The 137,049-nt window shown below is 43.3% G+C and overlaps 2 protein-coding genes across 8 annotated transcripts; one reads left to right on the top strand and one right to left on the bottom strand.

Moving 5' to 3' along the window:
* The first annotated feature begins 19,497 nt into the window (after nt 1-19,497).
* LOC139548927 (alpha-2-macroglobulin) lies at nt 19,498-39,870 on the top strand. Its single transcript, XM_071358898.1, has 36 exons — nt 19,498-19,657; nt 20,216-20,399; nt 20,929-21,085; nt 21,236-21,288; nt 21,566-21,586; nt 21,767-21,935; nt 22,070-22,154; nt 22,355-22,469; nt 22,581-22,689; nt 22,770-22,879; nt 23,065-23,232; nt 23,392-23,628; nt 23,923-23,986; nt 24,280-24,425; nt 25,628-25,777; nt 26,290-26,511; nt 26,649-26,742; nt 27,098-27,221; nt 27,449-27,674; nt 30,160-30,286; nt 30,850-30,971; nt 31,454-31,505; nt 31,655-31,738; nt 32,017-32,193; nt 32,551-32,632; nt 32,922-33,078; nt 33,667-33,741; nt 35,168-35,333; nt 35,428-35,624; nt 35,936-36,151; nt 36,356-36,474; nt 36,913-37,003; nt 37,228-37,296; nt 37,492-37,597; nt 39,504-39,543; nt 39,640-39,870. The coding sequence occupies exons 1-36, from the start codon at nt 19,575-19,577 to the stop codon at nt 39,641-39,643; spliced, it is 4,401 nt and encodes a 1,466-aa protein (XP_071214999.1). The 5' UTR covers nt 19,498-19,574; the 3' UTR covers nt 39,644-39,870.
* A 5-nt stretch (nt 39,871-39,875) lies between these two features.
* Nucleotides 39,876-134,872, bottom strand: LOC139548926 (pleckstrin homology-like domain family B member 1). 7 transcript variants are annotated; one of them, XM_071358891.1, is made up of 27 exons: nt 134,633-134,872; nt 121,651-121,752; nt 117,024-117,147; nt 113,329-113,499; nt 98,759-98,884; nt 80,218-81,773; nt 67,700-68,011; nt 65,795-65,941; nt 65,402-65,539; nt 64,787-64,846; nt 62,709-62,837; nt 60,127-60,282; nt 58,104-58,214; nt 57,460-57,549; nt 55,315-55,434; nt 53,828-53,986; nt 53,255-53,395; nt 52,081-52,197; nt 48,337-48,439; nt 47,830-47,922; nt 46,888-47,173; nt 45,172-45,262; nt 44,748-44,894; nt 44,399-44,618; nt 43,891-43,976; nt 43,652-43,681; nt 39,876-41,028 (listed from the first exon to the last, which is right to left on the bottom strand). In XM_071358891.1, the coding sequence occupies exons 1-27, from the start codon at nt 134,717-134,719 to the stop codon at nt 40,888-40,890; spliced, it is 5,043 nt and encodes a 1,680-aa protein (XP_071214992.1). In that variant the 5' UTR covers nt 134,720-134,872; the 3' UTR covers nt 39,876-40,887. The 7 variants fall into 7 exon arrangements, with proteins under 7 accessions (XP_071214992.1, XP_071214994.1, XP_071214993.1 ...); XM_071358893.1 differs by lacking the exon at nt 55,315-55,434 and having other exon boundaries at nt 134,633-134,869; XM_071358892.1 differs by lacking the exon at nt 47,830-47,922 and having other exon boundaries at nt 134,633-134,868.
* Between the last annotated feature and the right edge of the window lie 2,177 nt (nt 134,873-137,049).

Below are 137,049 nucleotides of genomic sequence, written 5' to 3'. Positions count from 1 at the left end.
AAACTTAAGTAAAAGTAAAAGTTATACATTAAATTCCTTATATTAAGCAGTGGTTGATGTCCTTAAGTATTTGGCTCCAAAAGTAAAAGTATGAAACATAGGAGCTGTAAATCCAAAAAGCTAAACAGCCAGCCCTTTTATTTGGTTTGAGCTTTTCTGAAAGGTAGTCTTACAGATGCAAGAATAGCTCAGATACAAAAACAAAGTTGATTCTCAAATAAGCAGCACTTCAAAATACATCTCTTACAGACAAAATAGAATTATGCCTTTAATAATGAAGGAATATAGCCAGTAAACGTAAGCACATACAATCACAGACACTTTGCTTAGAATCCTATACTTAAAAAAATAAACAATTCTGTACATGTATAGAACTGCACACAACCTCACTGTAGAAATATGACCTCACCACTGATACTGTATTAGAAATCAGTGTGTCAGGTCATGCCTTTGTAACAAGGACACCTATAAATCAAATCAAAGTTTATTTGTTACGTGCGCCAAATACAACAACCTTACAGTGAAATGCTTACTTACAGGCTATAACCAACAGTGCAAAAAGGTATTAGGTGAACAATAGGTAAGTAAAGAAATAAAAACAACAGTAAAAAGACAGTGAAAGAATAACAGTAGCGAGGCTACATACAGACACAGTTTAGTCGGGCTGATTGAGGTAGTATGTACATGTAGATATGGTTAAAGTGACTGCATATATGATGAACAGAGAGTAGCAGTAGCGTAAAAGAGGGGGTGGTGGGACACAATGCAGATAGTCCGGTTAGCCAATGTGTGGGGGCACTGGTTGGTCGGGCCAATTGAGGTAGTATGTACATGAATGTATAGTTAAAGTGACTATGCATATATGATAAACAGAGAGTAGCAGCAGTGTAAACGAGGGGTTGGGGGGGGCACACAATGCAAATAGTCCTGGTAGCCATTTGATTACCTGTTCAGGAGTCTTATGGCTTGGGTGTAAAGATTTAGAATTTTAAACATAAATTAACAAAACGCATAAGGCAGCCGTGTCCTTGGGCTTGCTAGCGTTAAGCTGTCATTACTTGAAGTTGAAGAATTTACGGTTCATCTTCAGGAAAAGCTGGTTTTCAACGTTTCTGGAATCTAGCCATTGGGGCTGAAAACAAGTACTGCAATGCTGAACAGCCTTGATGTAGGTAAGGGTGTGTTTAACCTCAGAGACAGCTTACAGACTGCCGGGAAGGACTTGAGCAACTCCATATGATCAGCTGAACAGGCCAGGTGTCCGTCCATCTGTTTGGAGCTTTCTTGTGCTTGAGACGTTTTCATGGCAGAGAAGAAGTCCTCATCTGATGAACTGATGCCATCACCTAGCTGCATCAAGGGTTCTTCCAGGTGGTCCTTGATGTAGTCCATTCCTGAAATACAAGGGAGATGACAATATCAATCATGCAGTTGAGAGCCTACATTAATCCATCCCCATCCCCCATATATATAAACCAAGCAACAGGGCTAAGTAGGCTACCCATTGGACTGAACCACAAAGTCAGAATTGTAGTTTAAATGGGTGGTTCTCAACTCTATGAAGTGTCAAAATGTACACTATACACAGTTGTTTATGAATAATAAAATACTATTAATCTACCACATGTTGTGTTACCCATTCTGATGGTGGTATCATCCTTTGTCCACATTGTTTTGAATTTGGGGAGAAGGATTGCAGCTGCTATCAGCTCAGGGTTGTGAAACATGTGGCTGAAGCGCTTCTTCAGTCCCAGTTGTAGCGTATCCACCAGAGGCTTACAGTACTTCAGGGACAACTTGAGTCGGTCAAGTTTTGTGATCAGCAGGTTGGTAGTTGGAAGTAGCCACCCCATCTGGACATTGGTTTCAGCCTGCAGGATGTTGACGGCCTTTGCGACTGGGCTCATGGTGGCAGCATACTCTGTGAGGAAGGCGAGTGCAGCTGGATTGAACCTATGAAAGAAAATTATATATAATAATACTGCGTTTCCTAACCCTATACAAAGGGGACTACTAACCATTTCACCTGATTTAACTACAGTAATCAATGTTAGTGTATGGCTACAACATGAAACAATTATTAGTCTCCAAGCAAAGGGTCAGGAAACTGCAACAGATTTAGACAACATTCAAGAACTTAAATTATGACAAAATAATACATAATCCTTACCTACATTGGAACCTCGAAGTCTGTGCAGAGAACTCTGACGACCGCCACTCCTTTGTCTTTGACGATCCTCAGGAGTCTTTCTACAGCCATGAACCAGGAGTTCCACCTTGTACTGTAGCATTCGGGCGTAGCAGCTGCAAGCATCTTCATTTGTTCCAAAGTGCTTGGGACTTGGCAAATATTGAACGGGACACTTTTAATTTATTTTTTCTTACTGGATGTTGCTTTCAGGGCATTGACTGTAGATACTTAGTTGAGTCGGTGGCAAGAACAGTGCTGGTGCTTCGGCAACTGGTACTCAAAACCATCATCTTCATTCAGGATCATTGCCACCTCAACAAACTCCACTTCTTCACTCTCCTCTTGTTCCTCTTCACCATCTTCCTGTCCTGGCTGAGCTGCTTCATCACCCACTGCTTCCACTATCTCGTTGTTTTTCATCTTTTCATCAAAAACTCGGAAAGCATTCAATAAGTTAGAGCCGTTGTCTGTTGTTGTTCTCACAATCTTAACCCATGATTTCAAACTCAGAATGGATGTTATTTAGGGTGCCTGCCAACACATCGAAGGTGTGCGATCCTCTCAACCGTTTACAGGCCAGGGCTGCAGAGCATCTGTTGAAACTGTCAGGGTCTATCCAGTGGGCAGTAACACCAATGAAGCTCTGTCTTCTTGCAGACCAGCAGTCGGTGGTGGTGGCGATGTGGTCAACTCCTCTCATGGCCTCAGTCACCTTCTTCTTCATTTCCTTGGAGCCTTCATCAATCCTGGAGCGCAGTGTGGGCCTTGATAAGATCTTTGAGTTAGGCTGCAGATCCTGGACAAACTCTCTGAACGGTTTGTGTTCTACAACAGCGAATGGTTGGAACCCTTGGACCACATACTTCACCACAGCTTTGTTGATGGATTTTTGAGACACTGTCTTCAGTAATATGCTCTGCTTGCTGGTGGAGGGAATCTTAGGGGCATGTTTTGTCTTCAGTGTGTTTGCCGTCAGTTCTCCATAATTCTTAAGATGGCGTACATGCTTTCTCTGAAATAAGAAGAAAAGGAAAAGCGAAAAACTGTTACTAGATAACTACCATCACCAAATACTTAAGGTATAGGATCCTAATTTTAAAGCTATAAACAACATTAGTTAAGTGACAGTTAGTGACTATTTAATATTACAATGAGAAAAAAATATGTTAATTGATCTAGCTAGTTAGTAGGTTATGTCAATAACTTAAGTCTACAGTAATTAGCAAGGTAAGAACAACTTTATCAACTAACACAAAGAATAAAATGTCTAGCTAACTGGGTGTTAGCTAAAATTAGAAAGCTAACATTAGCTAGCTAGCTAGCTTGACTGGGTGTTTGGAAAAAAGGTATTTGGCTAGACTAACGTTAGCTGACTAAAATGTGCCCAGATTCAGAAACTTCGGAAGCTAGTTAGTTAGCTCGTGTCAAATCAAATTGTATTGGTCACATACACATGGTTAGCAGATGTTATTGCAAGTGTAGCGAAATGCTTATCCTTCTAGATCCGACAGTGCAGCAGTATCTAACAGGTAATATCTAACAATTCCACAACAAAACCTAATATCTAACAAATTCCACAACAAAACCTAATACACACAGTCGAGTAAAGGAATGGGGTGAGAATATATAAATATAAAATATATGGATGAGCAGTGACAAAGGGGCTAAGATGCAATAGATAGTAAAGAAGAGATAGTGAAGGATACAGTATACAGTATGAGATGAGTAATGCGAGATATGTAAACATTCTTAAAGTGACTAGTGTTCCATTTATTAAAGTGGCCAATGATATCAAGTCTGTAGGTAGGCAGCCACCTCTCTGTGCTAGTGGTGGCTGTTTAACAATCTGATGGCCTTGAGATAGAAGCTGCTTTTCAATCTCTCTGTCCCGGCTTTGATGCACCTGTATTGACCTTGGCTTCTGGATGGAAGTGGGGTGAACAGGTAGTGGCTCGGGTGGTTATTGTCCTTGATCTTTTTTGCCTTCCTGTGACATTGGGTGTTGAAGGTGTCCTGGAGGGCAGGTAGTTTGCCCCCGGTGATGTGTTGTGCAGTCCCTCTGGAGAGCCCTGCGGTTGTGGGCGGTGCAGCTGCCGTACCAGGCGGTGATACAGCCCTACAAGATGCTTTAAATTGTGCACCTGTAAAAGTTAGTGAGAGTTTCAGCCTCCTGAGGTTGAAGAGGCGATGTTGTGCCTTCTTCTGTGTGCGTGGACCATTTCAGTTTGTTGGTGATATGTACACCGAGGAACTTAAAACTTTCCACCTTCTCCACTGCTGTCCCGTCGATGTGGATAGGGGGTGCTCCCTTTGATGGTTCCTGAAGTCCATGATCATCTCTTTTGTTTTGCTGACATTGAGTGAGAGGTTATTTTCCTGACACCACACTCCGAGGGCCCTCACCTCCTCCCTGTAGGCCGTCTCGTCGTTGTTGGTAATCACGCCTACCACTGTAGTGTCGTCTGTAAACTTGATGATTGAGTTGGAGGCGTGCATGGCCACGCAGTCATGGGTGAAGAGGGAGTACAGGAGAGGGCTGAGAACGCACCCTTGTGGGGCCCCAGTGTTGAGGATCAGCGGAGTGGAGATGTTGTTTCCTACCTTCACCACCTGGGGGCGGCCGTCAGGAAGTCCAGGAGCCAGTTGCACAGGGTGTGGTCGAGACCCAGGGTCTCAAGCTATGGTGTTGAATGCTGAGCTGTAGTCAATGAACAGCATTCTTACATAGCTATTCCTCTTGTCCAGATGGGAAAGGGTAGTGTGGAAAGGGTAGTGTGAAGTGCAATAGAGACTGCATCATCTGTGGATCTGTTGGGGCGGTATGCAAATTGGAATGGGTCTAGGGTTTCTGGGATGATGGTGTTGATGTGAGCCATGACCAGCCTTTAAATGCACTTCATGTCTACAGACAGGAGTGCTACGGGTCGGTAGTCATTTAGGCAGGTTACCGTAGTGTTCTTGGGCACAGGGACTATGGTGGTCTTTTTAAAACGTGTTGGTATTACAGACTCGGACAGGGAGAGGTTGAAAATGTCAGTGAAGACACTTGCTAGTTGGTCAGCGCATGCTTGCAGTACACGTCCTGGTGATCCGTCTGGCCCTGCGGCCTTGTGAATGTTGACCTGTCTAAAAATTTACCCACATCGGCTGCAGTGATGCATGATCGGCTGCGTGATCACACAGTCTTCCGGTACAGCTGGTGCTCTCGTGCATGTTTCAGTGTTATTTGCCTCGAAGCGAGCATAGAAGTAATTTAGCTCGTCCCGTAGAGTCGTGTTACTGGGCAGCTTTCGTCTGTGCTTCTCTTTGTAGTCTGTAATGGTTTGCAGGCCCTGCCAGATACGACAAGCGTCAGAGCCGGTGTAATATGACTAGATTTTGTCCTATATTGACGCTTTACTTGTTTGATGGTTCGTCGGAGGGCATTGCGGGATTTCTTATAAGCTTCCGGGTTAGAGTCCCGCTCCTTGAAAGCGGCAGCTCTAGCCTTTAGCTCAGTGCGGATGCTGCCTGTAATCCATGGCTTCTGTTTGGGGTATGTACGTATGGTTACTGTGGGGATGACATCATCGATGCATTTATTGATGAAGCCAATGACAGATGTGGTGTACTCCTCAATGCCGTTGGAGGAATCCAGGAACATATTCCAGTCTGTGCTTACAAAACAGTCCTGTAGCTTAGCATCTGCTTCATCTGACCACTTTTTTTATTGATCTTGTCACTGGTGCTTCCTGCTTTAATTTTTGCTTGTAAGCAGGAATCAGGAGGATGGAATTATGGTCAGATTTGCCAAATGGAGGGCGAGGGAGAGCTTTGTATGCATATCTGTGTGTGGAGTATAGGTGGTCTAGAGTTCTTTTCCCTTTGGTTGCACATTTAACATACTGATAGAAATTTGATAAAACTGATTTAAGTTACCCTGCATTTAAGTCCCCGGCTACTAGGAGCGCCGCCTCTAGGTGAGCGTTTTCTTGTTTGCTTATGTCAGAATACAGCTCATTCAATGCTATCTTAGTGCCAGCCTCTGACTGTGGTGGTATGTAAACAGCTACAAAGAATATAGATGAAAACTCTCTCGGTAGGTAGTGTGGTCTGCAGCTTATCATGAGAAACTCTACCTCAGGCGAGCAATAGATCGAGACTTCCTTAGATATCATGCACCAGCTGTTGTTTACAAGAATACATAGACCGCCGCCCCTTGTCTTACCAGACGCCGATGTTCTATCCTGTCGGAACATCACATAACCAGCCAGCTGTATGTTGATATTGTCGTCGTTCAGCCTCGACTCCGTGAAGCATAAGATGTTACAGTTTTTAATGTCCTGTTGGTCATTTAATCTTCCCAGTAACTCATCCATTTTATTGTCCTAAGATTATATGTTTGCTAGGAGAATTGGGGGTTTATTCGATCGCCTCCGACTTCTCCGAAAAAATAAGCTGCAAACAAAAAACGTCTGCCTTCTGTGTTAGTGTTTGAAGCTTTTGGAGGTTAGACAAAACTCATGCTATGATGCTAGGTGGTCAAGTGAAGACTGGTTGAGCCTTGGACAAAAACAAATGTTGCTATTTGCATTACCAGTTTTACCTCTCCATTCAAGAACACACTACAGGCCAGGTATGGAGGTCGCATTATCAGTTTCACACCGTTTACTTCAGATATATCTAACTGGATTTTATCAAGTAACACTTTGAGATAATTCAGTAAAAACAATACTATAAGTGGCCACATTTTGTTCATATAACTGCGCAGCAAGCACATTAATAACTAGTAGTAGGAACCAATATAATTCGATGTGCAAGGGTATATTGCAATATCGTTTTATCATTCCTCTTAGCAAACACTATATTTATTAAGGTACATGTGTGTGCTTGCTAGTGTTGAAGTATTAATGGTTGTGAAATAGTAGTATTATTGGTAATGACAGCAGTATGCCTAGCTAATGGTAGTTGTAGTAATGGTGGTTGTCATAGGCTATGGGTTAGTTAAAGTTAGTTATTTTGGGTTGGTTTGTAGGTGTGGAGTTATTATAGTGGGCAAGTATAATAGGTTAGAGTAAGTATAGCATCATTAGCAATAGAATGGGGTTTTAAGCTTAATTATATATATTTTTGAACATTCTGAAAGTTTTGTGGCAGTGACTTCAGTTTAGAATATGGAGCAAAAAAAATTTCGCCACTGCTCTTGATCCATTTCAACTACAAAAACCACCCAATGTTGACTGACTTAATTTAGATTTCCTCAACACAGCTTTTTGCCACGATTCATACTTTAGAAACGATAAAGCTTGTTGTATCTCCATTCATTTCGATGGTGGAATGCAAGCTTCAACATTCTAAACTGAAATCACTGCCACAGAACAATCCGACTACTATAACAAACAAAATGGAAATCTTTAAAACCCATTCTATTGCTAATAATGCACTAGCACTCACGCGTGCCTATTATAATTTCCCACTATAACCCACTATAATAAGTCCACACCTACAAACCACCCCGAAATAACTACCTTTAACTACTACCATTACTAGGCCTACTGCCGTCATTACCACTGTCACTAATACTACTATTTCACAACCATTAATACTTCAAGGCTAGCAAGCACACACATTTACCTTAATAAACATAGTGTTTGCTAAGAGGAAGGATTAAAGGATATTGCGACATACCTTGCTCATCAAGTTCTATTGGTTCCTACTACTAGTTATTCATGTGCTTGCTGTTCTTACTGAATTATCCCAAAGTTTGACTTGATTAAATCCAGTAAGTTGTATCTGAAGTAAACAGTGTGAAACTGGTAATGCAACCACCATTCCTGGCCTATAGTGTGTTCTTGAATGTTGTTAAACTGGTAATGTGATGTCCATACCTGGTCAAGAATGTGTTTTTTTGCATGGGGCTGTGAAACTAGTAATGCGATGTCAATGCCCAGTCAAGAATGTGTTCTTGTCTGGAACTGTGAAACTACTAATGCAGACGCTTGCTAGCAGTGTGGGTGCAATGATTGAATAAAATGTATGTGTCAATTTATTTTGCAATGCTAACATGCTGGCCATTGCACGCATGTTGATTTTGTCCACCCACAACAGACGCGATCAGGACACTCAGATTGAAATTTAAAAAAATAACTCTGAACCAACTTTTCGATTTTCCGTGATGTGTTCTGTCTGTTCCCTTGCTAACGTTTGCTAAACCAAAGCTAGTTTGACACAATTAGTGTCAAACAGCTAGTAATAGCCAATGTTTGTAAGAAAGTATTTCACATAGCAGGACATCTAGCTAACGTCATTCATTGTATGCACAGGTTGCGTTGGACAAAATTGATGATGGCAGTCCGACTAGCAGGGTTAGAGGGAGAGCTAGGGGGCAGAGGCAGGTGCATAGAGAAAGAAATGAGAAGAGGCTTTTTGCTCTCCGTGATAGAATGGCTGCCACACAGGTTTGTATTATGTTGAAAATACCTATATATTTAACAAAAATAAAGTTTTTATTTTTTAATAGTTGATGTATGAACAGAATAATTGGTGGCTGAATACATAGTGACCGACTGGCTCAAATTGGTCTTATGTAGCAAATTTTGAAATTGTGTTTTTTACATTGAATAAAAGTAGAGACTCGGTGCTACAAAATGGCATATCATACACTACAATTGAGCAACAATGGGAAAGTAATTGAGAAAATGGCCTTTGAATGTTTTGGTACTACTACTGGAGAGCCCTTCTTTGTCTACACCCATTCAGCATCGTTCACACCCTCTTAAGCTTTAGCCCCACCCATCTCTTTAAGGGTTGATCTGTGCATTCTGTACTAACAACAGCAGTCAAGCACCCAAGCTAACTTGCTAGCTACTTCCAGACACGAATGAGAGAACAGCTCACTGAACATTACTCGCCTTAGCAGAGCTGGTTAGGATGTTATGTTATCCAGAGCGTCGGTGACTGCAACTGTGCTGTCAGATTGTCCGTTCCTAAATTCAGAGCGACTGGCCGATGAGTATGGTTGATCCGAACGTTCTGACCTCACCACTGCAGTCAAGCACCCAAGCAAATATTGGCTAGCTTGCTAGCTACTTCCAGACACAAATGAGAAAACACCCCACTCTGACCATTTTACTCACCCTAGCAGAGGTGCTTAGACTGTTTTCATGTTATCCAGAGCGTTGGGGACTGTAACTGTGCTGCTGTCAACAATTGAATTACGCATTTTTGCAGACTGTTACTGACACCGGCCATATTCAACGGGTGTTGAGCGTTCGTAAATTCATCAGTTATTCTGCGCTCTGGCATACTCAGACGAGAGTGCTTTGAAATCGGAGTAGATGGCCAGACAGAATTTACAAACGCACCCGAAATGGTTACTTGCATAGTGGAATCTTTTGTTAAGACATGTAGCTAGCTATCTAGGTAAACAATTAACCATAATCCCAACTCGTTACTACCCTGCATGAATCTGCAGGTAGCTAGCTAACATTAGGTTATAGCTAGCCAAGCAAATGGCTCTGAGATACGAATAATAAGATCATACACCTAAATTTAGCTAGCGAGCCAGCCAGCTAACGTTAGCTAGCTAGGTAAACAATTAACCATAATCCCAACTCATGACGTTACTACCCTGCATGAATCTGCAGGTAGCTAACCAACCAGGTTCAATGTTAGCGAGCTAACATTAGGCTATAGCTATCCAAGCAAATGGCACTGAGATACAAATAATAAGCTCATACACGCAAACGGAATGAGCAGCAGCTACATTTGGCTACATACGGACCGTTAGTGGAATTCTCGTGAGAGAGTAACGGTTAATGTGATTGGATGTTAATTATTTGACTAGGCTACCTGACATTTTGTTCTTATTTCGCTGAACACTAGATGATTTTATTTTATTTTTGGCAGTGAAACGAGGCTACTCAGGTGAGAAAAAAACCTCACCCAAATGTATGGACCCATTGAAAAATAAATGGACTGTTTGAAAATGTGAAGAATAAATATATATATATATATATATATATATAAAAAAGTGAATCACATTTTGATTTGGCGTACCCCCGACGGCATTGCGCGTACCCCTGGACATATTTAAAGTGGTAATCCGCGAGTCGTCCATGACCCCAGGCTTCCCCCTGCTTCTTGTGTTGTTTATATATACACAATCTATGGTTGTGAGAGAGTGGGAGAGGGCATAGATGCGAGAGAGAGCGCTTGGGCCTGAGGGAGCGTGCATGAGAGAGCTAGAATGTAAACAGCAGGGTAGTCAGCTGCTAGCTAGTTTTAGGTGAACAGCTGTGGTTGCAGGGACAATGTTTTTTAGACATGATCTACTGAACAAGCATCATCATCATTGGTATTGGATCTGGATCAACTCCACCTGAAAAGAGAAGTGATGGCTGTTGGGTTTCAAAAGAAATAACAAAAGAGGTGCGTCCTGGGGATCGCAGACGACTCGCTGATTCCAGCTTTAAGGAGTTAAAACCTCTACGGGATGTGTGTCCCTAAACTGGGACGGTTGTTGCTAACGTGTGCTAATGTGACTAGTTGTATACAACAGCCAACTTTCTGGGACATAGACATGTCTTATATGGGCAGAACGCTTAAATTCTGGTTAATCTAACTGCAGTGTCCAATTAACAGTAGCTATTACAGTGAGAAAATGCCTTGCTATTGGTTGAGGAGAGTGGACCATTTTTTTTTTTTTATCATGGCAACTGGTTTGATACATTCAACTCTGAAGATAAATAATGTACTTGCATTCAGTAATCTTGCTCTGATTTGTTATCCTGACGGTCCCAGAGATAAAACGTAGCATAGTTTTGTTTGATAAAAATCAATTTTTATGTTCAAATGTAGGAACTGGGGTTTACAGTTTGACCCCATTGCTGTCTCTGGCTCCACACCCACCCCGCCCGGCCACCTAGATGTGTGAAAGTTAGTGTATCAGCTAATGATCCATCATGTATGACATTCCTGGGAGTGTGTAATTTTTTTTGTATGTTCTATATAGTTATGTACTTGAAAAGGTATCAATTGACCAATTCACCACATTTGGGCAAACTCCTGGCAGACTTGATACAAAATATTGTGCAGTAATGTAATTCTTCACTGGATCAGTCTGAAACTTTGCACTCACACTGCTGCCATCTGGTGGTCAACATCTAAATTACACATAGACTCCTTTCTGAAAGTATGGCCTTTCTCTTGCATTTCAAAGAATACATTCCTTCACTTTGTGTGCGGTATGTTTATCATTCTATGCCTTTAGCCATGTATACATTTTTTTATGTGCATCTGTACTGTTTTTCTAAAATTGTTTATCCACATTATTGTCTGTGTTAAAACAAAACGAGTGGATCTCTCCATCCACAGCTGCGCATTGATAGACTACCGGTCATCAGTGTGGAAGAGACAGTGCAGGACTTCATACTTTTAGAAGACTCTTCTGCCACAGACACACCTCCATCCACAGACAAGCCTGACCCACATCAAGTGATTTGCGAGGATGACGTCATTGGCAAGCATGCATCCATCACTTATGAAGACAGATTAATACATCTGACAAACTTTCTTGTGCTACCTGTTGATCAGTGCCCATTCCACAACCGGCGAAGAGGTGAAGATTAACACGCCCTTCCACACTTTGAGGTCCACATCCGTTCGAGAGGCACAGGAAGCATCATTGAATGAGTGAGTTAATCCAATCCTAACATGGGTTTGTGGTACTTCTCTACATGCATGCAATGAAGGATGTCACAGAATTGTATCTTTGAACTTCCTATGCTATTTAGACATAAGTAAGTATGCTTGACCTCTACGAACCAAAGACTGTGTGGTAGCCCTAGGTAAGACTTATTTCTATGTTATGTTTGAGTGATGATGTACTTGTGCGCTAGCACTCGTCCCTGAGTTGCTGAAATCATATCTGCAACAGGCAAAGTGTAAAATGACACTAATCTTTGAAAGAATGCATGCATTGCGATTGTATATCTCAGGACCTGTGGAGAGGTGTTATTCACCACGTGATGAATAAACACACATGGACACTGGGACATTGTGAACACGACTGCCTGGGAGACAACCACACCAAGGAATGGATCAAAAAGGGCTCTCCAGCACATCAGGCTCTCACAGACATCATCCTCAACACAAGGTGGCTGAAGGATCTTCATAAATAACTGAACTTCAGGCGGGTTACATATTTTCACAAGAATCCTTCCCCCTATTTATCAATTGGTTACAAGGGGAACAACTACGTCAAGGTCTCAGAGCGAGTGACGTCACCGATTGAAACGCTAAACCCTGCTAACTAGCTAACCATTTCACATCGGTTACACCTGCACACAGCCAAAGGAGGATGACAAATTAGTTGATTTCATGACACATTCTTTATGTCTTCTGTGTTCTTTGTTTTGTGTTTGTTTCTTTACAGATCAACAGCTGATCTTGAGTCCTACCAGAACCATATTCTGATCTACGACAGCAGGCCAGAACACTGCTGACAGCACTAGATTACAACTTCCACAAGGACAGACCAGCCAGGCTGTAGCAAAGTGTCATTTCAGTTCTTCAGTCACATGAAAAGATATACTCAAATATTTACAAAATTGTGAGGGGTGTACTCACTTTTGTGATATACTGTACATGAAAATGACAGAATTTAGAAGCGGTTTCATGTAGTTATTGCACTTCAGAATTCTTTGCCCCTCATAGTAACAATTATATTTTTTCTGATTTATCTGTTGGAATACATCTCTAGATTAACAGTAAAGGCCCTGATGAACCAAGACCCCTGCTGCTGGACCTCTCTAATGACCCATCTGAAACCTCCACAATCAAGCAACTAGGGGGAGACCTCCCTGCCTACCTCCCAGTCCCAACCGCAAAACTGATGCAGCACTTTCTCCATGTACCAGGCCACACACACAAACTGATGACAGGAACATACACATGGACAGCTTAAGCTCTATGGCTGGCTGGCATAGTGAAGGAATGGGATGAAATGAGCATTGCTCTAATGCTGTGCAGAGGGCCTACAGTGCCAGACCATTTCCATAAGCTTACTTTACTCTGTAAACATGGCCTTACTTTTGAGAGTAGATTACTTAATTAAAGGCCCAAAGTCATCACATGATCACCCCATTCAATTTGCCAAGCAGCACCTCCTAAAAGGCTATTCACAAAAAGTGATATCACACATCCCAATTTGCAAATTAATCATTGGTTTAGAAGACAAAATAAGAGTCAACTTGACTCTAGCCTATTGAAACAACACAGAGCAGACCATCCCCCTCCCCAAACCTCTTGATGCACACCTGAACCTTATTTTGATTTAGATTGTGGTCGGTGGTGTACATGTGAGGTCATTTGAATGGGGTGATCATGTGATGACAGTGGGCCATTAAACAGTTCAGATTAAATCTCTCTAAGTCTTTACACAGCTAGATCCATTGATCCACCTATGCTGCCATGTCTTACCCGGACCACCTGTCAGCCATAGCTCTAAATATATTGTTTGCCTCTTTACCCTCTAATCCTCCCATCCCTGTGTTCATGGGGCTGTACCCGCCTCTAGGGCTGTATATTATGTCTGGTTATATTAAGAGTTTCTGTTTTAGCCATTTGTCAGTTGACCATTCTTGGTAGCTAAGGGTTAACTTGCGTTTGATCATGTTCAAATTGCATCTTAGAGTGACATTGTTAGGGTAGACTAAAATGCAAAACAATGCCTTCCAATGAGGAGAAAGTTGTCATGTTTGTTTTGTTTGTTTTTGTTTGAGAGTGATCTGTGTGTATTAGCAGTAGGGATTGAGAGGATTTTTCCTACTGGAAAGAGTGAAGGGTCATAGTTGAAACCGATATGGAGACTTGATAGCAAAGACGGTGATAAAGACAGTAAAATGTAAAGAGTCATGGTATTCATGATTTATCAGTTGATGTCAAATTTAATGAGTGTTGACAGTATGTGAATGGTAATGTTATTAGTGCCTTTCAGATAGCACTCTAATAATGCAATATTTTAGTAATTTGAAGAAGCTACGGTTTCATTACAAGGTCACATGATGAACAGAGGGATTGAGCCTTGGGACTGATATGAAATTAGAGGCTGCCATCTGGTGTTTGGGTTAAAGATAAGCTTCCTGTGGACCAATAGATAAACCGCCAGTGAAAGTGAGTGGTACTCACTGAACTCAGGCTGTAAGGGACCAAGGTATGAATAATTGAATAAGATACGTTTTTTACTATTTCCAATTATACTTTTTCAATTCGATAGTGTGAATAACACCAGTGATTTAAATAAGAAGGTACTGTCATCTAAAACAATCATCTGTTTCCATTATGTGGAACACTGTCCAGAACTGGAGGAGATCCAAGTAAAAGTTTAAGTACCGAATATTGAGCTGATAAGCCAGCACCAACTTTTTGAAGGCCCTAGCAGATTTGTTAAACAACAGTTTTTATATTTTGACTAGTCCCATTGACAGTTAATGCAGAACATACAGTACCAGTCAAAAGTTTGGACTCATTCAATGGGTTTTCTTTATTTTTACTATGTTCTACATTGCAGAATAATAGTGAAGACATCAAAACTATGAAATAACACATATGAAATCATGTAGTATCCAAAAAAAGTGTTAAATAAATATATTTTATATTTGAGACTCTTCAAAGTTGCCACCCTGTGCCTTGATGACAGCTTTGCACACTCTTAGCATTCTCTCAACCAGTTTCATGAGGTAGTCATCTGGAATACATTTCAATTAACAGGTGTGCTTTGTTAAAAGTAAATTTGTGGAATTTATTTTCTTCATAATGTGTCTGAGCCAATCAGTTGTGTTGTAACAAGGTAGGGGTGGCATACAGAAGATAGCCCTATTTGGTAAAAGACTAAATCCCTATTTTGGCAAAAACAGCTCAAATAAGCAAAGAGAAATGACAGTCCATTATTACTTTAAGACATGAAGGTCAGTCAATCCGAAACATTTCAAGAACTTTGAAAGTTTCTTCAAGTGCAGTCTCAAAAAACCATCAAGCACTATGATGAAACTGGCTCTCATGAGGACCGCCACAGGAAAGGAAGAACCAGAGTTACCTCTGCTGCGGAGGATAAGTTTATTAGAGTTACCAGCCTCAGAAATTGCAGCCCAAATAAGTTCTTCGCAGAGTTCAAGAAACAGACACATCTCAACATCAACTGTTCAGAGTAGACTATGTGAATCAGGCCTTCATGGTTGAATTGCTGCAAAGGAACCACTACTAAAGGACACCAATAATAAGATACTTGCTTGGGCCAAGAAACATGAGAAATGGACATTAGACCGGTGGAAATTTGTCCTTTTGTCTGAGTCCAAATTTGCGATTTTTGGATCCAACCGCCATGTCTTTGTGAGATGCAAAGTAGGTGAACGGATGATCTCCGCATGTGTGGTTCCCACTGTGCAGCATGGAGGAGGAGGTTTGATGGAGTGGGGGCTCTTTGCTGGTGACACTGTCTGTGATTTATTTAGAACTAAAGGTACACTTAACCAGCATGGCTACCACAGCATTCTGCAGCAATACGCCGTCCCTTCTAGTTTGCACTTAGTGGGACTATCATTTGTTTTTCAACAGGACAATGACCCAACACACCTTCAGACTGTGTAAGGGCTATTTGACCAAGAAGGAGAGTAATGGAGTGCTGCATCAGATGACCTGGCCTCCACAATCACCAGACCTCAACCCAATTGAGATGGTTTGGGATGAGTTGGACCGCAGAGTGAAGGAAAATGCAGCCAACAAGTGCTCAGCATATGTGGGAACTCTTTCAAGACAGTTGGGAAAGCATTCCAGGTGAAGCTGGTTGAGAGAATGCCAAGTGTGTGCAAAGCTGTCATCAAGGCAAAGGGTGGCTACTTTGAAGATCTCAAATATATTTTGATTTATTTAACACTTTTTTGTTACTGCAGAATTCCATATGTGTTATTTCATAGTTTTGATGTGTTCCCTATTATTCTACAATTGTAAAAAATAAAGAAAAACCCTTGAATGAGTAGGCGTGTCCAAACTTTTGACTGGTACTGTATGTCAGTGCAACCCCATTGTGGTAAGAGCTATGGAAACAGTGGTTAAACATTGAGAGATTTATTTACCTCTGAGTCTACAGATCCTTTGTGTACGTGTCACATTGACAGAAGTATAACCTTGCCTGTAGACTTAAGCTTTATGATGATAGTATTTCCATGAATAAAATGGTGTAATGAAGCATGTGTGTAACGGTATGACTTACTAGTTAGATTGTACAATATAGAATGAAGGGTTTGGTTATGTGTTGATTTCACTTCCTTTAATATAATTATTTTGAGAGAACCTCCTTTGAGAGTGTCACGCTCGTCATATTGAGGAGACCAAGGCGCAGCGTGATATGAATACATTCTTCCTTTTAATAACGGAAGAACACTAAACAAAAAAGACGCTAAATAAAACAAGTGCTGACATGCAACTCCACATAGACAACTACCCACAAAACCTAAATGGAAAATGGCAACCTAAATAGGATCCCCAATCAGAGACAACGATAAACAGCTGCCTCTGATTGGGAACCAATTCAGGCCACCATAAATCTACATTACCTAGACATACGAAATCCCCATAGATAAACAAAAACCCTAGACAAGCCAAAAAACACACATACCCACCCTCGTCACACCCTGACCTGACCAAAATAATACAGAAAATATAGAAAACTAAGGTCAGGGCGTGACAGATAGTTTAAGCCATTACCAGGAAATTGTATTGGTATAACATAATATAATTTAATATATAAATATATATATATATAAATGTGGTCATACAATACAGCTTAGTATTTGTATAATTTATTTTATAGTATTTTTTGCTTTATCAAGGGTGCTAATAATTTTGGATGTGACTGTATGTTAAGTTTTATGTTGGACCCCAGGAAGAGTTACAGCAGCTAATGGGGATCTTAATAAACTAAACGAAACTAAACCATAATACTTCAAGACTAGAAAGCATACAGCGTTTCTAGTTTCACAATGTCTTCATATAATTTATATCAGCCATGGTTTGCCTATGCAAAACTCTCTACATGACATCCACATTATTTACTTCATCTTCTTAGTTCCTGAAGGAACATGGCCTGATATCCACATAATTCATAACAACACATTTTGGTTTGCTGAGGCTAATCTCGGCACCCAGAACCAAATGTTTAGAATAACAAGAGGCCCAATCCTCCTGCATTGGAGCATACAATTGCAATTGTATGAAATTACACTTGTTGTTCTATATTGATCCACTAGGTTTACTGTTAAATTTGATGACAATATTTGGCTGTTGATAGTCAGTAATGTGGATATCATGGAGAGAGTTTTGCATAGGCCAACCATGGCTGATATAAATAATATGAGGATAGTGAAACTAGAAAAGGACATTTCCTGCTCACACAATGGGAAATAAATATGCTATTGGTGAGCTAATATGTTGCATTTTATCCCTCCAAGCACATAGCAGTAGGCTATGGTGGCTTTTTCATGGCTAATGTCTAAATCGACAGGTGGGCTAAATCAACAGGTTAGCCAGGCTAAACATGTATTTCTTCTCTCAAGTGTTCCCGCCAACATGTGTCCCAAAAAAATTGCCTGGGGTATTTTGGTCGTCATTCTGACTGTCCCATTGGTCAGAAGGCTGCGACTAGTTGAGAACTTCTCTGCATCCATACACAGAGCTATGGATGCAAGGACTGGCCACACCTATCTTTTTAAGATTTCAAAAGCAATACCTGTTAAAGTAAATATTTTTCTCTGAAAAAAATTTAGCATATTTTTATAGCTCAGTGTTTATTATTTATTTTATACAGTCTTTTTTGCTCATCTTTATCAAGGGTGCTAATACATTTCAGATGTGACTGTATTTTATGTGGATCCCAGTAAGAGTGGCTACTGCATGTGCAGCAGCTAATGGAGATCCTAGTAAACTAAACTAAATCATAATACTTCAAGACTAGCAAGCATACATATTTTCTTTAGGAAATGTCATTGTTTTAGTTTCACCATCTTCATATTATTTTTATCAGCCATGGTTGGCCTATGGAAAACTCTCTCCATGATATCCACATTATTAACTTACTCCTCTTCATTCCTGGGGAACACGGGGCCTGATATCCACATTATAATGGCATAACGGCTGTTCACATTGACATGTGGCTAATTTCAGCACCCAGAAAGAAATGTTTAGAATAACCAGTGGTGGAAAAAGTACCCAGTTGTCATGCTTGAGTAAAAGTAAAGATACCTTAATAGAAAATGAATAGTAAAGTGAAAGTCACTCAGTAAAATACTACTTGAGTAAAAGGTTAAAAGTATTTGGTTTTAAATATACTTAACTATCAAAAGTAAATGTAATTGCTAAAATATACTTAAGTATCAAAAGTAAAAGTACAAGTATAAATGATTTCAAATTCCTTATATAAAGCAAACCAGACAACATCATTTTCTTGTTTTTTAATTTACGGACATCATTTACAAATGAAGCATGTGTTTAGTGAGTCCGCCATATCAGAGGCAGTATGGGGATGAGCAGGTATCTTCTCTTGATAAGTGTGTGAATTAGGCAATTTTCCTGTCCTCCTAAGCATTCAAACTGTAACCTGTACTTTTTGGTGTCAGGGAAAATGTATGGAGTAAAAACACATACTTTTCTTTAGGAATGTAGTGGAGTAAAAGTACAAGTTGTCAAAAATATCAATAGTAAAGTACAGTTACCCCCAAAAACTACGTAAGTAAAAATACTTGAGAGTATTACTTAAGTTCTTTACACCACTGAGAATAGCAAGAGGCACAATCCCCCTGCATTGGAGCATACAATTGCCATTGTTTCAAATTACTCTTGTTGTTGTATATTAATCCACTAGGTTTACTGTTAGATTAGATGACAATATTTGGCTGTTGATATTAACATAGTGCTGACACAATGGGAAATAAATATGCTATTGGTTAGCTAATATGTTGCATTTTATCAGTCAAAGCAGAAAGCTGTAGGCTATGGTGGCTTTTCACATGCATAATGGCTAAGTTGACAGGTGGACTAAATCGACAGGTTAGCCAGGCTACATAGGTATTTCTTCTCTCAGGTGTTCCAGCCAAAATAGCCTGAGGTGATTTCATCATCATTCTGACCATCCCATTGGTCAGGGGTTGTGACTAGTTGAGAACTTCAGCGGGAATTGGGAGGAAACGGGAGGTGGCTGCAGTGTTCCAGACTATTTGGAAGGGAGTGACACAGGAGGGTGCATTTGGGTATATATAGCACCGTTTGTGCAGCTTTCCTGACAATCTCCCTGGACGAGGAAGAGAAGGGAGCATTTCGAAGTGCGGAGGAAGACCGACTGTGTACCGAAGCTATGGCCATGGCTCTCAACTTACTTTTCTTTGTATTGATCACATCGGTGATTATACAAACCGCGACATCGAGCACCTTCAAATCGTAAGTACGCTACAAAACATTTGATGTAGAAAGCAGTAGATTAAACACACAATCAGCTATTTTTATTTACATGTCTGGCTGGATACAACTTCAAATGTAGGAATTAATTATACTCTGAATTCTGCACGCTATGCACGTGCAGGTGTAGAATAGGCAACCTGAACAATATCATTATTTTAGTTCTAAACATATTAAATATAATACAATATTTTATATGCTCATTGCACTGATAACTGAATAGATGCTTGCAATTGTCTCTTTGTGAATAATAATAATACAAAAAATTATAGTGGTAAGGCCACAGGACATCACTGTTATACAAACAGTACCTCTATCTCTCTGCATGTGAGGCTTTTCATTTGTTATGAGACAAAACAGAATCAATTGTGCCCTCCATTGGACTCTGAGTGGGGCACATAGCCAGAGACAATTAAGGTCACTTTATCCCCAACTTTAAAAAATCAGTAGGCTACAAAGGAACTAAAGAGCTGTTTAAATACACAGCCACTTAAGTATTATTACCACAGCTGCATTCATGCTGACTCTTTCCCCTTTTAGGATTTACCTGGTGACGGTCAGCTCGGAGGTGGTAGGAGGGACCAAAGAGAAACTTTGTGCTCAGGTCCACCAAGCCACAGAGCCTCTGTCGTTGAAGGTGTCGCTGGAGATGGAGGGGGGCAGCAGCATCATTCTACTGGAGGAAGCCGTAACACAGGACTTCTATCGCTGCATCTCCTTCCAGGTCAGCTGCAACTGTGCTGCGTTCAGCAGGCTACAACGTTGTGGAACGCTCTGATATAAATATTTCATGTAGAACCAACATGCCTCTCTGACATGTAAAGTATCAAGCCAGCTCTATGTATGACATTTCTAACTGCAAAGTTCCACAACGATGTGATGCGCTATAGATCAGGATCTTCTATAATACTATGGAAACTAGTACTGGTCATCCTCTACCATCATCTAAAGAACACTATTCTTACTAGACTCAAGCTAGCTACATTCATTCAACACTTTTATTCTGAGTAGTCAATCATGTTTTGTGGAATTCAACTTGGATTACAGGCTGGGTGTTGTATGGAAAATGATCCAACCTATGAAAGGCAATAGCAGTTAACCTCAGCAGAGCGAAGTATGATTACTACATCTACCACTTAGCAAAAAGCCCTCTGTTCTCAAGCTACTCAGTCAGAGAGCCATACTTTGGTTAAGGGGCTAGACAATTGTAGAAATTCTAACAAGCTTCCATTCTTCTGTTCTTCATATTGTAGGTACCCCCAGTGAAGGCTGACAGTGTGGCCACTGTCCATGTCAGCATCAAGGGGAGGAAGGATGAGATGAGTAATAAGACCAAGATCCTTATCAAGCCTAAAAGATTCCTGACCATTTTCCAGACAGACAAACCAGTCTACAAACCTGGACAGACAGGTAGTTAGACATCATCTTTGATGAACACTGAAATGTTTGTGTACTTTACAGTATATTTGTGAGGCCATAAGCTTGATGAAAGGTCATTACTGAAATGGTGGATGGATATACTGTACACTATATAGACAAATGTTTCTACCGTTTTCCCAGTCAAGTTCCGAATCGTCTCGCTGGATGCCAGTTTCTTGACATTCAATCAGATGGTAAGTTACTCTTTCAGTGTTGTCTGGGTGAGACAGACGGACTGTGTAGCTGGCTCGGCAAACGTGGTCAGAGTTTATTTGCTCTACTGTAACTCTGTAGATAAAGATGCTTGTACTGTAGAAACTGTTTTGGGAAGTCGTGAAACTGCTTCAAACCCATTTTTTTGACACGATAGTAGTTCCCTTTAGGCCTACTGTGAAAACAATTTTGGGAAATAATAAAGTTTGAGAATGTTTTGGGGGGCTAAATGCTGAATGTTTTGTTTCTCTTTTCTAGTTTCTAACAGTGGAGCTTCAGGTGAGACTTATTCAAATCCATTGCAACTAAAAACCAAAGCTCTATATAACATGAGCAATAATAATGACATGATCTCTCTTCAAAAATATTACCTTCCAATATGTACTGTGGCATGAATTTATACAATTCCTCTCTATAACAAAAATACCTTCCTTCAACCTATTATGAATCTGTATACAGGACCCAAACTCCAACCGCATTGCTCAGTGGTTGAACCAGTCAACAGTGAGTGGAATTCTGGACCTGTCCCACCCCATGTCCGCAGAGGCAACGCAAGGAAGTTACATCATCACTGCATGGAATGAGAAGGGAGAGCAAACCTCCCAAAACTTTGACATCAAAGAATATGGTGAGGAAATTGGCATGGGATAAAACAAATCTGATTATTGTTTTTACATGGTGATTCCATTGTGGTCTGTGATTATGTTTTTGGTGTAGTTCAACAGACAATGAGGAAATAATATTGATATGTATTTTTTATAGTTTTACCCAAATATGAGGTCAAAGTCTATCTACCCCAAACCATCACTATTCTGGACAAACAAGCAACACTGAGAGTTTGTGGAAAGTAAGTGCATAAGATGACAGACAATAAGATGATATGTAAACTGGGACACTTAATGGACAGAATATTACGCCTTAATTTGGTTAATGCATAGACTGTACTTTATAGATCCTGTCCCATGTTTGATACTTGCTCATGTTCAAAGCTGTTTCTACTTTTTTGCAACAGTTAATTTGTCTGTCTTCTGCTGACTTTATTTCTAGATACACTTATGGAAAACCAGTGGTGGGGTCTGTCACGGCGAAAGTTTGCAGAAATGTAGTTCAAAATCACTGGTTATTTGATTCTAGTAATATCTGCGAGTTGTATCTTATGAAAGTAAGTGTTTTTATTGTTATGCCAAATTCTTTGACGAAGAACACTCACTGTGGACGAAATGTTAAGGTTTTTGTAGCTAAGCTGACCTACAACTGTACTCATTCTCCCTAGACTGACAAAACTGGTTGTGCAACCCAAATTATCGACTTGACCCGGTTCCGTCTACGTGAATCTTTTGGGGACTTCGAAGTGGAGACTGAGATGGAGGAATATGGAACGGGTAGGAGAACCTTATCTTGAACGTAGATGTGTTTACATGCTGAACTGTTAACCTCTGACCATTGCCTGTGTTCTCTCCAGGGGTCATCCTTAAAGGTAGTGCCAAGGCAAGCTTCACCAATGTCATCATAACTGTCAGTTTTGAGGACGTGCCCCAAGCATATAAACCAGGAATTGCATACGAGGGGAAGGTGAGGACAAACTATATTAACAAATGCCTTTTTAATAACGCTGCAGGGAAATATCTTAAAGAAGTTGTGCTGAATGTTAACATATCATTTGGCTCATCTAAACTAGGCATTTGATGTCTTGTATTTAATGGGAGTGTATATTTAGTATATTGAATGTCTGCAGTCATCCTGTCCTGTGTTTTCAGATCAAAGTGACCGGTCCTGACTCTAGTCCCATTCCCAATGAGCCTGTGTATCTCTTCCTACAAAACGGTGGCAAATCTGAGAACTGGACTCTCACCACAGACAGCAAGGGCATTGCTTCTTTCTCTCTAGACACTTCTCTATGGAGTTCTGATTCTGTCTCTCTGTCGGTCAGTGGTCCCTCAGTCATGTTTACCTCTGAATATTTAATCATATATTATTTACTGTAAATATTCAGTTTGTTCTGACTGATCATTAATTTCCTGGTGTATTCTCCGAGGTTACTACAATTTCTAATTTTGATACATTTTCTGTTTTTCTTGAACCAGGCTCGTTATCAAAAGGTTGAGGAGGATTATCCTTACGAGCAGGGTGTGCGTAGACCTCTATATACATCTGCTTACCATTTCGCACAGAAATTTTATTCCAAGAGCAAGAGCTTTGTGAAGATAATGCAGGGTGAAGGGAAGTTCTCCTGTGAGAAGGACGGTATTGTTCTTGCTCACTACATCATCCAAGGGGTGGAGCTGAAAAAGGGACAGACGACCCTGGACTTCTTCTATCTGGTAAGATTAAAGGGATGTTTCACTCAAAATATAACCTTTTTTTTTTTTTAATCGATTCCACCACAAGATTTGGGATATTTTACTTCAGTATTTGATTGTTTTGTCTGGAAATATTTTAAGAATGGCTTGGGGAAACCATATAGTACTTGACTTCTAGTTTAATATTTCACCTTAGCTGATACACAGTAATATATCGCTTTAGTAATATATTTGCTAGCAGATCTCCAGGTTTTGGCAACTCTTTCTCTGGTTATTAATGTTGATGCTGCCACCTGGCTGTCTCTTATGTCCCAGGTTATATCTAGAGGCAGCATTCAGCAGCACGGCCGTCTTCCTGTGGCCATTAAAGAAAGAAAAGGTAAATGAAGTGTCTTGGATTCTTCCGAATGCTTCCTGACATTTTTTCTTTAGGACTTCTCAGAACCCCACTTGATTAGAGAACATACCTCCTGGAAAAGACCTAATGGCATTAAACTGGCGTGGGATATAAACCTGTCACGACAGAATTCAATCATCCAGATTACATCTTCAGTACAAGTTCTTACTGCACAGTATATTTCATAGACTAGTCACTGAACACTATGTCCGTATTGGATGATTGGTGGTTTATGGTGAGCTAATGTCCATCCCATTGTCCATCTCTTATTTCAGTTAACCAAGGGCAGCTGATGCTCTCGCTGCAGCGGATGCCTGAGCTGACCCCGTTTGCCCAGGTGGTGGTGTACACCGTGTTGCCTGATGGGGAGGCAGTAGCAGACAGCCGAGACTTCCCCATTCACCTCTGCCTAAAAAACAAGGTAGGCAACTAGGCGTCTTTCACCAGCTACATGAAATGTGATCTATCGGGGCAACATGCACTACGATCAATTTCCAAAATGACTTCGCATCAGACGATGATATGAAATCCTTCAACTGCACCTTTTGGATCATCACAAATCCTTTGGGTCTGTTTCTGTTTCTGGTTGTGGTCAGTTGCGTGCTCAGTAGTGTAGATGAAAGTCAGTGGTTTTGGTCACTAGTTGTTGTAGTCAGGTGTTGTGTGGTTGTCAGAAGATGAATGGTCGGAAGATATGTAGTTGTGGTCAGCAGTTGAGTGATCACTAGATGTGTGGTTGTGATCAGTAATTGTGGTCACCCTCATTTTTTTGCCCTCTGTCTGGTGAGTACCCATAGCAATGGCTCCGTTTGGGCTGCTCCATAATGACACAGTATAGTAGACCTCAGCATGTCACTCTGACAAACGGTTAACTTTTTTTTATTGGTAGAAGCTATTCCTAATCTGCTCTTTCCAGTCAGAACAAAAAGTTGTATACAAGTAACTTGAGTGAGACCATTCCGCACGTTTTAGTTTGAACTGCGTGTCTAGCGTAAACGATGTAGGAGGAGTAGCATGCTGAATAAGAAAAAGTATGTTGAATATCTAAGCTGGGGCTTTTGCTGCGCAATCGCCACAGATACACTTACTCATGATATAATTCTGCCAGGTCAGCCTACTTCGCAGTTAACATTTTAATTTCGTTTTTTGGGGGGGAAATATTTCTGCCAACCCACAAGATGATCACATCAACTGGCTACACACTGAGTGGTAGGCAAACATGCACACCGCACAGACCGACTGGGGTAATATTAATGGAGATGAGTTGGCAGACATTGTGTTAGGTTTCGCTTTTTAAGCCAATAGTGGCTAACCAGGGCTGGGATGTCAATGTTGCGTTGATTAGATAGTAGCTGAGAGCTTACGGTGTTTGACAGTTTGCTGTGGAACACGTGAGATTTGCATGTACTTTCAGAATCTTTGGGCGAGCTACTCTAGGTGGGCTGCGACCTACTGGTAGCTTGTGATCGACCTGTTGGAGACCCCTGCTCTACACAGTACAAGCATTATTATGTTATGGGCTCTGTACCAGGATGCTACTATATTTGGAATGAACCAATGCGTTGGACATGTATAGATATATTTCAACATAGCTGTGATGTCTCCTGCTTTTCTCCTCTCCAGGTGTCCCTGAAGTTCTCGTCCCTCCAGGAGTTGCCAGGGGAGAAGACCTCTCTGAGCCTCCAGGCCCACCCAGGGTCTCTGTGTTCTCTCAGGGCCATCGACCAGAGTGTGCTGCTGCTGCAGCCTGAACAGGAGCTCAGCCTAGACTCTGTATGTTCTCCATGGTCCTGCATCCCAAATGGCTCTATGTAGTGCACTACTCTTAACCAGGGCCTCATTGTGGTCAGTGCACTATAGAGGGAATAGGGTGGCATTTGGGACAAGACACAGCCCATCACATTAACTAACTAACCATTGACTCACCATACTAAGCTGAAGCCTAACCATGATCACACCACCTTTGGCATTGTTTTTGTGCACCCATGTTTTTCAAGATAGGATTTGGCTCATTGTCAGCTTCCTCTAACCATGTATTAACCACTGTCTGATACTTAAAGTTTAGAAGTTTCAACTTGTGGGACTATTTCGTTGGTTCTGTTGTACCACTAAATCGAGTGCAGATCAAGTATTGGCTATTTGTATTTAACCCAGGTGTTATCCTATGCACTGACATTGTCCTGACTATGTACTGACCCTATAACCTCTGACCACTCTCTGACTGTCAAGATGCTGCGGATTAAAAAGTCAGTATTACTAGAGGTATATTACTTCTCTCTCCGCAGGTCTTCAGTCAGCTGCCTGTTCAGAAGTTGTCTGGATATTCATACAGGGTAGAAGACCCCTACCCATGCCTTCGATATCCTCCAAGATTTGAAGAGGAGATGATTATGCGCCGTCCACCCGTACCAAAACCGGTTGATGAGTTGGTTGTACCTGATTGGGGGAAACGCTCATTCTGGTTTGGCCCCAGCGATGACAAAAACGATGTCTACAGCATCTTTAAAGTATGAGACTCAAATAAGTTTGCCTGTTTTGAATATGGAAAATGTATAAATTAATAGTAAGTATATACAAGACTCAGGCTAAAATGGAGTCTTTGTAAAGTAGACACTCAATTAATTAAATGTACTTTTCATTTTAGGAAGTTGGAATCAAGATCCTGACCAACTCTGATGTGAAAAAACCTTACGACTGCAAGACTATCTATGCAATGAAACAAAATGTTATGATGGAAGGTATTGTATAGAGTCATTGAATGCTGGTCACCTCATTCTGTTTATATACTGTTTAGTGACTGTATGATAATACTGTTCTCGACATGGCTCATCCTAATATAGCTACTACTGTACATTTTTTATTTCCCAAATGATATTCTGTCTATCCACACCATTTATATTCCCACTCTAATATCTACTTGGATTGTTAGTTCTTAACCTTTTATTTGTATTGTTGGAGCTAGTAATGCCAGCATTTCGCTGCACCTGCCAAAACGCCTGCAAATCTGTATGTGACCAATAAACTTTGATTTGATATGCTAATGTATAAACCTTTCTAGTCTCAACCTAATGAAAGATTTGTTTCTATTTACAGCTCGTCCCATGAACATGATGCCAAATGAGGAGAGTGCCCCAACCCCTGGAGCCTCTGTCGTGCCTAAGGAGACCGTCCGCACGTACTTCCCTGAGACCTGGATCTGGGACCTGGTTCCTGTGGGGTAAGCTTTGTGACAGACGCCATATTTGTAGTCCAACACATCCCTTTCCATGGGGTGCTGGGCTGACAATGCCTACTAATATGGCAATACTGAAACCACAGGCATGTCTTTGTCCTAGGGGTCGATATAAAAAAAATAACCTAGTCCGCTATTGAATTAACCATGTCATGTGTTCTAATGTTAATATACATTTTGTGTTTTTTTTGCGCCCTTTTCACCACTACCAGACATACAGGAAAAGTGAATGTTGAGAAGACTGTCCCTGACACCATCACTAAGTGGGCTGCAGGGGCGTTCTGTACTTCCCCAGTGGGTTTTGGCCTGGCTCCCAACACTGGCCTCACTGCCTTCCAACCCTTCTTTGTGAGCCTGACGCTGCCCTACTCTGTCATCCGGGGGGAGGTGTTCACACTCAAGGCCAGTGTGTTCAACTACCTTTCCAAGTGTATCATGGTAAGCCCTCCCAGTGTTGTCTCTTTCTTTACCTCTCCAGTCCCACTTCATTTGGGTAGACCAGGGATAGGCAACTAGATTCAGCTGCAGGCCAATTTGTGTTGGAGCAAATGATTGGGGGGGGGCCAGATGATGATAATTTAACAGCATTGACTCTGGGATGCTGGCCTTCTAGGCAGAGTTCCTCTGTCCAGTGTCTGTTCTTTTTCCCATCTTAATCTGTTATTTTATTGGCTGAGTCTGAGATATGGCTTTTTCTTTGCAACTCTGCCTAGAAGGCCAGCATCCCGGAGTCGCCTCTTCACTGTTGACGTTGAGGCTGGTGTTTTGCGGGTACTATTTAATGAAGCTGCCAGTTGAGGACTTGTGAGGTGTCTTTCTCAAACTTGACACACTAATGTACTTGTACTCTTGCTCAGTTGTGCACTGGGGCCTCCCACTCCTTTCTATTCTGGTTTGAGACAGTCTGCGCTGTTCTGTGAAGGGAGTAGTACACAGTGTTGTATGAGATCTTCAGTTTCTTGGCAATTTCTCCTATTGAATAGCCTTCAGTTCTCAGAACAAGAATAGACTGACGAGTTTCAGAACGAAGTTCTTTGTTTCTGCCTGTAATCAAACCCACCAATTCTGATTCTCCAGATACTCAAGTCTAAAGGGCAGTTTTATTAGCACAGTTGTCAGCTGTGCTAACATAATTGCAAAAGGGTTTACTAATGATCAATTAGCCTTTTAAAATGATAAACTTGGATTAGCTAACACAACGTGCCATTGGAACACAGGAGTGATGGTTGCCGATAATGGGCCGATGTAAATATTCCATAAAAAAATCAGCCGTTTCCAGCTACAATAGTCATTTACAACATTAACAATGTCTACACTGTATTGCTGATCAATTTGATATTTTAATGGACAAAATGTGCTTTCAAAAACAATGACATTTCTAAGTGACCCCAAACCTTTGAACGGCAGTGTACGGTACCAATCAAAAGTTTGGACACCTACTAATTCCAGGTTTTTTTATTTTACAATTTTGTACATTGTATAATAGTGATGACATCTCAACTATGGAATCATGTAGTAACCAAAAATGTGTTAAACAAATCAAAATAGATTTTGTATTTGAGATTCTTCAAAGTAGCTACCTGTTGCCTGGACAGCTTTGCACACTCTTGGCTTTCTCTCAACCAGCTTCACGAGGAATGCTTTTCAATTACCAGGTGTGACTTGTTAGTTTGTGGAATTTCTTTCCTCTATAATGCGTTTGAGCCAATCAGTTGTGTTGTGAGAAGTTAGGGGTGGTATACAGAAGATAGCCCTATTTGGTGAGAGACCAAGTCCATATTATGGCAAGAACAGCTCAAATAAGCAATGAGAATCAACAGTCTTAAAGGAATGACAAAGTTCTGACTGACCTTCAAGTGCAGTTGCAAAAACCATTAAGCGCTATGATAACTGGCTCTCATGAGGACCGCCACAGGAAAGGAAGACACAGACTTACCTCTGCTGCAGAAGATACGTTTTAGTTACCAGCCTCAGGAATTGCAGCCCAAATAAAGCTTCAGAGTTCAAGTAACAGACACATCTCAACATCACCTGTTCAGAGGAGACTGTGAATCAGGCCTTCATGGTTGAATTGCTGCAAAGAAACCACTACTAAAGGACACCAATAAGAAGAGACTTGGCCAAGAAAAACAAGCAATGGACATTAGACCAGTAGTCTGTCCCTTGGTCTGACTCCAAATTTGAGATGTTTGGTTCCAACCGCCATGTCTTTGTGAGACGCAGAGTAGGTGAACGGATCTCCGCATGTGTGGTTCCCACCGTGAAGCATGGAGGTGTGAGGGTGCTTTGCTGGTGACACAGTCTGATTTATTTACAATTCAAGGCACACTTAACCAGCATGGCTACCACAGCATTCTGCAGCGATACGCTGTCCCATCTGGTTTGCACTTAAAGGGATGATAATTAGTTTTTCAACCGGACAATGACTCAAAACACACCTCCAGGCTGTGTAAGGGCTGTTTGAGCAAGGAGAGCAATGGTGTGCTGCATCAGGTGACCTGACCTCAACCCAATTGAGATGTTTTGGGATGAGTTGGACCGCAGAGTGAAGGAAAAGCAGCCAACATGTGCTCAGCATATGTGGGAACTCCTTCAAGACTGTTGTAAACACATTACTCATGAAGCTGGTTGAGAGAATGCCAAGACTGTGCAAAGCTGTCATCAAGGCAAAGGGTGGTTACGTTGAAGAATCTCAAATATATTTTAACACTTATTTTTGGGTTGTCATAGTTATGATGTCGTCACTATTCTACAATGTAGAACATATAAAGATACCCTTGAATTAGTTATTTTTGCTCAACTTTGGGGGAACAAATCACTCACGGGACGGTTTTGGCCCACGAGCTGCCTGTTGCCGACAATCTATAGACGTTTTTGAGAAATCTAGTAAAGAGTTGCAATTGACCCCATGTGTTTCTCTTAGGTGAAGGTAACTCTAGCTGAGTCGAACCAGTTCACAGCCAGGCCATGTGAAGGCTGCCAGTACACACTGTGTCTGTGTGCTGAAGAGAGCAGGACCTTCAAGTGGACCCTCACCCCAACTGCTTTAGGTGAGCCATACAGTACTCTCTGTCAATCTATCACAAGGCTCTTGCAATAGACTCCACAGTTACTCCCTACACCTAGGCTCTTGCCCCCTAACCCTTTGTTTGCAGATCGGTAAGGTGTTAGAAATATGGTAGAAGCTCCACTGCACTGCTTATACCATCCACACCTTTCAAATATGCAAATAGTGAAGGGTTAGGGCCAGAGGGGTAGGGAGTGATTTGGAAGCAGTGATGCTCCTGTAAGACAGGGTTGTTGACTTCACACAGCTCTCGTTAGACTGAAATTTATGTAAATGAAATTATTTATATGATACACAAATTCCTTGAATATATGACATGCTCAAAGATAACCCTCGGGTTATCTGTGGCTATCAGAGAAATGGCTGGAGGGAACAAGGGGGAGAGGAAACGAGGGATGGAACAAAGGAGGGAACAGTTGAGCCAGGGTACATAAGTGACAGAGGCTGGAGGTGGAGTGGGTAAGGGTGCGCAAGCTGATGGAAGGGCAGGTTGATGGGTGACTGGTCTGGACTAGAATGTTAATGTCTCCCTGGACTGAACTATAGGGGAGGTGAGCGTGAAAGTGAGCGCCGAGGCGTTGACAACTAAGAAGTTCTGCGGCAACGAGGTGGCCACGGTGCCAGAGAAAGGACGCATTGACACCGTTGTGCAAACACTGCTGGTGGAGGTGAGTGTCTGTCCTGCATGGCAAGTCAACTGTTTTTCTCCCACATTAATTATAAAGAGATCCGGGTGTTCAGTAACACTAGGGCAAGGGTGAATACGGTAGAATTTATATCCCCTGCTATTGTATGTTGCATATTTTTATGCGAGGAGACCAACAAGGTTTGGTGTTTCAAGCCCAATGCAGTTAGACTCCGGCCCATGCATAATAAATTGAAAATGTGTGTATATATATTTTTAATAAAGAATTACTTGGTGCATGTCTTTTACATTTTTAGATTAAGCTGTATAGCTGGACCTACACAACAGATGGTCTGGGACGTAGACTTATCTTAAAATTGGTCTACGTTTCAGGTCTAAAACATTTGATTAACTTTGATTTGAGTGAAATGTACCTTTAAGTGGTTACCATATAAATTCTATGGTAGAATTTACTTATTAGACTTTTTAAAATTTAAATTTTGGTGCTGTTTCACTTTCTGTCAGGCCGAGGGAACCCAGGAGACGGTCAGCCACAACGCTCTGCTCTGCCCTGCAGGTAATTTCCTGACCTCTATCAGTCATACTTTCTCATAACTACCCCGACGATTAAGTTGACGTGCATTTGTTGTGGTTTAGATGACAGATACTTTTTAATTGGTTCTCAAGTCACTCAGTCTGTCTCGTTTATCTGTCTCGCGTCACCAGAGGGCCCAGTGGAGAAGGACATCTCTCTGAAGCTGCCTGAGGTGTTTGTGGAGGGCTCTGCCAAGGCCTCCCTCTCAGTACTGGGTGAGAATTCTTCATCTCTTTTGCTGAGTTTTCACACCTAATTTTAAGTTTCATAACATTTTCAGTATGTTTTCCATTTTGGTGCAGATGAAGTGTAGGCAAGGACCTTTCATCCCTCTATTCGTGGATGTGGATATTCCACCTGCAGATCTATGATTGCCTTAAGGTTATTGCTGATCAGGATAAGCATTGGTTATTTTTAGGGATAAGGTAAGAAATGGGTCTCTGCTGGTCAACTATCCACTGCGATTGTCTCAATGGTTGGTCTCTTTCACCAGGCGACCTGATGGGTCGGGCCATAAAGAACCTGGACAGCCTGTTGCAGATGCCCTATGGCTGTGGAGAGCAGAACATGGTGCTGTTTGCTCCCAACATCTACATCCTCAACTACCTGCAGAGCACCAGGCAGCTCACCATGGAGATCCAGACCAGGGCCACGGGCTTCCTAGACAGTGGTGAGTGAGCTGGGTCCAGTTCAGTAAGGCACAACATGTTGCAATGAAAATCAAGCAATTAATATCAGACATGTTCAGTTACAGCCTAAAAATAACAATCTTCCTACTGGACACAACCCTGGTGAAATGGACTGCAACGTTTAATGGCATACATAGCATGCCCTGGTATATGACAATATTTGTAGTAAGCCTTGTACTTTTTAAATGAGTTGTCTGATCCTGTGTGCATCTCTTCTCTGACTAGCAACAACCTGTTGTATATACGTATTTGGCTCTGAACCAGTTAACTTCACCTTCCACATGCAGTACAAGTCCCTAGAAGGAGTGTCTTTGTTCATTTGGCCATTTGTGTTGCAGGCTACCAGAGGGAGCTCAACTACAAGCATGACGATGGCTCCTACAGTGCCTTTGGGAAGAGCGATGAGTCTGGAAACACGTGGTCAGTTCAATTGTCCACACAGTCATAATACCTTAGATGATTCCTCAATTTACATTTGTTTGTCATGAAAATGACATTAGTTTAAAGGGGGTTGCAGTATGTAATCAAGGTAGGAATGTGATGGTCTCAAACCATAATAGCATGTGCTATGGCAAATATAGAGTTGGCTTCAGCACATACAGTATGGCTACTAGCTACTGTTATCTAGAGTCTATGATCCAAAGTTTAGGCAAGGCTCACGACATCTAGTCCGTGTAACTCCAGTGACATCTGACCTGTGTTCTCTCAGGCTCACCTCCTTTGTGCTGAAGTCCTTTGGAGGGGCCAAGCCCTACATCTTTGTGGACCCCGCCCACATTGCCCAGGCCAAGGCCTGGTTGGCCAGTCACCAGCAGACGGATGGCTGCATCGCGTCAGTGGGGAAACTCTTCCATAACGGCATGAAGGTAAAGGGGAGTCAGAGCTCAGTGGGAGTCAGAGCTCAGTGGGTAATAAGAGGAGTATTATACTGCTGCCACCAAATGTGACAAGGTAATGTTAAGGGCAGAGATTCAGCAGGAGGTTCTGGTGCAAGTGTTTATTTAGAGTGCAATGGTGGAGTCTGCATAAAATCCTAGATAACTAGCAAACAAAAGACTTGATAATAATACATAGTCTAACATCAAATATGAGTACTTTACATACTTCATATTGCACTGACATGTAGGATAATGAACTGTTCAGCAGGACCTTAGAACCCCACGTGTGCCCTAAAGGAGCACATACTGAGCACAACCAGAATCCCAAGCATGTTTTAGCCAGTTCTGAGAACACACCACCTCCCTAAAGGGACCTCAGTCTGACTGACTAGTCCCGACAGCTTTTGCATCTCCAAAACAGTACTCTTAAAATTATTACCCTGTTCTTTATCTTTGCACCATTATCATTTGAATGTTTTAAACACTGCAATGATTTTACCTGACATCAGTGACTTTGAAACTCTGTAACACCTTGGAGTACTGTATGACGTTTACTGGCATCCTTTGTTGTCATAGGGAGGGGTCGGGGATCAAGTGTCGCTCACTGCCTACATCACCGCTGCACTGCTGGAGCTGGATGGCAACACTTCTGTGAGTTATCACCTCTTTCCATATCCAAGTATTTCATTATTTTTTTTTATTGATAAACAAGGTGGTCACATTTGGTGCTTTTATCAAAACATGAACGGCCTTAGTGGATATTTCTGCTTAGCAGTCCAACTACTTCACACAATTTTAAATAAGACTATCACCCACAGAACGCCTCACTTGCCATGTATTCGAATTTGTTAAACAACATCCCAATATACAGTTCCTTCTGGAAAAGTATTCAGACCCCTTGATTATTTCCACATTTAGTTACGTTAGCCTTATACCATTTTTAAAATCCTCAGCGATCTATACACATGACAAAGCGAGAACCGGTTTGTAGAAATGTTTGCACATGTATTGAAAATAAAACAGATTCCTCCGATCTTCTGCAATGAGATTGAGCTCAGGTGCATCCTGTTTCCATTGATCATCCTTGAGGTGTTTATACAAGTTGATTGGAGTCCACTTGTGGTAAATTCAATTGATTGGACTTGATTTGGAAAGGCACACACCTGTCTACATAAGGTCCCACAGTTGACAGTGAATGTCAGAGCAAAAACCAAGCCATGAGGTTGAAGGAATTGTCCGTTGAGCTCAGAGACAGATTGTGTCGAGGCGCAGATCTGGGGAAGGGTACCAACACATTTCTGCAGCATTGAAGGTCCCCAAGAACACAGTGGCTGCCATCATTCTTAAATGGAAAAAGTTTGGAACCACCAAGTCTCTTCCGAGAGCTGGCCGGCCAGCCAAACTGAGAAATCGGGGGAGATGGGCCTTGGTCAGAGGTGACCAAGATCCTGACGGTCAGTCTGACAGAGCTCTGGAGTTCCTCTGTGGAGATGGGAGAACCTTCCAGAAGGAAAACCATCTCTGCAGCACTCCACCAATCAGGCCTTTATGGTAGAGTGCCAGGCGGAAGCCACTCCTCCAGTAAAAGGCACATGACAGCCCACTTGGGGTTTGCCAAAAGGCACCTAAAGACTCTCAGACCATGAGAAACAAGATTCTCTGGTCTGATGAAACCAAGATTGAACTCTTTGGCCTGAATGCCAAGGGCCACGTCTGGAGGAAACCTGGCAACATCCCTATGGTGAAGCATGGTGGTGGCGGCATCATCCTGTGGGGGTGTTTTTCAGTAGCAGGGACTGGGAGACTAGTCAGGATCAAGGCAAAGATGAATGGAGCAAAGTACAGAGGTCCACTAGTTAATTTATTTATATTGCTAACATTATTCGGTATTCATACCCATATTAAAAACCTGATAAAAGGTCAATTGTGTTCATTAGGGAGCGCAATGGAAAAGCCATGAACATTTTGCAACAATGTGCATGTTTCTTATTGAAACTGGGAGGGAATATCTGGATCAATCAGTGTTCCTCTGTTTGGTGCCTAATAAACACAATCCTGTTGTATGTGGGTGTGTCAGGACCCCATGGTGGAGAAGAGTCTGACGTGTCTGAAGGCAGCAGTGTCTGACCAGCTGGAGAACACCTACACCATGGCCCTGCTGTCCTACACCTTCACCCTGGCCCAAAACCAGGACATGAGGGCCAAGCTCATCACCCACCTGGACAAGATAGCTGCTACCTCAGGTATGTCTTGTCTCTTGGTGAAAATGTCTCTTTCTACCTTTCTGTCTGCCGTAAAACGGTCACTGCCGACCACTGACAATGAAAATTACCACAGGTGGCAATCGTCACTGGGAGAGAGCAGAGGCTTCTGGGACGAAGACGGACTCTCTGGAGGTGGAGATGACATCCTACGTGCTGCTGGCGCTGCTCTCCGGTCCCACCATGCCAGGCTTTGGGCTGGACTACTCCACTGGCATCGTCCGCTGGCTGGCCCAGCAGCAGAACCCCTACGGAGGCTTTGCCTCCACACAGGTACTTTGTTGGTCTGTTAGACATTCATTCACTCAACCAACTCATCTGCCTGTCGATCCTACTGTTAGTACATGGCCAAACATGGATCACACAAAATCCTTATTTGTATATGAAATGTAGCAAATTGGACATTGTATTAAAGCTTTACAATCATTTCATAACACAACACATGGAGTTCCTTGAATTGTTGTTTCATTTTACAATCTTCATATGTATTGCTTTATTATATTGATTCTCTCCATTCATACCCAAGCTATAGTCGACCCGGATTTGATTTTGCAACAGTACTTCCCCCTCCCCCCTGTCACCAGGACACAGTGGTAGCATTGCAGGCCCTGGCCAAGTACGGTGCTGCCACCTTCAGTCCAGAGGGCGCCAGTACAGTCAGTGTGAGCTCGGCCGGAGGCCTGAAGATGGAGTTCACTGTGAATCAGAACAACAGGCTGCTCTATCAGGAGAAGCAGCTGAGGGAGGTCCCTGGAGACTACAACATCAAGGCAAAGGGCAAGAGCTGCGTGTTTGTGCAGGTCAGGCTCCAGTCATTTACCCTTTGCTGCCTCTCAGTACTGCATGTACTGAGTATCTGGTTTGTGTTCAGTAGAGCACACTGTTGCACAAAAACTAACGTTTCATCCTTAGAATTTCAGCATTAATGGAAATGCATGTGTGCTACTGTACATTGAAATGTCTATTGATTTCATGCATCTCAATAGTATCGTCTGTCTTTTCAGATCGCCATGCACTACAATATTCCCCCTCCTCCTGACTTCTCTGCTTTCAACATCTCAACACAGACGCTTGGGAAATGTGACGGCACCAAGAAATCTCTGATAGTGTCTGTGGCTGTCAGGTAGTGGTATTCCTTTTACCTTTGAAATAGCAGCTGAAAAAAATGACTGAACCACCAGTGTAGATGCATTTTAAAAGTATCTTTAATGCTGCACTGAACTTTTTGGGCGACCTGACAATTCATGTGGAAATATGAGTTATAGATCTGTCATCCTCATTGACTGCAAGTCTAAGAAATGTTAGATCTCTTTTTATGCTTCCCATTCTTAACTATCGTTTTTGCGTCTTTTACTTTCGGTTTTGAACAGCATAAAATAAAAAATGTTTGGTTACTGAATATATTTCAAAGCGGTTTAGATGGTACAATGATTTTCTTGCTTGTTTTGTCACAAACTTAACTTAAGCTAACTAGTAGAATTTTAGCAATCAGGAAATGGTGGAGCGATTTCTGCATATTTGCACCTTTAAGATAATATCCATCTGACTGTGTGACTGACAGGTACAATGGTCGGCGAGAAGAGACCAACATGGTGATCATCAATGTCAAGCTTCTCTCCGGCTTTGTCCTGGACAAATCCTCCCTCGGGCCTGTGAGTCAATAAGAGAACCTCAGTTAATCAGGGCCAGGAGTTTTACCAGTTTGGGGAACACTCCTGGCCCTAAGTATAATCCCCTTGAGGATTAGTTAATGTATAAAATGATAATGGCATCTGTTCTAATTGTAAGTATTATCGTTTTGTCAATGCCAGTAGTTGTCCTTTGAATGTATCAGTTGTACTATGACACTATCTTATCCTGTGTTCTGTTCTTCCAGTTGAAAAATGACCCCACTGTCAAACGTGTTGACCTGGAGGAAGGACATGTCATCATCTACCTAGATGGGGTAGGAACATGCCTGTTGCATCTAAACGGGGCTGTCTTTATCGGTTACAGAACTTAGTTGGATTTGGTCTCATTTGCATCTACACACTGAACAGTAACATCAAAGTAAGACTGTAGTGGATGTTTTATACAGTAACACTATGTGAATCTATAACATTGAACTGCAATGTCAAATGTATTATTCCTTTTCTTCCAGCTCAAGCAGAAGGAAACGAAGACGTACAGCCTGGCCATAGAGGAGGATGTGCCTGTGAGGAATCTGAAACCAGCTGTGGTGAAAGTGTATGACTACTACCAGACAAGTAAGAATTCCATCTTACAGTGAAATGTGTAGGGTTGCCAAGAACTTTAAATAAATTCTGTGGTTTTCCCAAAATCCCGACTGGCGGATTCACAGGAAAGGGAGAATAAGCAGGATATCCATTATCCTCCAACCAAGATTTATGGAATACCAGGGTATTTAAGTTTCCTGAAATTCTGCAACCTTAAAAGTGATTTCATTTACAGAAAACATTGTGCTCCCCAAGGGTTATCATGAAAAACTGATACTCTTTCTCAAATGGAAAAAGATAAACGCTCAACTAGATATTAGACCGTGTCAAACTCATTCGAGGGCCAAGTGGGAGTTTTTGCTCCTTCCTTGTAAATGTTTGATTGAATTAAGGTCACTGATTAGTAAGGAACTCCCCTCACCTGGTTGTCTAGGACTTAATTGAGAAAAAGAAAATCCAGCAGAGGCCCTCCATTAAATGAGTGACACCCCTTGGATTAGACCTTAAGTGTCAACTTGTTAGCTTTTACCAAAAGTGCACCGTGTGATGTAATATAAACTCAACAAAAAAAGTCCTCACTGTCAACTGCATTTGTTTTCAGCAAACTTAACATGTTTAAATATTTGTATGAACAACTAAGACGTGAGATGTTACCCCACTTTTCCACCAAGGCACCTGCAAGTTCCCGGACACTTCTGGGGGAATGGCCCTAGCCTTCACCCTTCGATCCAACAGGTCCTTAATGGGATTGAGATCTGGGCTCTTCGCTGGCCATGGTAGAACACTGACATTCCTGTGTTGCAGGAAATCACGCACAGAACGAGCAGTATGGCATTGTCATGCTGGAGGGTCATGTCAGGATGAGCCTGCAGGAAGGGTACCACATGAGGGAGGAGGCTGTCTTCCCTGTAACGCACAGCGTTGTTGAGAGAGCTTGTCATTGCAGGCAATGTCCGATAATGCTGTGACCCACCGCCCCAGACACGACGGACCCTCCAAATCGATCCTGCTCCAGAGTACAGGCCTTGGCGTAACGCTCATTCTTTCGACGATAAATGCGAATCCGACCATCACCCCTGGTGAGACAGAACCGCTACTTGTCAGTGAAGAGCACTTTTTGCCAGTCCTGGCTGGTCCAGCGATGGTTTGCGCCCATAGGCGAAGTTGCCAGTGATGTCTGACGACCTGCCTTACAACAGGGCTACAAGACCTCAGTTCAGCCTATTGCGGACAGTCTGAGCACTGATGGAGGGATTGTGCGTTCCTGGTGTAACTTGGGCAGTTGTTGCCATCCTGTGCAGGTGTTACACGTGGTGTGCCACTGTGGATGATCAGCTGTCCGTCCTGTCTCCCTGTAGTGCTGTCTTAGGCGTCTTACAGTACGGACATTGCAATTTATTGCCTTGGCCACATCTGCAGTCCTCATGCCTCCTTGCAGCATGCCTAAGGCACGTTCACGCAGAGGAGCAGGGACCCTGGGCATCTTTCTTTGGTCTTTTTCAGAGTTGGTAGAAAGGCCTCTAGTGTCAAGTTTTTCATAACTGTGACCTTAATTGCCTACTGTCTGAAAGCTGTTAGTGTCTTAATGACCATTCCACAGGTGCATGTTCATTTAACAAGCATAGGAAACAGTGTTTAAAACCTTTACAATGATCTGTGGATTTGTACTTATCTTTGAAAGACAAAGGGACGTTTTCTTTTTTTCCTTCCCTCTCTAATGGAAGACCAGTTTCCAAACCACCCCATTCTCTGAAATATTGGCCACTGGCATACCCGTCAAGGTTACGTAAATAACTCCGGTTCATTGAAAGGAAACCAGACGTCACCAGTATGGGCCCATTGGTTCACCCCTGAAGTGGGAGTTTAATGACTGACAGGGAAGTAGTTATCATTCTAAAGGAACTGACCTCTGCATTCTCCTCTTTTCTGTTTTCAGGTGATGAAGCTGTGAGTGAATACAGCTCCCCGTGTGCAGAGTAAGTACAACCTTTCTAATACTTCATTTTCATTTTTTATAGGGAGTAAAATCCTAGGCAAAGCATGCAATATATTATTGTTTGTCATTTTCACAGGTGACAGCCAATCAAGCTGACTGGACTTGGGCTCAACCAATTGCTTTCCTATTTAGGAAGAGCTCCTAGAATGGAGGGGTTCTATTTGGTGCTTACACATTGTCCAACTTGTAATCCGTTTAACATTAAGTGAACACAATTTAATAGATGGGCCTTAAGGTTACCTCTGTAATCCTGCTATAAAGTGATTGTCGTGTTTCTACGTTAATAAAACCATGCTATGGATTCAAACCAGACTGTAACATTTCTGTTTTAATAGATCTGTATTGAGAATCCATACATGAAAGTGTACAGTCAACATATGGTGTGTCAGATGGGAGCAATGTTCTACAGTGTTGAGGGAGAAGAGTGTGGTATACTGTTAACTGAAGTGTATTCTGACCAGTAGACTTCTTGTACAATACTGGTTGAATGAGTGACATTTTACAGTAAACCTTTTTCTAACACATACCTCTGGCTACACCCCGGTGTGGGGAAAATATATTAAGATATTTTCTGATGTTTATAGTACCTCAATTTCACAAGGCTGAACAAACCTAAAGATATTCAGATGGTGTTTATGTAGCATGTCAAGCTACCAGATCGTGACATTCTTGATCTGAAAGAATTGGAAAGTGTAAGCAATAATTCAACCTACCAAATCAGATCTACAGAAGTGCATAGGTTACTGTTCAGTGACATTAGACTATGACAAGGCACAGAATGATTAGCATTATAATGACATGTGCAAGGGGTCAAGTCAACATTAGTGGAATCTAGTTCAGCAGTAAGCTAAAGTCCGATGGAACAAATTGAGTTGTCTTCACTTAAGTTTGAGCTAAATAGGTAGTCGGGAAATGCCTTTTGTATAAAACAACCATCTGAAACCATTGGTATAATGTCATTTAGCAATATTACATAGTGTAAAAAAAAAAAAGTTAAGACACTGATACACACAGGTCTCACAAACAAGAACCTGTAACAAACAATATCTCAATTTGGCAAAATAGAAAGGCTTTTGAGCACAAAGTCTGACAGTATTGTCATTTTGGTTATATACAGTGTCTTTTCCAGGACTCCCTTTTTCAATCCGTGGGCAGAAGCAGGTAGAAAAACCAGTGGAGAAAAATGTCTATTGTAAAGTGATTTAAAAATAGATACAATGAACGTAACAAAATAAAAAGGCAATTTCCCAATACTGGGGAGAGGATAAGGCCTGAGTCTATTGAAGTGTGTCACTGCTAGGCCTCCGTACACAAGTCTCCCCTATTAGTTCATGAACTGCGTGTAGCCCTCGGCTCCGGTTACTATAACATCCATCCATATCCTCATGGCCTCCGGGGCAGAGGCCACCATGTAGTAGAGTCTGTCGTGAGTCTTCACACAGAAGGTCAACGAGGGATTGGGGCTCTGGGATTGCAGGGGAGAGAAAGGTCAGTAATATGGAGATGACAGATTTATCCCAAACAGCACTCGGTGTTAAGGGGTGATTGAATGCAGAATCTGTGGGTGGAGTTTTTCCTACGCACCTCATATTGTCTCTGATTCAACCACAGTACTAGAGCTTGGTTATAAAATAAATGAACCAATATCATATTCTGTCTGTACAGATTTTTACTAAAAGTACAATGGGTGCACTACAGTCAAATATTAAACAACCCAAAACCTGTGTTAGAGTTGCTACACATTTGCCCATATACACTGCTCAAAAAAATAAAGGGAACACTAAAATAACACATCCTAGATCTGAATGAAATATTCTTATTAAATACTTTATTCTTTACGTAGTTAAATGTGCTGACAACAAAATCAATGGAAATCAAATGTATCAACCCATGGAGGTCTGGATTTGGAGTCACACTCAAAATTAAAGTGGAAAACCACACTACAGGCTGATCCAACTTTGATGTAATGTCCTTAAAACAAGTCAAAATGAGGCTCAGTAGTGTGCGTGGCCTCCACGTGCCTGTATGACCTCCCTACAATGCCTGGGCATGCTCCTGATGAGGTGGCGGATGGTCTGCTGAGGGATCTCCTCCCAGACATGGACTAAAGCATCCACCAACTCCTGGACAGTCTGGTGCAACGTGGCGTTGGTGGATGGAGCGAGACATGATGTCCCAGATGTACTCAATTGGATTCAGGTCTGGGGAACGGGCGGGCCAGTCCATAGCATCAATGCCTTCCTCTTGCAGGAACTTCTGACACACTCCAGCCACATGAGGTCTTGCATTAGGAGGAACCCAGGGCCAACCGCACCAGCATATGGTCTCACAAGGGGTCTGAGGATCTCATCTCGGTACCTAATGGCAGTCAGGCTACCTCTGGCGAGCACATGGAGGGCTGTGCGGCCCCCCAAAGAAATGCCACCCCACACCATGACTGACCCACCGCCAAACCGGTCATGCTGGAGGATGTTGCAGGCAGCAGAACGTTCTCCACGGCGTCTGTCACATGTGCTCAGTGTGAACCTGCTTTCATCTGTGAAGAGCACAGGGCGCCAGTGGCGAATCTTGGTGTTCTCTGGCAAATGCCAAACGTCCTGCACGGTGTTGGGCTGTAAGCACAACCCCCACCTGTGGACGTCGGGCCCTCATACCACCCTCATGGAGTCTGTTTCTGACCGTTTGAGCAGACACATGCACATTTGTGGCCTGCTGGAGGTCATTTTGCAGGGCTCTGGCAGTGCTCCTCCTGCTCCTCCTTGCACAAAGGCGGAGGTAGCGGTCCTGTTGCTGGGTTGTTGCCCTCCTACGGCCTCCTCCACATCTCCTGATGTACTGGCCTGTCTCCTGGTAGCGCCTCCATGCTCTGGACACTACGCTGACAGACACAGCAAACCTTCTTGCCACAGCTCGCATTGATGTGCCATCCTGGATGAGCTGCACTACCTGAGCCATTGTGTGGGTTGTAGACTCCGTCTCATGCTACCACTAGAGTGAAAGCACCGCCAGCATTCAAAAGTGACCAAAACATCAGCCACGAAGCATAGGAACTGAGAAGTGGTCTGTGGTCACCACCTGCAGAACCACTCCTTTATTGGGGGTGTCTTGCTAATTGCCTATAATTTCCACCTGTTGTCTATTCCATTTGCACAACAGCATGTGAAAGTTATTGTCAATCAGTGTTGCTTCCTAAGTGGACAGTTTGATTTCACAGAAGTGTGATTGACTTGGAGTTACATTGTGTTTAAGTGTTCCCTTTATTTTTTTGAGCAGTGTATATATTTCAACAACTGATTGTCTCGTTGATGGACAATGGGGCGTCTATGCTGACAGTCACACTTCTGTCTACTGAACCTGTTAAAAAGAATTCAGCCTTCTGCTGCTCTACCACGTGTTTATCCACAACACACAGTTAAATCACACACACCTCTCTTCGATACCGAGGAGACAGGAGCTCAGAAAAGTGCTGAAGGAGACAGAGTCAAAACAGGATACACTGCAGCAGCTAGACTGCCAGCAGGACAGTACACACACACACACACACACCATAAGATGCCCAATGCACATATTTTACAGTTGCACACATGCACTTCTTAGAGTTCATAAGCTATATACAGTATATGAAATACAACACTGATATGCATACACACACCTGGATAATCCACCCGTATTTAGTCTGTTTCAATTGAAGGGACAGATTCAAACAACCAATTCCACAGAGGAACAGACAAGGGAATTATCACTCTAATAAGGCTTGCTTTGGCAAACAACTCCAATGCAGGAACTAAAGACATATGAAACCAAGAGGTCGGGGAGAAATTGAGGATCCAGAGATGCACTGTTCTGTAATGGCTGTGGGTTTTCATTCTGTCTTGTATTAATCATGCATGATCACACCCCTGTTGGGTATTCAACTGAAAGTTGCAGATAGCAATGGAATATGTAGAGCTGACACAAATCCTTATTCCACATGACACACTTCTGTCTGAACATTCTGTGTAAACAACCAAACACACACTTGGGTAAGGAGGGCAGAGAACAAGCAATGGGTGGGTCTGTGAGTTCACTGAGACAAAAGTGGTACATACATTGGTCAAATTGAGGTTGAAAAATCCTTTCTGTGAAACCAGCCAGTAAAAGCAAAAGAGTGAGAAGAGAAATGAAAGCGTGGAAGAAGCAGAATGTGTATAAAACCAAAGATCTTAAAGAGAAATATTGCATCAGTACAGTGAAAGTATAAAAAGAAAAGTGATTAAAGAAGATTTCATTTTGTTCTGTATACAGATTGTTCTCCGAGTGTTGGGTAGATAACATAGGTAGAACGTACCTTCGTGGCGCTACGCAGGTGATCGTAATAGACCTCTTCAATGGCCTGGAAGTAGATGACTCCTTTCAGTTTGGTCTCGTGCTTGTCTGTTGAGTAAATTAACATGACAAAATGCTTGGATAAAAATATCACACATTTGCGATTCCTACAGTAGTTTCTTTGATGAGAGAGAGAGTAAACTGCACTAGATCCTTGCTACATAATAAAACCGTCACTTTCTAGGAAAAGAAGTTGCAATTTTAAATGGAATAATTATTTTATAATTTGCCGTTTTATCATTCAAGCATATGCATATTACTGTATTTAAAGCCTGCTTACAAAACGCTACCCACAAATGTGTATTTCCCTTGTGTATCCTAATGTTCATCTCTATCAAACTCATTTACACCACCTTTCACAAACAGTCTACATTAAGGTCAAAGGGTATGAATATGCCGTCTACTGTATCTCCCATTGGCTCGATCCGAGCACTAATGTGTTTGTATATAAATGGCAGCCTTTTCCTTACCAACGTAATAGGAGAAGGTCCTTTTGAGGCGGTCGAAGACAAACCAGCGTTTCTTCCACGACTTGATCTTGCCGCCCATCTTGACCAGGTAACCCTTACACATCTTCTCTGTGAGGATCACGTGGTAAGAGGTCTCCACGTTGTGGCCGGATGACTCGATGTGGGAGCGCAGGTCAAACTCCTCCTTGCGGATGGGCAGGTAACGAGTCATAGGACGGGCCTGAGGAAAGGAGGAAACAAACTTGTAACAAGTTTTTCAAAAGCCTGTATGACTAACAGGATGAGAGAGAGAGATCTCAAACTGTATATTCTTTTTGTTTGGATTTTTGTTATTGGGCCTCAGGCTCACCTGGGAGAAGTTCTTGCTCCTCATCTTCACCTCCTTGTCCACCAGCTGCTGCCTGTGCACCGTCTCGTCCTGCAGCCTCTTCTCAGCCTCCTCGCGCCGCCTCCTCTCCTCCTCCAGCATCTGCCTACGGGCATGGCTCTCTCGCTCCTGGAGAGAAGGTGGAAAAAGATCATGAACATAGGCCCTCTTTACATCAGCAGTTGTCACAAAGTACTTTACAGAAACCCAGCCCAAAACCTCAAAGACCAGGCAATGCAGAGGCAGAAGCACAGGAAAAAACTCCTTAGAATGCAGGAAACTGGAAAGAAACAGAGGAACCAGGCTCCGAGGGGTGGCCAGTCCTAATCTGGCTGTAACACTGAAGTAATACGTCAGTATGGGATCTGATAGGAAGTTAGCCATGGCATGTGAGGTAGTGTCTTACTCTGGATTCTATGAGCCTGGCCTTCTCTAGGTGGGCTTCCTTCAGCATCTTCTCCATCTCCTCGATCTTCAGCGCATCCATCCCACTGGCACTGCAAACCAGACACAGTCAGAGATACATCTCAAATAGCAATGACATCCATCATTCAATATATTTATGGGTTACAGTGTATTAATACTTTTAAATCCTAAAACTGTGTCCTGAAAAACCACCCCCAAAATGGCTAAAGATCGTCAAGCTTCTTACATAGGAACAAAGAGGATTAAGTAAGTAAGTCCTAAAACACCATTCATCACTGGTCATAAAAACAGTAACTTACTATGTGGACACTAACTACCACAAACAGTTATTAACTATCACCGACTGTTATAAAATGGGTGATGAAATGTGTAACTGTTTAGAGATTCAATGCTGCATACAATGGAAATGTCCCGTCTTAGACAGCGTATGGCCAGGTGGTGCAAGGTTGTGTTCATTAAGGTCAACATTCTAAAACGTTTTGCAACAGAAGACGAATGACTGTTTCTCATTGGACATGTCCAGATAGTAACCTCCCCTCTTCACTCCGCTTTGGACAGTTTATTTTCCATTTCCTGCCTACTGAACACAACGCTAATGAGTGCTTAGGCCTGATGATTACAAGCAATCTTTGATGTCCTGTTTAAAGTGGAGAAACAGCTGTGCTTTCACCAGGTGCAAAGGGAATGGACGCATCTGCCTTGTCTGTGTGCGACCACACACACCATACCTTTCATATCAACTGGCTCAGAGCAACCACTATCTGTGCAGTGTCTTTCACTAGTTTTAAGACTATTTAACTAGTCATTTGACTATATTTCAGCAGTCACTCATCCAAATGTTTAACTGGCCAAAATAGAAATGTTGACTTTTAACCAATCATAGACAGTAAAGGGGACATCCCTTCTGCTGTAGCCTACACATGTATCCAGGGCTGCATCCCAAATAGCACCCTATTCCCTATATAGTGCACTACTTTTGACCAAAGCTCATAGGCTCTGGTCAAAAGTAGTGCACTGTATAAGGAATAGGGAGCCATTTGGGCACAACCCAGTGTGTTCACCCAGGCCAGGATCATAAAATATGGTGAATAAATGATTGGGAGGAAGGCAGTGTTCAGCAACACAGTCTCTGGCATGTGTTTACGGAAGAGCGTTTCACTGTTTATTTTTGTAGGCCTCATTATGGTCGGCGATAATTCATGCACGACAACAAACTTGACGAGTTCTGTATGAACTGGGAATCCCTTTTGACTGTGATAAAGACGGCATGTTTGAACTAGATTTAGAGAAATATTTTCAATTTTTCACACTACCGTGCCGACTGAAGCCAGACTGTGCTGCCTCGGATACTTTACACATCGACCTTTTCCGCATGGTTCCAGCACACCAGCTCAGGACAGACAACCTGGGTTAGTTCTGCTCAGTAGTGTAAGAAGCCCTATATTGTACGTTAAATATCCACTAGAATAGTGATAACAGTGGATGGACAACAGCTGAGCAGACACACAGGCTTCTTTTGTCACTAGTAGACAGACTAATGATACACGACACAGCTTAACAGATGGTGCACAATTCACAGTCAGACAGGACGTGGGGAGGAGTCATTTGACCCATGTGGTTACTTGTCGGAGATCCCTTGGCAGAAATGAGCCAGCGTGAGTGTGTTCCAGGATATGCATGTGTGTGTTTCTCTGACCTGGACATGTTGTCGGGGGAGCAGGCCGAGTTGTTGCCTGTGGAGACACTGGTGTCCATGCTGTCAGAGCTCTCCAGGCTCAGTGTGTCGTACGGCTGCTCGCCCGCCGATGGCGGCTGGTGGTGCAGGATGGAGTGGTGCACCATGGGAGGGCCGTGGGCGTGTGAGGGGGCATAGAGGTGGGTCTGAGAGCCGTGGAGCGCATCCCACTGGCACTGGGCCTCCACTGCAGCCCGCTGCTTCAGCTCAGCCAATCGACGCCGCTGCTCCTCGATCACCTGGTGGCCTGAGGGTGGAGGGAGAGAGCTGGTCTGTGGGTTGCTTGATCACATCCAGGGATACCCTATCATGTCAGTTCTAGGATGTATGGCAGCGCTCTCAGCATGCAGACACACATACTCACCCCCTAACCAACTCTCTCACACACACACGATTCATATCCACTTGCCAAGCAAAAAGTCATGATCATCAGCATCACCCAGCTATGAAGGGACAGTAAACCTAAAGATTGCCTGTGAGTCCATGTAAAGTAGGATACCACAGGTCAGCGACAGATGAAACCAGGCCCCACACATACATCAAACATACAACATATATGTGCTTGGCATTATCAAAAGCCCAAGCTGAATTCAACCAGCAACATGTTTCTTCATCACCAAAGCTTCCGTAAGTACAGTAAGCAGCAAAAATACAAATAGTACATGATCAAGTAACCCAAGGAAGTCATCTTCAATTCAAACCCATGCTCGCTATCCATCATATAACTGACAGATACATCTAAAAACAGCTGCAAAGTTAAAAGGGGAACAAAAGTTGGCCCGACAGATGAAAAGCACTGCTTCTACCAAACGCATGCATTGTTGATTCTCAGCAGGAGGATGAGACAGACAAAAACATGGAGAAGGGAGAGTTTATATGAGTTGAACACGAGACCAAACCCACTCCCAGGTTGAGTGGTCTGTCTGTCTATCTGTCTGTCTGTGGGATTGTCCATGGTGGAGCAGGGAGACTCAGACGTGGAAGGCAAGGAGGACTCTGTGACAGAGAGTGGAGGACAGTAATGGAGAGAGGGATGGTTGGGATGGAGGGACGGAAGGACAGGGTGACAGAGAGACAGACAGGAGGACAACATGGTGGTTAAATAGGAGCTGGAGGAGGCAAGCGAGGGAGGTGTCACAACCATGGAGGAAGAGACTGGGTGAGGGGGAAGTGGGGTGATGGAGACAGGGACAGGGACGTGGTGTGGTTTCTCTGAAGCATGACAGGAAATCTTGAAATGACAGACAACAAATGTCGTTAATAGAAACCTGGAGAGGACCATCTTAAACACATTATAACTATACTAGTTCCATGTTGATGTTTACTGCTGGAACCCTAGAAGGAAACTCTTGCCTCAGACCAGAACATGTGACAGAGTTGCCTTGTGTAAACCTCCCAAAAGGCGGTTACCTTTCTGCTGTAAGGCTAGCGCTCTCTTGGTCTCTATGTCCTGCATGGTGGCAGCCAAGTTCCGTGGCAAACTGCCTGTACTGTTGGGAACCATCAGTGGGCTCTGGAAGGACACAAAAGAAGGAGAGTGATTGATTAAATTCAAACAACAATGAAAAACACATACAGTGGGGAGAACAAGTATTTGATACACTGCCGATTTTGCAGGTTTTCCTACTTACAAAGCATGTAGAGGTCTGTAATTATTATCATAGGTACACTTCAACTATGAGAGACGGAATCTAAAACAAAAATCCAGAAAATCACATTGTATGATTTTTAAGTAATTAATTTGCATTTTATTGCATGACATAAGTATTTGATACATCAGAAAAGCAGAACTTAATATTTGGTACAGAAACCTTTGTTTGCAATTACAGAGATCATACGTTTCCTGTAGTTCTTGACTAGGTTTGCACACACTGCAGCAGGGATTTTGGCCCACTCCTCCCTACAGATCTTCTCCAGATCCTTCAGGTTTCGGGGCTGTCGCTGGGCAATACGGACTTTCAGCTCCCTCCAAAGATTTTCTATTGGGTTCAGGTCTGGAGACTGGCTAGGCCACTCCAGGACCTTGAGATGCTTCTTACGGAGCCACTCCTTAGTTGCCATGGCTGTGTGCTTCGTGTCGTTGTCATGCTGGAAGACCCAGCCACGACCCATCTTCAATGCTCTTACTGAGGGAAGGAGGTTGTTGGCCAAGATCTCGCGATACATGGCCCCATCCATCCTCCCCTCAATACGGTGCAGTCGTCCTGTCCCCTTTGCAGAAAAGCATCCCCAAAGAATTATGTTTCCACCTCCATGCTTCACGGTTGGGATGGTGTTCTTGGGGTTGTACTCATACTTCTTCTTCCTCCAAACACGGCGAGTGGAGTTAGACCAAAAAGCTCTATTTTTGTCTCATCAGACCACATGACCTTCTCCCATTCCTCCTCTGGATCATCCAGATGGTCATTGGCAAACTTCAGACAGGCCTGGACATGCACTGGCTTAAGCAGGGGGACCTTGCGTGCGCTGCAGGATTTTAATCCATGACGGCGTAGTGTGTTACTAATGGTTTTCTTTGAGACTGTGGTCCCAGCTCTCTTCAGGTCATTGACCAGGTCCTGCCGTGTAGTTCTGGGCTGATCCCTCACCTTCCTCATGATCATTGATGCCCCACGAGGTGAAATCTTGCATGGAGCCCCAGACCGAGGGTGATTGACCGTCATCTTGAACTTCTTCCATTTTCTAATAATTGCGCCAACAGTTGTTTCCTTCTCACCAAGCTGCTTGCCTATTGTCCTGTAGCCCATCCCAGCCTTGTGCAGGTCTACAATTTTATCCCTGATGTCCTTACACAGCTCTCTGGTCTTGGCCATTGTGGAGAGGTTGGAATCTGTTTGATTGTGTGTGGACAGGTGTCTTTTATACAGGTAACGAGTTCAAACAGGTGCAGTTAATACAGGTAATGAGTGGAGAACAGGAGGGCTTCTTAAAGAAAAACTAACAGGTCTGTGAGAGCCGGAATTCTTACTGGTTGGTAGGTGATCAAATACTTATGTCATGCAATAAAATGCAAATTAATTATTTAAAAATCATACAATGTGATTTTCTGGATTTTTGTTTTAGATTCCGTCTCTCACAGTTGAAGTGTACCTATGATAAAAATTACAGACCTCTACATGCTTTGTAAGTAGGAAAACCTGCAAAATCGGCAGTGTATCAAATACTTGTTCTCCCCACTGTACAACAACATATCAATGCAATGGCAGTACACATATTAAAAATCATCAAGGTTTACACAAAAATACTTACTTCCAACGTGGTCGTCACTGACTGACCAAGAAGACATCCACTGACACATCCAGTGAATGGAACTTACATAAAACATCATTTCATTTTTTTTATTTCACCTTTATTTAACCAGGTAGGCTAGTTGAGAACAAGTTCTCATTTACAACTGCGACCTGGCCAAGATAAAGCAAAGCAGTGCGACACAAACAACACAGAGTTACACATGGAATATGCTATGCATTAACCTTTGACGCATGACAACAGCTACAGATAAAAATCAAGCTCTCGTTCTTGTGAGCAATATAATCTAATACTATCAAATGTAATCTGATACTATCATGTAACACATAACCGCCTGCCGTTGTTTACCAGTATGTAACCATATGCTAGGTCTAATAAATCACCAGGTGACCGGAGCAGGATACATACACGATATACACAAAAGTATCTGGACACCCCTTCAAATTAGTGGATTCGGGCTATTTCGAGCACACAGCCATGCAATCTCCATAGACAAACATTGGCAGTAGAATGGCCTTAATGAAGAGCTCAGTGACTTTCAACGTGGCACCGTCATAAGATGCCATCTTTCCAACAAGTCAGTTCGTCAAATTTCTGCCCTGCTAGAGGTGCTCTGGTCAACTGTAAGAGCCATTATTGTGAAGTGGAAACGGCGACCCTAACGGCTCAGCCGCGAAGTGGTTGGCCACACAAGCTCACAGAACGGGACCGCCGAGTGCTGAAGCGCGTAAAAATCGTCTGTCCTCGGTTGCAACACTCACTACTGAGTTCCAAATTGCCTCTGGAAGCAACGTCAGCACAATAACTGTTTGTCGGGAGCTTCATGAAATGGGTTTCCATGGCCGAGCATAGCCACGCACAAGCCTAACATCACCATGCGCAATGCCAAGCGTCGGCTGGAGTGGTGTAATGTGTGCCGCCATTGGACTCCATTGGAAATGCATTCTCTGGAGTGATGAATCACGCTTTAGCATCTGGCAGTCCGACAGACACAATATAGGTTTGGCGGATGCCAGGAGAACGCTACATGCCTGAATGCATAGTGCCAACTGTAAAGTTTGGTGGAGGAGGAATAATGGTCTGGGGCTGTTTTCATGGTTCGGGCTATACCCCCCTTTAAAAAAAAGTCATAGCGCTACAGCAATGACATTCTAGACGATTCTGTGCTTCCAACTTTGTTGGGGAAGGCCCTTTCCTGTTTCAGCATGACAATGCCCCCGTGCACAAAGCGAGGTCCATACAGAAATGGTTTGTCGAGATCGGTGTGGAAGAACTTGACTGGCATGCACAGAACACTGACCTCAACCCCATCAAACATCTTTGGGATGAATTGGAACTCTGAATGCGAGCCAGGCCTAATCGCCCAACATCAGTGCCCGACCTCACTAATGCTCTTGTGGATGACTGGAAGCAAGTCCCCGCAGCAAAGTTCCAACATCTAGTGAAAAGCCTTCCCAGAAGTATGGAGGCTGTTATAGCAGCAAAGGGGGGACCAACTCCATAATAATGCCCATGATTTTGGAATGAGATGTTCAACGAGCAGGTGTCCACATACATTTGGTCATGTAGTGATTGATTGTGTACAAGGGCCCTATGTGCTTGTAGCCTTTCTCATGGAAACTTAACTATTATGATGAAGCTAGCTAAATCGCAGGATTACAGCAAATGCCTGCCTCAGAAGAGTACTACACAATCCAGCCACGAACTTGACCACCCTCCAACACCAGTACCTTCTATTTTCATTTGGTTGTATGTATTTAGGCCTGAGTAATCTGCTATTCAAATTTTAGCAGCAAATGTGTACTATTCAAATTAACATTAAATAATAATAGTTGATTACTACATAATCCCCTGAAGACCCTACTAGCCAACCAGTAGTGATGGAGCGGAGGTGATGAGGTTTACCTTGGAGGTTGTGTTGCGTCCCAGTGTAGTGGCTACGTACTGCAGATGGGATCCGGAGCCTGCTTTGGGTTGATGTACCGCCTGTCCAGCATCACTGTCCAGCTTGGAGCGGAACACCTGGGAGGAGTGAAGACGGACCAGGATCAGCTATCAAACACCGTAGACTTTTTTGCGGTTGCCCCGCACATAGTAAAACATGTATTACATTAAACGGAATGAGGAATATAAACTGTGGTGCTTATTCCAAACTTGTCTGGTGGGAGATGCTGTGAGAAGTAGAGAGTAGAGTACAAATACAAAACAATAGGTTTCTTTAGCGTTTCAAAAGGCACATTTATTGACATTTCAATTCAACCAACATATTGATTGACATCTTTGAAATGCTAAAGCAGCCTACTTTTGGTGAGTGAACTTTAATTGCTGCTACTACTGCTACTGCTGCTACTACTGCTACTACTGCTACTACTACTACTGCTACTACTGTCATCAGACACAGCCAGAGACAGTGATTATTATGGCAGCACCAGCAGCATCCCTTTTATTGGTGGTCCTTTGATTCCTCCCACAGGTGTAATGACAGAGTCTGTGTCAAAGTTTTTTACTGGCAAATGCCAGGGTGAAGACACACCCTGTTGTAGCCACAACCTTCAGGTGGTTTGTCCCACAACCTCAGTTGGCCATACAGTATGAGGTCTTATGGCTTTTCATTGTGCCAGTAAATCATCAGAGATTGATTGCTGTCTAGGCTATACCCAGGTTAGGGTCAATTTAGTACTTGGAATTGACCTCAACCCTTTGGCTGTGCTTGTGTGTACTGTAGTATAACCTGGTAGTAAATGTAATACAATGCACATAATACAGAATCATTTTTGAAGATTCAACCAGGTTGAACATTTTATATTCCATTTGCAATGTAATGACATCAATGAGTGGTACTACTGCTTGATTGAATACTGACAAAACATACTAACAGATTACCGTAAAGCATGTGGAGATGCTTAAAGAATTCAAAAACGCATGAGTGACAGCAAGCCCAGACAGACCATCATTGATATATTAATCAATCAACAAAGCACAATGCACTTGAAAAGCCATTTTCATGGGAAGACAGAACAGAAACAATGGAAGAGGGGAGGAAGAGAAAAGAGGAGAAGGCTGCGCCTCTGAGAATTACCTGCATAGGCCTGCGAGCGGAGAGAGGTTTAGCTGGGAGAGGGAGGCAGAGCTGGCTGCTCTCCCCAGCAGCCATCACCTCCTGGTACCACTGCTCTAAATCGAGAGTGGGGATTTGAGGCCTACTGCACTCAGGCTGATACTGGAGGGCCACAGTTAAGAGTCCACAGTAAGAGGCAGCAGAGAGGCAAAGGACAGAGTGGACAGAACAAGGGAGTGGAGGAGGAAGAGAATTAAGAAAATAAAGCATTAATGAGCAAATAAGAGGATCTGTTAAAGTGACGGAAATATAAATATTTTTCTAAATGTTATGTTTTTTGTGTGTGTCAATGTTCATCTTCTTGAAATATCAGCAAATGCTAACATAAAAGTGTCTCAATGGGGAAACACTGGTTGAAATGACGTCAATAGAAACAGTTTACAACCAATTACAAACATGAATGAAAATAGGTTGTAATGACGTCATTCCAACCAGCTTTGGCCACTGGGGTAGAGGGGGCATTCAGGGCATCTTCAAACGAGAGGTGGAGTAGAGGTGGGTGAGAAGGAACAGAGCGAGAGACCAGACACACACCTCAACAGAGAGAGAGAGGGAGGAGCCGTGACGAAAGGAGAGGCAGGAAAAGGCGGGGTCTCCAGCTCCTGACTGGAGGGGCCGGAGAGGAGAGGTAGGGGAGGACTCGACCTTCGGCATCCCAAAGAACTGAGTTAACTGGTCCACAGTCACGTACTCCTTTCATTCAGGGAGCCACAGATAGTAAGGCAGACAGGAGGTCAAAGGGCAAAGAAGGAAAGAGGGAAACAACGGCAGAGGACACACGTCAACAGAGAGGAAAACAGCAGCAACAAGGACAGCATGTGAAATAGATGCCAGGAAACCTGACTCACACATGGATAGTCTTTCTATAATATCAACCCATCGTACCATCCAGACCTGGGTCAAATACATATGTCAAATACTTGAGCTGTGCTTGATTCATTTTGCCTGGTACAATGGAACCAATGACAAAGTTCCAAAAGTGCAAGCCCCAAGCTAAATCAAGTTCACCTAAAATACTGGCAAGTATTTGAATGCATATGACATCCAGTGCATTCGGAAAGTGTTCAGACCACTTCCCTTTTTCCACATTTTATTACGTTACAGCCTTATTCTAAAATGGATGACAAAGCGAAAACAGTTTTTTTTAAACATTTTTGGGAGACTAGTCAGGATCGAGGGAAATATGAACGGATCAAAGTACAGAGAGATCCTTGATGAAAACCTGCTCCAGAGCACTCAGGAACTCAGACTGGGGCAAAGGTTCACCTTCCAACAGGACAACGACCCTAAGCACACAGCCAAGAAAACGCAGGACTGGCTTCGGGACAAGTCTCTAAATGTCCTTGATTGGCCCAGCTAGAGCCGGACGAACCCGATCTAACATCAAAAAGCTGTGCAGCGATGCTCCCCATCCAACCTGACAGAGCTTGAGAGGATCTTCAGAGAAGAATGGGAGAAACTCCCCAAATACAGGTGTGCCAAGCTTGTAGAGTCATACCCAAGAAGACTCAAGGCTGTAATCGCTGCCAAAGATACTTCAACAAAGTACTGAGTAAAGGGTCTGAATACTTATGTAAATGTTACATCTTTTTTTATTTTTAATACAAAAAAAATGATTCTAAAAACCTATTTTTGCTATGTCATTATGGGGTATTGATAAGGGAAAACTACTTCATCCATTTTAGAATAAGGTTGTAACGTAACAAAATGTGGGAAAAGTCAAGGGGTCTGAATACTTTCCGAATGCACTGTATGCATTTGATCCAGGTCTGGTACCATTATCCTCAAAATTCTCATTCAGTAATGCAGAAGTTAGTTGAGCTGATTATATCAAGGACAGGGCCATTTAGCAGAAAGCCAATACACTACAGTAAGCTACCTAGAAGCGGACAGCTAGAGAGAGAGAGGAGCAACAGGTGAAAGAATGAAAAGATGGAGTGAGAGAGAAACAGAAACCGAGGGCAAGTGATAAGGAGAGAAAGAGAGTGAAACATAGTGAGAGCGAGAGAGGGCAATGGTACCTCGCAGGGGACAGCTGCGTCTAAGGTGAGCGAGAGGCCGTGCTGAGCAGAGGTGATGAGTTGGGTGTCATGGCAATCACTCCCAAACATCTTATAGACATCCAAGAGCTTCATGTACTCCTGAGAGCCAACGCAACGCAACGCAAACCAAACAGGACATGAGGCCATGAGCTCACTCCATGACACGTCCTTTTCATAATATGAATACTCACACACACACGGATGTGCACCCATATCAAAAATGTGCACATACACACTTTACAACCTTCCAAGACAAGCTGCTGCTTTATCTTGTTTTGAAAACATAAACACATACGCTTGTGTGAAAAGCATCAACAACTATATGAACGGAAAAAATAAAGAGCACAGCATTTCTCTACCCTATAATTTCCCAAGGCTCACATTGAGCTGGAGAAGTGAAAACACGTGGCAAAAGAACACAATAACAGATGTCAACAAGCTATAACCATCTTCAAAGGAGAGCAAAATGCTAATAGAGAGAAGTGCACTACACAAACCAAACAGAGTAGTACACTTCAATGAGAGACAAAGCACTGTGCCTGTGAGCCTCTGGCTAAACCTTCACACAAACAGCATCTTAACATCCCAGTTGTAGCAAGAGCTGTTTATGCTTTTCCCCATTCTAAAAGTTGAAGAGACAACATCAATTAAAATGGCCATAGTTCATCCAACAGACCAAGTATTTCCTAAAGACAAACAATGACGACATTCAAATCAGTATTGTACTTCCAGGGCCTCACAGGATGACCAAATGTGTTTTTCAGCTACATATGGGGGGCGGGGTGCAATTTGCTGGGAGTGATTGGGGGTAACAAGACATAACTCACACAGACTTCTTAAAGGCCCACTCCTTAATGAAAAACCAACAATAAAAACGCCAGCCTCGGAACTTGGTTTCCTATAAAGCTGTAAATATCACAGAGTGGGCCTTTAAGTTTTAGACAAACAGACTCTGCATATGGGGGTTACAGTGAGTATGCTCAGGTGTCATGCAGTGACAGTTACACTGACAGTCTGGTTACCTCTGTCGGGCTGCCCCCTGGGTATAATTGAGAGGAGGCGCTTAAATAGGAAGCAGCGGGACGGCAGAGAGGATGCTGGGAGTGGGAGTCCTCTAACAGGTCAATCTGGCTGATATGGCGCAATTCCTGTTTCAATAGGAAGTCAGGGACACTGGTTTCAGCTCCTGTTGCTGTAGTGTACAGTTACGGTGTATGTCCCTCTAACATACACTAGGTGTCAATACAGTACTGTGATAATAAGTGTCAATCACAAAAACATAGGTTTTATGCACATTGAGTGCCCCTGTATGGGTTATACTCAGTTTAATAGGGCTAGTTTACAGTGGTCTAAAAGAGTCCATTATATCCAATTCAACAATGAAACTGATAGTCATCTCATGTAATGAATTTGCTCTAAATGCATGAGAACGCAGGTTGATAGGTTATGTCCGAATTGGAGTTAAGCACGAGACTAATTGGTTCATGTTTTCAGAATAAACAACGCAGCCCAGGGATTCAGGCCAGATTTGTACCTCGCTGACCTGAGTTGAGATATTATGTGCAATCCACCATCAAATTGCAGATGTTTCCAATCCCAAAAATATGTCCGTCGGATCTGAATTATCCGATCAAACCAGTTTGACTGATGTTATCAGCTGTATCCGACCACAATGTAAAACAAGGTCATACTTCACAAGCCGACACTACATCGTGTTTAACACAGTAAATAAATGGTTACTCTGGCACACAAGCAGTAGAACAAGCACACAACAGACCTACACCTGAGGTAAAAAGTCCTATTGACCAGTTAAACAACCTCAACTATGAAAACCATAACATTTCTCTTAAAGCCACAGTCTGTAATTTTGTACTTGAAGTAACGTTGCACTCATGGGAAATAATTCATTGAGGACAACAGATGTATCATAGAAATCTAGTATGAAAATGTCTAGGAGTGCATTTTCTCCATTGTTAAAATTTTTGGTTGGTAGTCTTTGTTGGTCTTTCACAAATTAGGGAGTGTGGCTTTTAGACAAGTGATCAGAGTGGAGGTCCGTTCATCCGTCTGGGTCATGATAGATAACTGTAGGAGTGACCTCTTAGTAAGATAAACCCCCCTCACCTCTTTCATGGTGCTGGAACACTTAGGGAAAGATCTTCCTCCAGTAAGGCTGAGGTACCTCTTCTCTAGGGCCGATAGCCTCTCTTTCTCCTGGAACACACAGACACCAGAAACACATGAGACTGTGACAAGACCAAATGACAGCTTACCTCACCCATCATGATGCCCTGGTTACAGTATGCTCGTATTAAGACATAGCTTCTTGTACCTTACATTACTGAAAGTATCTAAGTATCTAAGTATCTGACTCTGTCCTGATTATGGATTGCCATAGTTTCTTTACCAAATTAGAAAATGTGCCACTGCAGAAAAGCCGGGGACAAGGCAGCACATGTGCCGAGTCATGAAGTGAAATGTCAACATATGGGAAATCCGCCAACAAGCTCTTAATTAATTGACTTAATATGAGGTGGCTGGCATGGCACATTGCCCTTCATGTGGAAATGCCTTTGTGTGTGATTCTCACATTGTCAAACAAGACCAGAGAGAGATAATGATTCAAATGAGTTATTTTCAAAAGTGGTTTCATGGGAATCACCAGTCCAATGACAAAAAACGTAGTAATAGCCAACAATGTCATTTCTGTATATGTGTAGATTGTAGAGTGGCTGCTGGGACAGATATGAACTGTATTGTAATGTTACCTTATGGAGAATCTGCAGGGTAAGGTTCCTGTCCTTAGCCAGCCTGTCACACTCCTGAGACGCCTGCTGTCCCAGCTGACTGGCCTGGCCTTCCAGAGCTGCCACCTTGTCCTGGAAGACAACATGTTTAGAGTGTTATTGCTGAATTAAAGGGGTACTCAACAAGATGACAAACTGAGAAAATATACACTACACCAAAAACAAAGCAGTAATCATCTATCATGTCTTTGTCAGGTATCCCCCACCAACACCATTCTATCATGTCTTTGTCAGGTATCCCCCACCAACACCATTCTATCATGTCTTTGTCAGGTATCCCCCACCAACACCATTCTATCATGTCTTTGTCAGGTATCCCCCACCAACACCATTCTATCATGTCTTTGTCAGGTATCCCCCACCAACACCATTCTATCATGTCTTTGTCAGGTATCCCCCACCAACACCATTCTATCATGTCTTTGTCAGGTATCCCCCACCAACACCATTCTATCATGTCTTTGTCAGGTATCCCCCACCAACACCATTCTATCATGTCTTTGTCAGGTATCCCCCACCAACACCATTCTATCATGTCTTTGTCAGGTATCCCCCACCAACACCATTCTATCATGTCTTTGTCAGGTATCCCCCACCAACACCATTCTATCATGTCTTTGTCAGGTATCCCCCACCAACACCATTCTATCATGTCTTTGTCAGGTATCCCCCACCAACACCATTCTATCATGTCTTTGTCAGGTATCCCCCACCAACACCATTCTATCATGTCTTTGTCAGGTATCCCCCACCAACACCATTCTATCATGTCTTTGTCAGGTATCCCCCACCAACACCATTCTATCATGTCTTTGTCAGGTATCCCCCACCAACACCATTCTATCATGTCTTTGTCAGGTATCCCCCACCAACACCATTCTATCATGTCTTTGTCAGGTATCCCCCACCAACACCATTCTATCATGTCTTTGTCAGGTATCCCCCACCAACACCATTCTATCATGTCTTTGTCAGGTATCCCCCACCAACACCATTCTATCATGTCTTTGTCAGGTATCCCCCACCAACACCATTCTATCATGTCTTTGTCAGGTATCCCCCACCAACACCATTCTATCATGTCTTTGTCAGGTATCCCCCACCAACACCATTCTATCATGTCTTTGTCAGGTATCCCCCACCAACACCATTCTATCATGTCTTTGTCAGGTATCCCCCACCAACACCATTCTATCATGTCTTTGTCAGGTATCCCCCACCAACACCATTCTATCATGTCTTTGTCAGGTATCCCCCACCAACACCATTCTATCATGTCTTTGTCAGGTATCCCCCACCAACACCATTCTATCATGTCTTTGTCAGGTATCCCCCACCAACACCATTCTATCATGTCTTTGTCAGGTATCCCCCACCAACACCATTCTATCATGTCTTTGTCAGGTATCCCCCACCAACACCATTCTATCATGTATTTGTCAGGTATCCCCCACCAACACCATTCTATCATGTCTTTGTCAGGTATCCCCCACCAACACCATTCTATCATGTCTTTGTCAGGTATCCCCCACCAACACCATTCTATCATGTCTTTGTCAGGTATCCCCCACCAACACCATTCTATCATGTCTTTGTCAGGTATCCCCCACCAACACCATTCTATCATGTCTTTGTCAGGTATCCCCCACCAACACCATTCTATCATGTCTTTGTCAGGTATCCCCCACCAACACCATTCTATCATGTCTTTGTCAGGTATCCCCCACCAACACCATTCTATCATGTCTTTGTCAGGTATCCCCCACCAACACCATTCTATCATGTCTTTGTCAGGTATCCCCCACCAACACCATTCTATCATGTCTTTGTCAGGTATCCCCCACCAACACCATTCTTGACGTGAATCATCAGGCCATCATCAGAAATTAGGAAGTTTCTCTGACAGACATTTATATTCACAGCTCCAGATATGTTGAAGGGTTGCCAGAATAATAGGAGCAGCCATTGTGGTCCAGTCCATTACCTTCCTCTTGGCCACGCTGGTGTGGTACTCGGCCCTCTCCTGCAGCAGCTGCTGGCTGATGGTCTCCCTCTCCTCCTCCAGGCTGCTCTCCCTCTCCAGTTGCTGGAACTCCAGGTCCTCAAACTGTTTTGTCTCTGACTCCAGGGTCTCGCCCTCCTGTCGAACCCCACACAGAGCCCATCACAATGGGTTACAACCACACCAGGCCTCAGCCTCCTATAATATACCGTTTTCACACTGCTGAGCCAAGCAAAGCCGAGCCAAGCTGTATTTGGCTGGCCTGGTAACGTATTCATCCATTCACCATAGTTGCTAGAATTGTGCTAGAAAGCACAATGTGTGGAGAAAGTACCCGAGCCAGCACAGTCTGGTGTGGTTGGCACGATAGTGTGAAAAGGGTTCTAAAGTACCAACAACTACCAACCCCAAGAGACAGACAGACCCACAAGGTCACCACAGGGCCACCCCCTCCACCCCCCTGGCTCTCTCCAATGACCATGCTCCTGAGCCGCGGCGGTCTAGGCCCAAGCCAAGCCCAGCACAACCAGGGGTGGTAGGCCACAGAAAGAACGAGCTTCAAAAGAGTACTGCGTTGTCATTTTAGACAGAGACTAAGCTGCATGGAGGTTCTATCTAACGATTGGTGGAGTTCTGTTTAGCACTATGACTACTTTGATCATGCTTTGACAGACTTGAATATTATGTTGTTTGGGTTAACTTTACTATTAGACTCTTTATTGTGTCCTAGGTTTGTACTTCACTATGGCACCAATACAGAAGCACCATACCCTTGTGAAAATGTGGTATACACAGCTATCAATATTACAGGCATTTCTGCTCATGTGAGTCTAATAAGTAGGAACATTTTATAGCCCAGTAGTTTGATTGATTTGTGACAAGCAGTCTTCTCTGCTGCACCAATACTAATCCCAAAAATGAGAAACCAAAAGGGCCACTATCTATATGTTACGAAAGATAACTGTGCTTTTACTGTAGTAATACTTAAGTACTATCTTCTATACTGCATTTTATAGCTGATTTGAATGTGAGAACCCAACTGAATGTCTTGACCCTTTAGAGCCATAAACCCAAGAAACACACACACATATTTGTGAGAGAGGGCCACTTATGCTTTGGAGGGGGAAAGACGAGGGCCTGCCCTTGCTGTCAGTTCATCGGAGCGTTACTGACAATAACGAGTGAAGGCTCGGGGCGTCAGAACACTCATGTCATCACTGACATCTCCAGACCCTCGTGTTTGGAGAGCAGGCCACTCATGGGCCTCTGTCGCACTTCTGAAGGATGTCTTCAGCAAACTTGGGACGTGTCCATCAGTGCACGCAACGGAGAACATTTTTACATGTATTTTTGTCCATGTGCTCCCCCCATTTTTTCTCATGTCAAGTCAGTCAGCCAATGTGTCATGCTACTCTACGTGGATAGGACAGCAAAGTGAATAGAGCTAACGTGCTAAATGTAATTGGCTGATAAATAGTTGCACTGCCTGACAGAATGCAAGATTCACTTTCTATGGACTGACTTTTCAGAGAGCTGACGATATAAAACATTATTCAGACACAAAAACACACACATTTCCATTCAGAGGAAAGATATGAAAAGAGAATAGGACAGGAAGTGGAGGTGGTAAGTGTCTACATTAATAGATTAGTAAGCAGTTAAGGGGTTATAAGCCATCACAAATCAAGAAGAGAGGGATGCTTCCAGACTAAGAGACTGTATCAACCAGACGGACAACACACACTCCTGTGTGAAATGCATGCAACACACATATGACCCAGAAATCACCACAATGCAGCACCTTGCCCCGACATCACCAGACGCCATTTTGACACTCCTCCCGTTTGCTCAGAGGCATAGCACATAGGTGTGGCGGAGAGAGGAGGGGAAATTCCAGCAGCTTGTGGCATTAGCACGTAGGCGAGGGGCTAAAGGGGTAAAGGTCCCAGTAACTGTATCTGAGGAGATATGCACCAGGTCTTATCATACTAAGATAGTGTAGCCTACTATGCAGCAATCACCAACTGGCATCTGGCATAAACATTAAGGGCAGGTTTCCCGGACACAGATTAAGCCTTGTCCAGAGCTATAAAGCACTTTCAATGTAGAATCTCCATTGAGCATACTTTTTAGTCCAGGTCTAGGTTTAATCTGTGTCCAGGAACCCTACCCTAAATTGGTATGCCATCTTCTTGGATGTTAAGACTGTTTTACATCAGTTATCATCATAGAATTAGAATTCCAGTTCAGTATCTTTGACAGTTAAGTACAGCATTCTATGCACTATATCCAGCTCAGTAGACATTATACTTGTAAATCCGTAAGTACACAACTTCAGCTTCTCCTGAACATGTAATTCTCTTACTGGGTACTTTAATAATCTGGAGGTAAGTATACTCTAATTGCGATGTGGTGCTGCTGGAATTTCCCTTCATAATGGTGGATAGGTGTAGCTCCGAGACAAGGGTGGAGGGAGTGGGTGGGGCGTGGTACGCTTGCTGTCTCTGGAGGTGGGTCTCAGGAGTGGTTGGGCTGATGGTCTTGGTGGTGGATTGACGACTGACCCTTTTGAGCTGTTCCTTTAACTGCTCCCTCAGTGACTCGGGACAGTTATGAAGCTGGTTCTTCAGCTCACTGTAGCCCTCCTGGAGGCTCTCCAGGTCTCGGCGCTCTGCGTCAACATTTGCCCTCTCCTAGAAAGAGAACACACCGTCCGGGGTGGGAGGGAGGAGAGGAAGTGGGGGACAACAGAGAGAAAGCAACAACAAAAAACACACTTGCTCAAATCCACGCCATGCAAAAAGCTTCCGATGTTAGAGGTCACAACAGTGGATAAGCCAGAGGGACATGGGGCATCTATGGAGTTTATAATACTGTGAAATCAATCCCCCAGTGACTAGCTTTAAAAGTGCTGGACTGCAGGGCCGTGTTCATTAGGGCACAACGCTGAAAACCTTTAAAAATGTTTTGCAACAGAAAGCAAAAATGTCCTCGTTTAAGTCAGTTTCCACCCCCCATTCGGTGCCTAATAAACATGTCCCATGCCTCAAACAGGTCTGAACAGACTTCTTGTTCACAGACATTTCTAAGTTGCAGGGTTCGATGCTCATGAAAACACTGGTCTGCGATTGAAAAGGAGATTTTCATGTGGCTTTAAAAATTATTATTATTAGCCCATCCAGATTTTCATGTTTCTTTGGTATGAATACTTTAGGTCAGTCCAGTTAGTTTTGAACAGCTTTATAACTGGATGTGTTGGCATGCCTGAACGATCTTTGTTGTTATTGCATTTGAGTGCAGGCGGTGTAAGCATGGGTAACTCTAGTGCTCTGCACCACTGCCCTACTGGCACCCAGGCTGTGATATCAAAACCCCTGGAGGGAATAGAAGCGCGCAATAGGCTCCCCGCACCGGCTCTCCTCGCCTCCTTCGAAACGCAATGGATGGTCAAAATGGAAAAACCTTGGATCTTTTCCTCCAATATGTTTTGAGAAAAAGAGAGGATGTGTGGAATAAGGAGAGATAGAGTTTGGGTCTGATTGTAGTGAAAGCGGCTTGTAAACTACCTCTAGAGGGCCACCACTGTATAACCAGTAGACTAGACCATTCAGGAGAGAGAGGGAAACGTTCTGCAGACCGAGAATCTTTTTTATCATTACTGCATTCTCTAAAGTCACTGGGTGGGAGAGGGGTGTGGGCGGTGCTTTGGGGTTGGAGTGGCACTCCTTTTCTCCAATCTGCCTAACTGTCACCCTGCTCTGGCTCCACCTCTGTCTGTGACCAATGGCAATAAAAGTAGAGAAGGCGACAATACAATACAGTTCGTTTTCCTAGTTGAAGCTTTGGTTTTAATTTGTAGTTTTAGACAGAACCGAGACAGAACCGTGAGACCCTGACGGTCTAACCTGAACACAGGAAGCGAGACACTCTCCGAAATGGTCTGTAATATACAAATCACAAGATTTAAAAGAGCCTTAAGGAAAGCCAAGAAAATTCCCCATTTCAGGTTGTCAGTTTAAGTGTCTACATAAAGCCTATAAGAGTGGAGTGACATGACTAGCTGAAACAACAGAGTTGTGTAAAGCCTTCAAATAGAGACCCTCTGTAATGTTGTGAACTATGTGGTGGACAGATATACTTTTAGTAGCCAGCCACTCATACCCACTAGCATCCAGTCCCAGCTTCAGCCAAGTAGAAACCCAAAGGACCGATTCATACCTATGTCCCAAATGGCACCCTATTACCTACAGAGCCCTGGTCAAAAGTAGTGCACTATATAGGGAATAGAGTGCCATTTGAGACACATTTAAGACAAGTGCTAATAACCTACATTGATTTCAGGCTGACAGTGGGGGAGGAGAGGAGGTTGCTGAGTGAAGCAGTGAGAGGATTAGAAGTTAATGGAGGCTGGTTAGTGGAGCCGAGCTGCAGAAGAAGAAAAAGCCCTGGAGAGAGAAACCACCAAGGAAAATAAAGAAAAGAAAATACAGAAAAAAACACCCATACTTAAGTCTAAGCACCATCGTCCACAGCTCTTCTAAGGTAAAACATCAATGCATATAACAGGTGAAAGGTTGGAGCATTCCTCGCTGGGGGGGGGGGGGGGGGTTGAAGAGCGAGTGCTATGGCTGGGTGAATTTACCTTGGGATGGCAAAACCAACTAGATACGGTCTTGGGAGGCCATCCAGGATTTGGCAATGCCTTTAAGGAATGTCAAGAGACCAGAAAGGCTGTTCAGTCCCTTTGAGGCTTAAAAGATGTATATTCAGTGATGTGAAACGTTCGGAACGCTGCAGATAGAAATACCACGAACAGAACTGCCATGAATCCCTTTTCTATCCGGCAGAAAATCGTATATCTGTTCTACAGGATACATTTCTATGTGAACGTTCTGTAACGTTCCATCCACCTGAACAGGCCCTATAACAGACAGTCCAGCGCAGGGAAAGGCGGGTTGGGTTGTGTCTGTTGTGTTTAAACAACACAATGTTGAGATCAATCAAAATCTCACCTCCCTGTCTGCATACCCACCGTCTTTCCAATAAGGACTCTCTCAGAGTGCTAGGACAACAAAAACAGCTCACTAACAAAAGCACTTTTTCTATTGGTTTTCTCCATTAAAATACAACACCGTAACATTGGAATGAGAAGTTTATAAGTGGAGCAAGAACTCATCTGCAGGTGGTAAGACTGCTTAATGTGTACAGGACAGTATGCTTGGTGTGTGTGTGTGTGTGTTTTCCCACAGGGTCCTACCTTGTCTTTCTCCCTCTGGATGGCGTTCTCCAGCTCGTTGAGCTTGTGTTGCAGCTGTCCGATGATCTCCGTCTCTGCCTCTACCTGGTCCAGTTCCGCCTGCCTCTCCCCCTGCAGCAGGGCCCGCTCCATCTCTGCCTGGGAACGGGACACACCCGTCACACGAGCCCCCCTGCTCCAATCACAGAGCTTCCCCACAGACAGCAGACCAATCACAGCCTAGCGGTGCGTGTGACACCACCCAGTGCTCATTCTATCACTTTCTGCTTGTTTGTGTCACTAAACGTGCATGAAGCACACACACACAATAGTTTGAATTTATCTTCCCCACATATCATTCCTTATATTAGAAGCAGCCTACTATCTGGAAATTGAAGTGATTGAATTTCTTACCTCCTGCTTGGACTCCTGTAGCTGCTGCTCCAGCTCTGTGATTCGTGATTTGAGCTCGTCGACTCGTGCCAGCACTCTGACCCTCTCGTCCTCCAGGTAACCCAGCTCTGCCCGCCCCGGGCCGCCAGAAACAGGCTGCTCCTCGTGCTGAAGGGGGAGCGAGACAGAAGAGGCAGGCACATTGTTACATATAAGTGCAAAGAGCATGGCCCATGTGCAGTAGTTAACCGTTTCAGACTATGTTGCAAACACACACTGATCCACACATTAGGGAGGTCCTATACACATCACATGTCTCCATGTTAAACACTGTTGCTTGGCAAACAAATGTCATTATCTTCATGCTGTGTCATTTCGACCATCAATCTAGGTCAGGCCGTGTCTAGGTCAGGCCGTGTCTAGGTCAAGCCGTGTCTAGGTCAGGCCGTGTCTAGGTCAGGCCGTGTCTAGGTCAGGCCGTGTCTAGGTCAGGCCGTGTCTAGGCCGTGTCTAGGTCAGGCCGTGTCTAGGTCAGGCCGTGTCTAGCAATTTCCACTTTAAATGCATGCAGTAAGTGCTTTCATGCTGTTATATCAACGGCATGCCTGTAGTTCTCATAGTAAGTACTAGTATGTCATGCCTGTAGTTCTCATAGTAAGTACTAGTATGTCATGCCTGTAGTTCTCATAGTAAATACTAGTATGTCATGCCTGTAGTTCTCATAGTAAGTACTAGTATGTCATGCCTGTAGTTCTCATAGTAAGTACTAGTATGTCATGCCTGTAGTTCTCATAGTAAGTACTAGTATGTCATGCCTGTAGTTCTCATAGTAAGTACTAGTATGTCATGCCTGTAGTTCTCATAGTAAGTACTAGTATGTCATGCCTGTAGTTCTCATAGTAAGTACTAGTATGTCATGCCTGTAGTTCTCATAGTAAGTACTAGCATGTCATGCCTGTAGTTCTCATAGTAAGTACTAGTATGTCATGCCTGTAGTTCTCATAGTAAGTACTAGTATGTCATGCCTGTAGTTCTCATAGTAAGTACTAGTATGTCATGCCTGTAGTTCTCATAGTAAGTACTAGTATGTCATGCCTGTAGTTCTCATAGTAAGTACTAGTATGTCATGCCTGTAGTTCTCATAGTAAGTACTAGTATGTCATGCCTGTAGTTCTCATAGTAAGTACTAGTATGTCATACCTGTCGTTCTCATAGTAAGTACTAGTATGTCATGCCTGTAGTTCTCATAGTAAGTACTAGTATGTCATGCCTGTAGTTCTCATAGTAAGTACTAGTATGTCATGCCTGTAGTTCTCATAGTAAGTACTAGTATGTCATGCCTGTAGTTCTCATAGTAAGTACTAGTATGTCATGCCTGTAGTTCACATAGTAAGTACTAGTATGTCATGCCTGTAGTTCTCATAGTAAGTACTAGTATGTCATGCCTGTAGTTCTCATAGTAAGTACTAGTATGTCATGCCTGTAGTTCACATAGTAAGTACTAGTATGTCATGCCTGTAGTTCTCATAGTTAGTACTAGTATGTCATACCTGTAGTTCTCATAGTAAGTACTAGTATGTCATGCCTGTAGTTCTCATAGTAAGTACTAGTATGTCATGCCTGTAGTTCTCATAGTAAGTACTAGCATGTCATGCCTGTAGTTCTCATAGTAAGTACTAGTATGTCATGCCTGTAGTTCTCATAGTAAGTACTAGTATGTCATGCCTGTAGTTCACATAGTAAGTACTAGTATGTCATGCCTGTAGTTCTCATAGTTAGTACTAGTATGTCATACCTGTAGTTCTCATAGTAAGTACTAGTATGTCATGCCTGTAGTTCTCATAGTAAGTACTAGTATGTCATGCCTGTAGTTCTCATAGTAAGTAGTAGAAATTATGAAAGTGATAAGACGGCCCTGCGTCTGACCTGGTATCGGTCTCCATTGTGGAGAGCCTGTGGTGGAAGTGGCGTCCTCACCTCCTGATGGGTGCTCTCTGTACTGCTGCACTCCTCCTTGAGGTTCTCCTCGTCGCTCTCCCTCTGCTGTCTATGGGCCATGCTACGATGCAGTGAGCTGGACCCTGCCAAGCTGTCCATAGAGGGTCTCCTGGCCGCCCCCTCCCCCGGTCCCAGGCCCCCAGGGAAGCCCATCCTCCCCTCTGCCTCGCCCCCAAAGGGCCCGTCGCCCTTGTTGTACTCGGCGCACAGATTCAGGATGGTCTCTAGCCTCTGCCTCTCCTGTGGACAGACAGAAACAGAGGAACTGATTACATCAAGCCTCTGCTGCAAAGGCAAATATGTCCTCCTCCTCGCCCCAAATCTCATTTCCTGTGTGTGTGGCTGCCACTGATGCCAATCTGGAAATGAGCAATTCAGAGGTGGGTGGAGATTAAAAGGACCCTTCCCCAGAACCCACCTTCCCCCTCAGTGATGGCATCTTTCCTGTGTGGAGGAACCAGGTCTTATCAGGGACAGATCTAGCTCCAGCCATGGCTAGGCCAGGCCAAGCCTGTCTAATATGCAGTACAGAGCACACTCCTACCAAACATAACAAAACTCCATTAACCGACATGTTTGTGGATGTTAGTGTGTTCATAGTTAATGTGTCATTGTCTATAACTGACGCCAAGAACCAGGTCACGTGGTCAGGGAAAAACCCAAATCAAAGTCAATGGAAGTTAGCAGTTTAACAGTAGGTACTATCCTACGACCATGTCTTGATCCCAATGAGCAGACATATAGGCTGCCCATGTACCCCTGAAACAACAGTTTGCCAATCTCCAGAGCTCCTTCTCGGGGGTCTCACAAACACAGTGATTGTAGAAACAGGTGTCATTCTAAGATCTGTGCTGGCCCACCTCTGAGCAGTGATGGACTGCTGAATCACCAGGTGACCTCTAACCCCTAAAGGTCAACTGGCCCCTGCTGTAAACCCCGGGCTGCAGACGCAGCGACTCTGGTCTGACAGAGACACTAGTAGCCTTTATACTCTATGGTGTCGAAACCAACTGTACTGACTTGGATTTTCTTGTTACATTATTCATTCCAGCACAGTTAAGGTAACCGGGCCAGCTCAGTACAGCTCGGCTCGACTAAGCAGTGTGAAAGGGGTATTAGGCAATCAGTAGAATACAATGATCGGACAGAAACACAGACAAATAATATTATAAAACGTAATCACAAATGTATATATTTTTTTCAGATGAGGTATGTTTTGTACTTTCAGACGAAGGAGACGTTTTGATCAACTTTGTTGATCTCGTGGAAATAAACACAGCACCACATTACTCAACCAAAACAAACGAGTTAACACCTAACTAACTAGAGATACATGCAGTACATGACTAATGTTGTCAGGGGGAGGCAGGCTCTAGACCTGTTTGATGTGCCCTCAGACAGTGATTCCCTGTGATTTAGGTAAGTGGGGTACTCTGATGGGGGTTCTACACACCAAACCCTACATTAGCTTAACCTGTAATCGGAGTCAGCCAGCTTTACTAACAGAGGGTTAGAAGAACAAGCCCTGGGCTACAATATGTTCACTAGAGATATGAGGGGGAAGCACAACAACAGTGGAGCCTCCATTTGCAATGCACAACACCCACATCTTACTGGCTTTCATCTGAAAATGCCACCGTGCCTTCCCTCTCTGGATTCACATTATGGAATTAAGTCTAGAAAATGCAGGCCTGACAACACCAACAGCTGACGCAAACATAGGAAATGTGGCGTCTCCTGTTCCTTGCATTTTTTGTTTGCTAAGAATGTAGTCTACTAAGGGACAAAGTATACAGACAGCAGGCATTCCTGAGGCTTTAAAGTTTGAATGGCACAACAAATCCAGCAGCTTTTCTCCTTTTCTCTCATACCATGTAACAGGACCTGGCTGGCAGTGCAAGGCCCTGGGCTATAGAGAATCACAACTGGGTTCAAATACCATTTGTTTTGGTTTTCAAATACTTTGAGCATTTGATCGACCCAGCCTGGAGTGCCATACCGGCAAGTTTGCACTTTTGGGACTATACCATTGCCAGACAGTGCTGCTGAAATATTTGGATGAAAATACTATTTGAACCCATGTCTGCAGAGAAAGCATACTGTATGTTCTCTCTATTCCCACCATCTCACTTCGGGCATGTTTACTTTTTTGCAGACTGTCTCTTTGATACTGTTAGAAGTTAAACGATAGTCAACATAATCGCTGTGTCATTCCACCAGACTGAACATAGTAGGCCTACTGTCTGGCTAGGTTCAAAGAGCCTAGACAGATTTATGTTGCTGTAATAGCTCGGGGGCGGCAGGTAGCCTAGTGGTTAGAGCGTTGGACTAGTAACCGAAAGGTTGCTAGATCGAATCCCAGAGGTGCCAAGGTAAAAATTTGTCGTTCTGCCCCTGAACAAGGCAGAGTTAACCCACAGTTCCTAGGCCTTCATTGTAAATAAGAATTTGTTCTTAACTGACTTGCCTAGTTAAATAAATAAAAAATACCCATGTGTTTCTCTGTACATAAATCAGCATGACAGTGTTTTGAAACCTGCACATTATGGGATATTCTGATCTTATGTTCAGTGACTGGTTGCCAGAACTTTGCTTACTCCAGCAAATTGCTAGTACGTTTTTTGGAAGCAGAGCTAGTGCCTAAAAATACCTTTAATAGTGGAGCACCCCAACTTCTAATGCACCGTTTCAGCACCCCACCTTCTAATGCAGTTTCAGCACCTCTACTCCTCTTTGAGCATGAAGTACCCTCTTTTGTTTTGCGCTATTTCTATGCTTCAAGTTATTAAGTTTTGTTTTTGCGTCTTTTACTTTCGGTTTTGTACCACAGCCGAAACAATATTTTTGGTTATGGAAAATACATCTAACAGCGGTTTAGATGGTACAATGATTCTCTACACTATACTAGCTCATTTTATCACAAATTGAAATTAGGCAAACTATTAGAAAACGGCGGAGCGATTTCTGCATGGTGCAACCTTAAAAAAATATAAATTCCCTCAGTTTATGAGCCTCAAACGGTCTCGGTAGATGTCATTAACTGGCTCCCCCGGGGTAGAGGCACGACTGAGGCAAGGTGTTACTAGAGATTTCCTAGAACCTTTAATGCACATGATACAAAAACCTGGTGGCATAGACGGAACCCGTGGAGAGGAGGCGAGGGGAGGGCGACTCATTGGATCTCCAAGTTGGCCCACACGGAGTCTCACTCTGATCCTGCAGCTTCCGCTCCCTGTAGGTCTAAGTTACTGACTGGTTCCAATCACAGCATACTGTAGCATATGGCTTCCAATCCACTGTCTATTAAACACATGGCTGTTTATGGTCTAGCTCCCACTAGTCTAGTGCTTTGACACTCATTATGTGACACATAGAATTCCAAGAGTTTCCTTGAGTTCCACAACCAGCATGGCAGCATGCATACAACACTATGTAGGTAAAATACTACACTGAACGTAAAGTGCTGGTCCCCTGTTTCATGAGCTGAAATAAAAGATCCCAGAAATGTTCAATACGCACTAAAAGCTAATTTCTCTCATTTTGTGCACAAATGTATATATTTTTTCAGTATATGTAGGACACAGACCTAATACTAAACAACGTCTGCAACGTGTTATATAGTATAAGCAGTGAGAATAATCAGAAACTGGTTAAAAGCTACATAAATCTGAATAGAGACAACTGGTCAACCGATTTCAAAGATTGTGTTATAGATTTTGATTATTCAATTATGAAATCAACCAATGAAAATTCAATTTGATTATCTACAGTACAGCAAATAAAAGTCAGCAAATCCAAGTGGGATACTTACTCTCATTGTGGACATGTGAAAAGGCACAGCTCTAGGAGGACAGTGAGGCTCATTGAAGTCACACTCAAACTCCCTCCCTGAGACAGATGAACAAACACAACCCTTCTACAGAGTCCCACCCCCAAACCCTTCCACTGTCTCCAGACCTGTGTACACAGGGAGGTGTTGGGCTTACAATGAAAGACCTTTAGTGCCCTCAATAAACAACAAGCCTCTGACTCACATTCCTACCTAGTGTACATAATGCATGTTCTCATTTCCAACCTAGAGTTGAATTTGATGTTGCTTCAGCGTTGAGGTAGCATTGTGCAGTAGTAGCAGATCCAGCTTGCTAATAGGAGGAACACTGACTGGATTTCCCAGCCAAGCTAGAGACTTATTCCATATGGGCCTCTTTCCTTATCTGCTAAAGCGTGACTCAAGGGATAAGCTCAGCCACAGGTCTAAGCCACATCCAGAGTCTGTCTGCTCCATAGGAAAATACTTTATGAGAAGTAAAATACTGACCCATAGCATGGTCCATCCCTACTATGGCCGACCTGGGATTTGAACCCACAGACCCAGAAAAGCCAAGGTCCGGGTTGACAGTACTGCTCTATAGTCAAACTGGTTGCAATTCATGTGATGGCAGTTCTTTCCACCAACTAACCCACCCACGTTCCAATTAGCCATGACTCATTCCTGGATATTTCATGTTGTTCTGCGATGTTTACTGAGTCATTCTTCCTCCCACCGCCATTTACAAGCCATCAGACAAAATGTGACCGCACAACACAAACTCGTAGCGAGCTCTCTAAGCATCATTAGCTTTCCTTATCATATTAGCAGAATGTACTTAGCCTGTTAAGCTAACCGAGTGGAAGTGATTAAACGAGTAAATGACAGTTAAGAAAGTCAAAGGAGATACAGTTAAGAAAGTCAAAGGAGATACAGTTAAGAAAGTCAAAGGAGATACCGCTACAGTAAAATGTCAGGGTAATTGCTTGGCATGTGAGAGATCTGGAAGAGTCTGGAGTGAGGATAAATGGCATGGATTCGGCATCTTACAGAAAGTGACTGATGCTCCTCGTTGGGACATTCAGACACACTCATTTCTAGCCAGCTATTTCCAGGCATTCCCCGAGCACCGGGACTCTGTCTTTCTCTCACTCTCGCAACATCCTCTTTCTTTGAGTAAGTCAGTATCTTACTCAAGATACTGACTTACGTACCACGTACCGTACTTACGTACCACTCTCCCTAACAATTAACGACTAGGCCTATTCTTTGAATCCAAGCATCTCTTCCTCATTTTTGCCTTCTTTCCAATGTGAATCAGTGATGTGTCAGTCTCTCGCTCTTCTTTCTCCTTTTTTTTCTGTTCCTCTTTCTCGCCGTCTTCTGTCCTTCTTGCTATGCACTTCTGCATCCTTTTCCCAGTGAGCAAAACTAGTTACAATGACGTCATTATGACGTCTTTTCTGATGGCATGGTCAAATTACACCGAGTGTACAAAACAACACCTTCCTAATATTGAGTTAAACTCCACCCTTTTGCCCTCAGAACAGCCCAATGTGTCAGTGCATAGACTCTACAAGGCATTGAAAGCGTTCCACAGGGATGCTGGCCCATGTTGACTCCAACGCTTCCCACAGTTGTGTCGGATGTCCTTTGGATGGTGGACCATTGTTGATACACACGGGAAACTTAAGCATACCCCGTTCAAAGACACTTCATTCTTTTGTCTTGCCCGTTCACCCTCTGAATGGCACACACACACAATCCATGATCTTTAACCTGTCTCCTCCCCTTCATCTACACTTATTGAAGTGGATTGAACAAATGACATCAATAAGGGATCATAGCTTTCACCTGGTCAGTCTATGTCATGGAATGTTTTGTACACTCAGTGTATATACTGAGCAGAAAACAACCTAAATCTGATGTATTTTTCGGACGTCTGCTCAACAACCAGAAGAAAATACCAAACACCCCTGTGGGGAATGCCCTAATTGTAGGCCTCTCATCAGGGGTTGGATTGGAACATGTTTTGGTATTGCTTAAATGTTGCACTGTAGACACGCAACAAGGACAGCCGGCGAGTTACCAAGAACAAATTCAGAGAGTACCACTGATACAATGGCATTCTTCACAACTCATAAACCAAGAGATAAAAGAACCCCACACTCTCCTTAGTGCAGTGAACGCTGGGAAAACAACCACATTCACCTCTTCTTTATCAGGCACAGTTCCGGGGAGGCTGAGGAAAAACACGGCGGTTTCAGTGACGCTAGTGGGCACTAACTGGAGCGGCAGCTTCAAACAGCCACATGGAAGACTAGCCCTCCAGCAGCATGTTGTGCTGGTGACTGTGTCCCAAAAGGTACCCCATTCCCTATATTCTGTAGTACACTACTTTTGACCAGGTCCCATAGGGTAAAATAGGGTGCCATTTTAGAAGCTAACTAGCTTGACAAACCTTTCCAAACCCTGGGTACTGCATAAGCTTTACAAATAGATATGTGCTAGCCTATAAGCTAGTTCTATAGGGCAGCAAATGTGTGTTGTGGCCAACATCCACTCCACAACATCTAAAAGGCAAAAACAATGAGAGTCCATGGAAGCACCAAGTTTACACCACCATACAACTAGAACAGCCTGTCTGATACTGCAGCATGCTTTATATGATCTTCATTAGACCAGGTTTGGCCAGGTGAGGTTGAACAACGGTCTCTCTCTCGCTCTCTCTTCCTCCCCCTCTCAGCTGGGCCCGTCTGAGAAGACAGAACCCACTGCCACGGCAGGATGTCGACTAGCTAAGCTCAGACCTCACAGCCAAAGAATGACCCTTGACCTCCAAGCATTTACACCCTCAGGTTGGAGTTCACCGTGGCCTAGGTTGTGTTCATTAAAAGGGTAATTTCACTCAAATAACAAAATCACATATTGGAAATTATTCCCCCGTTTCAGTCTGTTTGGTTCCTAATGAACACGACTCTAGAGGCAAGACAATCTCTCAGTGACAGACGCAGGTGTCTTGAAGCTGAGGGTGTTTGACAGTGAGTGAATAAGATGCATCTTATATGTTATTAAGTAAGAAAGGAAGCGTAAGAGTTTCATGGTATGTTTCTCTGGGAGAATTGAATCAACTCAAGTAAGATCATTTTAGCACAACCATTGGTAATTCAACAGTACAGACTTGGAGATCAGGCCTAATGTAAAACGTTTCTTCTACTAATACAAATACACATGTAATCTAGCTGTGCATGTTGCACAAATGTCCAAAGTCTAAAAACTGTTTGAAACCGTAAAAAGCCCTGAACAAAACACACCCACCAACTTCAGCACACGCAGGAACACACACACACACACACCCCCTAACTCAAGCAGACATGCACGTACGCACCCCTAGTTCTACCAATTCCATATCCATTCTGGAACGACAAACAGTAATTGCATTAAACAGTACGTGCAGTCATATTGGTGAGGAAAGCTGGGTCCTCCTGAGCCAGAGAGAGTAAGTACAGCATGGCTTGGTCCCTGCTCTGTTCCGCTCTGTGTGCTTCCAATCCGCTTCCATTGAAGACTTTACGTCAATCTATTACTGGTCCTAGATCAGTGTAGTATGTACAGTAAACTGTGGCTGTACTGTGGTTCTATTGCTAGGTTCTGTTCTCAGTGCTGGCTTGTTCAGTCATTCACCTCCTCACGTTTGAGCAGAGCTCGGATGGAGATTCTTCCTCTGTCCTCAGGCCAAGGGGGAGGGGTCAGAGGTATTTGTTTACAATGCTCTGGTCTTGAGACTTGTTTCTGCACTCCCTTGGGAGACTGTAGAGATGGAGCTCTACTAAAATAGAGTAAGGTGAGGATACCAACTCTAGTGGAAAGACTAGCCTTTCTTAGACAACGTTTTTTGTTGTTGTTAAGAAACAAATTGCTGTTCTTTCCTTTTTTTCAGACAGAGGTGTCCTCTCCTAGGGCTGTGACAATTATGGAATTTTTGGTAACAATTAATTGTCATGAAAATGGCTGCGGTTACTGCGGTTACTTGTAATGCATCATAGTGCATCTTTGAAAACTCGCTACGAGTGAATACAACAGCTTTGGTGACACCCGTCTCAAAAACAAATGTTTTGATCGCTTACAACTTTTGGAAATGAAGGTTCTCCTCTCGACCGTGCCGATCTGCATGTAAAATTATTTACCCAATTAAACGAAAAAATGAAAAACTGCTATTGGGTAAACTTGATCTACTTGAATATAAAGTTGAATCCCCCTTCAACTAAAATGAATGTATTAAGACGGTTATGACGAAAACAAATTTCAGTTCACGGCTATGCCCATAATTGTCAGTCACACGATAATTGTGACAGCCCTATGACCTCCCCCCTCTCTGAATGTTCTCTGAATGCAGATAGCCTAACATATCTCCGTGCCCTATCACATGCCGTCTTAAACAACCAACGACTGCTTTCAAACAACATGGTAGCGTGTCGTATTTGGAAAATCGTTACAATGGGACGGTAGAACTGACACAGAGAACCTAAAAAGACATGGAGCAAACTTACACAGACTAGATGAAAACAGCATCCCTTCAAAAGGAGTCTGAGTGAGAGATTTGCCACTGACCCAGATTATCTGTGAAGTGAGTAGACAGTATCTCCCCCCCACCCTTTCTCTCACTCACTCTCTTTTCTCAATCCAGCTGTGGGGATCACTATAATCTGCCCTGGCTAGTAAACTCGATACCCACCGTGCTTTAAACCCCCCCACACACGCACACACGCACGTATAAGCCTTCATGGATGGTTCATATTCTAGGCCTAATGGTAGTTAGAATTATAAAGTCGTATACTGGTAGAACTACAAAATATAAAAACACCATTAAAAATCAACCCTAGCTGCTTGACCACAGAATTAGACCAGTGACAGAGAGGGCATTGTTCTAGGTCTAAACCTAGGCCATGCTGCCCGATGACAGGACGATACAGGCGAGAATATGTTTGGTGCGCTGGGTATATTTGGTGTGCTAATCCATGTGAACACTGACAAACATGCCAGTCACGCAGAGAAGACCTCGCTCTCTCCCGTAAAGAGCCGACCGTTCTCGCTGACATTCTCACCGACTCTGAAACGTCTTTCCCTTCGATGGAAATACTTCCCGGACAGAATTGCATGCACAAGAGACCGGGAAAGAGAGGGGCCGAAAGACACCAACGTAGAGAGAAAATAATGCTCTCCAGGTAAAGCAGTATAGAAACTTCAATGAAGGTCTTAAACTCTTCAGGACAACAAATATGTCCCTCGAGCTAGAGAGAACTAGCGATAATAGTCTAAATTGTATCCATGCACATTTTGAGATAGTCAGCTGAAAAATGTGGTTATTTTTGTTTAGCTACGTTTAGAAATGTCCCTGTGAGCATGACGAAACGTCAGGATTATAAGGTAATGGAATATGTGATGTCATCATCCTTGGACCACTCGTTACAACATTGAGGTCATCTTCAGTAGACTGCCGTTTTCACAACCCTATCTGTCTGACAGTCAGAGCAGCCAGCCAGTGACTAACGCCATATGCCTAGTGTGTTTGCCAAGGCAGCGCTTCACTAAGCAGCCATGTATAGCACTACAACTCAAAGGCAGCTCAGACGCGAGAAATTATCTCCTTAACTGCCTGGACTCCTACATGACATAGAGCTCACCTCTGATTGGCTGGCAAAAATAACATCTTAAGATACTGTTTCACTGGTTTATGTGACACATGATACTTGGATGAAAGAGAATAAAGGCGCTGTATAAACATTGTAAACAGATGGTATGAATGACGTCGTCCCTGGTGAACACTTATGTTTTCTCGGGCCACAGAACACATAAATGTCTTTCCAGATCACAGAAATAATTGAGTATCGTTGGTACAGTAAACAAGTCCTATGTATAAACAGTGCTGTTAGTTTATCAGGATGCCAGAGAGCCTGTAGGGATAGATAGCTGTACCCAGCATACCCCTTTGCTTCAGGCATGACACTGATCCCCAGGGTCTGACTGACTGCATCCGGAAATAACTTGGCGACAAAGAGCAGTTAGTTACCCCTGGCCTGGCCGGACCTGCAGCATGTTGCTGGGAGACTGACAGACTGACTTCTGATGGACAGACGGCGAGCAGGCAGACGGTCCTTGGGTACAGAAAGTGTAGCAAATATAGCCTTGATGAATGGACTGTACACTGCCCCCCACCTCCCCTCCCCCCATGCCCCTCCAAAAGAAATGACTGTGCCAGTCACATGGCGACGTCCCCATCCACCCCACTGGCAGCTCCAGTGAGAGACACTGAGGACCTGTGTCACGCTTGGCTCGCTGCACTGCCTCTCGCCGTCTCTCACCACGGCAGGAGTCTAACGCCTTCCACTTACAAGGACCTTATGTCATGCTTAGCTCTGCACAGTTCGGTCTGGGTCTTGTTGCTGGATCTTAAAGACCCGGACAGAACAGAATCTTTGGGTGGATTTAAACGGATGCAGAAATACCTCATGGTAATAATGGTTACGGGATCCGAATCCTTTCAGTGCTGCATGAGCTGAGCACACCTGGGTTCACAATGAATGCATATAATACTCGTACACCCCTCTTGATCCCTCCTCACAATGAAAATACTAGCATACCAGTTGCAAAGCTCATATGCCAGGGGCTTAATCTTGTTATAACTGGGATAGCTAGCTCACTAAGCTAAAGCCTAGGCACTAAGCTAAAGCCTAGGCATTTGCTCAGGGAGCTAATGCAAACCTTCTGGCTTCAGACTAGGTTACTAATCACGCAGGCATTACGTAATTCACCAAACCACCCCTCTTACATTTTGAAAGTCCGACCGGCAGGTGACAAAGAAAACGTAAGTCTCTACAATCTGTCCGCATTCGTAGTACCTCCCTTTATAAGGGAGGTTTATAAATTTGGTTTTAAATAAGTATTAAAAGTAAATGTAATTACTAAAATATACTTAAGTATCAAAAGTAAAAGTATAAATTGTTTCAAATTCCTTATATTAAGCAAGCCAGACGGCACCATTTTCTTGTTTTTACAGATAGCCAGGGGCACACTCCAACACTCAGCCATCATTTGCAAAAGAAGCATGCATGTTCAGTCAGTCGGCCAGATCAGAGGCAATAGGGATGACCAGGGATGTTCTCTTGATAAGGGTGTGAATTTGACCATTTTCCTGTCCTGCTAAGCATTGAAAATGTAGCAAATAGTTTTGAGTGTCAGGTCAAATGTATGGAGTAAAAAGTACATGATATTCTTTAGGAATGTTGTGAAGTAAAAGTTGTCAAAAATATAAATAGTAAAGTAAAGATACCATAAAAAAACTCCTTAAGTAGTACATTCAAGTATTTTTACACCACTGCTTACAGTATGTACATTCCCTGTTATTTCTTCTGCTATTTACATTCTGTCCTTTGTCAATATTTCCCAGTCTAATGGCACAAGGTTAAGATCATAGGTCATTATGGTTTGCTGTAATAACCATCCTTTCAATTGAAACCCCATCCATACAGAGGGAATTGCAAATACAATTGAACTGATAGGCCTAAAGGTTGGGGGATCTTGTTGTCCTTAATCAAAAAGGAACTATTATTAACTTGATCTAGATTCGAAAATTGCCTTCTTCCTGACAATCCTGGCAATTGCTTTTCTCCTTGAATTGAGAAAGACATTTCTCTAACATTTAGGGCTACAGCCTATTCCAACACATGGGGGTGACAGAGGAGACAAAGACAGACTGTGTCCATTCTGGGATTGCCAGAGATGGTTTAACTGCTGTGTAATGGAAGTAATGCTCCTGTTGGGAACCAGAGCGTAGCCCAGTATACACAGAGAGGCTAGGGCACGTCAGCGGCACCCTACTCATAGAAATAGAATGTACCCATGACTGTACCTTCATATTGCCATGTTTTGAGGGGGGTTTCCCATTCTATTACTATGGTGTACCTACAAGGAGGCAGACAAGAGTTTATCACACAGAGGCCTAAGCATATAAAAGTATTTTAAAGGTCATTGTCTCAGGCGCTTCATTAGGGACATAAGTCCAAGTCTACTGCTCCCTCCCTCTCTTTAGTGCAAAAAGGGACAACAAACAATGGGGTTGCATTGGAAAAACATGGCCGCTCCGTTACCACACGTCAGCAGTTAAGATAGTTTCACTGCTCGCTTTTCCTCACAAATGTGGACTTCACTCCCATCATTTTAGGTTAAACAAACACTTGAGTGGAGACAGACTAAACATGTTGGTTAAAAAAGGCTATAAGCCGAACTACAGCTCCGCAGATCCAGTTGCTAAGAAACTTCAGGATGTGTTGTTGTTTTTTAGGGTGGGAATTCACACCCTTACATATTTTATTTTTATTTGATAGATAGTGGCGTGAGAGACGGAGACAGAAAGACAGAGAGAGATTTTTGTGTCAACGTCAGGAGCTGGATAAAGGGCATATTTCCCAGGCAGCTGAGTTATCTCCTTGAGGACCAGTATCAAAATGAATGGTAATTTAATTGATAGTATTACTTCGAATAACTTCTAGTTTGCTATTACCCTGTACCACATAGGTCAATGATGAATTGTGTTAATAGCTAGCCTAACTCAAAGCTAACAGTAGGCTACTCCACTTACCAGTCTCTCCATCTCCTGCTCCCTGAGCCTCTCCTCTCTCTGGTGCCGGTGGTACTCCAACAGCTCGTCCTCGTTGTCGCTGATCTCAGAGATGCTGTTTTTCCGTTCCCGCATGCCCGGGTGGGGGCCCCTCTGATCCCGGGGGCCCCCAGACATCTTCCTATGGCCCCTGGGGCTGGCAAGAGGCGAAGAGCCAGGTAGGGAGCCCAGGCTGTAAGCAGGGGAGAGGGCGTTCCCAAAGCTGGCCTTCCTTCCCCCTCCCCCGCTCTCCATCATCATCAGCCCCAAGGTAGGGGAGGGGCTGCGGGCTCGGACCACACTGCCGCCAAACTGGTCCTCCGGGGGGGAGCAGGCCTTGCGTAGGAGCCTGGGGCTCTCCGGGACTCCCAGCTTCCCCAATGATGATGGGCTCTCGGGCGTTCTCAACATGGGGATACTTCCAGGGAGAGCACCCGGGAGAACAGGCACCCCTCTGCGAGCCATGGAGGGGCTGAGAGGGGGGAGCTCCCTCATGCTGCTGCCCCCACCGCCGCTGAGGTCGAGGTTCCTGCGGGACAGCCGAGGGCTCTCTGGGGGCTGCAGCGTGAGAGGGTGGGGGAAGGGGTGGTGCTGCTGGAGTGGAGAGCCCCCCTGGATTATGTGGACGATGGGGTCCAGGGGAGGCTGGAAGGCCCTGCTGGGCTGGGATAGCAGCTGTCTGGAAGAGCTGGAGGTGAGGGAGCGGTCCGCCTGCTCTCTGAAGGGGCTAGCCGGACGCTCCTGGAGGATGGTGCCCGCTTTCGTCCTGGGGCTGGATGGGGAGGAGGACGTGGCGGCGTAGGAGAAATTGGAGGTGAGTCTGGGGCTACTTGGCACTGCGTTCCTGCCCATGCCCATGTACCCGGCATCGGCTGATGCAACAGATAGGTGGGTCAGTCTGGGGCTCTCGGAACCCATCACCCCTGGGCTGTCCAGGCTCTGGCCTCTGCGGGCCAGCTTGGGGCTCTGGGGGGCCTCCAGGAGACATTTCCTCTGGAGCCTGGGGCTCTCAGGGACCCTCTGCACCCCACCGCCGGGGCTGTAGTTTGTCATGATGGTCCTTGGCTGGGGGATGGGTGGTGTAGTTGTGTAGTTGTAGCTGGATGAGCGGACTGGCACGGGGGGCAGGGATAGGTCCTGGGGGTCCAGGCAGCCGCTGGGAGAAGGGCTGTTGTAGCTGCCTGCGCTGCTGGCCGCCGAGGGAGAGGACAGGGGGGAGAAGGGCGGGGAGGTGTTCTCATAGCTGGAGCCCACTGACATGGCCCCCGGGCTGGTGGGAGGGGAGAGGAGGTAGCGGCCTCCTCCGTTGACCATGGGGGACAGCGGGGAGTGGGGGATGGGGTAGTCTGGCTTTTTTGAGTCTGAAGAGGAAGGCTGGGGATCATCCATGACTAGGGAGTCCATGATGTCCTGGAGGTCCTTTTCGATGGAGCTGACGATGGCACTATGCTCGGAGCGTGGGACTCTCTCACCGGGGGCTGGGTGGTGCGACTGGGATGCTCCTGATTGATGGTTCCCATTGACCAGGCTCTTTGAGTCTGTAGGGAAAACAGAACTAATATCACTCACTAGGCTATACTATGAGTGAAGACTATGACCACTGCAATATATACAGTTATATATTGTGCATATATTATACATTATAGATACCAAAATGTGCAAAATTTACAGTATGGTATATCCCTGAAAACATGACAAATAGAAACAGACATAGGCTCTAAGAGCTGAATAGATAATGAGATGATGTTGAGAGAATTGAATGGACCGTAAAGTTCATAAATGGACTGTATCTTACGGTTGCACCACCACTCATTTATATAAAGTGCCTTGTTACTTTTATTATAGAACCTAAGCCTTTAGCACAAGTACCTTCAATTGGCTTCTATGTTTTATAGGTTGGCCACACTTCAAGCCATCAATTATCTTAGAGCGCTTCTAAATTTAAACCTGCCCACTGTCCAACTTAATTCACCCAAATCACAATTTGCATGAAGAAATTCTAATGAGAAAAAGGAAAAAGAGAGAGAAAGATACAGAGCAGCGACAAAGACCAAGAAAGAGTGAGAGAAACAGGGGGAGAGAGATTGAGAGAGCGAGAGACAAAGGCAGCAAAAGACAGTCTTTGGAAAGATTGAGGGGAAAATGTGCCAGTATAACCCAATTACTGTGTGGCTGGAGAGCAGCGCAGGCCAGGGCACAGTGGTAATTCAATTGAAATCGCAGGCAACCCGCAGCCTCCCCATAATGTCAACGTTGTAGATTAGGGAGCACAAGGGGACATCCAGGTGTAATCTATGGTATTAATATGATATGCTAATAGGCTGCAACCAGGAATAAGCAATGTGATCATTTGTATGATGCCAGGTAAGCCTAGCGGTTAGAGCGTTGGGCCAGTAACCGAAAGGTCGCTGGTTCGAATACCTGAGCCGAAAGGCACTTACCCCTAATTTGCGCCAGGGGCACCGTACTACTATGGCTGACCCTGTAAAACAACATTTCACTGCACCTATCCGATGTATGTGAAAATAACACTGCTGGGTTTTCATGTTCAACAGTTCCTGTGTGTATCAAGAATGGTCCACCACCCAAAGGACATCCAGCCAACTTGACACAACTATGGGAAGCATTGGAGTCAACATGGGCCAGCATCCCTGTGGAATACTTTCGACACCATGTCGACCTGACAAATTGAGGCTGTTCTGAGGGCAAAGGGGTGGGGGGGTGCGACTCAATATTAAGTTTAAAAAAAAATGTTTGGTATACTCAGTATATATAAACAAATTAGTGAGATCACGCATCTTTGGCAACTCTTGTATGTGGAAATATGTACTGTATGCATGTGAATATGTATATGAACATATTTCTGTAACATCGATATCATGCACATGTCAAATATGAAAGCCATTCCAAATACAGCTCTGTTTCAAATAGGGTACTTTCAGTCTAGAATAAACAAGTTACTGTGTATCACTGCAGTAAATAACCACCTTCATTTTGCTTTCTATTCATAAATATGACCTCATAGCCCTGGATGATGAAGAGGCTTTACAAATAATGCATAAGCACTATTTGTTCAGCAAAGAGCTGGGAGTAGGCTATCTGCCTGGTCTTTCTACAATGACTCAACCAGAGTTCTTCATCTGCCAAGCAGAAAAACTATTCAAGCATCATGTCATTTTGAGTGACAGCACGACCAACATATGGCCCCAATACATGTTGGTGTAAATTACAATTATATGGATATTTGTCGGTTACTTGGTTATTCATTTTCCCCGTTATTTTGTCAGCCCAGAACAGGCCACATGGTCGTAGGATGTCGCCAGCATTTCGATTGTCAAACGTCTCTGAAGATGAATAGACCCACAATGTCAAAAACGTAGAGAATGACCGTGAAAATACATTAGTCTCTGTCCCTCTGTCACTACACCAAAGCGGTAAATAATAATAATTATAAGTACTTACATGAATGGGTAAGCCTGCGACTAAGACATAATGACTTATGACCCAGCTAAAACCCAAACGCTGGAGCCGGCATTTCTACCTCAATAAAGCTGCATTTACCGAAGCCTGTCGTAGCCTACCCGGCTCTCCGCACCCGGGAAGGTTGACAGAGTGATATTCCAGCCGGGTTTCGTGTGCCAGGCGCCGCTACCCTGCTAGCTCGCTCCCCCTCCCTTCCCTGTCCACGGTGCTGATGTGACGGCCTGGTAGTTTACGGGGGCGGGAACTACGGCGTCTGTTTTTCTTCTTAAAGGGGCAGTGCAGTCAAAAACGTATTTTATATATATTTCTACACTATGAGCTTGGATTATTACTGTGAAATTGTCAACATTCTTATAATACATTTACATTTACATTTTAGTCATTTAGCAGACGCTCTTATCCAGAGCGACTTACAGTATAGTGCATACATTTTATTACATTTTTACATACTGAGACAAGGATATCCCTACCGGCCAAGAGCAGACGCTCTTATCCAGAGCGACTTACAGTAGAGTGCATACATTTTATTACATTTTTACATACTGAGACAAGGATATCCCTACCGGCCAAGAGCAGACGCTCTTATCCAGAGCGACTTACAGTAGAGTGCATACATTTTATTACATTTTTTACATACTGAGACAAGGATATCCCTACCGGCCAAAACCTCCCTACCGGCCAAACCCTCCCTAACCCGGACGACGCTATGCCAATTGTGCGTCGCCCCACGGATCTCCCGGTTGCGGCTGGCTGCGACAGAGCCTGGGCGCGAACCCAGCCCAGCCTGGGCGCGAACCCAGAGACTCTGGTGGCGCAGCTAGCACTGCGATGCAGTGCCCTAGACCACTGCGCCACCCGGGAGACCGGGTTAATACCTTTTGAGTGTAAGAGCAGTTTGAAAAGACAGTTTGAAAAGTATAAATTCATTCAATTCAATTCAAGGGGCTTTATTGGCATGGAAAACATAAGTTAACGTTGCCAAAGCAAGTAAATTAGTAAATTAATAGACCAATAACAAAGGGTTCCTGTAAAGAAAAGGGTTCCTGTAAAGAAAATATGCAAATTTTCCCACCAGTGCTGTTTCCACCAAACAGATTTGTTGCGGATAAAAATCAGTGTGTGATGACAGTGCACACATCATTTATTTTTTCGCTTACATTTTCATGTACCAAATAAATGTGTTGTGATGCGTTTCCATCACATTTTCAACTCTACAGATAGTTGTCACAAAAACTGTTCCTTTAGCAAACATGCCTACTCTGGTCTGGGAACCTGCGCTCTAGCCCACAACTTGCAGATACAGTGCGGGTAGGCCAGTCTACATGAGATTATGGATAAGAGCGATTACAGATTACAAAGGAAGACCCAGCCGTGATGTCCCCAACGATGTCTCTCTACCAGACAAACTCTATGCAATCTATGCACGCCTTGACAATACCAACATCGTACCGGGTGTGAGGGCCGCCACCGACCCAGAAGATTGGGTTTGATCTCGCTCTCCAAGGCCAATGTGAGTAAAGTCTTTAATCAGGTCCGCGGGGTACGATGGCATTCCAGGGTGCTTTCTCAGAGCATGTGAAGAACAGCTGGCAGGTATATTCCCGGTAATTTTCAACATCTCCTTGTCCCAGTCTGTAATCCCAACATGTTTTAAGATGACCACCATCATCCCTGTTCCAAGATGACCACCATCATCCCTGTTCCCAAGAACTCTAAGGCTTCATGCCACAATGACTACCACCCTGTAGCATTCACATCTGTAATCATGAAGTGCTTTGAGAGACTGGTTATGGAACACATCAACTCCATCATCCCAGACACCCTAGAACCACTCCAATTTGCAATAACGCCCCAACAGATCAATAGATGACGCAATCTCAGTTGCACTCAACACTGCCCTCACCCACCTAGATAAGAGGAATACCTACTGTATGTGAGAATGCTGTTCATTAAATACAGCTCAGCTATCAACACCATTGTCCCCTCCAAGCTCGTCACCAAGCTTAGGACCCTGGGACTAAACACCTCCCTCTGCAACTGGATCCTAGACTTCCTGACGGGCCAACCCCAGGTGGTGAGGGTAGGCAACATCAACTCTGCCACGCTGACCCTCGACACAGGGGCCACAAAGAGGTGTGTGCCTAGTCCCCTCCTGTACTCCCTGTTCACCTATGACTGCGTGGCCACTTATAACTCCAACTCCATCATCAAGTTTGATGACGACACGACGGTGGTAGACCTGATCACTGCCGACGATGAGACAGACTACAGGGAGGTGGTCAGTGACCTGGCAGTGTGGAGCCCCAACAATAACCTCTCCCTCAACATCAGCAAGACCAAGGAGCTGAGCTCCCTGCCATCCAGGACCTCTATATCGGGAGGTGTAAAAGGAAGGCCCGGAAAATCATTAAAGACTCCAGCCACCCATGCCATAGACTTTTCACTCTGACCTTTGTATTTTATTCTTATTTTTATGCACATTCACAGGACTCTACATACTACGCACACTGATACTCCAACACACGGCGTGTGTGACTCACAAGTGGCGCAGCGGTCTAAGGCACTGCATCTCAGTGCAAGAGGCGTCACTACAGTCCCTGGTTCGATTGCAGGCTGTATCACATCCGGCCGTGATTGGGAGTCCCATCGGGCGGCGCACAATTGGCCCAGCGTCGTCCAGGTTTGGCCGGAGTAGGCCGTCATTGTAAATAAGATTTTTTTCTTAATTGACTTGCCGAGTTAAATAAAGGTTAAATTAAAAAAATACAATCATCATACAGTACCCTCGGAAAGTATTCAGACCCCTTGACCCTTTCCAAATTCTGTTACGTTATACCCGTTTTTTAAATTGATTAATCTACACACAATACCCCATAATGATGAAGCAAAAAAACAGGTTTTACAAATTTTTGGAAATGTATTAAAAATAAAAACAGATTTTTTAAAAACCTTATTTACTTAAGAATTCATACCACATGCTATGAGACTCGAAATTGACCTCAGGTGCATCCTGTTTCCATTGATCATCCTTGAGATGTTTCTACAACTTGATTGGAGTCCACTTGTGGTAAATCCAATTGATTGGACATGATTTGGAAAGGCACACACCTGTTTATAAAAGGTCCCACTGTTGACAGTGCATGTCAGAGCAAAAAACAAGCCATGAGGTTAAAGGTATTGTCCACAGATCTCCGAGACAGGATTGCGTTGAGGAACAGATCTGGGGAAGGGTACCAAAACATTTCGACAGCATTAAAGGTCCCCAAGAACACAGTGGCCTCCATCATTCTTAAATGGAAGTTTGGAACCACCGAAATTCTTCTAAGAGCTGGCAGCCCGGCCAAACTGAGCAATCGGGGAAGAAGGGCCTTGGTCAGGGAGGTGACCAAGAACCCAATGGTCACTCTGACAGAGCTCTAGAGTTCCTCTGTGGAGATGGGAGAATCTTCCAGAAGGACAACCATCTCTGCAGCACCACCAATCAGGCCTTTATGGTAGAGTGGCCAGACAGAAGCCACTCCTCAGTAAAAGGCACATGTTAGCCCGCTTGGAGTTGCCAAAAGGCACCTAAAGACTCTCAAATCATGAGAAACAAGATTCTCTGGTCTGATGAAACCAAGATTTAACTCTTCGGCCTGAATGCCAAGTGCCACGTCTGGAGGAAACCTGGCACCATCCCTACGGTGAAGCATGGTGGTGGCAGCATTATGCTGTGGGAATGTTTTTCAGCAGCAGGGACTGGGAGACTAGTCAGGATCGAGCAGGATCGAGGCAAAGATGAACGGAGCAAAGTACAGAGATCCTTGATGAAAACCTGCTCCAGAGCGCTCAGAACCTCAGACTGGGGTGAAGGTTCCTCGTCCAACAGGACAACAACCCTAAGCACACAGCCAAGACAGGGAGGCGGCCTATGTCACGGGGCGGTGGACTATGTCGCGGTGCGGTGGCCTATGTCACGGGGTGGCGGCCTATGTATATTTGTAAACAACATCTGGTGCACGATATCTAAGGAAGTCTCAAGGTTTTGCTCGCCTGAGGTAGAGTGTCTCATGATAAGCTGTAGACCACACTATCTACCGAGAGAGTTTTCATCTGTATTTTTCGTAGATGTCTACATATCACCACAGACCGATGCTGGCACTGAAACCGCACTCAATGAGCCATAAGCAAACAAGAAAACACTCATCCAGAGGCAGCGCTCCCAGTGGCCGGGGACCATAATGCAGGGAAACTTAAATCAGTTTTACCTACTTTCTATCAACATGTTAAATGTGCAACCAGAGGAAAAAAACTCTAGACCACCTTTACTCCACACACAGAGACGCGAACAAAGCACTCCCTCGCCCTCCATTTGGAAAATCTGACCATAATTCTGTCCTCCTTATTCCTGCTTACAAGCTAAAATTAAAGCAGGAAGCACCAGTGACTCGGTAAATAAAAAAGTGGTCAGATGAAGCAGATGCAAAACTACAGGACTGTTTTGCTCGCACAGACTGGAATATGTTCCAGGATTCTATCGATGGCATTGAGGAGTACACCATATCAGTCACTGGCTTTATCAATAAGTGTATCGATGACGTCGTCCCTACAGTGACTGTATGTAAATACCCCAACCAGAAGTCATGGATTACAGGCAACATTCGAACTGAGCTAAAGGGTAGAGCTGCCACTTTCAAGGAGCGGGACTCTAACCTGGAAGCTTATAAGAAATCCCACTATGCCCTCCGACGAACCATCAAACAGGAAAAGCATCACAACAGGATTAAGATCAAATGTTGGCTGGCTCCGATGCTCGTCGGATGTGGCCTGGCTTGCAAACTATTACAGACTACAAAGGGAAGCACAGTCAAGAGCTGCCCAGTGACACAAGCCTACCAGACGAGCGAAATAACTTCTATGCTCGCTTCGAGGCAAGTAACACTGAAACATGCATGAGAGCATCAGCTGTTCCGAACGACTGTGTGATCACGCTCTCCGCAGCCGATGTAAGACCTTTAAACAGGTCAACATTCACAAGGCCGCAGGGCCAGACAGATTACCAGGACATGTACTCTGATCATGCACGGACCAACTGGCAAGTGTCTTCACTGACATTTTCAACATCTCCCTGTCTGAGTCTGTAATACCAACATGTTTCAAGCAGACCACCATAGTCCCTGTGCCCAAGAACACTAAGGTAACCTGCCTAAATGACTACCGACCCGTAGCACTCACGTCGGTAGCCATGAAATACTTTGAAAGGCTGGTCATGGCTCACATCAAGACCATTATCCCAGGAACCATAGACCCACTCTAATTTGCATGCCACCCCAACAGACCCACAGATAATGCAATCTCTATTGCTCTCCACACTGCCCTTTCACACCTGGACAAAAGGAACACCTATCTGAGAATGCTATTCATTGACTACAGAACAAGGTTCAACACCATAGTGCCCTCAAAGCTCATCACTAAGCTAAGGACCCTGGGACTAAACACCTCCCTCTGCAACTGGATCCTGGACTTCTTGAAGGGCTGCCCCCGGGTGGTAAGGGTGGGTAACAACACATCCTCCACACTGATCGTCAATAGGGGGGCCCCTCAGGGGTGCGTGCTCAGTCCCCTCCTGTACTCTCTGTTCAATCATGACTGCACGGTCAAGCACGACTCCAACACCATCATTAAGTTTGCCGATGACACAACAGAAAAAGATGAGACAGCCTATAAGGAGGAGGTCAGAGACCTGACCATGTGGTGCAAGGACAACAACCTCTCCCTCAACATGATCAAGACAAAGGAGATGATTGTGGACTACAGGAGACGGAGGACCGAGCATGCCCCCATTCTCATCGACGGGGCTGCAGTGGAGCAGGTTGAGAGCCTAAAGTTCCTTGGCGTCCACATCACCAACAAACGAACATGGTCCAAGCACACCAAGACAGTAGTGAAGAGGGCACGAAGCACGACAAAACCTATTCCCCCTCAGGAGACTGAAAATATTTGGCATGGGTCCTCAGATCCTCAAAAGGTTCTACAGCTGCACCATCGAGAGCATCCTGACGGGTTGCATCACTGCCTGGTATGGCAACTGCTTGGCCTCTGACCGCAAGGCACTACAGAGGGTAGTGCGTACGGCCCAGTACATCACTGCGGCCAAGCTTCCTGCCATCCAGGACCTCTCAGCTTAGAGACAGTGACCTTCCAAGGTAAGGATGGAAAGTGTGATTTAACAATTCGCTGCCTACAATAATGCAGGCCTATTATTATCATGTTTGGTAACATTGCCCATGTATTTATTTTCAGAGTTTCAATTAGTTGTAAAAATGTCTCAGAACTCTGCTGAATTTCCTCAATTGAAGGTCAGCTAAGTTAACCTCGGCTACTTAACGTTACTAGCTCGGTATTTGAAGTTGTTATATTATCATTGGTAGTCTATTATCAGGTAAAAGCATATGTTTATTATTCATAATTTCTCAAATATGTATTAGCTAATCATTCAGTCGAATACGCTATACTACAGCCATTGAATCTGTCTTTGAGCGTTAAGGGACGTTAATGGCTAGCTCGGTCCACGACATTGTTATTATACTTTTCAATCTTGAAATACAAGGGCAAATGTTATTAATCAGTGACTGAAATTTTGCACTACGTGATATTTTGCACTACGTGATATTCACTTCCGGACTTGGAGAGCGCGCAAAGCGTTGTAGAACGCCCCTCTGAATAACGGGCATAGTTTTGGCTTAACTGCGTTGGGAAAAAGCAAGACGCAACTCTACCTACATGTACATATTACTTCAATTACCTCGACACCGGTGACTCTGTACCAGTACCCCCTGTAAATAGCCCCGCTATTGTTATTTAACTCCTGCTTTTTAATAATTTGTTATTTTTATCTCTTATTTTTTGGGGGGTATTTTCTTAACTGCATTGTTGGTTAAGGGCTTGTAAGTAAGCATTTCACTGTAAGGTCTACTACACCTGTTGTATTTGGCGCATGTGACAAATTTTTGAAGACAATGCAGGAGTGGCTTCGGGACAAGTCTCTGAATGTCCTTGAGTGGCCCAGCTAGAGCCCGGACTTGAACCCGATCAAACATCTCTGGATAGACCTGAAAATAACTGTGCAGCAACGCTCCCCCTCCAACCTGACAGAGCTTGAGAGGATATTCAGAGAAGCATGGGAGAAACACCACAAATACAGGTGTGCCAAGCTTGTAGTGTCATACCCAAAAAGACTCGAGGCTGTTGTCGCTACCAAAGGTGCTTCAACAAAGTACTGAGTAAAGAGTCTGAATATTTATGTAAATGTAGTATTTCAGTTTTTTCTAAATAATAAATTAGCAAAAAATTCTAAACCTGTTTTTGCTTTGTCATTATGGGGTATTGTGTGTAAACTGATTTAATACATTTTAGAATAAGGTTGTAACGTAACAAAATGTGGAAAAAGTCAAGGGGTCTGAATACTTTACGAAGGCACAGTATATGCTGCTGCTACTCTGTTTATCATATATTCTGATGCCTAGTCACCTTACCCCTGTACATACAGTATCTCCCTCTATCGATCCAGTATCCTTTCACATTGTAAATATGGTTGTGGAACTGACCTTGTATATAGTATGCTTACTTACTTTATCGTGTTCTTCTTATTTTTATATCTTGTGTGTTTTTGTTCTACCTTGTTATTTTTTGTATTACATTGTTAATGATTACTGCTAGTGATGCACCGATATTACATTTTTGGGCCGATACCGATATCCAAATTTTCCTTGCCAAAAAACCTGATACCGATAACCGATATTTACAATTTTAGCTGCCTTTTAAGCATTCTAGTACAGTTAAATAGTTAACACACACACATGGACGCAGCAGTCTAAGGCATGGCATCTCAGTGCAAGAGGCATCACTACAGTCCCTGGTTCGAATCTAGGCTGTATCACACCCAGCCGTGATTGGGAGTCCCATAGGGCGGCGCACAATTGGCCCAGCGGCGTCCGGGTTTGGCCGGGGTAGGCCGTCATTGTAAATAAGAATAACTGACTTGCCTAGTTAAATAAAGGTTACACACACACACACATACACACTAGAGGTCGACCGATAATGATTTTTCAACACCGATACCGATTATTGGAGGACCAAAAAAAGCCGATACCGGTTAATCGGCCGATTTTTAAAAATTGTATTTGTAATAATGACAATTACAACAACACTGAATGAACACTTATTTTAACTTAATATAATACATCAATAAAATCTATTTAGCCTCAAATAAATAATGAAACATGTTCAATTTGGTTTAAATAATGCAAAAACAAAGTGGAGAAGAAAGTAAAAGTGCAATATGTGCCATGTAAGAAAGATAACGTTAAAGTTCCTTGCTCAGAACATGAGAACATATGAAAGCTGGTGGTTCCTTTTAACATGAGTCTTCAATATTCCCAGGTAAGAAGTTTTAGGTTGTAGTTATTATAGGAATTATAGGACTATTTCTCTCTATACGATTTGTATTTCATATACCTTTGACTATTGGATGTTCTTATAGGCACTTTAGTATTGCCAGCGTAACAGTATAGCTTCCATCCCTCTCCTCGCCGCTACCTGGGCTCGAACCAGGAACACATCGACAACAACCACACTCGAAGCAGCGTTACCCATGCAGAGCAAGGGGAACAACTACTCCAAGTCTCAGAGCGAGTGACGTTTGAAACACTATTAGCGCGCACCCCGCTAACTAGCTAGCCATTTCACATCAGTTACACCAGCCTAATCTCGGGAGTTGATAGGCTTGAAGTCATAAACAGCGCAATGCTTGAAGCATTGCAAAGAGCTGCTGGCAAACGCATGAAAGTGCTGTTTGAATGAATGCTTACGAGCCTGCTGCTGCCTACCATCGCTCAGTCAGACTGCTCTATCAAATCATAGACTTAATTCTAACATAATAACACACAGAAATACGAGCCTTAGGTCATTAATATGGTCGAATCCGGAAACTATCATCTCGAAAACAAAACGTTTATTCTTTCAGTGAAATACGGAACCGTTCCGTATTTGATCTAACGGGTGGCATCCATAAGTCTAAATATTCCTGTTACATTGCACAACCTTCAATGTTATGTCATAATTACGTTAAATTCTGGCAAATTAGTTCGCAATGAGCCAGGCGGCCCAAACTGTTGCATATACTCTGACTCTGCGTGCAATGAACGCAAGAGAAGTGACACAATTTCACCTGGTTAATATTGCCTGCTAACCTGGATTTCTTTTAGCTAAATATGCATTTTTAAAGAAATATATGATTTTAAGAAAGGCATTGATGTTTATGGTTAGGTACACGTTGGAGCAACGACAGTCCTTTTTCACGAATGCGCACTGCATCGATTATATGCAACGCAGGACACGCTAGATAAACTAGTAATATCATCAACCATGTGTAGTTAACTAGTGATTATGATTGATTGATTGTTTTTTATAAGATAAGTTAATGCTAGCTAGCAACTTACCTTGGCTTCTTACTGCATTCGCGTAACAGGCGGGCTCCTCGTGAGGCAGGTGGTTAGAGCGTTGGACTAGTTAACCGTAAGGTTGCAAGACTGAATCCCTGAGCTTACAAGGTAAAAATCTGTCGTTCTGCCCCTGTACAAGGCAGTTAACCCACCGTTCCTAGGCCGTCATTGAAAATAAGAATGTGTTCTTAACTGACTTGCCTAGTTAAATAAAGGTGTAAAAAAAATGTTTTTTTAAATCGGCAAAATCGGTGTCCAAAATGACCGATTGTTATGAAAAATTGAAATCGGCCCTAATTAATCAGCCATTCCGATTAATCGGTCGACCTCTAATACACACACACCACACTGGCCAAAATGTTATTTTGTTGGCATTTAAGTATGTCCCCATTACCAGTAAAACATAATCAAAACCTATTTCTTTCACTTACTTGCTGTGCTATTTCATTGTTCATTTGTTCAGTCGTTTCATTCTCAACCAGGATTCTATGGAACGCCGTTTGGGTCTTTGCGTGTCAAAAAAGAAAACAATGACCAGTAGATAACACTATTTGATGTGTCAAATAAGCGTGTTGACTAATTTAACGCGTCCATTCATTTTTTACGTATTTATTACACTATCACTTGTATTTCATGTCACAAAGATTCATCTATACGTATGCTATGATGCTGGTAAAGTTGTTTCACGCACCTACAGTGCTGGTCATAAAAAAAAAGCCAGTTAGCTCATGGATGCAAACAATGTTCTTCCCCAAAAACATAGCAAAACGACATCATCTGTATCAGTAGCAATAGTTAGCTAGCTAACTACAGTGGGGAGAACAAGTATTTGATACACTGCTGATTTTGCAGGTTTTCCTACTTACAAAGCATGTAGAGGTCTGTAATTTTTATCATAGGTACACTTCAACTGTGAGAGACGGAATCTAAAACAAAAATCCAGAAAATCACATTGTATGATTTTTAAGTCATTAATTTGCATTTTATTGCATGACATAAGTATTTGATCACCTACCAACCAGTAAGAATTCCGGCTCTCACAGACCTGTTAGTTTTTCTTTAAGAAGCCCTCCTGTTCTCCACTCATTACCTGTATTAACTGCACCTGTTTGAACTCGTTACCTGTATAAAAGACACCTGTCCACACACTCAATCAAACAGACTCCAACCTCTCCACAATGGCCAAGACCAGAGAGCTGTGTAAGGACATCAGGGGTAAAATTGTAGACCTGCACAAGGCTGGGATGGGCTACAGGACAATAGGCAAGCAGCTTGGTGAGAAGGCAACAACTGTTGGCGCAATTATTAGAAAATGGAAGAAGTTGAAGATGACAGTCAATCACCCTCGGTCTGGGGCTCCATGCAAGATCTCACCTCGTGGGGCATCAATGATCATGAGGAATGTGAGGGATCAGCCCAGAACTACACGGCAGGACCTGGTCAATGACCTGAAGAGAGCTGGGACCACAGTCTCAAAGAAAACCATTAGTAACACACTACGCCGTCATGGATTAAAATCCTGCAGCGCACGCAAGGTCCCCCTGCTCAAGCCAGCGCATGTCCAGGCCCGTCTGAAGTTTGCCAATGACCATCTGGATGATCCAGAGGAGGAATGGGAGAAGGTCATGTGGTCTGATGAGACAAAAATAGAGCTTTTTGCTCTAAACTCCACTCACCGTGTTTGGAGGAATAGAAGGATGAGTACAACCCCAAGAACACCATCCCAACCGTGAAGCATGGAGGTGGAAACATCATTCTTTGGGGATGCTTTTCTGCAAAGGGGACAGGACGACTGCACCGTATTGAGGGGAGGATGGATGGGGCCATGTATCGCGAGATCTTGACCAACAACCTCCTTCCCTCAGTAAGAGCATTGAAGATGGGTCGTGGCTGGGTCTTCCAGCATGACAACGACCCGAAACACACAGCCAGGGCAACTAAGGAGTGGCTCCGTAAGAAGCATCTCAAGGTCCTGGAGTGGCCTAGCCAGTCTCCAGACCTGAACCCAATAGAAAATCTTTGGAGGGAGCCGAAAGTCCGTATTGCCCAGCGACAGCCCCGAAACCTGAAGGATCTGGAGAAGGTCTGTATGGAGGAGTGGGCCAAAATCCCTGCTGCAGTGTGTGCAAACCTGGTCAAGAACTACAGGAAACGTATGATCTCTGTAATTGCAAACTAAGGTTTCTGTACCAAATATTCAGTTCTGCTTTTCTGATGTATCAAATACTTATGTCATGCAATAAAATGCAAATGAATTACTTAAAAATCATACAATGTGATTTTCTGGATTTTTGTTTTAGATTCCTTCTCTCACAGTTGAAGTGTACCTATGATAAAAATTACAGACCTCTACATGCTTTGTAAGTAGGAAAACCTGCAAAATTGTCAGTGTATCAAATACTTGTTCTCCCCACTGTATATAGCTAGGTGTCATCCTCTAAAATAACCCTAATTTATAAGACCGTTTTTATTTGATTAATGGTGGTCGGACCCATCTATGTGACGCTAGCCACAATAAGGATTAGCCACAATAGTGGACTTTGCGGTTAGCCTTCAAAATAAACGTATTGCATAATTCTATTTGTATTTATTTGCATCACTGTCAATGACATACTTTCATTTTGAAGGCAAACCACAAATTCCAATATTGTTCCTAATCCTTGTGGCTAGCTTCACAACACATAGCCAAGTCCGGTCGAGCCACACTAGCCAGATGAAGCTAGCTGACTGCTTATAACGTTATCTTGGGCAACCGGGTTAAGTATCTGGCTAGCTATTTATTTTCATAAACTGAAGTTAATTTTCAATAGGCGAACAACAAGTGGCAACCTAGCTAATACTAATCATTGCTAAGAATAATGAAAATGACTGCAGTTTCTACTGGTCATTGTTTTCAGGCTGGTTGTATTGGTGCTAGCTAGGTACCAAGCTAAAGCTAGCTACCCCAGAAGTTGCGGTCGAACAGATGGTTTATTACCAACGCAGTATTGTAAACACATCGTTAGTGGCCGGTGTTTGCTTGTTTGCAGACTTTTTTGTACAGCTTTGACAATGCTACTGTACCTTTTTTGACATGCGAAGACACAAACGGCGTTCCATAGTATGTATGTCTTGAAGCTAATAGCAGTGACGCTATTACTGTGTAACTCCAGTAGGGCAACATCTGAAAAATAGCGCACTTGGTAGTGTGTACCGGTGCTCGACCAGTCATCAACATCACCCACGACAGAGAACGGTTGATTGTCAAGGGCAATGAATTAATTGCATTATCTTGGCTTTAATGGATTTCACCTTTTGAGTTGTCTCGCTGAAATGTTCTTGCTCTTTCAAATGACTGCTCGACTTGTTGACTGCTCGATCCACACAGCAAACATTGTGGGCTAGGTTATGAATGCTGTGTTGCACGTGTAGCGCAAAATTTTACGTGGCGTCATTACGGCATGTACCTACATTATATAGGTATGCACGTCAGCTTTGACATCGCTTTTGCACATCGGCGTTAAACTAGACATCGGCCGATACCGATGTTGGCATTTTTAGCTATGTTCACCGATATATTGTGCATCCCTAATTACTGCATTATTGGGGTTAGAGCTAGCAAGAAAGGCATTTCACTGTACTTGTGCATGTGATATTAAAACTTGAAACTACTGTGAAATCATACTGTCATTCATACTTAATTTAATAATATGCCTAGGCTATATAGTAGTGAGTCTTCTAGGTTATCTAAAAGGTGATATTTCCTTGTCTAATGTCATTTTTACTGCATAGACAATGAACCAATGGATTTTGACTACATCAAATAACAGTTGTGGAATGTGTAAGCTATATCAGACTTTTTAGGCAGAGCCCAACCATTTGAAACGATGGGATATTAAGATGGACGCGATGTGGCCAGGAGATAATTAAGATAGAGAAGGCATTTAAATCCCCTGTTAACCTAAACTACACAGGGAAATGATGTGGTGCAGGAAAGTTTGAGGAAACACACAGGAAGTGGAGATGGAAGATAGTAGAATAGGGTAGAGGTTTAAAAATAGAAACAGTAAAAGATACCCCTCAACTTAAAATAAGCAGTGCGTAGCCAACAAAGCTGTCTGCCTGGCTAGCATATGAATGAGCCTGGTAGGAAATGTGTCAGAGCTGCTCACTGAGGGTGGCTAAAGAGACTAGTGCCTGTCAGAACTCTAACTACTCTATAGGCCTACTGCAATGTACGATATGTGAGATGGGTTACCAAGTAAGCACTAGAAATTATACTCATAAATCAGATCTAGCAACCTTAATGTGACACACAATAATACACAGTTTAAGTACGTCAAAGGTAAGAACAGACCCTCTCCAGTGACCACACCAAAGAATGCACATCTAAGGAGAAATCAAGCCTTTTTAACAACAGCGGAAAGCATTCATTAACAAACCAGGAAGTTCAACACCCAATATGTATATGCTCCATACTTATCACCGGTGGCACATCGTCAACGCTCAATAAAAATAAGGAAATAACAAGATGCTGGGACAGATCCGCAAGAATCAAATCAAAGTTTTTGTCACGTGCGCCGAATACAACAGGTGTAGGTAGACCTTACAGTGAAATGCTTACTTACAGGCTCTAACCAATAATGCAAAAAGGGTATTAGGTGAACAATAAGTAGGTAAAGAAATAAAACAGTAAAAAGACAGGCTATAAAAGTAGCGAGGCTACATATAGACACCGGTTAGTCAAGATCCCCCAAAGGCGGCCAAGAAGGGGAAACACACTCCACTGTGCCTGCGAGGAGAGGACAGGGCAGGGCAGGGCTAGGCAGCTGAACACTTCTGCCTAGAGACCCAGAGAGGAATGAGATGCTCATAAATCATGCATGGTGTGAAACCAGGGCCAGCAGGCTAGGCAACCAGGGTTCTGTTGCACCCTGTCTTCACCAAGGCCGGAAATGGAAAGGCAATAAGGGGCCTTCTGTGGCGTGTGAAACTCAGCACCTGTAAGGGAGCTGCCTCCTTAGCCACGGTAACAATCTGAGCCATTAAGCTGTGTGGAGACACAGGAACAAGGACCTTGGTGGAGGAAGTGTAGTTTATTCAGTGTATTTTCATTTGACGGGGTATTAAAAATGTCTTTAAAATACCTTGCTTTTAACCCTTTGCTTACCTTTAGATTTACCCCAGTAGTTTATATTCAACGTGTGTCATTGCACTCTAACGTTGGTCGCTATAAGCTGACATCGGCCATGTATTCTGAGTATTACGCAAGCTTTGTATTTGAGATGGTTCAAGTGAAGTGCTCACAAAATGTATCTTGTAACATCCAGATAGACATCTACATGAGATTTTCTGCTTATTTTTTCAGCAAATATTTTCGGCTAGTTCATACACCGGTAGGGCCTATACCTTGAGTGTGTCATGACAGTACTATATTACCTGTGACAGTACTATATTACCTGTGACAGTACTATATTACCTGTGACAGTGCTATATTACCCGTGACAGTGCTATATTACCTGTGACAGTGCTATATTACCTGTGACAGTACTATATTACCTGTGACAGTACTATATTACCTGAGTGGATTCTGTAGTTCCCACCGGAGCCCTTGCTTCCCCCTGGCATCATGCTCTTCATCCTGAACGCCTCCTCTGGGTGGTTGAAGCGGAAAAATACTGACTGGCCAAAACACAGCATACAGCCTGTAAAAGAAAACATGGGAGGTTGAGAAAGCAGCATCTGTAAGGGAGGTGGTTCAGTGAACCATGCTTGCATGATGAGTAACTTTGCCTGAGACCTAAAGACTTGCATTAACTCCCCAAGGCCTGGCTTGTCACATTGATATCTGTCATCTGTATCTTCAGTTCATCAGCTTTAGCTTCAACTGATGTTGCCTCTGTAATATATGAGTGAAACACATCCAATATAAGTCTGGACAACGTTACTGGAAATATACTTGATCTTTTCAGCATCAGTTATTGCAAGTCACTGGGGTCTGGCAGATTGATAAGGTGGTGAAGGGTTTGATAGACATTGCATAACAACAGGATATGAAAAGGCAGGCATGGCCTGTAACTCACTTCTATGTAAGCATTGCGCATTGCCTTGTGAGTGAAGACCATATATTTAGTTTGATCTCTATGGAAAAGACCCTGTGCTTGTAGTGCCTATTCTGATCCACTTAAAGCCTTGTTTGAAAAATCTGAAACATTCTAATTCAGTCCTGTATGCTACTAACTAAACGTAATCAGGAGAAAGCAAAGATTGCTACTGTACTGTCCAAATATAGTCCCATTGTACAGTGAATAGCTGAAAATATATTTTAGATTGAGATAGAGGGTGGTCTGTTAACTGATACCTGTCATCAGCAACCAGAGAACCTGGGGTAAAAAGGCTTTCATGGAAACTTTTCAATCAGAGCACCATCATTGGGTGAGATCCAGATGCACCCTATTCCCTTTAGAGTGTGTTACTTTTAACCAGGGCCCATAGGGCCCTGTTCAGAAGTAGTGCACTATATAGGGAATAGGATTTCACTTGGGATGCATAGAGTGTGTACAATGTAGCCAGGTGCCTTTTTATTCCATGGCAGTGGGGAAAAACAGTTGATTACTTCACAGGCTCTGACTGGACAGGACGTGATTAGGACACAAACACAGGCACAGCTGAATTACCGTGGTAACTATCACATCAGTGTAGGGAGACGAGATGATGCCAATGCAGCGGAGAAGCAGATTTTTTTAAATTATGTCGACAGAGTTGAGCTTAGCTTTAATTGTTTGACTAATGGGAAAATTTGAAAAGTTGCATGTCCTTTCTATTATATATGATGTTTATGTCCACATTTGGTAATAAAATATATGAAATTAATGTCTCTGGAGAGGCAAACATAAAAACAAGTGATGTGATGGGTAGTACTGAGACGTATTACATTTTATAACAGTATTACTTAAGATTGTAGAGGAGAGCGCCACATCAGCTGAATATCTGTCTGTACATGCTCTCTGTTCTTCTTCAGGAGACAGAGGTTGTGCGTTTTGGCAGGCCTGAGTCACAGCCAAGGAGAACAGAGGCATGGCTTTGACCTGTATCAACACGATTAGAGGGAGGGAAAACTCAATCACGCCCAGTGTCAGACCCACCCTTCAAATGACATATCCCCGGGCTACAGCCCGCACACACTGTAAGCCAACTCAACCTCACAACTCATTGGCTATTCAGACAGCACACACGCGCTGTACAAACTTGATCCAAAGTATTAATAGCATAGATGTTGCATATCATACCATCAGGGTCATATAATAGCAGGAAAACATGTAAAAACTGCAACGCGAGGAAGAAAAACGCACTGTTATGTGTGATTGCAATTACTTGTATGTGGTTGTATCTGACACCACAAATTAAGTTCCATACGGGAAAATAAAATAAACTCTTTAAAAGTATGTAGTCTGTGCAGAATGCAGATACGAACTGTGAATGCAGAACTGTATCGGTCAGCCACAGCAGAAAAATCCTGTCAGGCTAACATGGCCTTGTTAACTTTCCCCAATACAGCTGTACAGCTCTATTGGAATACAGGCAGTGGACGAAGAAGCATTATACTTGGTTGCTGATGTTAGAAGAAGGAGACTGGTTCTCCTATTGTTTTCATCACACGCTGAACTTGCCATTCACTGACTGTTTGCCTCTGTTCTGCCCTTTTTCTTTTCCCCTTAGGGACTGGTCCAAAGATCTCGGCAACCGAAGGACCTTGTGTGCCTCTGTCTGTGGCTTCTGGTGAGGGTTAACTAAAAGTGTCTGCTGCACCAGAAAAAAGCACACACGCACCCACAAACGGACATACATTAAAATCAGATCAAATTTGATTTGTCACATGCTTCACTAAACAGGTGAAATGCTTACATACGGGCCCTTCCCGGCAATGCAGAGATAAAAAAAAAGAGAAATACTAAAAAAATAATAACACAAGGAATAAATACACAATGAGTAACGATACACACACACATTACATACACATGCCTGCGCACACACCACAGGCCCAGGGCAAAGGGGTAACGGTGCCCCATCCTGCTGCCTCTACAGCTGAGCAGTGACACGACAGGCCATCAGGGACCAGACAGGCAGGATGAGACAGCAAACCACACAAAGAGCTGCTCGTTTACACCATTTCCAAGCTACAGCAGTGTGTGTGTGTGTGTGTGTGTGTGTGTGTGTGTGTGTGTGTGTGTGTGTGTGTGTGTGTGTGTGTGTGTGTGTGTGTGTGTGTGTGTGTGTGTGTGTGTGTGTGTGTGTGTGTGTGTGTGTGTGTGCTCATAAGCCTATAACCAGGAGTGGACAACAGAGTGAGACAACACACTGGACAAGCACAGGCATCAAACTGGGTCTGAGTCAAGGACATGACAAGTTCAAGAATTTCCAATCTCTCTCAACTAACAACCATTGAATAGCTAGCTAGGGCGAACCTTGAAATATGACTCATAAGATTAATTCATTTCTGATCGTTTTTCTTTCCTCAGAGGGAGGAGAGCAAAACCATTACATCTAGCCATGGACTGGTGGTTGATCATATCAATGCAAGGAAAATATTGCAAAATAACCGTATGATTTGTTGAGTGTGAGTTAGTGTACAGACAAAAACATTCTGAAGATCTTCCTACAATACAACAGCTGCATAAATGGCTAGTCAGCAGCCACCTGCAGTGACAGGACAGGGTCATTATCTGTGAACCACATCAATGTCAATTAAGACTCATCAACTCAGCCATTACAGACCTAATTATAGTGATGGATCCCTTGGCATAGGGGGACACTAATCAACAGTATGTGACTATGGATTTAACACAATTTGCCATGGGGCAAAGAGAAAAATATATAGTTTTATAGGTAATCTCATGCTATTCCACAGATTTTGAGGCTAAGAGAAAATGTTGCTATTTTAAAGCTAATTTCCTGCAATTCTGCACATTTTGCCATGGGGCAGAGAGGAAAATGTGCATTTTATAGCTTATCATGCTATTCTATACATTTTGCCATGAGGCTGAGAGATTTAGCATTTTTAAAGATTAGAGGTAAAATATCCAGTACCAGTCAAAAATTTGGACATACCTACTCATTCAAGGCTTTTTCTTTATTTTTACTATTTTATACATTGTAGAATAATAGTAAGACATCAAAACGATGAAAGTGTTAAACAAATGTATATTTGAGATTCTTCAAAGTAGCCACCCTTTGCCTTGATGACAGCTTTGCACACTCTTGGCATTCTCTCAACCAGCTTCAACAGTCTTGAAGGAGTTCCCACATATGCTGTGCAATTGTTGGCTGTTTTTCCTTCACTCTGCGGTACAACTCATCCCAAACCATCTCAATTGGGTTGAGGTTGGGTGATTGTAGAGGCTAGGTCATCTGATGCAGCACTCCATCACTCTCCTTCTTGGTCAAATAGCCCTTACACAGCCTGGAGGTGTGTTTTGGGTCATTTTCCTGTTGAAAAACAAATGATAGTTCCACTAAGCGCAAACCAGATGGGATGGCGTATTGCTGTAGAATGCTGTGGTAGCCATGCTGGTTAAGTGTGCCTCGAATTCTAAATAAATCACAGACATTGTCACCAGCAAAGCACCTCCACACCATCACACCTCCTCCTCCATGCTTCACGGTGGGAACCACACATGCGGAGATCATCCATTCACCTACTCTGCGTCTTACAACGACACGGCGGTTGAAAAATCTCAAATTTGGACTCATCAGACCAAAGGACAGATTTCCACCGGGCTAATATCCATTGCATGTGTTGCTTGGCCCAAGCAAGTCTCTTCTTCTTTTTGGTGTCCTTTAGTAGTGGTTTCTTTGCATCAATTTGACCATGAAGGCCTGATTCTCGCAGTCTCCTCTGAACAGTTGATGTTGAGGTGTGTCGGATACTTGAACTCTGTGAAGCATTTATTTGGGCTGCAATCTGAGGTGCAGTTAACTCTAATGAACTTATCCTCCGCAGCATGAGAGCCAGTTTCATCATAGTGCTTGACGTTTTTTCCGACTGCACTTGAAGTTCTTGAAATGTTCCAGATTGACTGACCTTCATGTCTTAAAGTAATGATGGACTGTCATTTCTCTTTGCTTATTTGAGCTGTTCTTGCCATAATATGGACTTGGTCTTTTACCAAATTGGGCTATCTTCTGTATACCACCCCTACCTTGTCACAAACGCATTAAGAAGGAAAGAAATTCCACAAATTAACTTTTAACAAGGCACACCTGTTATTTGAAATGCATTCCAGGTGACTACCTCAGGAAGCTGGTTGAGAGAATGCCAAGAGTGTGCAAAGCTGTCATCAAGGCAAAGGGTGGCTACTTTGAAGAATCTGAAATATAAAGTACATTTTGATTTGTTTAACACTTTTTTGGCTACTACATGACTCCATATTTGTTATTTCATAGTTTTGATGTCTTCACTATTATTCTATAATGTAGAAAATAGTAAAAATAAAGAAAATCCCTGGAATGAGTAGGTGTGTCCAAACTTTTGACTGTGTTACCTTTTTTTTTGCTCAATCTGATTGGGTGGACCTGGCTGCCCAGTGGGTGGGCCTTGTTCTCAGTCCTACCACTGCCTAAGCCCGGGGGAAATTCCCTGACTGGAATCATAAATTAGATTAAGCACGCAGGTCTAATCAGAATACGGGACACATAGAATAGCATGCTGTGATTCTCGTGCCTTGTTTTCATAATTAACTATCTTTCACAACAAATAGTAATTGAGTGAGTCAATACCATTAGCAAGATCCCCAGGCAATCACTATGCTGGAATTCAATAAATCTAGCAGTCATCTGTTGCAGATATAGCTACTGTACAGAGGAATAGATAAATGGAGAACGTCTTTAGAGACATAAAGATTGATCGATGGTGGTAACACATTGAGCATGAATCATTTGCATCTTGTCATCAGACTTACCTGGATGTGAACATGTGCCTGGAGACTGGAGGCTTCCATACTTAACTTAATCTCTTAATTCACAATTTCTCTGTATTAAGAGTAGGGCCCAGAGTATTTCCAAACCATTTGACCTGACCGGGGAATACTCAGGGCACTAAGTAATGAGCAACCTACTAAGACCTGAGTATAAATTATTGATATGATAAGTGATTGTGTGGATGCTGCTAATATTTTGGCATCACAACACTGAAGTGTGAGAGGCCTCCCCTATGTAAAAACCCTCAGGTTGTGAGCTCCTCACTGCAGCACCCCCCTTCACCTCCATGCCCTTTTCATGCTGTCCCACCATGCGTATGTCTAGGGGCTCCCCTCAGCTTATTTCTACTGAGACCAGACCACGATTATACCAAATCAGAACACAGAGATACCTAACCCAACTCCCTAGGTGGTCCGTGGAGATCTCCACTAGAGCACTTCCATAACATTGTAGGGGTCACATTCCCATTGGACATTCCCTAGTCAATCACCTTTGGTTAATCATAGGAGAGGACAGAGTATAGGCAGTGTGGGCACTAAACCAGTGACAGGGTTGTAGAATAGATCCTTGGGTGATCATGTTCCCCTATAGGGATCTCCACTCCAGGGGCAGACTGGCCATCTGGTACTTCTGGCAAATGCCAGTTGGGCTGGTCCATTTTTAGACCAGTTGGTCTGCCTAACATTTTTTTTGGGGGGGGTATCATTAGCTGGCTAAAAATGGCGCGGTGTGGGGGCCTCAAGGAAAATAATGGGCAGGTGTGTTACATGCTGACCACACCACTCGCGTTGCGTGCGTGAGCGTTGCAAAATAAATTTACACATACATGTCATTCAATCATTGCACCCACACCGCTCACGCGCGCCAATGAGCGTCTGTATTGCCATGCGCTAAAATAGAAGTCAGGGAGTCCCATAGGGCAGCGCACAATTGGCCCAGTGTCGTCCGGGTTAGGGTTTGGCGGTGTAGGCTGTCATTGGAAATAAGAGTTTGTTCTTAACTGACATGCCTAGTTAAATAAAGGTTAAATTAATAAAATAAATAAAACATGTAATCCCTCCATATTTCTTCAGCTCTCCTCAGACTTGAAGTGAAGAACCCTTTCACCAGAGACAAGCATCTCATGGATTCCAATAAGAGCTGGGATTAAGAGCAATATTTCATTACTCTGTTCTGTAGAAGGCTGAGCTTAAACAAAACTCACCTCTGATCTCCAAGCAGCAAGAGAGTGCAACGTTTATTCAAGTTCTTTGCTAAAGCGACCTGACAGTAAAATATGACACGTTGCCATTTTTATAATTAAAATTCATGACGTCATTTGGGAGAGGACACGGTTCAATGGTAAATGAAAAAAAAACTTCACAGAAAATAATGAATTGGGGCTGTTGGAAGAGAACGGGACTGGCGGCTGAGCAGCCAAGATCCTCACAGTTAATCAGCGAGATTGATTCTCTCAAAATCGCGAGGCAGAGTTCTCCTTTACCACTCCATTAATGGCAGAAGTCATTGGGTTCTCATCACAGTGAGTGCACTTTGGGAATGGCTCCAACGTACATCTTTCTTATCTCGTATGGGGCTGTCTCTGCAAGTTACCATATTCATGTTATTCAATTACAACCAAAAAGTGAACCATGTAGCCTACTCAAGAATAAGACTTAAGAGAAGTCAACGGGTGATTTGACATTACTATATTTTCAATAATCTAAACCGAAAAGCACAGATGAGGTTGTCTGAGATGGGTGTGGATATGTCTTTACTTCAAGGGCACTTTGACACAACTAGAAGTGACACCAAAGAGCACAGAGCATCATTCCCTGAAAACACCTTGGCACTGGCAGGGATTCAAATCTCCAGGAAATTACAGACCCTGTTCTGCAAGGACAACAGCATCACCTCAAGAGATATTCTTTCATGAAAAACTGGTAGATGAAAGTAACCATAGGAGAAGGTTGGGTTGGCATACCTGAGGGGTACTACATTGTCTTATATCACGGTAGTGTCACATTTAGACCACATTCCCTGGAGTTAAACCCTTGCTTGAACCTTGTCAAGCAACAATATGAAAGCATTTTCATATCATCATTTTAATGTAGTATAGCTAGCCAAAAATATCTTCATTATTAAGCCCTGGAAAGTGAGCCATTGGGACCACTGAAATAAGATCTAGGAAACTTGGCTGATAGCAAATACTTGGAATTGTGATAACGTGAGGGCATGTATGAAGAATAGAGATCAACTGAGTTCCAGTTGGCTTCAACAAAGAAAGACTCCCTTTGACCCTCCATCTGTGACTAACCTGAACTTCTATGAGATCAAATGTATACTATTAGTTAACTATTTAAGCTTTGACAATTTCACGTTTTACTGTTTCATCATAAAACACAGAAGACCCGACACTAAACCTAGAGTGTCAGACATCTCTAAAGCAGAGGACATACTGGACAAAGGGATGCCTAAAAAGTAAGCAAGACAGTTGCCATGGCATTGTTGTGTTTTACTGCTTAAGGAAAGGCCAGACACTTTCAAGCTCACCAGTTAATCACTCAATGCTTTAGCCAATGCAGAGGACATAAAGTGCAGCCACACATACCAAAAGATAGAGAGGAGATTCACAGGAAAGCAATGGAAGTTCATCTGAGAAGAACAAGTTCTCATATGTCCATTCTATTTTCACCAACATAACTGAGTTGGATGTCAGAAGTAGGATGTCAGCCTACTTCTTAAAGAGGGTAAAGGTAGCCTATACAGCAATACCCGATGACAAAGTACATTTTAAGCTTGTGAATAATAAAATGAATGATGGCGTCAGTATTTTGGTAAGATACACTGCTGTTAATTTGGTGCTAAAATAAGTATAACACAGTCAACCATCTACAGTATATCATGTGGCATTTGACACCACCGATACGGATTTCAGGCTTCCTCTTCATATACTTTCATCATTGAGAAATGTATTCATTAACATTTATCCCAGATACAGAAGGTGGCAGATAGTTTCAAGATATTGTGAGTGGCATAATGAGGTGTGAGGGAGTCTAGTAACAGATGTGCACTGAACGCACTCTCCCCCTCACCTCCTTTTGCCAGAACATCATAAGACAATAAATACTCCTGCTGGTCATGTCAGTGAAACAGATGGCTATGGGTTATTTCTCTATCCATGCTATGTGTACGTGGCCTCACAAACAGAGGAGTCCAGGTCCCACCAAACATGAGCAGGAGGATATGGGGCTCACCGAGCTGAAAAAAAGGAGGGAATTGTATGACAGCCTGATGCTTGTTTGCAGAGGGGGTGCACCTCATGTCTCTTTACTTCCTATGCATACAATGGGGGTCAATGCAATGTGTCAGAAATGACAGAATGTTGGACGGGGGAGTTTTGAGTGGGCTTGCTAATATGAGAATAGACTGCATCTAGATTCTACACAGGGTTAACAGCATGCTTAGGTCACATCGACCAGGAATAGAAATGTATCCCGTAAACAGGCATCCGGTGACCATGACAAAATGAAAAGGGATCACTGCAGTGTCATAGTGGGGGATCTGGCTAGAGATTTCACCCTTGTATGTTTTTCTGTCTGTAAATTGAACTCAAGTGGATGAGGAAGTTCAGTGGAATAAACAATAATATTGCAGAAATATGAGATAAAAGTCATCTTAAAAGTTGACAAATATATATATAAATTACAAACAAAACAATCACATATTTTGTGCGGAACCAGCGTGATGTATTGCCATTACTCAATATTAATACAAAAGATCAATGTTATTTTACTGGTGCAATGGTGCAGGTACATCATATTTTTTTACAATATACGTTATTGAGAAAACTTTGTATCATATTTGCATGATTCAAGATTAGGGTAAAATGTATACTTTGAATGTTACAATGTTATACCTACTGTATAACGTCATCCATCTACTATAGCGAATCAAGGGACTCGCTTTCGGTTTGTGGGCCACAATTGATGATTAAGCAATTGCAAAAAAATTGGTAGATACAACACACAGTTGAAATACTTTACAGCATACACATTACCTTTAATTCTGAAGAAAAAAACCTTACTTTAAATCCAAATGAAAGTCCTCTTGCCCTCCGCTGTTAACATCGCAGCTGCTCCTTTAAAATGAGCCACGTGTTTTTCCTGAACGGCAAATAATTGTTGAAGAACGAGAAAGCTTTAATGCGTGCTTGTCTTGACGACTCTTTTGTTATGATAATATTTATCAGTATTCTTCCACAGGCTACTCACATAGGTTACGTTATGTTTTCACAAAGAGCGCTCTCCACCTGCCTTCTAGTGGAGCCAGCAGAAAAGTTAGTTAATCCAACGCGTAGAGATGCAATCCATTTCAGTGAAATATTTTGCGTTACAATTCGTTGTTGTCCATTGTTCCTTCCAACGCAGCCTCGTGTATTGCCCTATTTCACAGTCAGTCACTAACTATCGCAGTAAACTACACGCGCATGATTGTTTCACGGTGACTCCTGGCAGCGGGAGAGATGGTTGGTGTTGAAACCGCAGCTGTCTCCGAAACAGGCTCAAACTAATATCCACACCAGAGAGAAAGAGAAAAGGGGTTGGTGTAGTGTAGGGGGGGGGCAGTAACCCTGAGTCAGAGCTCCTTTGTGCAATCCCAAATCTGTGTCTCTGAATCAACCTCACCCATTTCCTCCAATAGTAGTTGTGTATCCTCTGAGTCTGTCTGACTACCAGGTTAGTCATGGCATGAGTATGGCCAAAAGTATGTGGACACCTACTTGACAATCTTCTCATTCCAAAATCATGGCCATTAAGATGGAGATATTGGAACATAGCTGTTGGGACCTACTTCCATTCAGCCACAAGAGCACTAGGGAGGTCGGGCACTAATGTTGGGCGATTAGGCCAGGCTCGCAGTCGGCGTTCCAATTCATCCCAAAGGTGTTCGGTTGGGTTGATGTCAGGTCTCTGTGCAGGCCAGACAAGTTCTTCCACACCGATCTCAACAAACCATTTCTGTATGGACCTCGCTTTGTGCATGGGGGCATTGTCATGCTGAAACAGGAAAGCGCCTTCCAACAAAATTGGAAGCACAGAATCGTCTAGAATGTCATTGTATGCTGTAGCGTTAAGATTTCCCTTCCCAGGAATTAAGGGGCCTACCCCGAACCATGAAAAACAGCCCCAGACCATTATTCCTCCTCCACCAAACTTTACAGTTGGCACTATGCATTAGGGCAGGTAGCATTCTCCTGGCATCCGCCAAACCCAGATTCGTCCGTCGGACTGCCAGATGGTGAAGCGGGATTCATCACTTCAGAGAACGCATTTCCACTGCTCCATAGTCCCCTGGTGGCTGCTCGGACATGGAAACCCATTTCATGAACTCCCGACAAACAGTTCTTGTGCTGACGTTGCTTCCAGAGGCAGTTTGAAACTCGGTAGTGAGTGTTGCAACCGAAGACAGATGATTTTTACTCGCTACGTGCTAAGTCCTGTTCTGTGAGCTTGTGTGGCCTACCACTTTGCGGCTGTGCCGTTGTTGCTCCTAGATGTTTCCACTTCACAATAACAGCACTTACAATTGACCGGGGCACCTCTAGCAGGGCAGAAATTTGATGAACTGACTTGTTGGAAAGGTGGCGTCCTATGACGGTGCCACGGTGAAAGTCACTGAGCTCTTCAGTACGGGCCATTCTACTGCCAATGTTTGTCTATGGCGATTGCATGGCTGTGTGTCGATCTTATACACATGTCAGCAATGGGTGTGGTTGAAATAACCAAATCCACTAATTTGAAGGGGTGTCCACATACCATGTAGTGTATTTAAATCTGGGTAAGGACTCAATGAATTTGTAGTTCACATTTGAATATCATACACTCAACTTAAAGCAAAGTCTCTATTCTCTTCACAGGACAACTGCTTTGTCAGAGAAAAATGTATACACTGTACCTTCTGAGATGAAAATGACTGGATTCAGTCAATTTTTTTATAGCCTACCACTCACCCAGAAAAAACAAGGAGTTTCTGCATCCGGAATGACAACAGCAATGCGGACATAGCTTCCCCTACACTTTTCAACGATGCTTGTTACATATGACCGACACACTGTGTCAAAGATATCGACTATCAACTCATCTCTACATAGTATTACACAGATTTGGAGTCAGCTTAATCAATGACACCACCCTGATCTTAAAGTTATTCTTGACCAGTACAATAAATTATATATGTATATATAATATAGAAATAAAATTATTCCCTCAAATCATTATTTCACCTTTCACCACCAGGGGTAAAAGGGCATCTGTTGGAGTAAGAGGTGTGGAATAAAAATAGCTATATCCCCGCTCAGATTTACAAGACAATCCAGGTTGGGGGACACCAGAAGATAGCCAGTGTCATCATTAGCCTCCAACTGTTAGCTCTCTCGCTACTGTCAGAAAATTGAATGTACTATTGTGTACCTTAGTAGCGCTTCCCTTCCTCCTCTTTTTACAAAATCTTATTTACATTGACGGCCTACCCCGGCCAAACCCTAACGATGCTGGGCCAATTGTGAGCCCAGCACCATCCGTCCATGTATATACGTATATATATATATAAGGTACCAGTCAAAAGTTTGGACACACCTACTCATTAAAGGGTTTTTCTTTATTTTTACTATTTTCTACATTGTGGAATAATAGTGAAGACATCAAAACTATGAAATAACACATGGAATTTTATTTTATTTAACTAGGCAAGTCAGTTCTTATTTACAATGCCAAAAGGCCTCCTGCGGGGACGGGGCTAGGAATAAAAATAAATTCAATAAAATATAGTACAAAACACACATCACGACAAGAGAGATCACACAACACTACATAAAGAGAGACCTAAGACATCATGTACTAACCAAAAAAGTGTTAAACAAATCAGAATATATTTTATATTTGAGATTATTCAAAGTAGTCACCCTTTGCCTTCATGACAGCTTTGCACACTCTTTGCATTCTCTCAACCAGCTTCATGAGGTAGTCATCTGGAATGCATTTCAATTAACAGGTGTGCATGGCTAAAAGTTAATTATTGGAATTTCTTTCCTTCTTAATGTATTTGAGCCAATCAGTTGTGTTGTGACAAGGTAGGGGCGGTACACAGAAGATAGCCCTATTTGGTAAAAGAACAAGTCCATATTATGGCAAGAACTGCTCAAATAAGCAAATAGAAACAACAGTCCATCATTACTTTAAGACATTAAGGTCAGTTAATCAGGAAAATTACAAGACCTTTGAAAGTTTCTTCAAGTGCATTTGCAAAAACCATTAAGCGCTATGATGAAACTGGCTCTCATGAGGACCGCCACAGGAAAGGAAGAGCCAGAGTTACTTCTGCTGCAGAGAGGTAGTTCATTATAGTTACCAGCCTCAGAAATTGCTGCCCAAATAAATGCTTCACAGAATTCAAGTAACAGACGCATCTCAACATCAACTGTTCAGAGGAGACTGCGTGAATCAGGCCTTAATGGTCAAATTGCTGCAAAGGAACCACTACTAAAGGACACCAATAATAAGTAGAGACTTGCTTAGGCCAAGAAACACGAGCAATGGACATTAGACCGGTGGACATCTGTCCTTTGGTCTGATGAGTCCAAATTTGAGATTGGGGGAGGAATTGTGATGATGTGGGGGTGCTTTGCTGGTGACACTGTCGTGATTTATTTAGAGTTCAAGGCACACTTAACCAGCATGGCTACCACAGCATTCTGCAGCGATACGCCATCCCATCTGGTTTGCGCTTAGTTAGTGGGACTATCATTTGTTTTTCAACAGGACAATGACCCAAAACACCTCCAAGCTGTGTTAGGGTTATTTGACCAAGAAGGAGAGTGATGGAGTGCTGCATTAGATGACCTGGTCTCAACAATCACCTGACATCAACCCAATTGAGATAGTTTGGGATGAGTTGGACCGCAGAGTGAGCGAAAAGCAGTGAACAAGTGCTCAGCATATGTGGGAACTCCTTCAAGACTGTTGGAAAAGCATTCCAGGTGAAGCTGGTTGAGAGGATGCCAAGAGTGTGCAAAGCTGTCGTCAATGCAAAGGGTGGCTACTTTGAAGAACCTCTAATATAAAATATATTTTGATTTGTTTAACACTTTTTGGTTACTACATGATTCCATATGTGTTATTTTGACTTGACAGAGAGAACTTGTTGCGAAGGGGAGTGACTCGTGATACATCAGAGAGAGTGTACTTTGTTACAAAATACAGCACTGAAGCAGATAACATTAAAATAATCATTAAAAACAATTGGGGAATCATCCAAAGTGATACTCTACTACGCCAAGTCTTCCCAGAGCCACCAGTCTTGAGCTTTAATAGATGTCCTACCGTAAATGACAAATTAGCTCACAGCTATCTTCCTGGTGACTCTCAAAAAACTATACCACAAACCCAGGGGCTCTTTTAAATGCAACCATTGCAGAAATATTGCACAGAAAAAACATTTTGTTGACACAGCTTCTAAAATGGAGTATCACATCAAGCATTTCATTAACTGCAAAACCACTCATGTCATCTATAGATTGGAATGTCCACAGTGCTAGGTGTTCTACATTGGACGAACAAAGAGACGCCTTCAAGACCGCTTAAAAGAACACAAGTACACCATAGGGTAGGCAATGAAGACTACCCCATGGCAAGGCACTACAAGTAGAAATGGGGACCGTCTTGAACAGCTAAACCAGAGGGAAGGTTCTTGGATTTACAAACTACAGGCAACTAAGTACCCTGGTATAAATTAAGATATGGATTTCTTACCTTTCCTGTAGGGTTGTGATAGGTCTAGTTATTGTCATCTAGTGGACATTTTGCTCCATTGCCCTCAGCTATGTTTAGACTGTTGTTGTCCATGTTTACTGTGTTCTAGTGTACTATGGAATAGATGGCTCTCCTATTCTTGGCATTTTGCCCAGTTTCCCTTCCTCCCATTTTTTTCCTACGCATTATTTCATTGTTTGATGTCTTCACTATTATTCTACAATGTAGAAAATAGTACAAATAAAGAAAAACCCTTAAATGAGTAGGGGTGTTCCAATGTTTGACTGGTACTGTATATACAGTATATACAGTATATAGTAAACAAATACTCCTTGCCATTGAGGTTCATTTCAGCGAGTCAGTTTGTTTGTAAGGAGCCATACCTTGTGACAGGCGGACCGGTTTGGTGACAGGAAGCCCGTCTGTGGCACACTGGTTCCCACAGGGGTGGAGAGTGATGATCCCTGCCCGGTTCTCTATGTAGCAGTGCTGGGCGGCAACTCCTGGGCCCTGGATGCTGATGTCCATCGCCCCATGGCCCAACGTTGTCCTGCCTTTAGGAGCAACACACAGAAGAGTATGAGCAAAATATGGACACTGTAACTGAGAGATTCTAGCCTGGTGTTAGCCTGATCTGTTCATACAATAAAAGGAGTTGGCTAAAGAAGTACTAAAATATTACTGCCAGGCTAGAATGATCCCTCAATGTTCACAGAAGCAGTCTCATCAAACTATGTTGCAAAGAGAAGAATGTGGCTGTATGTTGACTGTGGCTGTTTGTGGCTGTAAATTGACCCTCAACTACAGTGTTTTACTTATTGTGTACAACGTCCATGTTGTTACTGTATAATGACAAAGTTACCTATTAATTAAGTGACAGAATAACTTGCAAGAGAAGTGAAACCCTGAAAATAAGTGAATGATTACGTAATCTTGTTTCATTCTGGTTTAATCCGTTGTACAAGTCTTTGTAACTCATGGCGAGAGTCAATGTCATATCCAGCAGTCATTCATTAAACTAGGCAGACATGCTAAATAGAAATGCTTTGTTGCTAAATCACATTCCACCCTCCACAACCCCCTCCTTCCGCCCAACAGTGACCCTGTCCAGCCTCATCTCTACTGGGGCTCCAGATAAGAGGAGAAAACCCAGTGGAATGTCACATCACAGGGCAACACGCATTCTCATCCTCTCTCCCCCCTGGACCAAGGCTTCCTCCCAAATAGCACCTTAATCCCTATAACGTGCATTACTTTTGACCAAGGCCCATAGGGAAAAGCTGCCATTATATAGGGTATCTGGTGTCATTTGGGATGCAGCTTTTTCAGTGCATTCCATACCCAACTTCCCGCAGAACTCCAGACAAACCGAGAGGGGCTTGGAGAAAGGAATTCCCCAGATGAATGGGTAGCAGTGGTGGACATTGCAGGAGGTGGGGTGGGGGTACTAAAGGGGTGTTAGGGAGGGATGGTGGTGGGGGTTGAGGTCAGGGCCAAATTGTGGTGTAGATATTGGGGGGGACGAATAGTAGACAGAGGGTCCACGGCCACTGGGGACATTTTTTGGGATATATTAAAACACATTTCCTGCAATTCTACACAGCTTGATATGACTTATTATGCATCTCTTGGGTTTTTTGCGGTGTATATGGAGGGGTATTTTGAATACACAGTATAAGTGGAAGGATAACTGAAAGGCCTCCCCCCAATCTTTGGAGGGGGGGACAGCTAACCTGCATTTCAACCCATTTTGCCATGGGACAAAGAGAAAAATGTGCAGTTTTATAATGCCATTCTACACATTTTGTAATGAGCCTGAGAGAAAATGTTGCAGTTTTAAAGCTATTTTCCTGCAATTCTACATATTTTGCCATGAGGCTGAAAGAAAATGCTGCTGTTTTAAAGTAACTGTGTGGCTACCCAATGAGCATGAGCTACCCAATATGCACCGGGTCCATTGTTAGCAAGGTTCCATCGGCCCCATAGTGATGAATGACATTGTTTTGATAGCTACGTTGCTCAAGATGGCTACATTAGCATCAAATATGGGTAGCTACCGCGAGGGTATGGACTTCTGTTAACGTTACGACATTATGTCCTTGCTAACAATGGACCCTGTGCAAATTGGGTAGCCCGTGATCATGTTACCCAAAGTAATGAACTACTTCCGAGATGGGGGCGAAGGACATTGTGTACCGGTGTCCTAGCTAGCTAGCTACTTCCATCGTCGTAATGTTAACAGAAGTTAAACTCTTGCGGTTGCTACCCATAGTTGATGCAAACGTAGCCACATAGTAATTCGTCACTATGGATCTGACAGAACCTACAATGGACCCTGTGTATATTGGGTAGCCGCATCTGGCCAGTGAAAATCTCACTTTTAAAAGTTAATTTTCTGTTAACTCATACCCAAGTAATGTTGTTGACTCATCCCATACTCGTATTTGTGTCCAAAGCATAAATTGGAGAGAAAAACACTTCAAAAACCCCACCTCAAACTTGTATCTCAAACAGACTATTTAAAAAATGCTTGCTATTTTCTCATAGAGGATGATGTCATCCTCCTAAGGAGGAAGAGCAGGCCAATCAGTGGTCTACTCACATTAATATTTTGTTGTTGTTGGGGATCGCCCACACCATTCCAACACAGAAAGTTGCTTTAAATTATTATTATTATGTTTTAACCTTTATTTAACTAGGCAAGTCAGTTAATTAAGAACAAATTCTTATTTTCAATGACAGCCTAGAAACAGTGGGTTAACTGCCTTGTTCAGGGGCAGAACGACAGATTTGTACCTTGTCAGCTCGGGAATTCAAACTTGCAACCTTTCGGTTACTAGTCCAACGCTCTAACCACTAGGCTACGCTGCCGCCCCAGGATTGTTTTAGCATCATTAATTACCATTTTGCTGGACAACTGGTGAAAGGAAGGAAAACTATTTAACTTAATTATTGGTAATATTTCACAGAAATCTGGAAACATTGGACAGTTACATTAAAGGTCGACTTTGGGCAAAAATGCAAAAATAACGGTTTTATTTACAATTTTTATTTATTACATTTTTTATGTATTTTTTTTTTTTAAATGCATGAAATGACCTGGTATGATGGTGCATTGATCATACCAGGTCATTTCATGCATTTAAAAAATAATAATGAGTGAATAAGATATTTAGCTACAGAAGTGCCATTTCTTACTGGTCTCTACTTACTCCATCCAAAAACAAATCCTGTGAAATTACCTCAACACATACTGGAGAAGTTACTGGCTACCTACAAGTGGCTAGCTTAGCTAATGACCTAGCTACATCGGTTGCGGTGTGCATGACCAGAATGACACATCGAGAAAACTCCAAGGGCACACCCCATTTCTGTTTGAAAATTGAGAACGAGGAGGAATTGGACAGTTTTTCGTGCCCAAAGTCGACAATTAAAGAACATTTCCTGCAATTCTACACATTTTGCCATTGCTTATGACGTATAATATCTGTGGGGGCCCCCATTTTTAAAAATTAATTATTGGGGGGGACGAATCAACCTGAGGGGTTATGGTGGGGGCTTTCAGAGTGCTGCCCCCCCCCCCCCTGTTGTCACATGGTTCCGAAATAGAGGTGACAACAGGGTCAGAGCACAGCCTATTCAATCCTGCTGGGACTGAGGTGTGTGTGTGTGTGTGTGTGTGTGTGTGTGTGTGTGTGTGTGTGTGTGTGTGTGTGTGTGTGTGTGTGTGTGTGTGTGTGTGTGTGTGTGTGTGTGTGTGTGTGTGTGTGTGTGTGTGTGTGTGTGTGTGTGTATGTGTGGGGTATAGCCAATAGAGGTTATAGTGGTACTGAAGTCAACACTGCAGGGTGAAGGACAGGCCACTGTCAGTTTTACGCTCCTGGGGCTGATGTGTGAGCATATGCATGTTCCTGTATTATGCGCTCCATTAAGTGTGTGCACGCAAATCCTCACTATTCAAAAGCACACATGAAAGATCAAAAGAAGTATAAGAACCAACCAAATGCTCACGCCTCAGAGTAACTCAATTCCTTTACATTTCACTATTGACATTTGGATAGAAGAAATATTAGCTCACCTTCAGGAAGGGGCAGCAGTGTGATGGCCGTACTGAGACGGCCACTGCCCAGACTGACCAGATGGGGGCGCTCTGCCTGGACCTTCAGCCCCTTGCCGCTCTCAAACAGATCCAGTGGCGTGCTCTATGAACAGAAAGGTCACAGACTCAATTATCAGTCTATTAACTCCATTTGGCCTCACATGGCAGTCTACAGTGCATTCGGAAAGTATTCAGACCCCTTGACTTTTTCCACATTTTGTTACGTTACAGCCTTATTCTAAAATGGATTAAATCGTTTTTTTTCTTCAATCTACACACAATACCCAATAATGACAAAGCACAAGCTTGGCACACCTGTATTTGGGGAGTTTCTCCCATTTTTCTCTGCAGATCCTCTCAAGCTCTGTCAGGTTGGATGGGGAGCGTCGCTGCACAGCTATTTTCAGGTCTCTCCAGAGATGTTCGATCAGGTTCAAGTCCGGGCTCTGGCTGGGCCACTCAAGGACATTCAGAGACTTGTCCCGAAGCCACTTCTGCGTTGTCTTGGGTGTGTGCTTAGGGTCATTATCCTGTTGGAAGGTGAACCTTCGCCCCAGTCAGAGGTTCTGCGCGCTCTGGAGCAGGTTTTCATCAAGGATCTCTATTTACTTTGCTCCCTTCATCTTTTTCTTGATCCTGACTAGTCTCCCAGTCCCTGCCTCTGAAAAACATCCCCACAGCATGATGCTGCCACCACAATGCTCCACCGTAGGAATGGTGCCTGGTTTCCTCCACATGTGACGCTTGGCATTCAGGCCAAATAGTTCAATCTTGGTTTCGTCAGACCAGAGAATCTTGTTTATCATGGTCTGAGAGTCCTTTAGGTGCCTTTTGGCAAACTCCAAACGGGCTGTCATGTGCCTTTTACTGAGGAGTGGCTTCCGTCTGGCCACTCAACCATAAAGGCCTGATTGGTGGAGTGCTGCAGAGATGGTTGTCCTTCTGGAAGGTTCTCCCATCTCCCCAGAGGAACTCTGGAGCTCTGTCAGAGTGGTCACCTCCCTGACCAAGGCCCTTCTTCCCCGATTGCTCGGTTTGGCCGGGCCAGCTCTAGGAAGAGTCTTGGTGGAACTTTTTCAATTAAAGAATGATAGAGGGCTCTGTGTTCTTGGGGATCTTCAATGCTGCAGACATTTTTTGGTATCCTTCCCCAGATCTTTTCCTCGACACAATCCTGTCTCGGAGCTGTACAGACAATTCTTTCGACCTCATGGCTTGGTTTTTGCTGTGACATGCACTGTCAACTGTGGGACCTTATATAGACAGGTGTGTGCCTTTCCAAATCATGTCCAATCAATTGAATTTACCACAGGTGAACTCCAATCAAGTTGTAAAAACATCTCAAGGATGATCAATGTTAACAGGATGCACCTGAGCTCAATTTCGAGTCTCATAGCAAAGGGTCTGAATACTTATGTAAATAATGTATTTCTGTTTTCTATTTTTAATACACTTGCAAAAATTTCTAAAAAACAGTTTTTGCTTTGTCGTTATGGGGTATTGCGTGTAGATTTACGAGGACAACTTTTTTTTAAATCCATTTTAGAATAAGACTGTAACATAACAAAATGTGGAAAAGGGAAGGGGTTAAGTTGTATGTTAATGATTGGAAGCAGACTTAATATCATCAAATATTTTGGAAAAGCTAAATGGGATAGAGAATAGACCTTTAGACAACTACCCTCAAGCTACAGTTGGCCTTTTGACTAACCATTAACGCACCCCAATGGACGGATGCTCCCTTACACTGCAAAAGACAGTCACACAATACATGTTCACTACCCAGACAAACAGTCAGGACATAACACGACATTATATGACCATGTTGGCTATTCAGAATGATCCCTTTCATTATTTCTCTATTCATAAGAACAATATGTTTCAACACTGTTTTAGCAGCTACACTGGATCACAGGCCTACATTACGGTTCATTTCATAGCCCAGGGACATCCAGCCTGTATGAATGTCTTCTCTGTGTGGTGGCATTGCTCTAGCTGGCTGCTGGTGCTGTTTACATATCGCTTTATACAGAGAGAGTGTGAGCTGTGAGGGAGCCTAGTTATGCCCGCAGAGCAAAAACACCAGCATGGGGTTTTGTGCTTTGGGAGAAGGGGGAGTTGTCATGGTAACAGCACTCACTGGAAACCGCTGAAGCACTGAGAGCTGCAATTAAGAGACATTACTTCCTGGAAGACATTTCATATGAGCTAAGTTGTGAAGAACCTCTTTGTCATCATCATCATAACATCTCTCTGAATGTATAGCACACGTGGGGTTTGCATTTAATTTTAGTCCAAATTAATTCATTTGATGCCTAGGCTACTCTAACATTGTACTGCAGAAGACTAGAGGGAGTAAAATGGTTGAGCCCAGTTATCATTAGCCCAATGTATGGCATGCTACTTTGAGTCTGTTGCATATCCTTGCTGATAATCTTTCTCGTTCACCCGCTTTCCAATCAACCCGTGCACACCAAGCAGCGGTGTGACAGATCATGAAGTCAGCCTCACTGTTGGGTGGCCACCCATGGCTGTCCAAATAGGATGATCTACTTTCAATTAGATCGATCAGTTAAAGCTGGGCCCGGCTGAAGAGGATTGGGGTGATAGATGATAATAGCTTTAACGCGTAGGCCAGCTAGCAGTAGTGACCAGATGCAGTAGATGAGGGCCTAGGAGTGCTGTGGGAGATAGCGTAATCACATTTTGGACTAGTAATAGGCCTAATCACCATGCCACCATTTTGTAGTAGGTGATGAAATGTTGAAATCCCACATGGCCTCTTTGTCACTGTCTACTGGCTGTCATCAGGGTGGTGTTGAGTAGGCACAAAATGTTTTAAAACGGAGTGAAACAGAGATGCTACCCAAACCTGTCCAATAGAAATAACGATTTTCATATTCCATTGCCAATTTGTTTTTGCTACAGTGTGCCCTACTGAACACAACCCCAAAAAATCCTCATTAAACCTTACTGAGACGTCTCTGAAAAAAACAAGTGTTTCCTGCTTGATAGGCCAAAGGCCTACTGTAACAAGTTCAATCTCTTCTATCAGCCTCCCTTTGATATTTTTCACTTTGATCTCTTATGCTGGTTTAGTCATTGTCTCTCTCTGCATGTCAGTATAGGTTACTGTATTAGTGGCAGCCAGCTGCAGTTTCCTGTGTGCTACTGCTCCCCTGTGGCACTCCAGAGCTCTGAAACTCTGTCTACTGCTTTAAGCCCTGAGCCTATCCTCCTGCCTCCCGCTCCCTCTCTATATTCATCCCTCTCTAACTCTCCAGCCCCTCTCCCTCTCTCCACCTCATCTTTCTCCTACTTCACGTTTCTATTATCTTCCTCCCTCCCTGCTCTCTCTCTCTCTCCTCTTTCCTCTCTCCTCTCTCTTCCCTCCCCCTCCCTCCCCCATTTCAAACTACAAACCGCAAATTGCATTGTGGACCACCTGACTTGATGTACAGCTGGTGTAGGACTATATTACCCAGACAGGAAGAAGACATTCAATGTCAGTGTCCCTTTAATTACAAACCCAAATGTCTGGCAGTTTGCCAAGCGCTGCCATTTGCTCTCCATGCCCATTATAGCTGTTCCTTCACCTTTACCTTGATTGGTAGGTTGTTTCAATCTATATTTATCTATAGCAGGGGTTTTCAGGAGAAGACTAGCAGTCCATTGTGCTATAAAGTTGTAACACACATTAGGAGACTCAGACTTTGATGTCTACTTTTAAAAAGCAGTGATCTGTAGATACACTGCATCATATCACACCTGGATTCAAATACTATTAGCAGTACTTGACTTGGGCAGGAGCTCACTGGAACTGAGTACCGCCACCTAAAATGTTCTTCTTCTTGAGTTTCTGCACCTTCTTTAAAATATTAGCTCAAAAGTTTCGAGGAGTTCCTGCACCTAAATATAAATGGTACCGGGATCAAAAATAAGTATCGCCACCTATTTCAGTCCAAGTCCAAGTCACTGACTATTTTACATCTTTCAAATACCTTGAGCGTTTGCTTTAGCCTGCCTGGAGTGCCAGATGGGCGGAGTTTGCACTTTTTGACTATTCTATTGGTTCCATTGCGCCAGGCAAGCTCAATCAAGCCCAGCTAAATTATTTTAAATGATTTAAAATAGTATTTGAACCCAGGTTTCAACAACACAGAGCCATACCAACCCCAGGTGGCTACAGAGGCAGCTTGTTGTTACAGACCCATTGTTCTCCTATCTAGATAGTCTTCAGGGAGCCTTGACATGTCACGTCAGTGGATACAGTAATCAAGAGGAGAGGAGAAAATGCCGCGGGTATGGTTTGACATTGGGAAAATTCAACAAAATTACACATCACGATGACGGCCAGGACTTTGTTTCCAACGTCGCTTGCCAAGTTTTTAGCATCACTCACACAATGGCCTCACAGTCCAAGTACCCCTCCCCATTAAGAGAACACTCCTCACAGAGTGGTAGTGAAGGGCAGGCTGTGGTTAGAGAGATGGGACTGCAGAATACACACACACACACACACACACACACACACACACACACACACACACACACACACACACACACACACACACACACACACACACACACACACACACACACTCACCTGTAACACCTGATGGGTTTGCCTTCCACACTCAGGCAGGTTCCTGTTCAGACTGTCCATATCTACTGCGTTGTCAATCACCCCCTCTGACACATGAAGATCCTATGGAACAAAACACAACACACCTGTGAGAGGATCATCTAACAAACAGAGATGAAAGGATTCTGAAGGATTCAGAGGCCTTCTGCCATTACTGACTCCTGCTGTTTACAAAAGGCAACAGGAATCATACTTTTTAATCTACTTTTTGTGTCTCTGTCTTTAGTCTCGTCTTATGTGGCGTTTATACTCTACATGCACGGTCATTCACATGGGTCTATACATTACAGGTGAAAGAGAATGGTCCAGAATGCTTAACTAGCCATGGCCAAAGGGACTGTGAAACGTCAGACCTTACAAGTGATCAATGAGTACTCTCAGAGAAAGGCAGACCCTGCTGATTGGGATTCCCCCTTCAGCCCCTCTCAGCCAGGATGAGTCAGTAATGTGATTCATTAGATGAGAATACACCACACACAGGGAGACAGACAGTGTACAGATTCTGCTGATATCCCATATTACCTCAATGAGCCAACAGACAGAGACACAGGGTGATCTCCCCTGAGACCTGACACAGGAATGCATTGCAGCCTTCTTGCGTCTGTCTGTCTGCCCTCCCCGTAGTCTCTACTGCACCCACCCCTCTTCCCCACTCCCCTTATCCCACAAATTCCTTCTCTCTTATTCATTTATTTTTGGCTTTTCCACCCAGTCAGCCCAGAACAGATTGCTATACATACTTTTCCATGTCTGTATTTGTACGTGTCATAAATGACCAGATTTGAGAGTGAGCATATGTGAGACTAAGAAAATACTTATGCACCCATTGTGGGCAAATTAAGTCGAGAAAACCACAAGTAAGGTTATCCAACACGAAATTATAGTCATCTTTGTACATTTAAGTGCCTTGGACCCCTAAAATGATGTGCAGGGTTGGTAAATACACTACATGGCCAAAGGTATGTGGACGCCCCTTCAAATTAGTGGATTAGGCTATTTCAGCCACACCCGTTACTGACAGGTGTATAAAATCGAGCACACCGCCATGCAATCTCCATAGACAAACGTTGGCAGTAGAATGGCCCGTACTGAAGCGCTCAGTGATGTTCAACGTGGCACCGTCATAGGATGCCACCTTTCCAACAAGTCAGTTCATCAAATTTCTGCCCTACTAGAGGTGCCCCGGTCAACTGTAAGTGCTGTTATTGTGAAGTGGAAACATCTAGGAGCAACAACGGCTCGGCTGTGAAGTGGTAGGCCACAAAAGCTCACAGAACGGGATCTTTGAGTGCTGAAGTGCGTAGCACGTAAAAATTGTCTGTCCTCGATTGCAATATTTACTACCAAGTTCCAAACTGCCTCTGGAAGCAACGTCAACACAATAACTGTTCGTCGGGAGCTTCATGAAATGGGTCTCGATGACTGAGTAAGCCTAAGATCACCATGCGCAATGCCAAGCATTGGCTGGAGTTGTGTAAAGCGTGCCGCCATTGGACTCTGGAGCAGTGGAAATACGTTCTCTGCAGTGATGAATCATACTTCACCATCTGGCAGTCCAACGGACTAATCTGGGTTTGTCGGATGCCAGGAAAACGCTACCTGCCCGAATGCATAGTGCCAACTGTAAAGTTTAGTGGAGGACGAATAATGTTTTTCATGGTTCAGGCTATGCCCCTTAGTTCCCATGAAGGGAAATCTTAGCGCTACAGCATACAAAGATATTCTAGACGATTCTATGCTTCCAACTTTGTGGCATCAGTTTGGGGAAGGCACTTTCCTGTTTCAGCATGACAATGCCCCCGTGCACAAAGCGAGTTCCATACAGAAATGGTTTGTCGAGATCGGTGTGGAAGAATTTGACTGGCCTGCACAGAGCCCTGACCTCAACCCCATCGAACACCTTCTGGATGAATTGGAACGCCGACTGCGAGCCAGGCCTAATCGCCCAACATCAGTCCCCGATCTCACTAATGCTCTTGTGGCTGAATGGAAGCAAGTCCCTGCAGCAACTTTCCAACATCTAGTGGAAAGCCTTCAAAGAAGAGTGGAGGCCGTTATAGCTGCAAAGGGGGGGACCAACTCCATAATAATGCCCATGATTTTGTAAAGAGATGTTCGACGAGCAGGTCTCCACATAGTGTATGTTTCTGATGTATCCCAATCCACAACATAGATTCAAATGTTCTTTATCATCAAGTTTATCCTGTTAACGTGATAGAACTCTGCCAAAAAATGCCTCAACAATCACTCCTGATGGACCTGTCTGTGCTTGCTACGCTGAACTAAGCCCGCAATCTTGCCTGGCAGCCACAAGCCCTGATAACAGAAGGAGAGAGGGATGGAGAGAAGGACAGAGACAAAAAAGGAAGAGAAAATTGAGAGAGGATGAGAGGTGAGGGGTAGAAATAGCCTTTAGAGTGATTATACGGTATTATTAACACTATTAGGGAAATATAAACATGCAATAACTCAGAGAGTGTAACTCCATGAAGGCAATGTAGGTCATCTGGAGAGCTGGATAAAGAACATACAATAGGCCATCATCGAACTCTGTCTAATCCAATATATCTCTATGATCTAGTCTGGTTTGATCTGATTCCAGATCCCTATTCTCAGCCAGTTCCCACCACATGCCAGCACATTCATCAAAGCCTCATCTCTCTCTCTCTCTCTCTCTCTCTCTCTCTCTCTCTCTCTCTCTCTCTCTCTCTCTCTCTCTCTCTCTCTCTCTCTCTCTCTCTCTCTCTCTCTCTCTCTCTCTCTCTCTCTCTCTTTCTCTCTCTCTCTCTCAAAACTGTTGACAACCTTTTCTCTAAAGATGTGCTCTACAGAACCAGCCCACTGCTAACTACACACACAGAGATTAAAGGAGAAACAATGCAAAGCATGGCACTTTTCTTTTTTTCCAAACTGGAGTGGCTGCTATAAAGGCAGGCATTGTGTTCCATCGAGCATGCATGGATCTTTCCCTCACACATGAAGGAATCTTTTTTGATGGGGATATGGGAGGGGAGCCATCGAGTTGAATAGCAGAAATGTTGGAGGGAGGTAGGGAGCTTGTGGCTTGCTGAAGGCATGCGAGTATGGGCAATAGCGGGACATATTGTTTCCAAACCCGAAGTCCCACGACTGTCCCAGGAGACAAACAAATCCGTCACTCAAACACGTTGATGACAATCTGGGAGAATTGGGGAATTTGGGAATTTCTTCCCTATTTTCTTCCCCTAGTCAAGACAGAGAAACTCCTAAACATCAGCTGTAGTGTAGTACAAACTTCCTCGACACAACAACAAGATATTACCTCCGTAGACATCCTATGGTAGCTTATGTAAAAATATAATCTCACTACTGTCCAAACATACCATTTGGAGGTTTCATCATGCATATGAAAACACGTGGGACAATATTCTCCACAGATTCTCTACCCATGGGCATGAATTTCCAATGAAGAGACGCTTTGTACGCTTCCGAAATGCTGATGCGTCGGAAATAAATAGCAATTAGAACAGAAATGAATAGTCTCGTATGGAGTAAGGTAATGACTGCATGCCTGTTCCTTCCTACCCAGAGGATTACTCAACACTGGCATTAGAACTGAGGTGGGCTGTTCCTTCCTACCCAGAGGATTACTCAACACTGGCATTAGAACTGAGGTGGGCTGTTCCTTCCTACCCAGAGGATTACTCAACACTGGCATTAGAACTGAGGTGGGCTGTTCCTTCCTACCCAGAGGATTACTCAACACTGGCATTAGAACTGAGGTGGGCTGTTCCTTCCTACCCAGAGGATTACTCAACACTGGCATTAGAACTGAGGTGGGCTGTTCCTTCCTACCCAGAGGATTACTCAACACTGGCATTAGAACTGAGGTGGGCTGTTCCTTCCTACCCAGAGGATTACTCAACACTGGCATTAGAACTGAGGTGGGCTGTTCCTTCCTACCCAGAGGATTACTCAACACTGGCATTAGAACTGAGGTGGGCTGTTCCTTCCTACCCAGAGGATTACTCAACACTGGCATTAGAACTGAGGTGGGCTGTTCCTTCCTACCCAGAGGATTACTCAACACTGGCATTAGAACTGAGGTGGGCTGGAGAGAGAAAGAGAGACAAAAAGACAAACACACAAATACCCTGGTGTTGCTGAACAATCCATCAATTCTCTTACAAATGCCATATCTGCTCACATGGCAGATTTACTATAGCATCCTACTCCTTGTAGTTTATGATTCTTGTAATAAAATATTCACTCTCTCCATAAAATGTAAGCAGTCTCTGCCTGAGACCTGATGTGTTTCTGACCCGGAGATGTTTCACTCTGAGAAAACATCTCTGTAATCATCTGTTCTAATATGCACACTAGCATACTACCTAGAATGAAGCAATGTATTGGGCACATATTCTAGCTAAGTGGTATGTTAGTATGGACATTGGAACGTAGCCTACATGTCAGGGAACAGGGTAGAGAGGACAGGACAGTAGTTCTAGTAGTAGGCACCATGTACAGCCTACTATAGGAAACCAAGTGGCTGCACATAAATACTTGGCATTTCAGGGAACATATATTTATGGCAACAATTGTACTCTGCAATGTCCCTTAGCGCTTCACAACTGGATGTGGCTACAGCCAAACAGCACCTTCTGTTTTTAGAGCGAGGCCACAGAAATGTAGCAAACTACCATGGGAAGAGTTTCAGCATGTATCTTTTAGGCAGCCTTTACCAGATACCTTAAATCAGATGATATAAAGAAGATTCATGATACTTGCGCAATATCCACAATGCAAGGATATGCCTACAACAATTCAATTCAAGAACGCAAAGGTAAAAATGTCGTCCCCTATGAATGATGCACTCCGAGTCAAACAGATCAAGAGATATGAACATCTGCCTGTTATAACTCCACTGTGTGGTCGATATGAATGTTCTTGCATATGTTGAGTCTTGACAGTGTTTGCAACATGTGTACCAGATGTTGTTACAATACGAATATACTTGACTGATTTATATGCATTTATGTGCCATACCCCGCTCATGTGAATGTTTATTGGTCAATAGCGGGGTTAGGGGCATGACCTTTAAAAGTTTGCATTTTCAATCGCCATCTGGCCAATCAGTGTATTTTTGTAAATGCCAGATCTCTATGGCAAGACGCATCATTCACCCAAGTTTAGTCAAAATCAGGCCAGTGCTGTCTGACATATGTGATGTGATGAACATACGCACTTACTAACGCGTGGAGACAGAGCCACAGGCCCCTCCTCGATTTCATTGTGGGGGACAGTCAAGAAGTTGCAATAGTCTACGTACCGAGGAGCTAGGGTCAGTTTGTTATATCCAGTATAATTCTTCTGTCTTATCTGGTGTCCTGTGTGGAAGTATGCTCCCTAAAATTCTCTCTCTCTCCCTCCCCTCCCGGATGGATCTGAACCCTAGGACCATGCCTCAGGACTACCTGGCCTGATGATTCCTATCTGGACCCAGTCCACCTGGTCGTGCTCCAATTTCAACTGTTCTGCCTGTGGCTATGGTGTCACGACTTCTGCCGAAGTCGGTTCCTCTCCTTGTTCGGGCGGTGTTCGGCAGTCGACGTCACCGGTCTTCTAGCCATCGCCGATCCATTTTTCATGTTCCATTTGTTTTGTCTTGTTTTCACACTCACCTGGTTTCAATTCCCTAATTACATGTTGTATATGTTCCCTCTGTTTCCCCCATGTCCTCGTCGGGAATTGTTTATTGTAAGTACGTGTGCATTGTGTACCAGGTGCGATACGGGTTTTGTGCCCATGTGTTTGTTGTTTTTTGTATGCCGGTAGTTATGTTAATTAAACGGCTCCGGCTATTTACCAAGTTCTGCTCTCCTGCGTTTGACTTCACTGCCACCAGTTACTCACCCCTTACACATGGAACCATTACCTGTTCACCAGATGTGCTACCTTGTCCCTGACCTGCTGTGTTTGTCTCTCTCTCTTTCAATTTAAAAAAAATTCAATTCAATTTGCTTTATTGGCATGATGTAACAATGTACATATTGCCAAAGCTTACTTTTGATATTTACAACTTGAAAATAATAAGAATCAAAATTGTCAGCAGGACAACAGTAACAACAATAACCAAGGGTAAAAATAACCATACATTGAACAATAACAATAAGCATACAGTAGAGGACATGTCCCTCAACTTATGGCAGGCAGCAATGTAGTGCGCTGCCAACCCACAGCTCTCTGCGTCCTCCCCCAACAGGATGGGTAGCCTACTCTCATCAGAAAGGTCTTTGAAACCTTGAATGAGTGTTTCAAATTTGGGGAAATGACAGTCTCTAATTGTTTTATATTTTTTACATTTTGTAAGGAAATGCAGCTCCGTCTCAGGTTCTGCTGTTGTGCAGTGGTTGTGCAGCCTTTCCTCTACAGGGAGCCAGGTTTTCCTGTGTCTACCCGTCTCAATGGCAAGGCTGTGCTCACTGAGCTTGTACTTGTTTTTCTAAGGTTTTGATCAGTAACCATGGTCAAATAGTTTGCTATGGTGTACTGTCAATTTAGGGCCAGATAGCACTGCATTTTGCTTGTGCTTGTGTTTCCCAATAAGCAATGTAGTTTTGTTTTGATTGTGTTGTAATTTGGTTTATTCTGATTGATTGGATGTTCTGGTCCTGGGGCTTCAGTGTGTTAGTAGAACAGGTTTGTGAACTCAGCCCCAGGACCAGCTGGATGAGGGGACTTTTTTCTTTGCTCAGCTCTTGGCATTGCAGGGCTTGGTAATGATATGAGAGGGGGTCACTGTATTTTAGATGTTTCCAAAACTTAATTGCTCTTTTTTGAGTTTTTATTATTAGTGGATATTGGCCTAATTCTGCCCTGCATGCATTGTTTGTAGTTTTCCTCTGGACATGTAGGAGAATCTTACAGAACTCTGCATGCAGGGTTTCAATGTGGTGTTTGTCCCATTTGCTGAAATCTTGTTTTACAAGTGGACTCCACACCTCGCTGCCATAAAGTGCAATTGGTTCAATGACCCATTCAATTAGGTATTTCAATTTGAATTCGTTTTTTTAATGGCGTAGAATGCCCTGCGTGCTTTCTCTCTCAGTTCATTCACTGCCCCATTAAGGTGTCCAGTTGAGCTTATTTTTAAACCTAAATAATTGTAGTGTGTGCAGTACTCTATATATTTTGTACCAAATGAGAACTTTGGTCTAATTCCCAGAGATCTGAATATTCTCTGGAAAGTCATTATTTTCGTTTTTTTGTGGTTTACTGACAGGGCCCAGGTCTGGCAGTATTGCTCTAGCAGGTCCAGGCTCTGCTGTAGGCCATGTGCTGTGGGTATCATCTGCGAAAAGTAGGCATTTAACCTCTGAATTGTGGAGCCTAACACCAGGGGCTGAGGATTTTTCTAGAATAGTGGCCAATTCGTTGAAGTAAATATTGAAGAGTACAGGGCTCAGATTGCAACCCTGGCAAAGGCCCCGCACCTGGTTAAAGAATTCTGTTATTTTCTATTTATTTTCAATTTTAATGCTGCACATATTGCCAGTATACATTGATTTAATTATGTCATATGTTTTACCCCCTACACCACTTTCAATAACTTTGTAGAACAGTCCTGTATGCCAAATAGAATCAAATGCTTTTTGGAAGTCGATAAAGCAAGCGCATATTTCGGTATTATTTTGGTGTACATGTTTATCTATCAGGGTGTGTAAGGTGTAATATGATCAGTCGTGCGATGTTTTGTTATAAATCCAATTTGACTTTTACTCAAGACATTGTGCTTATTAAGGAAGTTTAGAACTCTTACATTTATAATACTACAGAAAACCTTCCCCAGGTTACTGTTCACACAAATGCCTCTGTAATTGTTAGGGTCAAATTTGCCTCCGTTGTTAAAGATTGGGCTTATGAGTCCTTGATTCCAGATGTCATGGAAATAACCTACACGCACGATCAAATTAAACAGTTTTGATATAGCCAATTAAAACAGTTTTGATATAGCCAATTAAAATTTTGCACTCGTGAGTTTGAGCATCTCATTTAGGATGCCATCAGGTCCGCATGCTTTTTATAATTTGAGGGACTGAAGTTTCTTATAGAGCTCCTGGTCAGTAATTGGGGAGTCCAATGGATTTTGATTGTCCTTTATAACTTTTTCTAATCCATTAAACTTCTCATGAATTTTGCATTGTTCTGCATTTGTGTCAATTTGAACGGTGTTGTAGAGTGTTTTAAAATGGGTTGTCCATATGTCACCATTTTTTATTGCTAATTCCTCTTGTTTTGATTTTTTTTCTTCCAATTTTGCCAGAAGTTTTTTGTGTTTATGGACTCCTCAAATAGTGTCAGCTGCTTGCTGTTGTACTGTGCTTTTTTGGTTCTGAGTGTACGTTTATAGAGTTTTAAAGTCTCACAGTAATGAAGGCGTAATTCACCATTATTTGGGTCTCTGTGCTTTTGGTTGGATAGTGTTCTAATTATTTTCCTTATAATTTTCCAATCTGCATCAAACCAGTTGTCATCTGTGGTCTTTTTTGTTTATTTTTTTATCAATTTCAATTGTGCTTCTTTTGCCATTTGCCTGAATATATAGTTGATGTTTTTTACTGCTAGATTGATGCCTTCTTTACTTTGAGTGAATGTGCTATCCAGAAAGTTATCTAAGAGTGTTTGGATATTTTGCGCAAAGGAACACATCTTTTTCTGTCAGTACAAGTTCTTTTTTCAGTTTTAACCAAATGTTATATTTACCAATTTTGAGGGGATCATTTAGATTTTGTATTTCGGATTTGTACCAAATGATCAGTCCTCCAGAGTCTCTGCCTCTATTGACAGAGCTGTGTTTCTGTGATGGCACAATTACATCTCTGTAGCCTGTGGGACAGTGAGTGACACCATGTCTCCTGCAGAATGATGACATCAACATCTTTAAGTCTCTCTCTCTCTCATTATTTGACCCTTCAGGTCATCTATGAACATTTGAACAACTCTCATAATCTTCAACCTGCACAGCCAGAAGAGGACTGGCCACCCCCCAGAGCCTGGTTCCTCTCTAGGTTTCTTCCTAGGTTCCTGCCTTTCTAGGGAGTTTTTCCTACCCACCGTGCTTCTACATCTGCATTGCTTGCTGTTTGGGTTTTTAGGCTGGGTGTCTGTATAAGCACGTTGTGACATCTGCTGATGTTAAAAGGTCTTTATAAATAAATTGTATTGATTGATTGACATACTTCTTTATGTGATAGAACCAAGTGATATATTGAGGGTTACTACAGCCATTGCATCACAAGAAAGCACACAACCTACTGAAACAAAGTGATACTACAGATCTAGGAGTTGAGACACAACCCGTCGCCAATGATAAGAATACAACACAAATCATTTCCACAGTTACAACATGCGATGAAAAGTCCTGCTGCACGTGGCTGTTTAACTTGGTCTGGTTTCCACTCGGTGGACTAGTAAACTGCTGGTAAACTCTTAATAACATACAACATAAAGCATGTTGAAGGGTTCATTTAAAATCTGTCTCTGAAGAGAGAGCAATATATTTAAATAGTTGTTGATATAGTCCTAAAGTGTTATGCATGTCAGCAATCAAGTTTTCAAGATATATAACTTTCAAAATACTTAAATACATCCGGTATGATGCATTTGCATCATATGATGCAAAACGCAGCCTCATATGATGTAAAATGCATCATACCGGCTGTTTTCCTTTAATGCAAATAGTTCCATTGATAATCACAAAATCTGATTGTCATTGTTTCCATCTGGGTCATGTTCAGTAGAACACACAGTTTTCATTGGACAAACTCAGGTAAGTACCTCTCCATTTCAAAACGTCAAAACATTTGTACCTGGGACAAGCAGGAGGGGTATATGTCCTAATATGTACACCGTACAGGGGGCTAAACAGTGAGCAGCATCAAAGGCTTCCCTCCCTACTCTCCTTCTCTCTAACACCAGTGAGATATATGACTGTTTATTATAGGCCACATAGAACAAAGGGAATCTGCAATAGGCAGGGTACAATGACAGTCAGGGTCAGTGGTTGAGGTTGGTCAGTCTAACCTAGTAACAAAGAGAATGAGAAACAGTACATTTAATTTGTCTAAACTGAGATTATCTACTTAACTAGATAACTGGCCCCACAAGTTTGGATTTATTTAGAATTTTCACGAATCATTGTAAAAACCATTCAAAGCTTTCAAATCATAACAGAAATCTAAGAATAGATTAATGAACAGCATTGGTAAATGGGATACAGCCAATGGATGTGGCCTCCCAGACAGAATAAAAGGTTTCCACTTTTGTTTTTGCACATGGCTAAAAGTGTTGTTTATTTAACTAAAGTTATGGTTGACATGTACAGCTAAAACGGGCTAGTACGATGGTACTTTCTCATCAAACTCTCCGAATAACATAAGCAAAAGCACCTATGAAAAGTTATTGTCTGATTTTAAAATAAGGTGGAAGAAAATAGGGCTTGAGAAAGTCAACAGATGGACGTGTTGTGTGAACTGTGAACCATATAAGAGACTGCATCTCTTCATGGAAGGATTCCGGAAAGACAGAGTGACAGCAAGAGGAAAAAGATGACAAACAAAGAAGGACAGCTAGAAGAGGTTGACCACGACGGTTCTGAGTGTCACTATATGTGGACATCCTGTGTGGCCGACAGAGGAAGCATTTCCTGTAGGGCTGAGGCCAAGGCCAGGGTCCGATAGTGGCCTCTGTCACTTTCATATAAGGAACCGAAGGATATAAGGGACAGCACAATGATCTCTGTGTGTAGTTCGGGAAACCCGTCCAAGAGATCAGGATGCAACAGACTAAAATGCAAACGGGACTTTTAACATTTACTAACAATAGATGCAGATGTTTTAAACATTAAATTAGAGATTTGATATGTACAATGATCTCTCAACTAAATGGTCACTTACGCTTCTGATGCTGATGTTACAAGTGCAACTATTTCTGATTTACAATTAATCATTCTGTAGGAATAATAGGAGTGTCAAACCAACCGACAACACGTTCCGCAAGCAGCAGAAATAAAAACACTGGTCAAAACGCAGATAAAGCAATGATATCAATATTGACATGGTCTGCATGACCTGGAAGAGTTTTTGTCATTCCTTCCTCAGCTGATGGTGTGCTCAAAACACACAGGCTCAGGGCCCTGGCCCAGAGCTATCCGTTTTGGACCACAGCCACTCTCTGCTGCAGGCTAAACACACCACCTGCTCCACTGTGGGGAACAGCAGAGCTACAGAACACAGACTCACAGATCGTCATACCCTTTGTGAAAGCCACATACATGTGTCATAATGCTTTATAACTTATTTATACATTTTCAATTGATTTAAAATGGCCATTATTCAGTTAATTGTGATCATTATGCGATGATAAGACTGTATAATGGGTCATACATTCTTATGACAAGTCTTACAATGCATTATAGCCTCTTCATAATACCTGTTGGTCATTACGATATGGGATATGTTTTGCTGTGTGACTGATTCCTCACCACTGCACTGACATCACTGAACAACTCATACCAGCACATACTGGAACTACAGTGATGTAGCTCAGTGGATAGAAGAGGAACGCTATAATTATTGGATTAACGTTTCCATACAAAATAATGTCCTTCACATGCAAAACACAAAGCGCTATCTAATACATGCACGACCAGCAAGGCAAGCTTGACTAAAACTAAACCCCTGGCTTAGATGCCAGGTCAACCGTTAGGGAGTGAGTCATTCTTTCTCCGGCTCCGATATTTCCTTACTACCATTAGGGGATAGGGCAGGGGGAGTTTGAGAGTTAGAGTGGTACCATGGTACTCCAAATGCGGGTCATTGCTCAAAAGTTCCGTTGATTTTGGCTGTTTGTTTCCCAAAGACACAGAGCTCTACAGGAATTTCAGTGCTGGCCGGCACAAAAAGCTCTTTTCAATGTCCATAATCCCCCAGAGGAGAGAGGGAATGGACTAGGCGACTGGACCGTCCACCACTGCACTAGGTTACAGGGCCCAGCCGTCCCACTCCGTTGCCCCACCACACATGCTGATACAGACAGCACATGGCCAGGGAAACCCCCAGGGAATTATTGGACAATGTGTGTGAGAACAGAGCTGACCGACAGCCTTTGGGAAACAGATATCCTAGCCACGTGATGTAAATAGAGAATAATCGAGAGAGATAGAGTGAGGGGAAACCATGTTGATCAGTATACATATCTGGTCTCCAAATGTAAAATTTCTACTTTCCATTTCCACAGTCCAACTGTTTTTGTAAAAAAAATTATGTTTTAATGAATTATTTTGTTCCTTATTTTTTAAACCTTTTTTTATTTTTCTCCCCAATTTTGGTCTTGTCTCATCGCTGCAACTCCCCAACGGGCTCGGTAGGCAAAGGTAGAGTCATGCATTCTCCAAACCATGACCCGCCAAACCACGCTTCTTAACACCAGCCAGCTTAACCCGGAAGCCAGCCGCACCAATGGGTCGGAGGAAACATCGTTCAAGTGACAACCGAGATCCGCCTGCAAGCACCCGGCCCGCCACATGGAGTTGCTAGGGCGTAAATAAAGCCCCCCCAGCCAAACCCTCCCCTAACCCGGACAACGCTGGGCCAATTGTGCGCCGCTCTATGGGACTCCCAATCACAGCCGGTTGTGATACAGCCTGGGATCGAACTCAGATCTGTAATGACGCCTCTAGCACTGTGATGCAGTGCCTTAGACCACTGCACCACTCGGGAGGCCCCCAACTGTTTTTGTTATACAATGAGAAATAAAATGACAATCAGTTACACTACTTTAATCTAAGCTTCTGAGCATGTCTTACAACATGCCAACTATGAATCTCACTAAAGTATCCAATTCTTTCTTAACTCATTTATCCATCTATACATTTCTATGTTTACAGCTCTATGCTCCCTCTTACCTTTGGTACAACCTGGATTTTAGTATGGAGCTTTGACGCCAGGAGTACTCTGACCCCAATGTTAGCTGGACAGAGATAATGCTCCATCTCTCAGGTCAGTGTCCTCAGCTGGTCAGTGGGCAGAAACACCGGTGCCATGGCTTTCTGGATCCTCAAAACAGGCTGTCCCAGGACTTGCTCGGTGTACACAGAGTTCCTCTTTCTTCAACTGAAAATTCTCCAAATGGAAACGACAGCAGGCAAATGCAGCACTTTCCTCTCTCTAAGTGAGTCAAAAGTCTGTAACTTGATACCAGCCAGGTGACGTTTGGCTGGAGTGCCAACTGCTGCCAAACTCTTTGGTACCAGGCTGTGCCTCTCCAACAGTATTTTGACTGACGTATTGGTCTATTCATTAATCTTGCAGTCCCTCTTAAGAAATAAAAACAGACAAAGAGGTGTGGCGAGCCAGGAATTTGAATGTGGTGCTGCCAGAATAAGCTGAGTAACAAGTACACAAGGCCCTGTGTGTCAGGGCAACAAAACAGCAGCCACCCTCCCTCCTTTTAGGAGTTGAAAGGCAGCCCTTTCACACAATATGCTGCTTGTCAAGAGTGTCACAGACCTACCCTCCCCTCTCTCCCTTTGACTCTCACTTTGTCCTCCTCATCATCAAGTGGCAAATGTCAGTCAGTTACAAGAGAGAGGTCTTCACAAATTAGTTCAGAAACCCAGTCTGGTCTATAAAGGAAAAAGGGAAAAGTGTTGACTGTTGTTGTTGCTAAGGACAGCACTATGAGAAGACGGAGTAACAAGGAAGAGGTGGAAGCAGGGTGGGGGGAGGAAACGACGGTGTGGGATATATCCCTTTGAGTAATGGAAACTGCTCCTCTGGATGGAAGGACAGCCATCCTCTTCTCCCCCTCCACTACATTCAAGAATCTCCTTCCCAAAACAACTCTATTTCTGTAAGGTTGTTCTTTTCTTTTCTCAGTCAACCATGTCTTCTTTTTCTTTGTGTTCTTGAACGTAGCCCTGTTTCTTTGTGTTCTGGAACGTAGCCCTGTCTTTCATTTTTGTTAATTGATTTCACCTGTGTTTGTTTCTCACCTGGTCTCATCAGCTCCATATTTAGTTCAGTTCTTTCTGTTTGTATGGTTGTGAGGTATTGTTTGTTTTTGACTGCCTACCTGTGTTTGACCATTGTTTGCCTGCGACCACGATTCCTGCCTTCTGCGAAGGCTTAATAAACATCTGCCATGCTCTGCGTGTGACTCTACACCCTTTTCTCCCTGAGTATTCATTACAATTTTGAATTGTTCATGTTCAGACAACATGCAGAGTGAAATCACAGATTCCAACCTGGTGAATATGAATTGAAAGGCTGCAATATATAAAAGTACTCTAGCTCTTGTTTTGGACAAGCATCTTGTGTTCATATGTAGTCAAATGATGTGGCCTATAATGAGACATTTTCCAGACAAGTAGCCAGAGAGAGAGTGGTTTCTTTGGACAAAGTGACAACAGGTTCCCTGTTCAACTGCGGTAAATGTTACCAGTGACTTACATGATGACATCTCGTTTGGACCGCCAACCATGTGTTACCGTGACAACACATCTGGAAAACACCCCAACGATTAGTCTAGCGTGTTCTCAGATAATGCACCAGTAATAATGATGACCAGCTAATGTTGGGTTTCATTGATTGTGAACTAACTACCACCAAACAAATCTGTGAATCTTAATATGGTTAGCAGAGGCTTTTATCTAAAGCAACTTATATAACTGTCAATTTTGACAGTGTGTGTATATCTGGACCAAGAAGGAATGGAACCCACAACCCTGGTGTTGCTAGCCCCATCCTCTACCCCTCTGACCCATTGGAACCACCAATTCGAAGATATCGTTGTGAAGACTTAAGATCAGCTCACTTCCCAAGTCCTTGCAAACAGGAAATAACCGACTATGAAATAGAAAAAAGATTTCAAAGGACGATTCAGTCTGAAACTGAGAATGTCTTTGTTTTGGATGAAGGGCTTGCCTCGAGGCGAGGAAAAAAAGACCAAGACTGAGGAAAGGAAATCACATGAGGAAAGACCTTCAGGAAAGGTCATCCAGTCTGCAGTATCTATACAGATAGATATCGCCTGGTAGTGTGTGAAGCCCAGATGTTGCAGCTGTTGGAAAGGCCTGAGGTCCCCGGAACACACAGCTGTTTATAACAATAACACTCTCTCACAGACAGGTATCCTCACAGCTTGGGAAACTACTCATTAGATAAAAGGAAGACAAATATACTATACTGAACAAAAATATAAACGCAACATGTAAAGTGTCGGTCCCGTGTTTCATGAGGTGAAATAAAAGATCCCAGAAATATTTCATAAGCACAAAAAGCTTATTTCTCTCAAATTTTGTGCACAAATTTGCTTACATCC

The sequence above is a fragment of the Salvelinus alpinus genome, chromosome 22 (genome assembly GCF_045679555.1).
Source record: "Salvelinus alpinus chromosome 22, SLU_Salpinus.1, whole genome shotgun sequence".
NCBI classification, from domain to species: domain Eukaryota; kingdom Metazoa; phylum Chordata; class Actinopteri; order Salmoniformes; family Salmonidae; genus Salvelinus; species Salvelinus alpinus.
Note: the sequence above shows the minus strand (reverse complement) of the source record. Positions and strands in the feature narration are given on the sequence as shown.

Bases quoted from the DNA above. Each gene is read 5' to 3' on its own strand.
- LOC139548927 (XM_071358898.1), top strand. From the start codon at position 19,575: ATGGCCATGGCTCTCAACTTACTTTTCTTTGTATTGATCACATCGGTG. The intron at 23,629-23,922 runs GTAAGATTAAAG...CTTATGTCCCAG, and splicing joins CCCTGGACTTCTTCTATCTG to GTTATATCTAGAGGCAGCAT. The intron at 25,778-26,289 runs GTATGTTCTCCA...CTCTCTCCGCAG, and splicing joins AGGAGCTCAGCCTAGACTCT to GTCTTCAGTCAGCTGCCTGT.
- LOC139548926 (XM_071358891.1), bottom strand. From the start codon at position 134,719: ATGGAGCATTATCTCTGTCCAGCTAACATTGGGGTCAGAGTACTCCTG. The intron at 65,942-67,699 runs GTCAGACGCAGG...CTCCCCCTTCAG, and splicing joins ACAATGGAGACCGATACCAG to CACGAGGAGCAGCCTGTTTC. The intron at 47,174-47,829 runs GTGGGTTTGGTC...CTCCACCCTCAG, and splicing joins ACAGACCACTCAACCTGGGA to GCCACCAGGTGATCGAGGAG.